Source organism: Vidua macroura, chromosome 2, assembly GCF_024509145.1.
Source record: "Vidua macroura isolate BioBank_ID:100142 chromosome 2, ASM2450914v1, whole genome shotgun sequence".
NCBI lineage: Eukaryota > Metazoa > Chordata > Aves > Passeriformes > Viduidae > Vidua > Vidua macroura.
In genome coordinates, this window is record NC_071572.1 from 25,568,299 (window position 1) to 25,703,122 (window position 134,824).

At 39.5% G+C, this 134,824-nt stretch overlaps 1 protein-coding gene and 2 long non-coding RNA genes across 3 annotated transcripts; 1 reads left to right on the forward strand and 2 right to left on the reverse strand.

Annotated features, from left to right (window-relative positions):
* Nucleotides 1-27,003: 27,003 nt before the first annotated feature.
* Nucleotides 27,004-28,475, reverse strand: LOC128820851 (uncharacterized). The gene is made up of 4 exons (XR_008440986.1): nt 28,391-28,475; nt 27,839-28,002; nt 27,505-27,624; nt 27,004-27,082 (listed from the first exon to the last, which is right to left on the reverse strand). It is a non-coding gene; the product is annotated as an uncharacterized LOC128820851 (long non-coding RNA).
* Nucleotides 28,476-34,559: 6,084 nt separating this feature from the next.
* On the forward strand, nt 34,560-35,482 carry LOC128804212 (uncharacterized). Its single transcript, XR_008435973.1, has 3 exons — nt 34,560-34,769; nt 34,878-35,222; nt 35,400-35,482. It is a non-coding gene; the product is annotated as an uncharacterized LOC128804212 (long non-coding RNA).
* A 26,824-nt stretch (nt 35,483-62,306) lies between these two features.
* TUBGCP3 (tubulin gamma complex associated protein 3) lies at nt 62,307-108,534 on the reverse strand. The gene is made up of 22 exons (XM_053971270.1): nt 108,278-108,534; nt 99,769-99,876; nt 97,960-98,027; nt 95,380-95,457; nt 94,584-94,801; nt 90,907-91,079; nt 88,058-88,176; nt 85,110-85,235; nt 81,560-81,628; nt 77,815-77,947; nt 76,365-76,531; nt 74,957-75,067; nt 74,454-74,562; nt 70,487-70,676; nt 69,098-69,233; nt 68,238-68,306; nt 67,353-67,488; nt 66,349-66,437; nt 66,082-66,213; nt 65,554-65,694; nt 64,867-64,983; nt 62,307-63,396 (listed from the first exon to the last, which is right to left on the reverse strand). Exons 1-22 carry the CDS (start codon nt 108,351-108,353, stop codon nt 63,238-63,240), a joined length of 2,724 nt encoding a protein of 907 aa, XP_053827245.1. The 5' UTR covers nt 108,354-108,534; the 3' UTR covers nt 62,307-63,237.
* Between the last annotated feature and the right edge of the window lie 26,290 nt (nt 108,535-134,824).

Below are 134,824 nucleotides of genomic sequence, written 5' to 3' on the forward strand. Positions count from 1 at the left end.
CGAAGCTGTTTCACACTGTAATGCCTGAGTGGTGTCTCCAAATTGAACACAATGACTCTTTAGGGAATAGTAGAATTTTCCAGGCAATTTGTTTTATTAGGAACTCTCCTAAATTTTACAGACCTTTGTAGAAAATTACGTTTTGAGAATAGACCTTGTTTTCCACCTCCCATTTTTATGTTCCTCTCATGACCAACCATTTTTTCAACTTGCAAATATGTTTTCCTCTCATTCAAGGTAAGAGAATTTCTTAAAGCTAATTCAAGTTGAATTTTTAATGCATTTTAAGTCAATCCTATTCAGCTTGCCTGTGTGCTTTCCTCTTCAGAATTAAAGTTGCCCCGATTTAAAAAATTTAAAACCATCACAGCAGGAAATAAATGGAACCAAAAATGAAAACCTTTTCAATTTTGAATGAGTGTGTACACATCAGTTTTTAATATGATTTAACTAATCCCCTTAAATTTCATACCTCTATTAATTGCCATATCTTCCGAGTGACCACAACAAGATTATTCCAAGATTGTTAGAAAATTATCAACTGTTAGTATCAGTTCAGAGTTAAAAAGACAGTTCAGTAGCCTTAAGACAAGGTGAGAAGCTTCAATTTCTCTTACAGCTCCAGAAACAGCCCATTTGGTGTTTCCATACAGCACACGCCTCCATGCCTCTGATTAGAAGCCAAAAGTCTTTCAATATTTGAATTGTTGCAACCACAGGAGGCAAAGGAGCCAGCAATGAAAACCACCAAGTCTGCCTGACTTGGTGGAGGATCTGGCTTCCAGCATCCCCTTTAGCTCAGCTCCTCACTCTAGTTTTCTTGTCTTCATGGACAAAACCAAGGATCACAGACTGGAAAGAGCTGGGCCATATCTCAGTATAATCCAGCCAATTGGGGTGCCAGAGAAGAGGATATACTGCAGAACTGTTGAGGCAAAGTCACAGGCACCACCACAAGTAGGCTGAAGAAGGATTTCTCTAAATCTTATTGACGCCCAGTTCAGGCTTCATAGAAGACCAAGGCCCCAGGCATGAGAGCAGGTTTATAAAAACCCTTTGCAGGAGGTGGATGAAGACAGCCATTCTTTCCATAATGATATGGTTTGCAGAGATGAGAAATATGCAGGGATGAAAAAGAGATTTTGCTAAAACCAGCCAGGCCAATAGAAAGGTTACACACCATGACCCCACAGGAACCAAAATATTGATATCCCTCAGCTGATCAGATGATGAGAGAAAGATTGCTGTGGCACTGCTAACTAAGCCTGAGGTAGAGAGTTTTTGATCTCAGAGTTTGGAAGAATTTGACATAGCTCAGAAACATAGATGAGAGTGAACATGAACTCTTTTTTCATGTGCCACACTCCAAAGTATAAACTGACCTTGCCTCTAAGACAAAGGTTTACACAGAATTGCAGATATATGTCAGGCAATAGCTCTGATGTGGCTTTGGAGGCCTAGGACCATCCCAGAGGCCATGGAATGGCTTGCAGGAAGGTTTGTTTTTCTATTGAACTGATGTATCTTGAGAACAAAAACCTCATATTGATATAGACATGTTTGCCTAATAGGGCAAGACTTCACAGGTGGGGTGTACACTCATAAGATGACTGTTGACATCACAGCCTTCCCCTCCAAGTACCCTATGTGAGAACATAGTCAGGGAACAATTATTTGGCCACTTTGAAAGCATATTCTCTACACCAGCATGGAAAATGCACCATCTGAGCATCCTAGACAACTGAGAGCTGGGAAGGCTCAGACTTGACTTCAAGTCGCTGGCTTAAGTTTGGTGTGAGACCTTCAGATGTGCCACTGCACTGCCCTGCTCCACAGTGTAGCCCTGGCTCAGCACAAAATAATTTGTTCAGTTTTCAGAGTTACACTGCCCTTTTCCATTGGTTAAATGAAATATTGAAACTAGGCAGGAAATCCCCCAAAGTTTAACACCCAGGGTAAAAACTGTATTCCAGGTATTTCAAAGCACTTACATTAGCCTGTAGGCAAGTGGACTCAAAGTTAGCATGAGTGACAGATACGGAACCCAAGATAGGTTCAAAGTTATCCACAAATAAACACATCTACATTGGCAAGTTCAGCCAAGAAGGCTATAAAAGGCTGCAAACTATAAAACTATTTGGTGGAAGGTTGTATACTCCTAGAGTACCACTGACATCTAAATATTGTCCTTCAGTTTAGCATACTGGAAGCCTGCAAGGCCAGATGTTACAAGTCTAGAAGATGGACCTTAAAGAATTTCAGCCTTCCCCACAAAATTATTTTTCTCTCAGGTTTTGACAGGTTTAGAAAGCTAGAGAAAGGGATCAAAACTTGGGGCAAACAAAGTTCTGAATAAAAAGAAGACAGTCTGAAACTTCTGGGGAGTTACTGGAAGAGAAATTACAGCTTGCTAACATCTTCCCATCAAATTTCAAAAATGCTGGATAAAATGTCATGCAGTCACCAGCCGTGGGATACAATCTCTTTGAAATCTGTGGGCAATATTGCAAATATTAAATTGGGTATGCTTAGCATCTACCATTGCACAAAAGTTTTGTGAGCAAACACAAACATGGAAGTTCACACAATAATTAAATAAACAGAAAGCAGAGTAGCTGGGAAGATTCCAAACACCACGTCTTATTTACTTAATCACCCTGAAAACACATTTCAGATTATTTTGTTTTTATTAGTTTCATGTTAAAATGCAAATCACATACTGTAGTTTTAATGACACAATAAAATAGAAAATAATTTTTGGCATAAAGATTGACTGAATAGATTTCTACACCCCCCCCCCCCCCCCCCAAAACTGGCTTGTCTGATACATCCTCTGCTCAATTTTAGTTCCTTCTCTACATAGCAGCTCTTTTGGTAGGATGCCAAAGACTGTCAATTAACAGTAAGCCTATCCCTTATGAACAGAAGCAGGGACTGTGATCATGTTCAACTAAGATCAAGGATTAGTAAATCAGCATGGCACCAGATTGCAGGCACTATTTAAACCCCACAAGCCTACAAGCCACAGCAGCAATATTATATTCCATCTGGATGTGGAGAACAAAATCTCATAGTTACAGAGGAACTCACTTTTTACCTTTCCTGTGCAGGCAATTACAAGTCAACTTAAAATGAGCCCTGATTTAATCATGTTGGCTCTCTCTCTGTTGGCCAGTTAGGAAATAACCCCATGCTGCCACTGCTGGTATCTTATCAAGGACTTTCCATCAAATTACACATATTTCATTACACCTATTATAAATTATAGAAGACTGTACTTTTTACAAGCAAACCAAATATTGCACCAAAGCTGGCACAAAGGTTTCTTTTTAGAGCTTGAAGAAGTGTAATGCTATCTCACCCCTTGCCTGGCACATGGGGTTGTTTCTGCTGCTTGCTGCAGATTCAGGCACACTGCACTTGCTGAAACGTTCTGTTTACTTGATAAACAGAGTTTGAGTTCAGGGCTTTGCCAGAAAATGGCCACCCACTACAGTGTACATCCCATGTTTCCTATAATCATTCTTTCCCTCAGGGATTTAAATTTTTTTTTTCCCTCCTTAAGAAAGGCATAGGTTTCTTTTATCCCAGATCAAGTGACAAGAGAAAGAACTGAGATGTTTGCTGCCAGGTAAAATACAAAGTCATGGAGGTCCAGGGGGATCTCATTCCACAAACCTACTGCCAAGCTGAAAACAAATGATATTATCAGAAAACGACCACAGAAAGCAAGCCTTGCTCAAAGAAAAACAGTCTTTATTAACCTTTCTCTGAAATTACCTGAAAGCAAAGTTGAAGAACAAAGAGGGAGGGTGACCTGCCTCACTACTGCTGCTCCCACCAACCATCCTCAGCTGGAGCAATGCCTTGTGCTGTGCCAGACTGCTGGTGTCAAAACAGTGATAGCTCTGCAGCCAGAGAAGACACTTAGGCCTTTAGGCAGAGGTTTTACTTTGACACTGCCTCCCTTGCTGAGCAATAATTTCCTATATCTGAAAATTAAACCAGAAGAAAGCTGATGCTATTATTTTCAGCCTTGGTGCCTTTGACTTCTTTTTTCTATTACAAGCATCACGTAAGGAGGGAGTGAAGTCAACAGCTGAGAGGTCCTAATCTAGTGCCCAAGGGGTGTCTTGTGAATTGAACTGCATCTGTTTTAGAGCAGACACATGGGCTATTTCTACACACTGGGACCCCAGAATATGTCAGTTCTTGATCTTGGTGGCTTCTGCAGCCACTTTGCTGTACCATATTGGGATGAATGCTTGGCAGCGGCCAGCCTCTCTCCTCCTTCCCTCGTGTCCAGCTTCCTGGTGAAAGGCAGAAATGCACCCAGGAGTGCCCCATGGCACTGCCCAGACAGATGTTGTTTGGCATCAGCAGAGTACCACAACATAAGGGATGTGTGTCCAGGCACACCATGTATATTTGCACTTTTGTTTGGGATTCATCTGTCCTAACCTAGTAGATTTGATAGTTAAATGTCTATCCCTAAGCTAGCCACAACTGGTTGCTTGTGTAATCAGAAAAGAGAAAGAAGCATTTTGAAGGTGTGATTCATGCCTTCTTAAAGCAGATGCCAAAAATATGGTCAAATTCTCTTCCAAATAATATAAAGGCAGTCAGGGAGACGAATGCCCACAGACATTTATTCTGTGGATATCTAAAGACAGCAGATACAAGTTTTAGTCTTGGCGACTCTGCAGCATGGCCCCCTTTGCTGAACACCTGGAGTTTACTGGGATGAAAGTGATTTAAAGTCATTGTCCTGTTAAGGACGACAGTTAATCTGAGACTCCAAATAATATAAACTTAATGTCAATTATTTACTTCCACATTGCACACAGATCCTGAAACAAAGGATAGAGCCTGCAGATTTCTGTAATTCACTGCAGGACATATTAACCAGACCCAGTGGGTTTTGACCTCTTTAACGAGTATCCCACCAAAACCAATTAGCAAATCAGGTTTCCTCCCCCCCTCAGAGTGCTCAATTCAGAAATCCCTCTTGCTCAGGACTTCCCTGTGGGCAACATGGCTCTCAGCATGGATATTAAGCATCAATCATATTTTTGCACATCTGCTGTGCTGTGTAAAGGAATTTCTTTTCTTTAAATGCTTAGGAGAGAGAAGGGTTGTAAATCTCTCAATCTCTTTATTAAAAGCATTTTAAATTATGTTGCCAGTCATCCTTCATGGAAGAGCCATTGAAATCCCTATGCATAGCAGTGTTTCTTCTAGAGACAAGTCTAAAAAGAGACTTTCTTCTATTTCCAATTTTGCAGGCACTTTCTTCTATTTCCAATTTTGCAGGCACAATTTTTTTTATTTATAAATATAACTTTCAGTGTAAATTTAAGTCCAAGTAGCCTAGAAAAAGCTAGCATATTCTTGAGTACTTTGCTGAAAATGTCACATAAGTCATGGTGCAAGTACTGAGTTTTGTTTAAGAGAATTGTATTCCATGTCTGTCATAACAGAGGGACTACTTTAGGAGAAGAGCTTTCTAAAAGTCAGGACTTTTAATTTAATCAATACCTGAAGTTCACTAAAGAGAAAAAAATTGCTATGCAAATGAATTATTTCTAGAGATACTGTCAGGTTTGTCCCCTTAAACTGTACTTGCAAGAAAAAAATAGTTTGTCTCACTTTATGTTTAAACCACATAATTGCTCAGATGGACATTTATTGGCTTGCCTGGTGTCTGATGGTCTCTGAACAGCTAAGTAAGAGAAAGGAAATGAACAGGCTGCAGAAGTTCTGATTGTGAAATAATTGCTCTGTGGAAGTGTTACCATGCCAAGTGAAAATACAAGAACTGAATGTAATTTGGCATTGCTAGAACTTGTTACTGCTTTTTCTTCTCTTAGCAGTATCCTCATGTGACAGGATTTGGTTATGAGGAAACTCCTAGAGCAATGCTCTATCAGGTCCACAAGGACTTTCAAAGCCTGTCTAAAAAGAGGGAGGAGAGATGGCAAAGGGAATGGAGATCTATGGGAAAAATACAGCAAAGCCTGGTGTAGCTTTCCCAGTTCCCTTTAAAGCCAAGATGTAAATGCCAAAAGCTCCTCTGTGTCTTCGAATTCTCAAACTATGAAGTAAATATACACAACCCTTTTTTCTACCCCAACTGTGCAGATAAACCTCTCTATTGCTGAAATATATTAACGTGTCTCAGTAGAAGACATAAAACAAGTTTAAAAAGGTATCCATTGCCAAGTACAATGGCATTTTCAGCAAAAATTTATCATTATATTTGTTAACTAGAGGCTGAAATAATAAATGATCACTAATGCTATCAGCTGATGGGTAGCATTTTTTCAAACAGCAAAAGCTACTAACAAGCAGTACTACAGTTTCATAACAGGGGCTTTTATTCAAACAAAAAATCCCCACAGGTTTTAGGATATTTTTTCCTGCTGATCTTCTGCTGCGCTTATCAAGCTGAGCAGTCATGGAATCAATCTCACTGAGGAGCCTCAATTTCTCCCCAATTCATGAAGCTTAAAATCACGGCTTTGGCAGCAGCCCTCCCACCCACCCACAGCTTTCATGGATCCAGATATAATGTAATTTTATTTTTATCCTGTATGATTTTACATGGAAACTCAAATACATCTGCACCATCACATAGTGTCTATGAAAGCAGCCCGAAAGCAAATTCTGCATTTGCAAGTTTGGAGAGCTCTTTCAAATTCTCCAGTCACCCGTGCATTTTGGGGGGCAGGAAGAAGAAAGAAAGCAGCTTTTTCTCTGCAGGTAGATGACAAAATGATTGGATCTACCGTCTACTTTGGTGTTGATTCCGTTATCTTGATGGACTATTTATACAGCTGTAAAACCACAGGACTGCTGAAATCCTGGTTATACCCCTGTCCTCTATGCCCAAAGAAGCTCAAACATTCCGATTCCTTTTTAACAGATGTCAGTCTAACATGTTTTTAATATCTCCAGTAATAATGAAGTCTCCCAGTGTTATTCCAATATTTCTGTTTCCAGAGCTGGCAGGTTTTTTCTATGTCTGACCTGAATTTGTGTTTGATGCAGTGCAAGTCTGTGGTTTCTCTCCCATTCAGCTTAGACAAGAACAGTTTAGTCCATCCCTGTTGCAGCCTTTCATGTACTTAAAAACTCACCGTGTCACACCTCAGTATTCACTCAATTAGTGCAAGCAGGCTTGAGATGCTGTTTCTGGAGCTCTGATCATTTTCACTGTTCTCCCTCCAATTACTCTTCCTAAAATATCCAAACTGGACACAGCATTTCATTCAAGGCCTTGCTAATGCAGAGCAGAAGAGAAGAACTGGACACAACGAGTGCTGTATTGCTATTTATATTCCCAGTCTGTTCAGTTTGTCTCCTATTTGCCAGGAACATTTGAATTTGGACCAGCATGCCGGCACCCCTTCTCAAGTTTTTTGCTTATTTGCAAATGTATTGAATGCAGTTGCTATGCTATCATTTAGGCTGTTAATGAAAACTGACCCAGATCACTGACACTCAACTGCTCTTTTTCAGTGTAGTGATGCCATTTCACAGTGGGAAAATACAGAAAATATTATTTTCTTTTTTAATCTCTGAGTATGCATGTTTTGGTACTGTTGTTTGTAATGGGACAACCTACAGAAATCCTGCATTTTTTATATTTCAAGAACTTTATCAAATTTCAGTGCATATACACTTGAAACCTGGCTTTTGTTTTATAGAGTGGTTTGGGAGTTTTTTCCACTCTTCGTCTCACTTTGCTTTTTCTCAGCACAGAATGAATATGATCAAAGGAAATAGTCACCAAGGTGAAAGAATGACTTGTTGCAAGTCATTTCTCGTTAAAACTAATGTTTTCTTGGTAAATATGTTCAAGGCTAGGAATAAGCAGCCTATTCTACAAGGATACTATGTGCAATAGCTGGGCAGGAGAGCAAATACTATAAAAAACAAAAAATACCCCAACATTATTCTTCTGCAAACTATGAGAGAAGATAAATTCTCTAATATTTCAAATAGCTGCTTGGGAAGAAACCTGCCATAACAAAATTATTTTTAGGGCAAATAAATGTTTGAATAAATTTGGGTTAGGTTTAAATGCAGGGTTGGGCTTTAAATGCAGTTGTGGCTTAAATGCAGACATTAACAAACATTTGCCTAAGAAATTTCATTGATCATCTCAATTCCTTATTCCATGGTTTTCTCTGACATAGTTAAATCAAACTCCCACCAAAAAAAAACAGTAAAGGAGGTTGTGATGAGTTCTTCTCTGAAATGGACTTTAAGCTGTTGAGACAGATACACAAAAATTAAGACAATTTTTTTTTACCGTGACCATGACACATGATTCCTCCTGCAGTCATTTCTTTAAAGTATGTATCTAAAAATGCTATGAACAGAATATCCTTCTCCTAACACACTGCACACCCATGCTGTCAATTGACCTCGCTCCCCAGACAAATCCTTGGTCCTGTGCTTGTGTTGCCATGCTCCTAAACTCTGGTTTTTGGCATGAAACAGCATCCAGGTACAGCATGAGGGGACAATTCCCTCTGGAGAGTGGTGACAGCAGACAGGCTGGGTGACACTGCTGCAACCTGCCTGGCTCCCAAATGCAGCCCCAGCCTCCTTCACTCACCCCTGCAAACCCTCACACCACAAACTGCCATGGGCTGGGGTTTGTGCTGTAAAACCACTGCTCTAGAGGACTGTGGCACAGCCCTCTCATCACTTCTGAAGTCTGGAACTGAAAGAACATATGAAAAATAGTAATTAGGTCTAAAGGGGCACCACATGGAACCCTGTGGCCTGCCACACGTGGATGTGGCTTGACTGTTTTAGGGAGGAGGAGGCCTGAGCTGTGGATAAAGACTTTTCCAAGTGATAGACAGACAGGGGAAGTCTCTCAGTCTACATGTAGAAACCTTGTCCTAGGCTTCAGTTTTCTCTGGAGATTGAATTTTAGAAATTTAGGGCATTATTTAAAGAATACTGCCTTTGCCAGCAAAAATTTAGGTTCAGAGTGGGTGAGTAGGTTAGGTGGACTGGTGAAGACTTGCCTAGAGGAGTGTCAGGTTCTGTGTCCTTGGCTACAGGCAAAAGTGAGCTATTTGCACATTGCCCTGAAGCAGGGGTATTTGAGGTCTAAAACACACTTCCTAATGAAGTTGGATTTATCCTAGAGAAGGTACAGCAACAGTTTTCAAATATGTAGAGGACTATTGTAAGTACTCATTTTTTATTGATACATCTTGTCCACACTTATTTCTTGATATATGTCCTGTGAGGGCTGGAAACCACAGATTAAAGGCAGAAGGAAAACTTCAGGTTAGGAATGACAAGAGAAATGGAGAATCATTTGGACAGAAGGTCAGAGGGGAAAATGGGACCTCTAACTTCAGGTTGTTTGTTTAAGAACAAGTTGGGTGAGACTCCTAAGCAATTGGAGTGTGTAGATGATTCTGCCTTGGGAAGAACTAGTTCAGCCCCTGAGGTTGCATCCATGGCTCTACTGAGGTTTTATGAGTGTTGTTGTGGGTGCATCATAAGTAGGATAGAGAAATTAGTATTACTGATTAAATTGAGAGGCTGCTCAGAAGCACAGCATTGCATAAAGCAAGGATAGCTCTGTAAAAGCAGGCAAAAGTTCCTTGGGGAGCTCTAATCTGTGAGTAGCTACCATGTCTGGCAAAGATTCAGATGCTTTACACAGCCAGCATGTGAAAAAAGCAAGACAAGTTAAAGGTAAACTTCACATTCAGGTGCTGGAGCATGTTCATAGAAGAATGGGGAAGATGAAGAGATGGGGAAGGTTCTAGAGAACAAGTCTTATGAGGAGTGGCTGAGGGAACTGGGGTTCTTTGCAGCAACTTCTTTCAAGAAGGAAGAATACAAATAAAAAAAATTGTAAGAGTGCCTACGCTTATTATTACAAGAACCGTCTTCTTTTCTCTAGCACTATTTCTGTTACTGTAACAAAGCAAATCAAAATTAACTAGGGACCCAAAGATTCCTCACATTCCAGTTAAATCCTGCAATTTTTCTGTCCAAAAACCCTCACTAGATTTTCTTAGCAAAACTGTTAAAACCTACATAACAGTGAAGCTTCCATCTCCAGTTTCCCCAGGAACAGGGGCTTCCTGGGGTGAATTCACAAAACCAGCAACAAAACTCATACTAATCCACGTGGGCTCCCACCCTCACTGTCCTTAATTATGTGATCATAAAGCCACACACTGCCCTCAATCATATTAATTTTGTCTACAAAGTTGGGCACATGGGTGTTTTACAATATTCTTTTAGTCCAACCCAACTACTTTAATTGATGTGTCAGAACCTTGATTGCTGTAATTGCTCCTCTCTCCAAAGTTGACATTAACAAATTGTTCAGCCTTGGTTTGCTGTGTACTTACTAAAAGAAAAACCTTGCTTTCTTCTGGAGATGGTACTTCAGAAACGTAAGCACGTAGAAATGTCTTTTGATGAGTGTCTTGTTTGTGACTGTATCTCCTGCATAAAGCTGTACCTGCTTTGTGTTTTTCCTGTGACCAGTCCTCAGGTTCTTTTAAGATTTGCATTCACTGATCAGTGTGTTAGATCTCTTCTCCTTCTCCATTTCCTTTTCTTCCCCTCACCTCTCCTCTCCTTCCTTCTTTCCCTTTTTCCTTTCCCATTTTCCATATTGATAAGAATCTGCCCTTGTTCTTTGGTGATCTGTAAATCAACAGCCCCTCAAAGAAATTGAGGTCTGGAGCGTGTCCAGAGAAGGGCAATGGAGATGGTAGAGGGTCTGGAGCACGAATGCTTTGAGGAGTGCCTGAGGGAGCTGGGCTTGTTTAGCCTGGAGAAAAGGAGGTTTGGGGTCCCTCTCTACAAGTTCCTGAAAGGAAGCAGTAATGAGCTGGGTGTTGCTCTCTTCTCCCAAGAAACAAGCATCAGGACAAGAGGAAAGGGCCCCAAGTTGTTCCAGGGTCCAGGCTGGATATTAGGAAAATATCTTCATGGAAAGGGTTGTCAATCACTGGAACAGGCTGCTCAGGGAAGTGGTGGAGTCCCCATCACTGGAGGTGTTGAAAGGATGTGTAAATGTGGCACCTGGGGACACAGTTTAATCGTGGACTTGGCAGCTCTGGGTTAACGGTTGGACTTGATGATCTTGAACATCTCTTCCAAAATAAATGATTCTGTCATTCAGTAAGTCAGTAAGAATAATTCAAAAAAACAATTCCCAGAAAAATACTTGAGATATATCTATGCATTCAAATGTTATCTTTTCACATTTTAATTAGAACAAGCACAGAAATAATATTTGTAGCAGATATTCATCCTGCAATGAGCTCCATAGCTCTCTCTTTCAACACACATTCCATAAACTGTCTTCTAGCTTAATCAGTATTTAATATTTTCTCATTGTAAGCACAAGGGAGTGAACCCTTTGCACAGGCTAGTGCCAAGGTAGAGCAGCATCCAGCTTCCTTAAAAGAAATAAGGGAATTCAGCTTGCCTTCCTCTTCCTATGCTAGAGACCCAGTGGTGTTTAGCATAAACAAAGAACTAGCATAAGCACCATTATTAAAAAAAAAAAAAAAAAAAAAAGAAAACGGAACTACCTTTTCTAGTGCACCCTGGTTTTATTCTTCAGGGTACAAGCACATTGCATGTGTGTGTGCACCTGCCTGCACATGCCACATAACTGGGGAGGGGGGAAGATAGCATGCAGAATAATGTAATTACTCATTCTTGAATAGAAGGATAATTACTGTCACAGAAACCCACATAACTTGCAGATCTTTTTGTTCTTTTTAAGATGATAAATACAGTATTTTCCATTTTCTAACAGGATGCAGCCTTTCCTTCTGATTTCCCATCCCCCCACTTAAGCTGAATTACATACATTTCAAATTAATAACCAGGGTTATCTGTTCCCATATAGGGAAAGAAAAGTTTACCTGGATTTTTTAAAAAATAAAAACAATTCCATGTCTCTGGAGTCACAGTGGTTAGACTGATTGGGCTGTCACCTGCAACAAACTTCCTTTAAGAATGACTTTCAACAGCATACCCAGAAGAGGATGGAGAAAAAGAGGTAGGAGCAGAAAAAGACACAGTGCCTGACTACAGGCTGACTTTTAAAATTCAACGTGTAAATCTCACGTTTAAAAGCAATGATAGCCTATGTGTGCCTTGCTGTCAGTCACTCACAGAGCATAATCTGGGGGCAGGTGGGAGACAAAGCAGTGCAAAAAGACACACAAGCAGCCAGGAGCTCACAGCTTCTGACAGCTGGCCAGGTGCCTTCTTTCCCTCTTCCTTCCATCCAGAGAGGCCTTTGGAAATGGAGAGAATTGCCACTGCGTGAATAACCATCTGTTTGAATATATTCTCCTAAATAGCTTTATTTAAAGATATCTTTTTAAGTCTTTTAAGAGTACTTTTTTAGGTATAAATCTAAATGTACTGCCTGACTTAGGATATTAGGGCAACAGAAGTAGAACCGATACTAGGAACTGCTTTAATGGAACTTTTTAACAGCTGCTTACAGAACAAGCCTGCTCTTCTTTAGTGAAAGTGATGTTGAGGGAAACATTTCAAAGCTTCCATGGGAGCCTGGAGCGCACAGACATCTTTATGCCTCTGTGAACAACAGTGGTTTAGGCAACATCTGTTCTTACATCTTCTGGAAAAAAGGATTGATATTATTCCTGCACAGCAAATCCCCACAAAGGTTAGGCTTATATCGCAGTTAGCTTAAAACTGACTGGGTTTTGATGGCTGTATAACTATGACATCGTACCACTTAATGTAACTGATTTCAGTGTGTTTATTGGGATTTTTCTCCCACCTGTTACCTCAGAATCATAGAATTGTTTATGTTAGGAAAGACATCTAAGGTCAAGTCCAAATGTTAACCAAGAACTGCCAAGTCCACGATTAAACCGTGTCCCCAGGTGTCACATTTATACGTCTTCTCAACACCTCCAGTGATGGTAACTCCACCATTTCCCCACTGCTGTGGTTTGATACTGGCCCAATGTCTCGCACCCATGAGAGTTGCTCACTCACCCTGCCCTGCTACAGCTGTAAAGGAGAGAAAAAAAAGTAACAAAGGGTTCATAAGCTGAGATAAGGACTGGCAGAAAACACTCCAAGGGCAAAACAGACTCAAAGTTGCACAGTGAATTTATTACTAACAGAATCAGAGGAGGATAATGAGAAGCAAAATAAGCCCTTTAAATCCTTTTTCCTCCCAGCCCCTCCCTCCTTCCCACCAGCAGCGCAGGGAGACAGGTGTCCTGGGGTGATCACCTGCTGCAGCGTGAACTCCCCCCACAGGCATACAGTCCCCCCAAAACTGCTGCAGTGTGGGTCTCTCTTTCCACAGGGTGCAGTCCTTCAAGGACAGGCTGTTCCAGCCTGGAAGCAAAGGTCCCTTATCTCCACTAGGTCTCCCAGTGGATCACAGCTTCCTCCAGGCATCCACCTGCACCTACGTGGGCACCTCCCCCACGGGCTGCGGGTGCATCTCTGCACCCCCCATGGATCCCCATGGGCTGCAGGGGCACAGCTGCTTCACCGTGGTCTCACCACGGCCTGCAGAGGAACCTCAGCTCCAGCGCCTGGAGCACCTCCTCCCCTCCTTCTACACTGACCTTGGTGCCACCATGTTGTTTTCCCTCACATGTCCTCACTTCCTCTTCTTCTCTGACTAGAAGAAAAACTCTGTATCCTTTGTTTTTATTTTCTTCTTAAACATGTTATCACAGAAGCGTTACCAACCTCTCTCATTGGCCCAGTTTTGGCCAGCAGCATGTCCATCTTCAAAGCCATCTGAGACTGGCTCTGGTGGACATGGTGGAAGCTTCCAGCATCTTCTCATAGAAGCCACCTCTGTGAAACCCCCTTACCAAAAACCAGGCCATGCAAAACCAGTACACCTGGGCAGCCTGTTTCAATGCTTGATCAACCTTTCAGTGAAGATGATTTTCCTAATATCCAGACTATACCTCCACTGGAACAACTTGATGCCATTTCCTCTTGTCCTATTGCTTGTTTCCTGGGAGAAGAGAGCAACACCCAGCTCACTACTGTTTCCTTCCAGGTAGTTGTAAAGAGCAATAAGGCCTTCCCCGAGCCTCATTTTCTCCAGCCTAAGCAACCTAAACTCCCTCAGCTGCTCCTCACAGAATTTATTCTCCAGACCCTCCACCATCTCCATTGCCCTTCTCTGGACACCTCAATTCCAGCACCTCAATGTCTTTCTTACAGTGGGGGGCCCAAAACTGATCAGAGAATTTGAGGTGTGGCCTCAGCAGTGCCAGGTACAGGGGGATAATTGCTGCCTTTATCCTGCTGGCCACACTGTTGCTGAGCTTCTCCAGTTTGTTGCTGCGCTGCCCCAGTTTCACTATCAGTAATAATCTGCTATGTCTGAATATGCCTTCTGTGCACTAAACCTAAAAAATCTTGAGCCTGGGAAAGGCTCTCTGCTTTTATTTTTAGATAAATCTGGTAAATAAATCAACTTCACTGGTGCTATCCCAACTACCCTCACCTGAAATGGAAGACACTTAATCCAAAACAGATTACTTTGCCAGTTCCAGGAACTCATACCTTGCTATGAAAGTAATAATAAATAAATAAGCCTACTCCACACTCCACCAGAAACAGCATGCTAGCTGCCTGCTCTAGGCTCCAATTGAAATTCTGTCTGTTTGCAATAGCATCCTTAGCAACCAAAAAATCACACAAGAAAATTCCTGTAGGTGAGGTGTATCCAAGCAGCCAACATTTCAAATGCAAGCTTTTCTTGTGGACCTGAAAAGCTAATTTTTCTACAAAAATCCTGAATTTATTTAAAAGTCATATCCATGATATCTTTCTCACTCACAGATTTAGCATATCAATGTTCCTAGGAAGTCATAATCATTGCTTTCATTCTATAGATTTCCTTGCCCTCTAACAACTCAGATTGTGTGTTGTCTCAACCATTTCCTTCAAGTCAGCTCTGACAGCTGAGTCAGACCAGAAGAATGGTTGAATTAAAAAGCCTGACAATCCTCTATCCCTTATTCAGCCAATAGCCTCATTTGTTCATTGATTGAAAATTAAAGATGATAGAAGTGCTTTTATTATTTTTGTTGGTGATGATCTACAGCTCTACTATTTTGTGCAAACCTCTCTATTACTCACTTAGGGCCAAATTACTGTGAAGACAGAACAGGAAAGCCCATAATAAAATACAGTAAAAATGTATTGGGTGTACGTTTTTACTGTATTTTATTATGGAGGAGGATATGGAGAGAGGAATCAGATTCAGCCAGGCAGGCGTATCCTACTGGTGTTCACGGCCCAGCTGAAGGTTCAAGCCTTGAGGTCCCAGTGCTGACTGTTCCTTTTGCAGCAACATGCAGTAGGATGTTTGCAGGATATCATTTCTCCAGCAGTGGGAATATAGCAGCCTCTTCCCTGGCCACAGAGAAGGACTGTACTGCCTGGGGTGAAAAAGGATATGTCAGTTCCCCACTCTGCTAAAACTGGAGCCAAGGCTTGTGTTAGCTTCATTGTGTGTTCTGCTGATAGCTGAAATGTTCTCTGTGGTTCAAAATTCATATTTTTGCTCTCCTAATTATCCCTTAGCTTAGCTTCTGATATTGGAAAATTATCCTCTAATTCTCTTTCTTTAATCAGATGGTTTATATTTTTAAAAATTCTTGATTATACTCATTTTCATATCCCCACTTAAACATAGTTAGCATTTGCTGACCTCTATCCCATGTTAAAAGAACGATGAATTGACTGCAGTCACTCCAGCTGTTCACTAAATATTTTCCACATTTCTAGAGTGGATTATTCATTCAATATGGGACTTAAACTACAGTATCTGAAAGATTCCTTTTTTAAAATGTTCTTCACACTTATCCATCCAGGCTTTTGACATCTAAAATGATGTAATTGCAAGATCTGAGGTGCTTCTAAATAAATTTCACAAACACTTATTTTCTGAAGGTGGGACACGGACCAGGCTTTGTTCATACACGCTGCTCTACAAATTTGAATGACTCCTGAATTATATCTCAGACTATCTCTCTTCACCTCATGTCTTTGCCCCTTGTGAAAGATGAGGAATCAAAATGCCTTGATCCAGCCTTCAGGGGAGTATATCTTTGAATATCTAAAAGGTTTTGTTTCCACTTGTTCTGAATGTTTACAGCAACATTCTGACCTTTGGTAATGCCCATTACCCCTGAACCATATCCACACTTTTGATGATTTTTTTTATCAGTCCTCTCTGAGAAGTGCTGTCCTTAACTTATGGGGTATATTAATTTCATGAAGGACTCAATTCAGGACTTTAAAACATCTGGAGAAATTATTGACAAGTTTGTTTAAAAAAGAGCTGAAGAGCAAAAAAATCTAGTATTACACATGGCTAATTATTTTTCCAAGCAAAAAGTTTTCTTCTAATTTTCCACAGAACTAATTTTTTACCTGATTTTTTTACCAGAATTATTTTTTTTTACAATCAATGTTAAAAACATGTATTTGAGGCTTCAAAACAAAAAATCTGTTTCAGTTATCTGGGTTCACATATCCTTTCTTTACATCCTTTTTTTGATAATAAAGCCATTAATAGAATATTGATATTTAAGGAAAAAATGTCAAGGACTAAGAAGAGGAAAAAAAAATCCTTGTGTTTATCACTAGCTCACTCTCAGACAGACAAATACTTTCCTTCCTTTGAGGAGGACAGCAGTATATGAAAAAAAACTGCCTAAACACTGAGGGCATTTCTTTGGAATGTCCAAATAAAAGTTAAGTGGCAAAATGAAAAGACAAATTGCCCACAGGCACCCCAAGTGTACTAATGGGCTGTCTGAGACCCCAGAGAAGCTCCTCAGACACTTTGTGCTTGCTGCTCTTTCCTGCGTGCAAGTATGGCAGAGGGGGAAAAAAGAATTTTTGACAAAATACCAGGTGCTCACAGGAACAAGCCCCAGTTGTAGGACAGTAACAAAAGAGCAGCCATAGGGAGGAGGCAAAACTGGCCAGAAAGTTGTGCTAGGAAATTAGTTATCAGTGGTCAACCATCAAATTAAAAAGATGTATTGAGAAAAATTTCCCAGGAGTCTGTCCTTGCTCTATTCAATATTTTCATTATTAACTTGGATGGTGGAATAGAGATTGTATATTTACATCTGACTCTAATCTGGTAGGAGATAGAAGTGATTTGGAGGACAGGAATCAGACTCTGAATAAACTTTGGGAAACTGGAATTGTCTGATAAAAAACAGATGAAAAGTTCCACATTCATTTCTGCATTTCAGCTGCTTAAATACAGAGTGGGAAATAACTGACTATTTAAGAACTTTGCAGGATCTGGTGTTGTCACAAGCTGAATGACAGTCAAAGATATCATGTGGCAGCAAAACAAAATCCCAACATACTGGAATGTGTAAACAGGGTCATCTGTAAGACATACAAAGCAATCTTTCTGTTTTACTTGAGGCTGAAAAAACTTCAGCTAAAGCCTTGAGTCGATAGAGGGACTGATTTGCACTCAAGGAAAGAGTTGATATGAAGCATGCACCCTAATCAGGACATACCAGAAGAGCAGTTGGAGGAAATGGAATGGCCAGAAAAGAAAGACTGGGGGAACTGATCAATAGTCTTCAAAAATGTAAAGGCCGGGGCAATAAAGAGGCAAACAGACAATTGCAACTCTCTCTTCAACATAAATGGTGTATACATCTTGAAGCAACTTTTATAGACCCCTTATCTGTCTTATAGTTACTATGTCTCACAAATAGCAAAAGGTTCTAAAAAGTCACTGATATATTACTTTTGTATAGAAAAATCTGTGCTCTCTATTTCAGGAAAAAATCTTGAGTAGTGTCTTAGGTTGAAAGATTTAGCTGGGGGTGTGTATTCTATTTGCCATCTGCTAGAGGTGGGGCAGTTCTCTTCTGTTAATTGGGCAGTTTTCTTTATCTCTACCACAAACCAATCCGCCCTCCAGAGAGATATCTTCTGTTAATGGGCCATTGAGCGTCACTGAATGACTGATAAAATTACATGAGCCCATTGTGAGATGCTCCACCCAGGGGGAGGAGCCAAACCTTCCTTCCTGAATACAATCTCTCATTTAGAACAGCACAGGCAGCCTTTTCCCATTGGATTCCCAGAGGGGCAGTTGTCTTCTCCACTGGATTCCCAGAGGAAGACCAGGCCCATCTACACCACCACTGGACATTCAGAGGAAAACTACAGCCTTCTACATGCTCACTGCTTCAACAGAACCACACCTGTCACTGCAGGAGGACTGCAGCCACCATTTAATGGGACTGCTACCAACACCCTGACCCACAGGGCATCAGGCCGTATTCTGACTCTGTCAGTGGTTTGTTTTCCCTTTTTTTGTACTATTGCATTTGTATTTTTAATTTTCCTAGTAAAGAACTGTTATTCCTATTCCCATATCTTTGCTTGAGAGCCCCTTAATTTAAAAATAATAATATTTTAGAGGGAGGGGGTTTACATTTTCCATTTCAAGGAAGGCTCCTGCCTTCCTTAGCAGACACCTGTCTTTTCAAACCAAGACAACTAGAAAAGTATACATCGTTTGTAGGACATTTATAACTTCATCTTCTAGTTACTTCATTTTAGACTTGCTTCCTTTATTCTTTCTCACTGACATCTACCACATTAACCTTTTTCATCACATTACTTTTATCCTTGCATGCCACACACTATCCTTCCTCCTCCAATCCCTGAAAGGCCTGTTAATAGATGAACAAATTTCTGTTGGTTTTCTATTGCTGGTGACCCAGGCATTATTCTCAAATGACTTGACTTCAGCGGCTGGTATTCTCATGAACCATGAAATATCATTTAGTTCAACATAAGCAATGAGAAAGAAGTCATCTCCCTTTTCTCTAACCCAATTTAATCAACTGGACTCACCACAACATGGTCTTCTCCTGAACACCTCACTACATCGCTGTGTTTGAATGCTTTTATATTCCTTTGGCATGATGAGTGACAGCATTTTTTCCTTCAGCACACTTGCAGGACCCAGAGGACATGAATCATTCACAGAAGTACAGTCCTGCCATCCTACTGAGTAATTCCTTAAGGTCAGGAATTGCAGTTCAATCCCCTGTACAAGCACCTAAGTTTCTGGTACATGGTCTTTTTCCCAACTTTATTTCATGATCACTGCAGTGAATAATTCACATATGGGGGGGATATAAAGTAGCAGAAATAAGTAGCATTTGTGTTCCACTGGAACTACCTTTATGTTTGAGATAGTGTGAGAGACACATAGAGCAACGAAAAATAAAATGCCTCCCATATCCTGCCATAGGTTATCATTTTCCCAGTTCTCATGACACAGCAGAGGTGGACCCTCTTCCTTAAGCCTCTCACAGAAAACCTGTCCTTGCCAGTAGGCTGCCAGCATTCACACTGAAGGATGTGGAAGAAAGCTCATGATTCAGCCTCCTCCCTCTGCCCTGCAAGCATCAGTACACAGCAGCCACGAGGAAGTGAAAAGCTTGAGGACCATAAGTGAACTTCATCAGAAATTTACTGAGACAAAGTATGTCCCAGCACTCCATCTCCTCTAGTTTCCTAAGCATGCCTTTGGCTTCTTTCTGTCTCTGAAGAGGTCTTCACAGGATCTGAACATAATTTTTATGACGTATTCAAAGACTGCTACTGATTCATTGCCTTGTTATAAATGTCTTTATTGGACTATTGCTCTTGGTCTGCCCACTCAAGTGTTCTACAGGAACACCAATGCTTGAATCAAGGCAATTTACATAACACCAGTTCTCAAAAAAGTCAGTAAGATACTGCAAGAATATCCACTGAAATATGTCCTTAATTAGTTTTCCCTAGAGACTGGGTGCAGTACCAGTGAAAGTTTAACAACTGAGCCAGCCTGTGCACAGGTGTTTCTTAAGGCTCCAATGACTCAGTGATGACCCATGAGGTGGCAGAGGTAAAAATCAAATGCTAGTCCAGCTTGCTTTTGCTTGACCTTTGGACCCAGCATCTGGCAACCCCAGGCAGAAATCTGAGTACAAGTGCCTTTTTATGCACAGTAGTGGGGATAGCCAGATATGCTGTGGAGCCTCCACCTGTGCTGCTGTGTAGCCTCCAACCACCAAGCACACCTGTTGTAAGAAGTCTGGGTAGAAGACTGGGTAGAAAACACCACCTTTTGTGGGTCCACAGGTCTTTTCTTAAAGTCCTCCAATATTTCTTGTCAGATAACACTGGTCCAGGCTGAATTCAGCCTTCTAACAATACATCTCTTGTGCTCTGGATACAGGGCTATTTTCAAATCAGCATTGCCAAGGGCATGCTATTGGGTATATCTCCATCAGGATTGCAACACATGTACTGTGAAGGTACAGAAATAAAATTTTAAAATTAAGCCAGTGTAAAATGAGACTGAAATATTTTATAAGAAAGCTACTTTTTTTTTTTAACTTTAATTTGTATGGAAGACACTAAATTTATGAATATTATGTTCTATGAATACAATTCTGTCTTCAAAACTTGTACATTATATTAGTTTAGTAATAAATACAAAAACCTCATAAAATGTGAAGCATTGTTGTTCATTAAGACACCATCCATTTTGAGAAAGTTCAAAATTCAGCTTCATTTTACATTTCTGTACCTTCATATTTATACTTCAAACAGTGTTATAACAGTATAAAACATAGTTTTATGCTAAACAGATACTTTTTCACTTTATACTTTTAAAAATGATTGTTCACTATACATTTTAACATGGCTGTATAATAAACATTTCTTGTAGGAAGTTCATCTCAGTGGTTCAAATGGAGTCGCATTGTCTGCAAGGTCTCATTTCAAAATTATTGCGCTTTTATCCTTTTTATCATGCCGCAAGTTCTGAAGTCCAAAATATTTACCATTCTGATTGTCAGTCTTTCCTTCATAGAGATGTCTGAGTGAAGACAAAATAGACAACTTGTTTTGTTGAATCAATAGAGGCATATTATCACAGCAAGATTATAATTCAGGTGTACAATACCTGCATTTTACAGCACACAAAACTGGAACTGCCATGTGCTGTGTGTCACAGTAGGTAACTAATATCAACAAAGTACCACCAGTCTATGTTCAAATACTGTTGTATGGGTCTAACTTCAATCCACAAAAGCAAGGCAATTCAAAGTTAAGGGTAAACTCTATCCATAATCCACTCTTCAGGAATTGCATTGTGAATGCAGCTGAATTCTCATCTCAGGCCTTTGCAGCTCCATGTTGCCACACAAACAGTGAGAGAAAGCAAACCTACTGTTACACTTACATGCAGATTCCTATCAATTGCTTTATAACTGGTAAGGATACCATCTACTGGCATTTGTATTTACTTGAGGCCAAAACCTGAGGCTTTGGAGACAGGTTGTGATCATCTCATAGTTTGGGATGAATGAGTTTAGATAACTAAGTATTTCTCTTTGCTTGCTGGGGCATACTGGAGTTTTGGGTTTGCATGGCCAGGTTTTTGTAACAAGGGGGCTATAAAGGTGGCTGCTGTGAGAAGCTGTCAGAAGCCTCCTTCATGTCCAGCAGAGCCAAAGCCAGCCAGCTCTATGAAGAATGTGCTGCTGGTCAAGGCTGAGCACATCAGAGATGGTGGTAACACCTCTGTGATACCATATTTGAGAAGAAGAAAAAAAAGTTACTGGGCAGTTGTAATTGTGCTCAGAGAAGAGCAGAGTGAGAATACGTGAGAAGAACATCCCTGCAGATACCAAGGTTGGTGCAAAAGGAGGAAGAGGAGGTGCTCCAGGAACTGGAGTTGAGATACCCCTGCAGCCTGTGGTGCATCCCACAGTGAGACAGCTCTGCCCCTGCAGCCTGTGGAACCCCACAGAGATCCACCTGCAGCCCATGGAGAAGCCCCGTGCCAGAGTTGGATGCCTGAGAGGAGGCTGTGAGCCCATGGGACACCCAAGCTGAAGCAGGCTCCTGGCAGGGACCTGCAGACCCATAGAGAGAAGCCCATGCTGGAGCAGGTTTCCTTGTAGGACTGATGATGCTGTGGGGGACACATGCTGGAGCAGGCCATGCCTGAAGGACTGCACCCTGTGGAAGGGTGAACTACATTGCATCAGTTTGTGAAGAGCCATTGCCTGTGGGATGGATTCACGCTGGAGGAGTTCATGGAGCACTGTCTCCCATGGGAGGGACTCCATGCTGGAGCAGTGGAAGGACTCCTCTCCCTGAGCAACATCAGGAACAATTTGTGATGAACTGACAGTAACCTTCTCTTCCCTGTTTCCCTGTGCTGCTGGGGGGGGTGGGGGGGGGGGGTGGGGAGGAGCTAGAGCTGAAGGGAGGGAAGGGTGGAGAAAGATGTTTTTGAGATTTATGTTACTTCTCTTTATCCTGCTCTGATTTTGTTAGTAGTAAATTCAGTACCTATCCCCAGTCTGAGTCTGTTTTGCCTTTGTCAGCATTTGGTAAGTGATCTCTCCTGGCCCTTTTCCTTCATTGTATTTTCTGTCCCCCATCCAGTTGTAGAGGGAAGGGATAGAGAAGCTTTAGTGGGTGCCTGGCATTCAGCCAGAGTCAACTCAATGCATAGAGGTTGGAAAACACCTGTTTTGCGAACTTCTTGTGGCAACAGGAGCAGACAGTCTTGTCTTGATTTCTGCATCTTTTTGAACTGCCATTATCAGGAGACAGGAAAAAGAGAGAATATAAGTCTGTGTTGAAACCAAAATAAACTGGCGTCAGTGGTTTTCAGTATCAAGAGCCTTTCCCTTCAGCTTGTGATTTTAAGCAAACAAGAATACAATGTAGGAAGAAAAATGACTATGACTATGTGTTACTCCTATGACCAACATTTTTTGCACCTGATGGAAGCATCTGCTACCAGATGGATGCATCTGCTACCTGTCCCACTGCTCAAAGTCTGATTTCAGGAAATCAAATTCTGCTCCAGGCTGCCCTACTTCTCAGGAATCTTAATTGTTTGCAGCTTTCTTTGTAGTACTGTCAGGACTAGGGTTTTGCAGCTTGTCCACAGATTTTGGAGTTAGCAGAAAGGAGAAAGCTCTGTGTTTTTCATGGGGTGTAGCTGTGCCATGGAAACATGGGATGAGAGCACCTTGGGAACGGCATCCTCCTCCTCAGGGGCATCTTTCCCCAGAAGCATCTCTCTACATGCACTATTTAACTACTTTTTAAATTTTTTTTTCTTTTTTTTTTTTTAGTGCAGGTTTCAATTATATCAAAGCTCTGATTAACTAGTGGCAGAATGTGAACCAGTATGGATAATCTGTAGCTACACAGCTGTATGCCATATTGAAGAAATTTGTAAGCACCAATATTGCAATCTCAAGCACTAAGATACCTTCAATTTTTGGCGCAAAAGAGACCTGGCACTACAGTTTCACACCTTCTTGTAAGCTTCTCCTCCTCCTTCAAGCAGCCTAGCTATTGCTGGAAAAAACAAAGCCATGATGGGAGCTGGGAGATGACAAGATATTACTGCAGAATAAATTAAAACAGAGTTAGAACTCTCTACTGCAGAGGTATTCATCCTTTTTTATTGACTCGAAGAACAAGCCTATTCTAACAGATTAGTAAACAGTACATTCAGCTTTCAGAGACCTTCAGTATGTCTACAAGGCTGTGATGTAGAATAATGTAGGTAAAATGGAAATTTTAGTAAAAACAGATACTGAAGTATTGTAGTTGCTTACTTTCTCTCTGCTGTGAGGAAGATCAGAGAAGAGTGTTTTGTGTCACTTCTATTTTGAACCTATTTTGTTGCTGAATATGGGAAAAGATTAGTTTGCTGCTCATTGTGCCATTGGTTTTGTGATTCTATGAAAACCCCCTAAAAGTCTGCATGCAAAACCAATGAGGTAGAACATGTTTGACAAGCTTAGTTCCAACTTGACCAATGTAGCAGGAAAAGACTTTAAAATCATTGCCTCTCTTCAATAACAATAGTACATACAAGTGTTTACAAGAGGATTAAAGGCTGCTTTAGCAATTTGTATTAAAGATTCCTGTATCAGACAAGTTATATCACAAAACCTGTTGGAGCACTATACAGCTGATCAGATGCAAACAGAAGCAAGTTATGCTACTGACTTTATTTTACCTGCTTTAGAAGGATGCTTGATGTATCTGCAAATACACACCATGTGTACAATAAGCCATACCTATTGACAGCCTGCCCAATTACAACAACAGCAAAAAAAGCTCCACAAGAAACGACCCCGAGCACCTGGTAATTAAAATTGCTAATCACCAGCAATTATCTGGCACAGCTTTATAGCCAGGCAAAACAGTCTGACCCTTTGCCCATGGAAAGAAGAATGTTTGCTGTCTATTGATAAGTGCTTAGGCAAAGCTGTGTTCGGCTCACATCCATTAAGTGGAGCCTAATAGGAAGTCAACAAAAGAGCTCTGACATCTGTAGTGGGCACTTCTAGCAGGCCAGGTTTGGGAGCACAGGTGTCCAATGGGCTCCTGCCAAGGACCAGCGTACAGGACATGGGGACTTTTTCTTGAAAAGAAAACTTGAGCTGCCAATGTTTCCCAATTGGCTCCTCCACAACCAAAGAGTAAATGCAGCATGTTTCCAGGACAAAGATTAAAATAATTACTCTTGTCGGGAGTGGTGGCTTGTTTTCAAACTGTCTGCATGCATTCAAACACAAAGAGGTAAGAAGTCCAGGAGGCTCAGTAATTTACGTAAAGATTGTTCTTCAGTCTATTTCTGTTCTTATTAAGTATTGAGTTAAATATATATAAAAATGTCTCTCTAGTGTGCTCTTTAAGTCTGATAAGGAGTTTGAGATAATAAGATTTTCTTTTTTTCCATATGACACTATTATGCCCAAAGCTATAAAATACCCTTCCATTGTTATAGCTCCAGGAAGATGCTGCTAGAGATTATTTGAACTACAATAAATAGCGCCATTAAAGCTTCTGATCTCACCAATGACTCTTCTAAGGTACTAGATAAAAAGATCAGGTTTGGTTTTAGTTGGGTTCTTTGTTTTTGAGAAAGAGAGAAAGACAGAGAGAGTGAGAGAGAAACCCTGGCAAAAATACTACAAGCTTCTAATAATGAAACGACCTAAAAAACCTGAAGGACAAAGTATCCCTTAATCACTTAGGAATGCAAATTGTGCAAGAACAGGCATCAGTAGAGATTACAGAGCCAGGAGCTGCTGAAATCCAGAATCAAACCTCTGTAGCATCATTCCTTCATGAGGCTTTGGGGGAATCTTGGCAAGTTGGAGTTTCATTGCAAAAAGAAATTTACAGGCACAAGCAATTTAGGGGTATTCTGACTTGTACATATCATGCCTTTTTCCTGCATAAGATGTTAGAGGCCCTCCCTATACATCTTTGTATTGTGACATGTAAAATCTGAATTATTTTATAAATGCGAAGCAACATTCCTGGCATGATACTTGGCAATATTTCCTAATCCAAAATAATTAATGAAATAGTTCAAAGTGTTCAATCCCTTCCTCTAGTGCACCTCTCAAGCTGCTTCAAGTCACTGGGTTTGAAAATAAATTAATTTTCTCATGACCATGACATGAATAATGCAGCTACAACTTGCATCTCTGCACTTGTTTGCTTTGGCAAAGTCTGCCTGGTATCCTGGCTGGATACCTCTTGTCTGCAGAGGGCATCTCACAGAATGTGGTGTAGCTCCTCTTTAGCCCATACACAAGAGTCGCTTTGCTAGAGAAGAAGCAATGTTACAGTGGCCTCATACATCACAATCCAACACAGACTTAAAAGGCAGGTAGAGTTTGCATCCCAGCCTAGGAGGCTGGAAACACTTTTTAGCTCTCCAATTCCACTGTAGCCCTGGAGTTCTCAAAGAGACTGTACTCTTTACCAAAGCCAGTTGAAATAATATAAATAAATTTTCAGATAAAATAAAAAATAAATCTACTTCTACTTCTACATCTACTTCTACTTCTACTTCTGTATTCCACATAGATTTCTGCCTTTGTAGAAAATAAAATTTTCTACTTTAATTTTAGCACATGCATGGATTATTTTCCATTAGATTCCAATTCTTGATCATTGGTATTGCCATGAGATTGTTCTCTTCTGCAGTTTGTAAGCTCCCACCAGTGTGAAAGAGAAGGATTTCTCTTTGACAAATCTTTTGTGAAGTCAGAAATGAATGAAGTCACTGGAGATCCACCTACTTACAAGCTTGAGTTGTAAAGTGCAAAGCAAGCTGAAATGATAGATCATAAATTTTGGCATTGCTTACATTCAGACTCTTCTGCCTGCAAGTCTAATTCAGTAATGATCCACAGCAGAAGAGCATGCTACCAGATTTGTGCAGTCTATCCATCACAGAATAAATTACACTGAATGACTCTTCTATGGGTAAGCTGAGATAATGAAAAATATGAGGGAGAAGAGAAGGAGTGGATTTTCTGACACTCTTTGGCGTTTGGAGTCCATGAAATACTATTGGATTTCAGAATGTCCTATTCAAATTGGGACATCATGGTCACCCAGGCTATGAAAACATATTTGTCTGCCAACATTTATGCTGTAGAGTGATTTTTAATACCATTGTCCAAAACACAATCTAATGGAATGGCCAGTGGGGATAAGACATTCAGTTGCTTTTTGTTCCATTTTTGAGAGGCTGATTCTTTAGGGGTGGTAGTAGCATAAGCAAAGGAATACAGGGAACAGCATATTAATACCATCTTTAAAACTGTGGGCTCAAAACAAACTAGACGATGGAGGTGAGGAGCTAATATGCAACTTGTGTTACCAGTCATTCAATTTCCATTTCATGTGTAATGTGCTTAGCACAGAATTCCATGCACAAAGTTCACCAAATCACCGCTTCTCAATGGTTTTCTCTTTTCACTGTGTGTAATTCCAAAACAAAACCAACTTGTCCATTTTTGCTTCAGGTGAAAGCCTGTCTGGACCCCACAGGTCAATTAACCCATTCTGAAAGTGTCTTGCTAGAAACTGCTGAACAATTAAACCTGGGGAATCCCTCTTCAAGTGCCTGTTGACCTCTTCTGTCCTGGGGAGGAAGAAGAAATTAAGGAGGTAGATTTCAAACCATTTAACTGCTGCACTCTACACAATAGTACTGTTGAGCTGTGCTAGTGTAGACACAGCCCTGGGAAGTGCCTTGTCCCAGGATGGCATATCTCAGCTGGCATACCTTCTAGTGGTTTCCCTGTCAGCCCCAAGGATACACCCAGCAAGAGGAAATACTCCACTCCAGAAATCAGTAAGGCAATGCCTATTGCACCACACCTCACTCACATTGCACATAGGGTAATAAACACCTCTGTACTGCCAGTGCTTCGTGGAAAAACAGGGAAATGCTCACCAAGAAATCAAATCTCTCTTCTCCCAGGATATACATATTCCTGCAGATTTCTTCTTCAGCACCAGCTCTGTCTTGCTCAGATTAAAACTTAGTGAGTTTGTTCATACCTTCATCTTAAGCTTGGTCAGGCTTTTGATGGGCAACAATGATGTTCCTCCTGGACTGGACAAACAACTGCTAAGCAGGACCATGTTGCCATGGTGGCCCAAAGTGTTTCAACATCTCCCCTACCAGAAGCAGGACACATGAAATAATAAAATAAAGAGGAGGGTGAAAAAACATCTTATACCTGGGATGATGATTTGCCCTGCTACATCCTGATTTCCTCATTGACTGTCAGATCTCTGGCATACTGTGCATTTTTCTCAGCCCCTGCCCTGGCAATACCCTACAATTATCACAGCACAGTTACAGAATTTTCTTAAAAACACGTGTCTTTACCTTTCTCACATACATTTTAGTGACTGGAAACCGTGGGTTTGTTGCCAGCTCAGTTATCTCCTGCTTTAGTTGCTTGTGGTTACTGAATGCATGTTGTGCAACTCTTTCTACTTGGTGTGCTCCAGAACCTTCCCTTGACTTGTTCTCTTGTCCTCTTGCTTTACCTTTGTTATTTGAAGAGACAGAGAGAGAGTGAATGAAGAGCCCCCTTGTTAGCTAGTGCTCCCTAGTGCACAGAGTGGCTCCCACCAGACTGAAGCAGATATGGTTGATCCATTCATGCGGTAGGAGACGGACACAAAGATGATTTGGGGGCCGTAATTAAACAGGCAAAGTGTTTAAACAGTAAATTTTAAATTTTAATTTAAATCAAACAGTAAGAGTTAATTAAACAGTAAGAGTGAATCAACATCAAAAGCTTCAGTAACGCTGGAATTACGTGGACCTGGGTTTGGCAGGAATCTGACACAGCTTCTTCAAGTCAGAATCCCATGCCAACCAAAGCAGGGATTTGGGACAGGAGGGGAACCTGAGCTGCAATAGTATCTGTACCTTCCCATCCATGGAAATGTCTCCAGAGCATACAAAGGTAGCTGAGCCACTCAGGTCACAAGGACAATGCTTCTGTGGAGGACAGCAACCTCCATGGTTGCTATGTTGAAAGAAGACCATCTCTTTGAAGAAGGGTTTCTTAGACAGATGCCAGGCTGAGACAGTCCCCAGTACACAGGGACCTCATATCTTTCTCTGCCTGTTTGACAAAATCTTCTAGTTCACAGGGTTTCAAATCTCTATGGCTTCTTACTAGTCCATGAGGAAATGGAATGAGAGCCTAATAGAAGATAGAGGTTAACTAGAGATGGTTAAAAATGTAGATGTTGGACTGGTCTGTCTGTCCAGCTTTCTAAATCTGAAGGGAAACCAAACTAGACTTTTCAGATCAGTAGTACAAATACAAAAATCTATCACCAGTGTCCCAGGCTCAGCTGCAACATTTTCCCAGTACTCTGCCAGGAGGTGGAAAAGGACTCCACTGAAGAAGCTTAGCACCTTATTTCTGTTCAATGCAAACTAAATACCTGGCCAAGAAAATGGCTTTTAAGCTGAATACATTCCATTTCAAAGTTTTAGGACAGGGAGATCCTACATCAGTGAATTATGATGCAAAAAATTTCTTTAGAGAGCTTAAATGGAGCATTGTTATCGAGACTTGGAGACTTTGCTGAGGAACGTTGTGAAGGAAACAGCTCCAGTAAACTATGAAAAAGACTGCAGGATGTGCTAAAAAAATACAAGTGTTGAAATAAGTTAAAAATAAAAATAAATTAAAAATAGGATGTGGAATGGGAAAGACAGCCAAGAAAAAATGTTAATAAAAAGTATTGGATGAAAGCCCAGAATAGAAGTACAACAAATACAAACAACAAGCAAATGTACACATAACAGGGTGAAAATTAGTCTGTCTTCCCCTTGCATGCAGAACTGAGCAAACAGAGCTACAGGCAATTTTGAAGAATGGCAGTTCTGAAGCATCCAAAGTATAAACACTTCTGTCAGGTCAGCAGCCAGAGAGAGAGAGAGTCTGAAGTGAACCTGTGAAGTACCCGGAAAGGAGGTGATGTACAAAATGGTGCCATTCAAGTACTCCATGTGCATCTTTTGAGGATGGTGTTTCTTTTACACAGTGGTGTAATGAAAGTCTCAGAACTAGTTGTCTATTTTACTTGTTACGAAAATGCCCCCTCCCTAAAAAGTTTTGTAAAGCATAAAAGGGCCTTTATCCAAGATCAGTAAGAGTATGAAAACAATTTTCAGATGTTCTTTTTATTTCATGGAGACAAATAATTAACAGTTACTAGTTATACAATGAAATCTCTTCTCTTCTGTCCACTGAATATTTGTACTACTTCAGATTCACTTGAAAATTTCAAACAATAAACATTGGATATTATTGTTTATGTTTACTCTAAATAATTTTTGACATTTTTAATAAATTCCTATCCAATAGTCAGAGTTTGAATTGTGAGCTTTAGTTTGAGCTTGGTCATAATGTTATATTTCCAGGAAACATATATAATATTTCCTGGCTTGATGAGCACCACTTCTGCAACTGAGAGAGATTTAACAAGCTTCTGTAGATAGGCTGTATTTATATAGGATTGAAAGATTGACATAATTGCAATCCTTCTTTTCCCAGCCTCTGCACGGATTTTGCTAGTCAAGAGATGTGTTTAAGAATAAGATGATATAGTCAAAGGCAAAATGCTAGTTTTAAAATCAGTTTTTCTTATGCAGAAATAAATATATATATGCTGGTTCAGACCAACTTGTAGAGAATATTTTATGTTTTTATTTCTTCCTGTCATAGTTCAGGCTGGGATTTGGAAAGCTGATTCCCTAGCAGGGTCAACAACATTCCTCTCACTTTATAGGTTCTACTTTCAGGGCAAATACATGAACAAAAAGAATTAGGGTTTCTTATCCTCAAGTATTAAGATAGGCATGCTTAGGATTCTTCAAAAAGCAATCTCATTAAGGACATGAAGACACTTAATTTTAAGTAAACACACACATACAGAGATAAATGGTCATATGTAATTGGAGATGGAATAACTTCAAGTGAAGACAGGTTCTTTTTTCACAGTATAAAATACATGCAATACAAAAATAAAATAAAAATGGCTAAAGGAAAAAGCTAAATAGGTAGGTCAGTTCCTACATCAAAAATGGAATTTATATATTGTAGCAAAGAAGGATGCAGAAATATTTTAGAAGAGTTCACTTTTACCTCAAATAAATATTTTTATATTTAAATAATAAATTTAAATATGTTTTTACATTTAAATAAAGATTTAAAAAATGGTAAGTGACACTGTTAAAAAATTTTCTGGTTCCCAACTTCCTTCACATATCTCAAATCAGAGAAGCAAAAACTGAGATACCTAAGATAAATCACCACTTTTGATAGACCAGGCCCATGACAGAAAAAAGTGGTGAAGTTCTTCCTGTCTTGTTCTGATCCACACACAGTCTCATGGGGCAAAAAGAACCCCTCCTTATTCCTAGATCATGTCTCATGACAAATTGAATACCTGCTCAAAACCATAAAAATGGTGAGATTTCTATTAAAAAGGGATCATGAAAACCTTTTCTAAATCATTCTCAGGGAAGTCTTGCCTCTCTTTACAAGTATTTAGGCAGAGTGCAAGCAAAAAAAAAATTAATCCCAAGTCACAGAAACTTGGCAGAATTGTGGACAGAATAAAACAATAGCATATAATGGAAAGAATTAGGCAATCATAAGAGGTAATGCTGGCATCTCAACATCATCAAGTAAAATCTGCTCCAGAAGTTGAGCCAGTCCCTTTTCCTAACCACCACTTTCCTTTTGTGTGAAGTTTTTGTGAAAAGTAAAGGTTTTGGACACATTTTTAGTCCAACCAAATCCTAAATTCCCTTTCTCTCCATTCAAGACAAACAACAGCCCCAAAATCCTCCTGACTCAGCATTAAACCACTGACCAGCTGGTCCTTCCTTTCACAATCAAAGCAAACAAAGGCCCAAATGTCCTTTCTGTTCCTCAAGCTGCACAGAGAACCTCCTGCTCCCCTTTCTTCTGGCTGCAAGAACAGAAGCTCCAAGCATCTTTGCCAAGGGTTTGTTGAAAGAGGTCTCAGGAAAGTTCTCAGCAGATCTTTCATCCACCTTCAAGAAGCCAAATAAACTCTGGTGTTGGCTACAGGAATGTTCCCATTAAAGAAATTTTTATACTGACCTGATAACAATTTTGGGAGGAGTGAACTCTGTGTTTTGAAAAGCCAAATTAATGTAGTGAGGCTTTGACCATCCAACAAGCAGACTGCTGGCCTCCACTTTACACAAGGCAGCAGAAGGACATTTTAAAGCAGGCAGAAGTATTTATTGGGGCTGCACAACAGGAAGCCCAGTTTGGGTATGCAGCGATTCTCCAAGCACAGCTATAAGTTTCAAGTATGTTGTAACAATGATATATGTGAGATATAGATATAGATATAGATATAGATATAGATATAGATATAGATAGATATAGATAATGTTCCTGGGGTTTGGGATCAGCAGATAAGATGGACAATGAAGGATTAGAGGCCTTTCAAATAATTTTTTGCTGAAAGAAGTGAAGTTCAGGCATTACATACTAAGAGGGTTAAAGAATTTTCCTAACAGGTCTTCCAGCAGTTTGTTGAGGTAACATAATGTTTGTAATTTTGTTACTGATAGTGAAGTCAAAACTGCAGTAACAGTGTTTTAGGAGAATTTTAAGATCCAAGATGAGGAGGTATTTTAGAACTCACAGTACCTTTACCACTTTGTTAGCCATGTTTATGAATTGCTCTAATGGCAGCTTCCAGAGGATCATGTGTATCCATCCTGCTGGTGTAAACCCTTCAGCTCACTGAGGATTTAGCAAAGAGTGTATGGGGGCTTAAAGAAAAAACACCTCTTTTTACAAAAAGAGGCCGTGTGTGGGTGTCTAAAACCAAAAGGACTCTTGAGAACCACTGGGAACAGACATTAACTGCTTAAATTTTCATACTACTTCAAGTTATTAGCCAGGTACAAAGGACGGTGTTCAGAAGAACAGATGGTAGGATAAAAGGGTTGTTGACCTTTTTACCCAAAGAATTACAGAAAATTAATACCAAACATGGCATATTTCTCATGACTGGAAAAAAATATAGGTGTGGAAGGAAAAGATTGTTGGTAAAATGGTTGGCATGGCCTACTCAAGCCAAAAGCTTTTGAAAGTGGTTTAAATCTATATCATTTAGATATTAGGCACTGCTGGAAGAAACTAAAAACAAGCAAAGTCTTAACATGCTCCTCTCCAGAAACATCATGGTTTGATTTTTCCTATAAACATTAGTTTAGGTTTTACAAAGTAGGTAATTAAATGTTTACAGATACACTGCCCTTATATCTCAAGTAGCAGCAACAGTGAGGTTCCCTTTCAAACTGTACTTATGAGTAAGAACAAAATGTATTTGGTTTGACGTTTCAGAGTGAAATGAAAAAAGTTGTGCTGATTCAGTCTGAACATCCAAGGCTCCACAATCAGACAAATCACAGAAAAAAATATCCTGATATGGCTAACATATTTTATACCAGTTTGAACAAGCCAGTATCTTAAATTGCTCCCAGCTTAAAATATTTAGAAACTACTCTTTACTACAGTCATCTCCAGAGGGTTAAACTTCTTGTATGATTGCATGGATGTGTCAGGACACAAGTCTGTGGAGACCTTCTCTGTAACCCTGCAACCCCCACCTCAAAAGGACAGCCTGTTTGCACCAAGTGCGTGTGAAAGTACTTAGGCCACAGTGAGTAAAAATAGAAATTTGAAATTAAATCAGACCAAATAAGATGTATCTCATTTTGTTTCATAAAAAATTGAGAACCCATCACTCTTCTCCTTTTTGAAAAGGTGAGAGATAGTTGTTCCATCCTTTCACTCACCCAGGACATGAATGAAGTGCTTGAATTTCCTTCTTGGCAGTGAGAAAGCAAATCTATGTGTGACAGAAGAGCTGCAAATGAGTGTCTCTCTGTTTCTAATCAAGGTCACTAGCCTGTCCTATATTTTGATGGCTAGAACGGTATTTTGACCCATGTTCCAAGTACTGTAACAGGATATTAAACAGCTAAAGAGCAAAATATAACACCAGATTCATCTGCTAAATTAACTGAATGATGAAGTACAGGAGACAGACAGCAAAAATCTTCTCTTTGCCTGATTTTCATGGAGTCAGAAGTCTGATGCCTACTGACACTTCATTCTGGCAGAGCGTAATTTTTTGGGTTGGGTGTTTTAGGGAGTTTTTTGTTGTTGTTGTTGTTCTGAGCTTTTCCTCTTTTCATTCTGACAATTTGTGTCCAAGAAACAAGACCAGAAATGGCATAGGAAGGAATAGAAACCAAGTATATAGAAGTGATTTGTAATGATGCAATTTCCCATATGAACTGTAAAAGGCTGTGAAAAGGCCTGGTCATTCTTTGCATCTTGTCTAGTTCTGCATTAGATCCTTCTAAGGACAACAGAAATGACTGTTGCTGGTTGTGGCTACTGCAGATGTGGTCCACCATGACCAGCACCAGCTTCAATGGTGTTAATCAGATTATAAGGCAGGGATAACCATCCTGTAGCTTCTCCAGGCAGCTCATACTTCAAAGAAGCAAAAGCTTCTGGCCAGATAACTATAGGAAGATAAAGCAAAACCCTACAGGGATACAACACTACAGCAGGCTCTTCTCTGTGGTACCAGGTAGTAGGAGAAGAGGCAACAGGAAGAAACTGATGCACAGGAAGCTTCACCTGCATTTGAGGAAGAACTTTACTGTGCAGGTGACTGAACACTGGAGATATTCAAGAACCATCTAGGGACTTTGTTTAAGCAAAGAGGTTGGACCAGATGACCCACTGTCCTTCCTACCTAGCATACCCTGTGATTTTGTGACTCTGATTCTGTGAAGTGTAGGTTGGCATTTCCCAGATAAGACTGTTCAGACTGCTCCCCACACCATCACTCAAGATTGGATTGCATATTCCTCACCTTTCTGAAGATCATCTTGAAATCATTCCAGTTCAAGTCTGTAGCATTGTGAGGGTCAAACCACACCAGGTAACCTCCAGGTGGGACTTTGAGACACATTGCCACATCCATGTAGTCATGGACAAACATGTTCCATTATGGATCACCTCTTATGCAGGATCAGTAACCTGCAGTGACCCCCACTCCCCGTCTCAGACACAGGAGCTGCAGCCCATCCCATGTCTGAGGAAAGGATGCCCTGCTGATGCTCAGGATACGCCGTGCAGCAGCGGTGCTTCCGTGAGCTGCTCTTGGCAGAAGAGAAGGGAGCAATGCACAGCTGCTGAGGGGTCACTCAGAGGAAGGTACAAGCTGGGTGTTGTGGGGCTGATGAGCTGTTGCCAAAGCTCCCCTGGGAAGTGCTGCACCTGTCATTCAAACAGGGACAATGTCACACACACCTGTGTTCACAGGCAGGGCTGGAGCAGCAGTGAGGACACCAGGCCTGCCAAGAACAGCTTGAGGAGAACTCTGACCTGAAATCTTGGTGCAAAGAACAGAAGTGCTCTCACTAGTTTTAAGAGAGCCCTTAGCTACTTAAATGAGGGTGACAACACCTTGCAAGATGGCTCTGTGCAGAGCCAGCATTAAGGAGACCTATTCTGCATTCACGTCAATTTCAGGGACACTGGTTTATTTTAGCCTGGTGCATAATCCTGAGGTGCAGTCCCTTATCTTACTCACCAATTGTTCACTGCCAGGCGATCCATGGTAATTTGTACAAAGAGTGGCAATCTCCCGAAGATCTTTTGTCACAGGTAAGTCAGGTTATTGCTGTGACACGTTAACGTAACAGCTTATAAATTCCGGTTGTTTATATTTGCTACATCAAATTATTGTGCAATAATATAGAAAAGAAATAGTTTTAAGATTAAACATGTAAAAATATTGTATTGCTTATTATTTCAGGGTTTTTTTGTTTCCCATATTTGCAGGTTTATACAATGGTCCAGGTAAATGCTGCTCCACATTTTTTTTCTTAATCAATGTCATATTATCAGGGCATGCAATATAATAAACAGATCTCTTAAAGCACCAGTGATGTCTCTATTGGCAGGCTTATAAAAGAGCTCGGTGACCTTGGTTAATTAGCCATGTAATAAACCAGAACTGAAAGAGCCTATTCCCACAAACCACAGCACAGCACCCCTCCACCCCCCGCCTGCCGGAGGGGCTCTGAATGGGAAGTCAGCAGACGCTATGCAAAGTGCAGCCACTTAGCCTTAGAGCCCTTTGGAATGTGTGCAAAGATTCACAAAGACATTTCCTTCCAGCCACTGATTTAAGAAATAATATTTAAAACAAAAAGATAAGTTTTCTGAATACTTACTTTATTGGCTAGTGCTGCTTAAATGTGTGAATGTGTATCTTCTTGAATCCTCACAACACTTGTGTTGAAAAACAACTTTAAAACTCTTCCATTTCAGATGTGTTTTCTATGAGTTCTATGATCTGTTTTGATGTTTACTTCAGATATTCCTAATAGAAAAAAAATCCAACCCCTCTAGTAATTAATAGCTATAGAATATATTGAATTCTTTGAATGAAATTTATTTTGTATCCATACAATGCCATCCTCTTAAATTGTAAAGCATATTAATAAATTATATGGAAAACAGTGTTACATGTATTTCTGCTACTCACCTGATTTCACTAAAAAGCACACCTAAAAATTTAGACCTGTACTATAAAAATAAAATTGTTGACCTTTTATCTGAGGCCAGGCAGTAAAATGGATACAAATTTTTAGCAGATTCTTTGCCTTTATTCTATCAGACTCTTAAGAAATAAAATCTTTTGTAAGTACCAGCAAAAACCACAGTTTTAAATTTCACCCAAATGTTAGTTCATAGCAAGCATAACCACAATCAACCACACAGCCACAGAGTTAGGCTTTTCTTCTGCAAGTGCAAGTGCAACAGTTTTTCTGATTGCTACAGGAGTTAGCTCTTTTTGAAGTAAACATACGTGAAGTCCATGACTGCTATCCTTTCATGGCATGCCCCTGAGTTCTGGCACAGCACAGAAACAAAGAAAAAACCCATATCTCTAACAGAAGCTAACACTGTTTTTCAGCTGTCACTTCCATACAGGACAATGATTTTTAATTCTTAAAAGCCCCCCACCAAACCAAAAACAAAACAAACAAAATCAGCATCGGCTATTTCTAAAAATAAACTTTTTTTTTTTTTTTTCCTCCAGAATGCTTTTTATTTTCCTAGTGGACTTGAAATTTATGGTGCTCCTATGCAGTGAAACTAATGAATATCACTCTGGTTTTAAATCCTATACAGCTGTTCATCCATTCAGGACTGTTTTAGCTGCAGTCATTTCTTTCAGTACTGCAGATCACAGTCAATTAACATGAACAGAGAGTTTCACTGGGTGTGCCAAACAGTCTCCATTATTCTGGGGAAGTTTCAGAATATCAAGCACAACAACATCTTCAACAAATCTAAGATTACAGCTGGTTGATATCAGAGTATCCAAGAGGAAACTTTTTTCCTTGATATTCTTTTTTGTTGGATCCCAGACTGAAGTGGGAGAATTATTTTAGGCAAAACATATTTGCTAACTCATTCTCTGTGTTTTCTAATGTGATCTAAGAGCTATCTGGAATATATCAGAAGGCTCAGGAACCTACATATCTGCATGGCTCAGCAGCTTATTCGAGAGACAATGTGTGTGTGTGTGTTTGCATTCATAAAATTGAAATTTTTATCCACGTGCTATAAATACAAATGTTAGTACTCATATGAGACTGTGAGCAATGTCCACGACTTCCAATAAGATTATGCATAGACAGCTCAGGATCAGATACTGCAGCTGCATTTTCCAGTCAGTGTCCACCTTCAAGTGTGACCACAGGCATACCAAAAAAGCTTAACTGAATAGGGAGAGGGGTAAGTACATGCAGATAAAAGGGGCCATTATAATTTAATGTGAGGTTGCAGAAAATAACAGCAAGCAGACAAATAGGAAGAGAACAGGGAACTGTTAGCCACTCTCAGATCTGGATATCATACACACTTCTGCAAGACAAACCAATGGGACCCTTCCTAGAAACAAAGCTGGGCACAGGTTTATGAGGTGGTAGAACTGGGACTCTCACAATTTAAAACTGTTATGCTACATAAGGTACAGTTGATTGTTGGTCTGGCAATCCCACTGAGAAGACTCAGTGGGAAATACAGATGTGTACTGTAATCTCCTCTGGCAGCCTGTGGTCTTAACACATCTCACATGCCAGTGCAACCAGACTAAGGGCTGAGGACCGGAGTGGTACATGCCAAACTGTGATCTGGGGCATAGGGACCTGGGCTAGAGGTGGCCCAGATCAGTCCAGTTGCATGAGCGGGGAAATCCCAAGGGCAGCACTCCAGAAGCCGACTCACTTCCCATAGACAATTGCCACTGCTGCACAATCACATACCCAGGAATGCACTTTCCTGACTGCCAAAAGCATTTGCTCCAGAAGAGAAAAGTTTGGAAATACCAGCTGCTGCTGCTCTCTGATTTCCAGCTGCTTGAGGCCTGCAGTTGCTAAGGCTGGAGGAGGATGCCCTCCTCTGGCTACGCGCGCTCCCTTTTCATCAAGCCTCGGAGGCTGAAGAGAAATCACTTTGAACACTGAGGCGGGGAGCTGGAGGCAATTACTTGTGATTGATAGCACTAAATATGAAACCGCATGTACCTCATCCATGAAGCATGGAATCAGCAGCATATTGTTAGTGGGGGAGATGAATGGGGCTTGAGATAACCTTGGCAAATTAGGCATATGTTAGCATTAAGCTTTGTCAGTAAGCAGGCTATAAATTACAGACATATTGTAACTCCATAAACTCATCTAATGAATTGAATGACAGTGGTAATTTAAGGCAGAATGGAACTGTTTAACCCTTTTAAGAATTTTGCTTTATTTCTATATTTCACAACCATCCAAATTGTATTAAAAGGTTGGTATTTCATATATACTGCAAGGTACCCTAACTGTAACAGGGAAACAATTCTTCCACGTTTCATGTACATTTTAACACACAGTTGGCAACCTGCAAATTATTTCACCTGTAAGTTGGTTTAAAAAGAATGGAAAAAGAATGGAATAGTTGGGGTGGGTTTCTTGCACATTCCCTTACTTTGTCATTATTTTTCCATATGATCAAGCTAAATATATTGAAGCTATAGGACACAGCATGCTGTCATTTCTGGGCTACTACTGAACTCCTCAGGAGGTGTTATAAGACACAAGGCTAAAGGGCAGGTGACTTTAGTCGTAAGAGAAGTGCAATAATCCCTTCAAAATGCATGGCCTGCAGTGTCTTATTGCTATTCTGAAATGGCAGTTATAAATAAATATAAGAGGAGAAAGTCAGTCTCCTGCATTTACTAGCTGCTATTGACAGACTTATGCCATCAGTGACAGCTAATCCAGGATTCTGAAGCCATTTTCCATGTTACTGTGTATTTCAGACAAAGTAACGCTTGAAAATCACTGGCACTCCAATGGCACAAAAGGGCTTAAAATCTAAACCGGAAAATTTAATACCATATATTATTAATTAAAATGTGTTGATATAATAAAAATGTTTTTATTTTTATTCAGTAGAGCAACTGAAGAAATGAGCATATAAATTGTGCCATAGGTTTGGTCCACTTCTGAGGAAATTTTAGGAAAGCATGTTTCTTCACACACTTTAGGCAATTGATCTTGGCACTCATATAAATCATGGGAAAATTGCTTATCAGACCTTTGTTTATTTTTATGCCCATTTTTCCCTTTAGGAAAGATACAGTATATGAATCAAACAGGGACAGTCCTCTGGGATGTAAGGGTGGAAGGGACCCTTGGTGGATGGGATGATAAGCAGAAAGTGAAATCCTCAACATATGTAATTTTACATTATGTAAAATGCTGATGCTCACCCATGACAATAAAGCCACATAAGAATTAAAATTATAGACATAGTGATAACTCACTGTGTGAAAAGGAGGAAGAAGTATAGTTACAGAGATTTATTTTGTGTTTGCAGCTCACACATATTTCTATTTAGAAAAGGATTATATTTACCTCATCCTCAGGAACCATAGGTGCTTTGGTAGCCCTGTTTTGGCTAATGAAGGAAAAGCTCCATAGGACTTACCTGGAGTTATGCAAGGAGTCTGCAGTAAAGTCAGGAGGAGACCCAGTCCTCATCAGTCCCTTCTTTTGACACACTGATGCCTAGAAGTGTGTCTGAGATCAAAGAGAAGCTTGCTGTTGTCAAGAGCCACAACCGAGTAAATTCAGGAGTGCAAGCAAGATAACATAGGAAATTGCTTGCATAGCATGGAAAATTCACAGCCCATGTGTGGAAGGAAAGAAGCTCTTTCACACTTTTTCATTTTCTGTTGAGCAATGTTATGTTTCACAATTGTTATATATCAATGAAACTGTGTAAATGTTTAAATAATGACATAGTGAGAGTGCTGTAGAGTTTTTGGTACAAATCTGACCTCTGAATAAAATTGGTTCTTCATTCCAGAAAAGATTACTGTGACCTTTACTACTCCATTTTCCTAATGGTTTCTTCACTACAATAACAAAATTGAATGACTATCTCAGCCATCTCTAATATTTGGAATTAAATTTACCTAGTGCAAATCAATAAAGTGGAAATCAAAACTAAAAGCCTGGGGTTATTTTAGCAATACTCTGTGTGTAATACAACTTTGCATTTAACCTCTGGACTAAATGGTGGCTCCATAACTAAGTCAGTCACTGAGCACATGCTTTACATACTTAAGTGGAATCAAACTGTTCAGATCAGCAATGATTAATGAAAAAATCTGCCAAAAGTGATTTAGAGAAAAGATGCCTACTCAGTCCTGTGAGTTTGTTAGGCCATCAAGACAGAAGACGTACTTGAGTTACATATAAAATTATCTTTTGCATGGGAAATGGGGTGATTTTTTTTTATCCTGGCTGCATGATGATTACATGGCCTGGTTCTAGTGGGGCACATGCATGGGGGAAGGAATCTCCATCCCAGCACTGCCAACAGAATGTAGGTTAGGAGTGCAGCCATTTCCTCCTGTTCTGGCTGTGGGAATCTCATAGCTGTGGACTGAGGTCTTCTCCTAATGCCAGACAGCTTCTCAGCAGCACTCACAAGTCCATCTGCACAAGGAACACCCTGTTCCCAGGACTACCATTGGAGCTGTTTATCCACAGACCTTGGTAAGACCAGCGAGCATCTGACCTGGCAAGGTTTGTTGGTGTAGGAGAAATTGAAATAGTTTGCCCAAAATTAAGTCAGCAGGAAAGAAATTTCACTGAGGATTAAGCCCCACCTTCCCAAGCTCAGGTTCCTGTCTCTGCTGGACCACAGGGCTGCTGTGCTGTGATGCTGGAGGATCACAGCAGACAAACAAGCAGAGCTGTCATACAGCCTGTGGCACCAGCACTTCCTGTGTCACCACTCCTTCCAATGATAAGAGAACCCCATTTACCTTAAGGTGATTGGGGTCAGGCCCCACTGAGGGACTCCAGGACATGCTGGCAGGTGCCATTTATGTTTCCTCAGTAACCTGTGGAAGGAGCCAGTCTGACACAACCATCCGCAGCCTAAGAGGAAACGTGGATTGGCATCCAGGGCACACAGTCCCTCCAAGAGGAGTGATGCTGTGGATCTCCAGAGCTGAGATGCCACATGCACCTCCCCAGCACCAGTGCACACTGCAGCCCAGACAGAGGGACAGGCAGGAGCAGAAAGGTGCTCACCCTTCCATGGTGCTGCAGGGCACCACACAAATTCTGCCCGTGCACCAGCCTGGTCTGTTTGTCTCTAGCTGCTGGTGCCAGCTATGCTCTGGTTCCTCAGCAGCACAGTACAGAGGGAAAAAGCATCTGTGCTTTCCCTGCAGCTGAGAGCCTCTCAAGGACTCTCATCAACTCACAGGGGCTGGGATTGCTCCTTAGGCTGGGCAGATAATGGGTAACCAGCTTCATACAGGTCTCTCCCCACTACAGCACCAGTGTAATTAGTCAGTGTTCTGCTGGAGGTAAATATTAATTAACTGAGATGAACCTTCTTTTTACCTTAAGATTTCAATTTAATTTTTATTCCTGAATCTGGGATACATGTCATACAAGAATAACACATTAATGCATTAAAATTGAAAATTAGTGGAGACGATGAAAGGATGAGAGGTATAATTAACTTTCAAATAACATACAAGTGCAAGTAGGCAGTATGATAATATGCATAACAAATAATAATAATAATATCACTGCTTAAGGTAAAACCACCTATTTTAACAATGGACACAATTAAGATGATTTCTCAACATGTTTTTGGGAAGTGTCTGTTCATTGCAGCCTTGCCTGAGCCAGCAGTGAATGCTCACATGATCTTAAGTGCCAGCATAACCATGTCCTGTTTTATGTCAGGGGTAAGACCTAAGCACAGTGTCCTCCTTCATCCCACCACCTTCATTTTGATATCCCCTGAGACCACAGCTCAGGAAACCAGTTTGAAAGGAAGCCACAGCTTTTGGATGAAAGTTAATCTGGTTTTAGGTTCCTGTCCTACTTTAATCAAAAGCTCAGCTTTACTCCTGCGAAATAATTTCTTGCAGATATGGTGATCTGTGGCACCTCCTTAAGCCCTCAGTAGAAACACCGTTTGCCCAAGCCACATTGTGGTGTTACTTCCTAAGCAGAGTTAGAGCAGGTGTAAATCCCAGCACACACCTCTGGCTCGGCTGCCTTCGTGCAGCCTGAGGGGCTGAGCTGGGCTCTGGCAATGCTGCACTACGAGCAGATGCAGGAAGCCAGAGCAGATCCCATCAGTGAGAAGTTAAGCCTGAGTCCTTCATACAACTTCCTAAAATCTTTCTTGCACCCACTTTAGGAGTCCAGTCGTGGCTGGGATGACATTTTCTGTATGGACTCTTGGTCCCTGCTGACTTTGGTGAGCTCACATTTTCATGGTGTTTCATTCAGTGAATAGCAGAGTTAAGCCAAAACTGAGAAGGCATGTTCTAAAAAGTGGAAACAACCTGTCAATCTTCGATAAGATGGATTTTAGACAACAAAGAGAGAAACCCTCTAATTCAAAGTTCATGTGAGTTAAGATTAGTAAACCATTAAAATGAACAATATTAAGTGTCTTTATAATTTCAAAGTGCTTCACAGGCATGAATTAATTAGCTGTAATATGAGATAAAATACTGGATATCAAAACGTTCCCGTATTTCACTGGGGCACAGATGCCACTGGAAGACAGGCCACAGATAAAATAGCTTGCAACTGACCCCATAGAAGCTTCCAGGGCATTAAAGGGTCACAGTCATCCCCATGAAGGGAAAGGAAGGGAAGGGAAGGGAAGGGAAGGGAAGGGAAGGGAAGGGAAGGGAAGGGAAGGGAAGGGAAGGGAAGGGAAGGGAAGGGAAGGGAAGGGAAGGGAAGGGAAGGGAAGGGAAGGGAAGGGAAGGGAAGGGAAGGGAAGGGAAGGGAAGGGAAGGGAAGGGAAGGGAAGGGAAGGGAAGGGAAGGGAAGGGAAGGGAAGGGAAGGGAAGGGAAGGGAAGGGAAGGGAAGGGAAGGGAAGGGAAGGGAAGGGAAGGGAAGGGAAGGGAAGGGAAGGGAAGGGAAGGGAAGGGAGAATGGCTTGAAAGCAACAGCTCTTCTGAACATCTTAACCAATTTTCAGCATTTATTTTCAAGGAGACAAGTGAAAAAATATTGCAATTGTTTTAAAAAGTGAAGAGGAGCAGATGCAGCTAATAACTCAGGAAACAATGATTCATTAATTAAATTAGGGATCAGAGTTCTTGAAACAGCATGTGAAGAATGAAAAATTCGTCTGATGGATGACATTAAACATCAGATAATTAGGATCACTTTTGACAGAACAGAGGTTTAGCAAAGAAACCTAAAGTTTAAAAAGAATATTGAAGTAGTTCCTGGAAATATCTGCATTTCAGTAGATTTTCTTAGTAAAGCAGATGAGGACAGAGATCTGTCAGCACAGGCAATTTTGAAATTCATACAAATTAATTTTTCAGATTGTTTTAATCTCACTCCATTAAAACACTTTCCATAACAACATACTGTACTTTACCACACTTCCTGTTTTGTCTCAAAATATTGCCCTTTCAGACATAAATTGCTAGCAAAAACTCATAGTATTGAAGGTTTCTTTCCACTGTGGTCAGAACATGACTGTATTTGGCCCAAGGCTCTGTACTGGGGCATCCTGACTTCACCTACTGAGCCATATCCCCAGGCTTCATGTGATCCAGCCAATTCAACTAGTTTTATTTATTCTGGCCAGAATCCAGACCCAGAATCTGATCTGAAATCACTGTGGTAGGGGAAATATCAAGATCCTGTTCTCCACTGCGAAATTTTAATTTAACAAAGATTTTAGGTCAACCTTGAAGAAGTGTTCTACACCAAGTCTTGAGCTGTAAACACTGGGATCTGTCCAGCAATGCTCTCAGTGCACTTACACAAGATTTCCTTGGGTTCAGCACTCACTTCAGATTAGTGTCCCCTTCAAAAGCATACAGTCCCTTTGGCTGAATTCCTCACTTCACCAAAAGTAACAAGAGTCTTTCCACCTCCTTCAGTGAATTCCCCTTTTCAAGTGAAAAATAATTGTAGTGTATATGACTCAATGTCCCTATACTGAATTTATCAAGATCTCCCTGAATTTTCCATCAGACTTTTAAACTATCTTACCAAACAATTGTAGATGGAAGTTCCTTTTAGTCTTCAGTGCTGTGTATTAAACAAGTGTTCTTTTAAATGGTGAAAAAAGTAAGTTAAATGACGGGTAATCATTAAATACTCTAACGACATGTTGTCATGTTAACCATAGGATGTAACACCACTTCTCTTTTCTTTGTCATACAGTGGGACTGTCCCATATTTATATGTTGTGTAAGCAAGTTGTACACTCTTGTGTCCACAGACTGCTTCTTCTGTCACCCATGTTGTGTGGATTTTTACCTCCAGCAGCACTACAGCTCACTCCAAGGTGGTGTTGCTGTTTACAAGTAAAAATGGGTAATACAAGAAGGGAAATGAATTTTCTGGCCTCAGAGTAGTTGGTGGCAGCACCTAATAATTAAATACTGGAGACTTTGCTTAATTGCATCCTTCCTTGTGCAAGGCAAGATCTGAAATAAGGGCAGAGGAGATGAGCTCTATCCGTGTTGCCTTTGTGGACGCTGCTAAGCTTTCATGGGTACTGCAGCCCTATCTCCCAGTACTCCCTCAGAAAGGTTATGGGCTCCTGGATCTGTTTCTATACAGGTTCACTGATCCTTCCCTTCCAGCACTCCTGGAAGTGGCCTGTCCAAAACTGTCTCCACACAACCCCAGCTAAGGTAGGTTAGCTCCACAGGCAGATTGCTCTGCTAGCATTTCCACCCATGCAGGATTAGTCCACCACCAGTCTTCTATGTTTCACTCTTTGCTAGAAGGATGGAGAGGACCATGTGTTTTCATTTCTATATTATGTGTTCCCACATATTTTTAAAAACTTTATGGAAAGCATCATCTTGTAGCTTGATGCCTTCCAAAAAACAAGATGGGATATAAAATTAGTTCATATAACTTATTGAGAGCAAAACCCAAAAACCATGATTATTACCTGTCTAATTTGCCCTAGTGACACTTTACAAGCCATCGTACAAGACAAAAGTAGAAGGGACAATAGCATAAACTGCACAAAGACAAGAAATAGAAAGTAAAAAAGCCAACAACAATATATCACAAACAGCTCAGTAAATAATAGTGCAATTTTCCTAGCTAATAGAATGGTTTAACACCTGAATACACTCACACGCCTGATTAAACACTAACAACGTAAACCCATGAAAGAAGATTATAAGTTGTAATATCTCTTTGCAAATAATAGCATATTAGCCACTGTTGCATACTTCTCCAATTACATCCCTTTCATTCTTTTCATCTGGAAAACAGTTCACATTATAATAGTCAGCATCATTTGTGTTTTAAAACAAGCTATTACATTGTATGTGGTGTACATTGCCAAATTGCAGGTCTCTTTCTCCATATATCTAAGGATACTCTCAAAGTTAATAAAATCAGTAATTGGCAAAGCAAGTTATCTTTAACTTGGCTTTCTATGAAAAAAAATGTTTAAACTTCAACAAATACTTACTTCTTGTCATACTGGACACTTTTCCCCAGCCTTCTTCCCTTTTCTTATCAGAGGTTGCCAGGAGCATGAATTGTACCTAACAGCAGCATGCCCACATTTACCAAAATTCATGAGCCTGCCCACATCCACATCCATACAGCTGTGTTTGGCTTCTACTCAGTTGGCTTGAAATAAGTGTGGGTGTCTTGAAAAGAAATGTGGAAGGTGAAAACCTCTGGTTTCAGTCACAACAATCTCAGTTCACCACCTTCTCTAATCAGTCACTTTCATCCCTTTCTATTTTCCATGCACTTCCAGCTATGCAATTCACTGTCTCTTCTTGCTTGGATATTCAAACCACTGTAATTTACTGACCTTCAGGCTTCCCTCCTGCTGGAACTACTTGGAAATCCCTGGTTGGTTTGAAAATCCTCCAAGTCAGGCAAGAGAACAGAGCCACTAGAGATTTAAATGAGTAAAAAACTTTCCAACCCAGTGGCAGAACACTGGAAAAGTCCAACACAGTGCACTGTAGCATTTTTACTGCTGAAGCTCTTAAAGGACAGGATAAACAAAAATTTCTCAGAAACAATTTGGGTATGCTCCATTCTGATTTAATGCACCAAGTGAGACTCCATCACCTGCTGCATTTGCATGATTCCTTTAGAGCATAAACCTCTGTGGTAAATAAAGCCTGGGGCTGGTAATTTCTGTGCTTCAGAGGGTGTTCAAAACAAGGAGAAAAATCAGCCCAGTCTTTTTAAAGCATGAGGTTTGAACAGAGGTGATTCTCATTCAGAAAAGTTAGCCTAGATGGATGTATCTGTTAAGAAAGACCCAGCACAGTAGTCTTCTTTTCAGATAATTACTTTCTCTTTTCTTCCTAATTTTTTACTCCAGCTGTTGAGGCATATAAAATGGTGGTGATGATTTATCCACCATCATAAAGACAAGACTATATTTTAAGATTTTTCCATGATTTTCTAACCCAACAGGTACTGGCTATTTAGTAAGACAGACCAAGGAAACTTTGGACCAGTCTTCATAACTGATGCAGCTAATTCTACATTTCCTACCAAGAAAGTTCAAATTGGTTAAAATTTTTCCTTTTGCTTTTTTGACTCCTAGAAGGTTACAATTTGCATGGTCTTTATAGTTAATCTACCCACTATTATGCCCATGGGTTTCACAATAAGGTATTTTTAACTGCTCCTATGACTGAGATATAATTAGAAATTATATGACCACTGTTTCTAGCGATCATCTTTCCTAGACATTCTCTTGGAGGGGATTATCCAAAGTTATTCTGATAGCACCCTACACTTCTCTTACCAAAGAGCTCTTAGTGTGCTAAAAAGCTTTATAGGAGTAAGGTCCATTGGAGATAAAGCCAGGGGGAAAAAAAAAGAAAATAAAAAAAAGAAAAGAGTAAGGGTAAATGTTGGCACATACACAAGTGAATTTAGCACTTTTTGGTGGTATGCAAAAAGGAATTGAACCTGGCTCTAGTCCACTTCTACCACCACAACAGGAATGAGGACAACTGCTAAAGGAGACAGATTAGCTAGTTTTCCCCCACTCTTATTTTGCTTTCCTTTTTTCTTGTGCAGAACTGTGGGTCTGTCTGTACATATACAGTGTTAGAATTGAAAAGCAGGTAAAACAAATTGAAGACAAAAAACCCCAACTGAAAAAGTAGGAGGATCTGCTTAACCTCACACCCAGCACATATCTCAAGAGTAATAACAATAGGTAACTGAGACCTGACACTGCCAGAAAGCTCATCTGCCAAAAACTTGTAGATGCTCTAGATTAGTAGATTGGGAGGGTCTCATTCCTGTTACTACTGAGGTGGACAGAAAGATGAGACATTTATATCTACAGGATGCAATGAAAATAAAAAACTTTGCTCCCTGATCAGCTAAGAACTGTTTTTAAGTTTCACATTTCTCTGAAAGGTTCTGGATGAATTTATGTTGACTGCGACCACTTTGGCATTTCTCAGGATAAGCACAAGACCATATGCCAACGAACAGAAATCTGACTTAATGCAGTAACTGAGGGCTGCAAAAAGGATGTTTCTGAAATATCAGTTGGGCTGGAAGGTTCCTCAAAAAGTCAATTAGTCCATTTCCCATGAACTGCTGTGAGAGCAAGATTGGACTTCCAGGTGGAAATTGCTCAGGCATATCCATAGCATATACAAATGAAGTGACAGCAGCAGGAGTTTGAGACCAAGTGACCTACACCACTCTAGAGCTCAACTCATCTGTCCTCACCATCAGACCGCGTTTTGCCAGACCGGTCTTAGAAAATCAACTTGGCTAAATTATTTTAAGAATCTTGGCTTTGCAATTAGGCTAAAATTTTTTTTATGGCAAATTAAGCTTCCTGACAATTTCCACAGGCCAGGCCAGGATAATCATCTGTCCTCTTAGGTACTGCAAGACCAATGTCATGGCAGTCTTCCTTCTTTACCTCTTTCTTGAAGTCCAGTGTGCAAAGCCAATCATTGGATTCCACTGTAAGCTTTACCAGAGTCTTCCTATGTCTTATATTTGATGTTTCTTCTAAGATACTTCTGAAAGAGGATTGTGTCACTGGTTCAGATTAGGTTATTAATCCTGGGAACCCATGGCGCTGACACTTGGAAAGAAAATTTCTCCACATTTGTGGCACCACTTTCTTCTTCTTTCATGCAGTGATATGTACCGTGCATTCAAATTTTTTTCCCTTTTTTTAATATCAGGTCTTCTCTTCAGTGTACCAAAATCATTCTGAGTTGCAAACCTGTCCTCCAAAGTGCTTGACAGACTGCCCCAAATTTCATCTCATGAAAATTTTATACTTATATGCTGTCTTTCAGTATCAAGGCAGTTGATGTAAAGGAAGCTGAGGGGAGACCTCATCACAGTCTACGGCTTCCTCACAAGGGGAAGCAGAGGGGCATGAACTGATCTCTTCACTCTGGCGACCAGTGAGAGGACCCAAGTGAATGGCCTGAATTTGAGTCAGGGGAGCTTTAGGTTGGATGTCAGGAAAAGATTCTTCACCAGAGGGTGGTTGTGCACGGGAATGGGCTCCTCAGGGAAGTGGTCACAGCACCAAGCCTGAGAGAGTTCAAGAAGTGTTTGGACAACGCTCTCAGGTGCATGGTGTGACTCTTGGGGTGTCCTGAGCTGGCCTTCAACACTCCTTGTGGGTGTCTTACAAGTCAGGATATTTTATGATACTATTATTCTACAATTGCATCAATATTGGCTGTGAATATAATAGTTAAAAAAAAAAAAAAACACTTCAAAAACCATGTTAACAACTTGAGCACAGGAAAGGCTGCAATGTGTATCTGTCTGTATGAAGCACTTCATTGTCTTGACCATTATCAGCAAATTCTAGTGTTTTTTATTTGGACTAATTAGTAGTCAATGACATAGATAAGATGTGTGTTAACAACTTCCACAGGAAAAAAATCACCAGGAGGTTGTTAAATAATAGCAGTGGAAAGGTTAAATTGCTCACTCAGGGCAAGTCTGTACCCTACAGGAAATAATTTCCTACACAGGTCTAGTAAAACACTGCTGTCTCAAGCACTGGTATTTAAGATCTGTTCAAAGCATATTGTTGTGGTTGTGGCTTCAATGACTCCTGATGTTGCTACTAGTTTTCTTCTACCTAAAAATTAACTTTAAGAAATACACCTTTAAGAAGTACACCTTTTTGTTCTTGCACTTGTGCCAGAATTGCTGGCAGCCTGGATAAGCTCCAAGGCAGATGACTGAAATGATCTGCATTGAAAATAAAAAATAAATGTAAACATACCATCCCTGTGACCTTTGTCAGTACTCTGTGGAGGGAACGGCAAGAACACTTGTTCCACCACAAATGTAGAAGAAACACAAAGCTACCAAAGTTTGCACTTGAAGCTGGAGCAAGTACTATCCACACCTGGTATTGAGGGAATAGAAATGCCAATGAGAATAATGCTCCCAGCTGGACCCCTAATCATCTTTGAAAAACAATGATATCGAGGCACGGGATCAGAAGGACCAAATACTAACCAAATTGAAAAGTAGCAGTAATCATTCATCTGGAAGGCATATTCTAGAGGCATACTTGGGACCCAACCAGAGCATAAGCATCTGCAGAAGAAAAGGAAAAAAAAAAAAGGAAAAAATAAAATGAAAAGGAGAAGAAAGAGAAAGAGAAAGAGAAAGAGAAAGAGAAAGAGAAAGAGAAAGAGAAAGAGAAAGAGAAAGAGAAAGAGAAAGAGAAAGAGAAAGAGAAAGAGAAAGAGAAAGAGAAAGAGAAAGAGAAAGAGAAAGAGCAACCTTATGTCTGGAAAAGTTGCTCCATGGGAGTTACCCTGGGTATGTGTCACAGGAAGCAGATCCAGGTTGTGTCTGAACTGAACCACACAAAGTCAGTTCATTAAAACAGGAAGTCTCCTGGCATGCTGGCAACTTCAGTTTTATTCAACTGAATAAATTATTATTCACATTGTTTGGTGTTATGACCTAAAAAAGGAAATATACCTATATATATACTTTATGTTCCATAAATACATGGTATGCCTCCCTGCTCTGGAGGCAGATAACCAGGGAAGACAGCAGGGTAAGAGCAAAACCCGTAAGTAGTCACTGAGGATTTGAGCACAACTTCAAGCAGATCAAATCTCTTGAAATGAATGGGGGCGGCTGCACACATGAAGATTGTCTTGCACAGAGGAACGCTGTGGTCCAGCCTACAAACTCTTCCACCAGCCCCGCTCTCTGCAGCTGTTACACGCAGTGTCAGATCCCCGGTGACAAGGAAGTTGCACAAGTTTCCTACGTCCTTTCTGGTTCAGTTTTTAATAATGTTTTTCTCTAGGCTTCGCATTCTTGCCTCCTGTTTAGCCTCCCGCAGTGCGGTGGCGCGGCTGCAGGGGTGCCTTTCAGGTCCCTTCTGCGGCGGCCCTTGCCGCCCCCGCTGCGCGGCGGTCCCGGCCCGGGATGCCCTGGGAGCGCCGCCGGGAGCTGGCGGTGGCGGTGGCGCAGCCGGTGTGGGGACAGGGGGGTCAGGCCACGCCACCCTGGGTGCTGTAAAACACGGGTGTGTTACAGCATGTACTCGCTGCCTGCCTCACACAGCGTTTCTGCTGCAATTACGGAGAAGGCGTGGAGTGAAAACAGTGCTCGTGTGATGCAGCTGTATCCGCTCTTAATCCTTCATTAATGCCTCATCAAAAGAGTACTGTACTTTTCATTTGTTTCGTTTGCCGAAGGTCAGCATACTTGGAAGCTATTGTCATACAGCATTGCAGACTTTTTACATATTTCTCTGGTATTGTTCCAAGCCATTGTATACGCAAATGAGTCAATTGGTATGCAGATTGTCTATCATTAAAACCGTTTCAAAATCAGCTTTGTTGTGGGTTTAGCGAGGAGCCTGCATACCCTTCCTGAATGCAATGTGTGGTTCTGCAGTGGGGCGGTGAGGTGGTTGTGGAACCTCACATGGGACCAGTCCTCGTTTTCGTATTGGCAGAACTTGCAGGGAAATCGTGGGAAATTTTCCCTGGGAGAAAGTTTGTGAACAAGTCCTCTGCTTGCCTCACCCTCACTTTGCAAACCGCACAAGCTGTGCTTTTCCCTCACCTCCTTCTTTTATTGGGTTCCATTTTGCTTCAGTGTGCGGTCCTAAAGTCTGCAAAACTTTTCCCTAGTCTGCTTGGGAGATGTGTCAGCCCCAGAGCTGGTCCTGCCTTTCCGGCAGGCAGCACATCTCTGCAACTACCAGCACTGCCTGCACCAGCAGCTGCCTTGCTGCCCATGGCACTGAACCCTCCTCATCAGCCCAACACATCCAAACTTCACACACAGGGCAGAGGCTTCTGCTTTGTTCTTACTATTGAATTTCAGTCTTGAGTGAGAAAGCCTTGGTGCTTCAGAAAATAAAGGCCACTTGCCTTTTCTATCACCTTGGCACAGTTATTTAACGTTTTTCCTCTGTGGTTTTTTAGTAGTTCTTACCCAGGTATCACAAGCTCTTGGTGCAGAACCTGGATTCACTTGTCCACAAAAATTATATGAATGACTTCTATGTGGAAAAAAAGGAAGTATTTTTATTTGCAGCTGCATTGTGTCAAGAGGCATAGAAGTCTTCTGTCTTTAACAAGGAAACTATAATAATAATAATAAAAAAAAGAAGGTTAAAATTAAAAGCTACATTTTTGTAAAATAATTCAATGACAAGGAATGTTCATTTTAACAACTAGCAATATATCAGGAAGTTTAGAAGAATAGAAAATGTAGATATGCAATTCTCACCAGAAGTTGAGGAGAGCTGAGTTAGAGACCATCTATACAAATCCAGTATACACAAGGCTATGGGACCTCATAAGTTGCAGCTGAAGGAGCTGAAAAAGTTGGTTAACCTCAATGCAAAACTGTTTTCTATCATCTTTGAAAAATCATGCAGGTCACAGTGCCAGACAAGTAAGAAAAGTCTAATTTATGATCATCTACTGAAGATCTGGGAAACTACACACCAGTCAAGCTCACACTTTTCCCGAGAAAAGCTGTGTGTTGAGCTGTCATGGAAGGTATGTCCAAGCAAATTAAGGTCAAGAAGGTGACTAAGACAAACCATATTGGATGGCCTTCTAAGATGAAACAACTTGCTTGATAGATGAGGGGAGAGCTGTGGAGAAAACACTACCTTGATTTTAGCAAGGCATTTGACAGCACCTCCTAAAAAATTCTTGTTGACAAGCTGACAAGTTTTAGTGAGCTTGGAATTACAGCAATTCTTGACTACTGAAACCTGTTGTCAACAAGACATATTTTTCAGTCTTGGTTACCAAAGACCAAAGTTAAAATAATAAGCATGAAGAAATTTTCCATTACTTTCAACTATTTCTTTATTTCAAGATGTACAGATGCAAGTCAGACACTCATATCAAGATTTGTCAATGGTCTTTTTTCTATCACATCTGAAAAAAATCTGTTAAAATCAATTCCCAGTCCAGACCTATTAAAACATTGGCTCCTGGGTGCAGAGAGACCACCTCCCTCACTTGTCAGCATCTGGGGGAGAGATGCTAATCTTTGACATCACTGTTTGTGGCACAGGTGATTGCTAGAGGGTGCTTGGGGATATTTTTTAATGTCCATTTGAAGGCAAGATTTAGTTCAGTCTTAAAACATGATTTGTGATCTATTGCAACTGTATGGACTTGTGTTAGTTATTCCAATCTGCTCTGGTTTTCAAACCACTTTGTGTTTTCTGAGCAGACTGAATACTACACAGTTGTTTAAAAGGGTACTAGCAGAAACAATATCTTTTGCACAAGTGATTTTTGGTCTTTTGTTTTGTGTTTTAAAGCATCATTGCATAAAGGAAAATTATAATTTACTTTCTGAAAGCACTCCCACCCTCGTGTCAGGTAAATTTGTGCAGATAAAATATTTCCAAACTAATCTTCTCAGCCAAGAAAATGGCGGTAAGATGTACATGGGCATGTGATGCCTGACAGTGGCAGGTGTAAAAAGGAGAAGAAAAAACAAGAGCAATTTTTGCTTTCTGTTTCATCCCCCCCTCACAGGCCTGAGATGAGAGATCTACCCACTGGTTCTCCAGGCATTTTGAACAGGGGGTATTCCTTTCTGTTGCCCATTAGCAGTGTCTATCTTCCTATGGCTCAGGGGTAAGAATTGGGCTGCCAGGAGCTTCCACTAGCTCTGCCTAGTCCTAAATAAAGGCAATCACTTAGATCATTTAAGCAGCAGTAGCACCCAAACACATAGAGAAGATGGTCAATTTATGATTGTCAGTTCCAGTACAGCAACCTAGCAACTCTGGAGCCTTGGCATAATGACAGGAACTACCTTCCCATCATCACCTCTTGCCCACTGTGATATCACAAGTCATTTTAGGTTTTCAGCTGTATTATCTGAGATGAGTGGTCACCAGAGACACCATTCAAGTAAATGTGGAATATAGTCACCTCCAAGTCCAATTCACCCCAACCGAAACACTAAAGGTACTAATCTTATTTCTGTTTTCAAATTCTTTCTGCTTGAAATATTCCTTGCATTTCACTGGGCAGAGTAAGTATTTCACAAGGTAAACCCAGTTAAGTCTACATGCCTGCTAGCAAGGGGGACAATTTGGTGATACCTTTTTTGCTACTGAAATCAAGAAAATGTTGCTGTTACAGGATTTCCACTCATTCAGAGAAACTAACAAAGTGAAAAAGAAAACTTCCTGTCAGTGTCAAAACAGATTACCCAAGATTACATAACAATGTCAAACACTCCATGGATTATCAGCAATGCGGGGTCTCCCCCTCTAACATACAGATTGCATGATTCCCTCCAGGCAGGAGGAACACAAACACTGCAGATATATATGAAATCATCATATTACAGTCTCTGTGGCAGTCTCTGATTTCATACTGGTTGGGGCATTGTTGGCTTCAATAGTTACTTCAGTGATGGACAAAACAGCTGCTGCCCTCCCCACCCCACATAATTATTTATTAGGTGGTTGATATTAGCAATTAAGTGCTTGCAGTCACAAGATTCACCACTGAACTGTGGAGTATGGCATTAGCTGGTAACAACACTGAGATCTTCGATGTAATTTTATTTTAATTGGCCTCAACTCATATCAGTGAGTATCATAGAATTGAAAAGGATGGAAAAGACCTCTCAGGCTATTAGGTCCAACTGTTGTCCTTTTCTGAAACATTTTTTCTCTTATAGAGGAAGAATATTAACTAATACTGATACTGCCTAAAAAAGAAAAGAATCAAAATCAGAAGAACACAGACAAAACTCAGAAATATAAACAAAAAGAGAATGTGATTACCATACAAAATACAAATCTCAACAATAGCTGCAGTCTACTATTCATGACTTCTAGGAGAGAAGTCCTAGGGCAATGGTATGGATTCAGTGATTTCAGAAGAGCAGTCTGATCATGAGACACCCTACACTAACTCAGCACCAAGAGCAAATTATAAAAATACTGGAATTTCTGTAATTCTACTGTACACCAAAATCATAAGCAGCTATCACAAATACCTGTAATCCACAGCTGCTGTTCAGAAATGAAAACTGAAAAGAACCACAGTGCCTGCCCCACAACAGTGGAGTTGGTAATTTACTGGTCATGACACTAATTTAGTACAGCCAAACATGCACTACAGTCAAACAAACTGCATAGTACAGTCAAGCAGACCAGCAGTGTAAGTTACAGGTTCTATAATCCAGACTATTCCGGGGAAAAATTCTGGACATGTTATGTTGGGAGGAGGAGAAAGAAGGTCTTTTCCTCAACTACAGAATTTGTGATGTCTTGTCAGCAGATTTTTTTCAAGGGATTGGCAGCCTGCTAAGAAGTTAATCTACCTCTTTTGATTTTGATTTAAAAGGCTTTGTCTTGAGAGTGATATGTCTAATTGCCCAGAAAGAAAATGACATCATGGCTGAATCCCCACCTTTCTTGCCCTGTGTCCAACCCCCTCCTGGGACTGTCCTCTTCTCCACAGTTCATTCCTCTTACACCAGCAAATGCAATTGAAAGGTCTGTGTCCATCCCAGCTGGGAAAGGCAGGTTACCCTGCAGGACAACCCACTGGGAAGCTCTGCTTACACTGTCAGCAGTGTCTGCATGGCCAGAGGAAAACCTCTCAGTCTGGACCTGCAGGTTTGAAGCATCGTTCTCATGAGTCAGAGCAGCTTTGCCTGCATGGCCTGGGAGGTGCCTCTACATCCCAGGGGTTCAAACAAAGTAAGGGGAAAGTGTGAAAAAAGTCACAGATGTGGCTCATTTGAGAGCAAATTTAATTAATGAATTCCACACAACTGTAACTACAGTTAATATTAGTACCAAAGCCTTGTAATGGGTTTGCTTGCTAGAGAGATCTGTAAATCACCTGCACTCTGACCTGGAGCCTTCTCCTTGCTTACCCTGCTCAAAAATTAATGTCTTTCTATTCCAAAAGGCAAAACAATTGTTTGAAAGATAACTGCTTTTTACTAAATTTGGATGCGTGAAACATAATATATGGTTATTTCAATTATCTGACATAATGGCTTTTTTGCAAACAAATCCAGAAACATTCCCTCCTCCAATATCTGGATAGAAATATAGAAATATATAGCAGGAAAATAAATAAAGAAAGAAAAATAAAGTAGATCTTGATTACTCGAGATATTTTCTAACATCAGTTTTTGAAAAGAAACTATACTTTCCTTTGACACCATTGGGGTTTTAATTTTAGTTCCTAGAATATTTCATAAGCAGTAAGGTCACTCCTGATCTGCTCCTACAGTTCACTCCTGTAAAGCAACCAGACCTACTAAATGACTACTATTTGTAACACCAACCTTGAAAATGAACACAGAAAAAAATCGAAGTACCTAAGGCTATTATAAATATAGCACAGTATTGAAAATTATCATAACTAAACATTTTATATAACTTCTTGACAAGAACATTTGGTCTGAATCCAAAACTCAAAGTGATTTTAAATAGAACAAGTATGTTTTAAAAATTATTTATATTTTCTTCTTAAGAAAGGAAATGGTGCTTTCTATAAACAAAAGAACATGTGATTTGTTTGACACAGACACAAGTTACAGTGGAAAAAGCTCAGAAAGCTTCAAATGAAATTGGCGTTTATTTAAAAGGATGGTTTAACAAGTCGATTGGATGAGGTTCAATCAGCCCACACAGTCTGGTAATTCTAGAAACATCAGTGTAAAAAGTCCTGCTTTTTTTGCTTTCTGCTATCCAGTGTCACACAAGCACTGGCTGAGAACACGTTGCCTGCAGCAATGGAGAGCTCACCTTGAGTCCGTGTTGCAGGCACAATGCTGTCACACCCAGCTCAAACACACCCCCCCGCCCCTTTGGTGTGGGTCATGCAGCAGCACGGGGCACCCCACAACAGCAGAGACTCTGCCCAAGTGCCCCAGCCAGCTTCTAGCCATTTCAAGCAAAACCTAATTACAGCCTAATTATTGCTAGAAGCTGTCCTAAAATGTGACCTAAGATTTCCCAGAGAGGGAGATGTGCAACATTTTGACCCAGCCAGCAAATTTCTTACAGATTTGAAGCCCCAGTGCCAAAGGCTGGGATAACCACAGCCTCCAGAAAAGGTCACCAGTATTTTTTATTGGGGGACACTGTTACCTTTTCCATTGGACCTCAACATGAAGAAGTGAGTTCCTTTTGACAATGCAGCTGTTCATTTAGTGAGGCCACAGCTTAGCCAGATGGAAAGTGGAATTCCTATTGATAGAAAGGCTACAATATAAATAAAAGTACACTTCTGTTACAAGTCACAACTTTGTCTTGAAAAAATATAGCACACATTATTACTTTGTCTGCATTTTGAAACAGAATTCATAATTCATATAAAAACCAAAGTACCCCGGATTATGAGGCCACAGCTGAAAATGCACCATTTGCAATTCTCCGCTGTCCTCTACAGGCTGCTTCAGGAACTTCAGTCTCTGAGTTTGAAGAGCAAACGCTGTATCCACGTAGTAGAGCACAAGTCAGCAGCTCCAAGAAATGTGGGAGGTTTATGAAGAGCTTCAGCTGGAACTCTGCAAGCCACTGCAAAAGATTGGTCTGGCAAGGGACACGGAGTCACCACGCCTGTGACATGTGTGACACTGCACTGGCAGCATCACTGGCTCTGGCAAGGTATGGGATCAGCAGGATTCCTGTTCTTCTGCATCCTGACACAGTTCATTTTGCTGGTGAGGTTTGGAAGTCCCTCAGCATGGCCAGGTGCCTGCTACAAGTAGTAATGTCCATCCAAATCAGCTTGCCAAAACGGAACCAAAAAATTTGGTCTTATTTGGTGCCTGCCTATTCCTTTAAAAGTGTTTTTGAGGAGTTCTTTGTTTATAAAGGAGAAAGCCTGCAATTATACAATTGTCCAGTAAGAAACCTTCTAGTTCCATCCACAAACAGTTGTAAACTTCTTCTACACAGATATTTCTTGAGTCACTTACAGTATTGCCTTTTTACAGTCTTAATCAAGGAAGTGGTAACATTTATTATTTTATTTTACTTCCTGGCTACTATCCAATTACTCTTTTTTTTTGTAATTATTTCCTGGTCTGTTTTGATGTCTGTTTTGATCTTTTCATTTGAGGAGCTTTCTTTAGATTTCCTGAACATTTTGCCTGTGAAGTACCGGAACCTGTGCACGTGTTCTAGCTCTGGGATAAGTCTGGATCTGATTCCGGTTTTGTCTTAAGCTTTAGTTGTTTTAATAAAGTGGCAATGAGTGGAAATTATAATTTTCTCATTTATCAAGTACCATTTCCACGCCACATTTTATGTTCTCTTTATGCTTCCTGTTCACCACTAAATGGCGCAATTTCACTTCACTCCATCTGATGGTTCAGTTGCTTATTTTCTAAAGAATTTAATTTCTTCCTTTTCTACCCATCATAAAATATCTTATATCTGTATATATAAAATATCTATATATCTTATTTTTACACATCAGGTTGTTAAAGGAAAGATCTCAGTTGCCTTTTTAGTTACTGTTGCGCGCCTGTATGTAATTTTCCTCTGTTTCTTTATGCTCTCCAGCAGGTTCAACAAAAGCAAGAGGTAAAACTCAGTACAAACACCCTCTTTTAAGGACTGAATGCAGTGCCTTCTTAGAAAGCAAGGCAGAAGACTGTTCTTTACCTCCCTCTTGGTAATTTTTGAAAAAAACTTTAACGGGTGATGAAGTGGCCTTGAGCAGCTTTGGGAATGTTCCCATTGTAGAAATGAGAGGCATCCTAGATGCCTGACTACCTTGTTCCTGTGGCAGGCAACTCAAATGCAAATAATTCGTTTTCATTTTCTGTGGCACTGAAAGAATTCATACACAGGGTAATCGCCTTGTGACAGCTTTTTCCTATCACATGTTTTAATATTCAGAGTGATGGTAATAATCACTCCAATTGCATTTTCTATACCCAAATGTTTAGCTAACTTAATTGCTGTTCTGATAACTTCTGAAGGAAAACATTTAACATAATTTGCTCCACAAAGAGCTAAAGTGAATTAACTGTACAGTGATAGAAATTTCACCTCCTACACTCCTCAGATTTTTCTTGATATGTTTTTCTTTCTCTACTATTTCCTGCGCATCTCTTTGGCCACCATTTGATGCGTTTCAGGACTCCTGCTCTCTTGTCTGCCCTTCTCTCCTTTTGTGGATGAATATCCACCAGTTTGGTTTCTTTAACTCTCCTGACCTCTGTGTTCTCTCTGACCCCTCTGGTCAGCTTTGGCTTTTCACTTGCACTTGAGTCTCTATTTTCACTCACACGACTCAGGTTTTAGTCCAATGAAGTTATGAAAGAATGTACAGTACTGGGTTGTCAGAGTGTATTAGCAAAAAGATTAATTTGGAATAAAAATAAAGAAAACAAATACTGACTGAGGTACTTTTGCTGCTCTTCTGTGAAAGAGAGTAAGCACCAAGTTAATCCTTATGAGTGATTTTCACACCTTAAGGATTGCATTGCAATGAAATGCACCAAGCTAACAAAATAGTTAAAATACTACATCAGAGAGCCTTTTACTTTAGGGAGTCTGATTGGTTCATATCTTAAAGTCATAGTATTCCTTTTCAACATAAAATGTTTTCATTATATTTTAAAATTGTGGTTCAGCAAGACCTCAGAATGATTTTCACTCAGAAACTTTTCACTCTGAACAACTACAGATTAAGAAAGAGTATTTTACTTGTAATTGGTTTTTATTATCATCCTTGGTATTGTAAGTAATTTTGTTTTGTTAAATAGGGTAGAGGAGGCAATGGTTACAATGCCCTTGTAGAAACCAGAGAGAACTATTTCCTCTGACATCTGAAACAGCAGGTTCTTGTATCTGTCCCTGCTCTACTTGCCAATATTTGCATATCTCATGCAGCTCTCCCAACTTTTTCCTCTCTTCAGTTAGCAGAATCCTATTAGAGGCTAAAGTGGAATTTTAGATTTCAAGTAATCAACAGATGATTTTCAAAATTAATGAGGCACTTTGGAGAACTCCCTGAGCACCCTTATGTGAGTGTGAAATACATTCTGTTATCTCTGAGGCTGCTCATTCAGGTGAAAATTGAAATGAATACAAATGTGCACAGCCACGGCTTGTTTCTAAGGTCAGCATTAGGAAACGTTCATGCAAGATCACAGACAACTCCAATCTTTAAGTCTAGAAGTTTAAATTAAAGCTTCAATTTTCTGTCCAAATACCTCCCTTTTCCCCAACCATTTATTACCTTGCAACTCTTAATCTATTTAAAAAGTTACATATGTACTTAAAGTGTCCTCAATACTGAAAGTCATTGTTGGATGTAGCATACTGGGAAGTATAGCTTCACACTGACCAAAGATAATTGGCCGTTCTTAATAAGAATACTATTTTTAAAGGTTGAAAAAGTTCTTGTGCAAAACATGAACACCTTACATATGTGACAGGAGGAAGATAAAATCCTACCACAACTAATTTTAACAAAACAAATAATGTAGATTTAGGCTTTTTAAATAAATAGTTTACTCCTTGCAAGGCTGAGAGACCTTGGCATTTATTCACTGCCTCTGGTACAAGAGGAGAAAATACACAAGGCCTTGACTGAATAGAATCACTTAAATAAAACTGGATTATGATTATATTCTGTCCTTGATCTCCTACCCTAAGCTTATAACTAATTCACTGGAAAAGACATTATATCATGAGCTTCTCCATGTCCTAGTCTATGCGTCTAAAATACTAAACTGCATCATACTGTACCCTGGTGCAGCCAAGCTGTTAGAATTTACAGAGGGAGATGAAACTTTCAGGGGTTGTTTTTTAACTTTTTCTTCTTCAGAGGTCTTATTGGTTAAGATATTATTTCCCTTCAGTTACGAGAACAATATCCCTTGTAGTTTAAAAGAAAAAAGTATTTTCCAGTTCTTTTCCCTTTAAAGCATTTATGATATTGGTAGCACCACATGGAAAACCCTTCACCCAGAAGAGTGTTGCATATTGTATGACACCCTAAGTTGGGTGATAGTTTTGTTCTTGGTTTCTGCATTTCTACTTTTACTGCAGTTTCTCCAAAATTTCTTAGGCCTTGGCAAACCTGAAAAGGAAGGGGCCGAGCGAGCAGGTTCAGTTAGCAATGGCCCTGGGACAGGATACAGTGAGCAGGAGCTAGGCTTGTTCCAGCCTGGAAACATGACTGGAGACACAGACACAGAGCTGTATTTGTATTTTCAGACACTGTAACTCTAAGGAAAAAACCACTGAAATTACCAGTCAGAAGTGTGCATTAAAAAATAAAGAGCATCCCTGTATAGTAAATGTGTTACTAAGAATTATTCATTAACATTGACTGCAGTATATAACTTCAGTGTTGAAAAATAAAGAGGTGAAAATCTCTTGTGCTTCTCCTCAGAAATGTACCTTAATGGTGCTGCTGCCACCCACTACAAGGAAAGCCACTTGTGCACTCACAGCAGCAGGAGCCTGTCACTATGTGCATTGATGTAGAATTCAATATTGGTCTTTGGGCACAAATGAAATACAAGATCATTTCTCTCCCACTTGTTAGGAATTGTTGACAGAAGTGAGGTGGTCACAAGAAAAAACGTGTAAATTGAAATAAACATATCAGCTGCCAGGTTAGAGGATAAGAAACTGGTGACCACCCACAAAGAAGCATGGGGACAATGGCAGGTCCCCACTGGTCCCCTCAGGCAGGCAGTCAGAGCAACTCCTGCAGCAGTGAAGACTTTTCCCAGATCAACAGGTTGCTGTAGAACCACATCAAAATAATAATTCCCAGCATGGCCAGTACTGTGAGTTTCCTGGGTACTGCTGGATTCATTTTAGGAGCAAAGAGAGTTTAACCTTCCTCTGGAACTTGTCCTCTAGTTCCAACATTGGTGCTGCCTCTCTGGCCTCTGGCTTGTCTAGTGATGTGATCATGCAACATCTCTCAACCCAATGGCCAAGAGAGTGCTCGTGCAGCTAATTTTTTTTCTGTTTTGGTCAAAACACAATCAAAATCTTTGCTGTTCTTCCAGACTTTTATATATGCTCCCACCACACTGGCAAAAACTGAGTTACTCCTGTCTATCGGTGAAGCATGACCTTATGATGCCAAGCTCATCGTCTATCAGGTTTCCCTTGGCTCACAGAGTCCATCCTTGCTCACAGCTGAAATGCTGCCTGCACACTACGCCCAGTGACAGCACCTGCACCAGCAGGGCACAGGGTGAGAAGCCTTCCATGTTTTAACAAAAGCAAGGATTCTGAGACCTGCACAACAGGAATCCTGGTGTCCAGAGAGCAAACCAGCTAGTCCAGGCCTGCAAGTCAGCACATGGTCCCCATCAGAGCTCACTGCCATGATGAGTCACAGCAGCCTTACCTGCATGGCCTGGCAGGTGCCTCTGACTCCCAAGGGTTCCAGCAGAGTAAGGGCAAAAGGCAAAAAAGGCCACAGAGCTGGTGGATCTGAGGGTAATTGTTAATTAATGACCTGCACACAACTCTCAGTGCAGATAATACTAGTACCAAAATCCTGCAGTGGGAAGGGTTCTATAAATCAGTATGCTTCTAACTGGAAGCTTCTCCTTTTTTAACCTGTGTAAAACTTTCAATTACAAAAAGCAACACACTTGTGTGAAAGATAATTGTATTTTTATTTTTCTAAGCTCGCACTTGTGGAACATAATAAATGACCTGATATAATGACAACTTTGCAAAAGAAGAATCCCCCTCTCCCGAACATCTGGACAGCAATATATAAATATTTACAATGAAAAAAAATAGGAAAGTGAACAGAATGAAGTCAACATTAGCCAAGTCAGTTTGTTTCTACATTTCTGATTTTCAATATTAAGTATTCAAGCTTAACCAACACCCTCCTTCAGTACTGAAGCTTTAACCTAATTTTTAGATCTTTTGTGCAACAGATACACTCCTGACTCTGCTTTTATAGTTTGCTCCTGTACAGTAACCATAGAATTTCCCCACTAAATTTTTATTCCAGGTTTTTAACTTTGAAAACAACAAAAAAATTAAATATAACTTTATGTCTCCTGATACAAAGTTTCTCACACAATCAAACACATCACAACACTGAAAATCAGCATAATGAAATGCTGTATAGCTTCTTAACAAGGACAAGAGGTCTGGGTCCTGACCTGTTGGCTTTAACAAAAGCTCTCTTCAAATAGAACAAGTACATATAGAAAAAATAACCTTCTTATTTTCTTATTAAAAAAGGAAATGATGCTTTCTATAAACAAAAGAACATGTGATTTCTTTGACACAGATATAAGTTACAGTGGAAAAAGCTCAGAAAGCTTCAAATGAAATTGGCGTTTATTTAAAAGGATGGTTTAACAAGTTGATTGGATGAGGTTCAATCAGCCCACACAGTCTGGTAATTCTAGAAACATCAGTGTAAAAAACCCTGCTCTTTTTGCTTTCTGCTATTCAGTGACACACAACCACTGGCTGAGAACACGTTGCCTGCAGCAATGGAGACACCGATCCCACAGTCTGGCTGCACTATGTCACCACTGGTGGCCGTGCCCCTCGGCAGCTGTGTCACATGTGAGAGCTCCGTCTGCCCCGCGTGCCCAGCGACACTCGCAGCCGCGGCTCTCTGGCCTTGTAGTGCTCGTTGAAGTCCAGCCTGAAGCTCAGGAACCGAAGGCTCTCGTCAGAACTGGTTGTCAACAGGACCAAGAACTGCTGGACGATTCCCTGAAGAGGAAAGAAAAACCCAAGAGACAGTTAAAAAAGCATCCCTGGTGTGTTTTGAACAGGAATATCAGGTGGTGCACAGATCTGGTAAACAGGCGACAGATCTGGGAAAAGGCGAGCACAAGGGTTCATATCCAACAGTTACGGTGGATTAATTCTTTCTGCAAAAACCCAGAGCTTCATTTTTGTTTTTCAAGTATCTGCTATGCATGCCAGAGTCTCCAGTGCAAACAGCTTGGTCTTTTAAAGAGTGTTCCCCACTCCCTGTGCCCCGCTGGCACACTCCATCTGTCTGAAGGCTCCCAGGCTGCAGAGCAGCTGCCTTTGTGTGCCACTGCCTCAGGACAGCATTCAATATCCAACTTGTGCCAACAGGAGACCTCACCTTCAGTCCGTGTTGCAGGCACAATGCCATTCAGGCCAGCATTAGGTCACTGCTGGCTTCAAACATACCCATTTGATGTGGGTTGTACAGCAGCACAGGGCACCCCAGAACAGCAAAGCTTGTGCTCAGGAGGGCAGTCAGTGCTGCAGACCCAACTGGACTGAGCATTTGGAGCTATTTGAAGGGAGATTTGCACTTGGCAGGTGGGAGGTACACTTCTACATCCCATCTTCCCATTTGGCTCTAGCCACGCCACTGCAGGAGCCCCGCAGGACACAGAAAAGGAGAGGACTTCGGGAGGATGGTAAGACTCATATGAAGAGCTCATTCCTAATCTCCAGAAAATAGGAACATGACCATGCCCATAACTAGAGCACTCTATTTCTTCCAAAGGTGACCAAAGCTGGCCAGGGAAATCCTGTTTGGAAATCCGTAATAGGGCTCAGAATGAATACAGTCCAAGCAGGCAACACCTACATTGCCAACTTGCAGCAATCTTGCAGAGCACATAAACCACAATTTATTTACAACCTACGCTTAAAGACCTAGGCTCATTTTTCTGGGGAATGGTAGCTTTAGCATCAGATATAACAAATAAAGACAAAGCCAGAATAAATTACTTACAGAAGACAGCCTGAACATGCTCCCCCAAACATCTTATCCACTGCCCGTCCCCCCGCAGTGAGCTTAAAATTAAGTGTCAGGCCCTTAATTAGAAACATTCTGCAGTCTTTAATAGCAATGACTTGCAAAGACTGTGAGGAAAAAAATGGAATGCAGAAGGAATTCTTTCTTCTTCCCCCTCAGACTACAGCAAAAGATAGCTATTACTTTCACTACTGGAGCAAGAAGACAACTTACATGAAAAGACTCTTCTCCTTTGTCTGGGGAATATAAATTATCACAAAACATTTGACTACTAAACAACAGTGAACACAGGCTTATAAGTAGAGAAGGAAAAAAAACAAAGACCTAGCTCCACAAACTGCACACACATGAATACAGAAGTTACATCTACTCAATATTTGAAATTCATGTCTACACAAAGCTCAGCATATTTTAGAAAAATATAATTTAAGAGGCACCTGGTAAAAGTGAGTGAGTATTCGCAGCTGTGAGCACATTTTAGGTATTGAGTCTTGAAATTCTTTCATCCTCTTGTTCTCTTCTTCCTCTTCTGATGCAGTTACACCCCACTTGCCCTACACAGAAACCAAACAAGTTAAGAGGTGAAGCATCACATGATTCAAGTTGCTAACTGGACCACCTTCTGCCCAGCTACATCAGATTTATAAAAAACAATCATTGCCATAGAAAGACAAACACAGAGCCTCCAATATGGAAACTGTCAGCCCCTCTTTGTGGTTGTACAGCGCATAAAAGAAGTAATAAATATTAGCAAGGCAAGTCTCACACCAACAGTGCATGTCAGTCTTGCAACAAGGAGGCAGACATGGAGCTACGGCATTTTTTGCAAAAGGGTTCCATTTACTTCATCTAAAAAAGCCCTAAATTTCTCATCCTCCAAAGTCCACTAGATAAACCAACTTAGATTTTGGGGAAGACAGAAATCAAAAACATCACTCAGCCATTTTGCTTGAACTCACCAGCAACTTCTGATGACTTTTACATCTGTCCCAACTACATTTTTCATTTTTACTGTGGTGTGGATAACTGTGTAACATTTTAGATACCTCTACATGGTATCTAAAATCCTTCATATATCAAAAGCCTCAATTTGTTTTCACATTCTAGAAACATCCTTATTGTACCTCAAGCTCACGCTGTTTTTTCCTCTCTTCAAATTGCAACCTCAGCTGCAGCTCCTCCAGAGCAGCTCTGTACATTGCGTCTTGGGCATTCTGGAGCTCAATGATCTGGTCAAAAACTGCTCGAAGCTGGTTGAGAAGTACCTGTGAGACAGGTAACAAAATAATTAAACATATGTACAGCACAAGAGTTTCAACTTACTACCCTTCTCCAGAAAAGGAGCAAAGAAAAAAGTAAAAGGAAAAATAAGTAAAAGAAAAAATTCTTTTTTACACAGCTGGAGAGACTGTTCTGCAAAGCCCTAAGTCAGTTGTTCCATGATCACACAGCTTCTCAGGATGAAAAAGAACTGGCCCACACTATAGCAAGTTTTATTATCAACATGTGTCACTTGTTGATAATGGGCAGTAGGTACTGAACCAACCATTATAAAATCTTTTATCAGAGGAATAAAACTTACTTTTCCCTTTGCTCCTACAATGTTAAAGAAGGTCATAAAGTTACAATTACATGCAAAGGAGATGACTTACCCTGGAATCACTATCCAGCAGGCACCGAGCTATGATTGTGTCCAAAAAAACTTCATGAGCTGCAATGATGTGATCCAAGTCCTGTGCTTGTTGGACCTTGTTCCAGAGTTCATCCCATGAACATTCAAGCACCTGCACCAATGATACAGGATTGGGCTGTTTCAATTTGCTAGATGACAAGCTCTTTGAAATGTAAGACATGCAACACATACAGAATATTGCAAGTGCTTCATTTTCTAAGTAACTAATTGGGTGGGTAAAGTTTACCTCAAATGTAATGTAATACTGCATTTGATGAATGAAATGGACCATTTCTGATGCCAAAATGTGACACTGATGCAGCACGCCAGAAAGCTCTGCAAAAAATCCAAAGAGATGGCATGTTAAAGACTGCAAGGACAAGCACAGCCAACAAATCAGCTTGGTAAACTCTTTTCACCATATTGAATACTTCATAACACAGACACTAATCTTAGACGGCAGCAGCAGTGACCTTCTGAGGCCAGGTGTCCTCTCCCACCCCACAAAAGTTCTTAATTATAAACCAATAAATTTGTAAGTATTACTATGCCATAAAGAAGTGTAACTCTTAATAGTTATTTTTTACTGAAAGACATGTAGATAGATTAAAAAAAAATTAAAGAGTGAGCCAGTACAGATGCTCACAAATATGCCTATATTCTTTAGCTGAGAAATAGGATTAAAAAGTCCTGGTCCATAAAATGTACACCACAGCCACTACATTTCACTATTCACTACATTTCCTATTTCTTCTCAAACATAATTCTCTTCTTAGCCTCTTCAGTTCTTTGCTAAACAAAAGCAGAGGGAATAAGTGAAGGTAGAACTAGTAAATTCAGAACTGTGCATGCATGAGACTTAATAGTTAACAGACAGTGTAAGAAAGAGAGAGACATGGGGTACAAATAAGAAGGCATCAAGGAAGATGAATACAAAGGGATGGAAGAGTTACAGTCTCACAACCAGGCCAGCATAAAGATACCTAAATTAGTGCAACTTTTCAAGACAGGGATCAAGGATTAAGTAAAACAACAGATAGGTAACTTCTATTTACAATTGTATTATTTTACCTTCATCATCCCCACCATCATCTACCATTAAACAGCCAGTCAAGAGGAGCACCAAAGTGCAAAATTAATCTCAACATCATTCATCAGACACGTTTTTCCCCTCTTAACACACAGTTTAAACTAAGATGCAGTCATCTGTATCCATTTTATAAGCATGTCATCCATCTGGACACCTCTCACCTGGCATACTTTTCAAAAGCTTTGCATTGCACATGTGCCCTTTCCATATATCAGTAAGAATATACTCCATCCTCTTTGCTCTCCAAAGGAAATTAAATACTCTTAGATAGTGGCTCATGCACTCACGTGTAAATACCTACAAAACAAAGAAAATATCAGTACAAATTAAAAGACATACCATATGTCCTGAAGCACCAAGAACCTCCTCACAGTTCATCTTATCTGATCCATGCAGTTTATTGATAAATACTGTAAAAAAAAAAAAAGTTTCTGGGAAATCCTAGAGCTTTTAGAAAGATCCTCCCTTGAGGACTGAACAGGGCACAGCTGGAAGTGTAAGAAGGGGTGAACAAAACAAAGCCTAAGCCTATTTTGAAACTGCATAAGAAAATTCCTTCTGCTGGTCAGACTCACTGTTTGTCCTGCTTAAAAAAAAAAAAGTTCTTTACAAGTTCTTTATAGAGGCTAAATAAATTCGGATAAATAATGCAACTACCTATCAAATGCCATTTAGCATAAATAAGTTCTCCAAAAATACATTCTTCAGTTTCTTTCAAATTTTCCCAAATTAGTATCTACAGACTAGTAATTATCAAAGAATAGGAGCACTCAATTTATTAAGTACTTGCTAAAAACTGTGCTGGAACAAATGCATTGCTGATTTTCAGTAATGATCATTTTAAATGTAGCTTTTCAGCACTCACACTAACTGGTAAGAATTGAGATTTTTGCTTAACTGTTGATACAGTGGGTACATCCTAGATTAAAAAAAAAAAATCTCTGATTTCACATTCCAGAACAAAAAAAGGCTACTTCAATAAAAAAACTTTAGCAATTTAATTCAGCACCCAAAACATATTCAGAAACAGCAGAGTATGACATTACCGTTGCTATTGGCCCATCAACATGATAGTCCAAGCTGAAGACATCCCATCCAGTGTCCCCAGGAGATACCTGTATTAAAAAGACATGGTACTGTCAGTGTATAATCAGAGCACACTAAAGCTGAGGACGAGCATTACTTGCTTTCTCTTTCATTCTGAAATGAAACAAGCAAACAAGCATCCACATCAACAAAAGATACAGGAGTTTCATGTTGAAAGTAGCAGATTGGGCAAAAATTTATCAAACCGTTTGATACAAGGGTGAGACTGATCTCACACAAATACTGATGTTTGGAACGTCAGTGTTTCTCCACTGAACCTAGTAAAGGAAAATAACAGTACGGACAAATTTCTTTGGCATCTGAAATAGATTTATTTCAGACGCTACAGTTCATCACTGAAGTCTCACCTCAGGGACTGCAGCTTTCAAATTAACTCAAGTTTCTTACCACAGGCCTCTTCCATGAAATGTGCTTTCATTGCTTCTCATTTTTTAACTAGAGGTAAGAATGAGGCACACACCCCAATCTCCCCCTTCCTGCCCCAATTCTTGTAAGAGCAACCACATGAAGAGCTGTTTGGAGAACCTCAAACCAGCATCAATTTCTGTTAGGCCCTAAATATTCGGCCTCGTATTGTCAATGGCTGTAAACCCACATCTTGAAAAACAAATAGGCAATAGGCAGGGAAGGCAAAAAGAAGATGACTTATTAAATGACCTTTATATTACTCAAAGTAAACTTCAGTGTAAAGGAAGGGGGAAATGTATTCACGTATGAAGATTTTGTTTCATACAGATGTCTGCATATATGCACACAAACAAAGGCATCTTTCAGATCAGAGTCACCATGATGCACAGACCTCCAGAAGTCGAACATCCAGTCGCTTGAGAATCTCAGGATTATCAAACTGGGCATTTGTGGCCCTCACCGCCGTTTCCAGGATTCCAGTTAGATTATGCTGATATAAGGTTGTAGCTGGTCGTGCAAGCTCTGGCCTGGTGGTTATGAAACAGTCATAGCACATCACTGAAATACTCTGCAGCAGCAATTCAGTAGTAACTGCAGCACAGCAAAACCCTTTTCTAACCGACATTCAAAACGATTACTCTTTCAGACTTAATCATGAAGAAAATCAGTGAGCAAAATATTTGCACAGAGTATGAGCAGAATATGTCTACTCATATGCAACTACACTCCTGAATATTAGCATAGGGAGCAACTTAATCCTTATTTAATGCCAGTAATTTGAAGTTACCAGGATTCCTAGTTTAGCTAGTCTGTAATTTTGAGTTGCATTCAGATCTTAAATGAGGCAGATTACACCATTAGTACACCAAACCAGTAATTTCACTTCAGATTTGAGAAACTTACTGATAGCCATTTCATGGGCTCAGAAGTGCTGGCAGGAAGACAGAAACCCACCCCCTCTACGTAACTTCAACTTTTGGAAGAGTTGCAACATGCAACTCTTGTAGTACCTCTCTGTCCCTCAGGATCAGTACTGGAAAGCTTCTCACTCCTGCCTCAAATATAATACTAACTCCACAAATCAACCTCACTCAGCTTCACATTAAAAAGTGCGGTCATATACTGTTGATTTTTATTTACAAACAAGTTAATGAAAGCTTTATTACAAAGTCTGCCTTCTAGATCAAAGAAAAGCCCTGCAAGCCAATGCTTCTGATTGAAGAAGTTTCATCAGTAGCACCAGCATGAAAAAGTGAACCTGCAAATACTCTTTAAGAACTGGATTCAGTAGTTGTGGGTGCATCCGAGTGCTTGAAACAGAAGCTGGTAAGGAACCAAATAGATTGTTAAAATTGCATTGAAGGATTTTGACAACGTTTTAGACCAAACACCTCCAAAATATAGAGGCCTAATCATTCCTGCCAAGCTAATCAGTAGCATCAAGAGCAGAATGTTTCTGCTTAAACTTGCTGACAGGACCAAGAGAAGTGCCAACATCCTCAAGGCTGTCACAGGGCCAAAATAAAGATATCTGTATTAGTACAACTTTTCAAGACTTTGTCAAATATCACTGTATGTACTGCTTATCAAAAAGGAAGAACAAGTTTTAATTCTCAAGGTCAAAGAAATTAAAACCAAAATAGAATTTAAAAGTTATTACTCAAAGATTTAATTGAACAAGGTACTTAGAGGGTCCTCTTCAAAAAGCAAAACCGTTTCTGGGCTGATCATGTACAGAATCATCAGAAATTCAACATAGTTACCATTCCTATTGCCTTACTTTAGCAAGTCCATTAAATGCCTGATGAAGTCTCCTTGACCAAGTAACAAGTAGCGCCTCATGGCCTGCATGTGTTCCAGCAAATTGTACTTCTTATTGAGAACATCCAGCAGGTATTTGCTGGTTTCAAAATAAGCTGCATCAATTTTCTCTTGAAATGCGTTTTCCAGATCTGTGAACAAATCAGCAGCTAAAAGAAAATAAAAATTAAAATTAAATTAGTAGTTTTCAAAAACTGAAGCAAACAAGCTTTGGAGTTGAAACACACAAACAGAAAAGCTGCCATTTCTTCTGATCCACTGTGTTATACATTTGCCATAGCCAAAGTGAAAGCAAGTCTAAAGCAGCCTACACTTCAACAGTATTACCTTTAATCTGTGCCCAGATTGTACTTGCCAGTAGAAGCTCATGTTATGTATATAAAAAGTTGGGGATTTTCAAGCTTGCTGAAATACCACAGTTTACAAATCAAATAATTTATTGAGTTCTAAAAGCCCAGAATTAGGAAAAACCTTTGATGGGCAGAATCTCTATCAGAAGGCACTTCTAAGGGTGCAGGGAAAAAATAGATCAAAGAATCAGACAGTTAAAACACTCAACAGAAGAGAGTTTCCATAGATAAGAGAATGAGAGAAAAGGGAATATGCTGGAGTTACCTGGGTGACAGCCAGCAACCTGACATTTTCTCTCCATCTTTCATGCATGGTAGTTTGGGGACAGAAAGCAGGAAGCAGTAGAAAGTAGTAGGAAGCTTATTTCACTGTTTTCTACATCTACAAGCTCATCAAGAAAGGGACTCCAGTGAAACTGTCATGAGATACCAAGAACTGTGGGCTCTTCAGGCAACATGGAGCAATACTCCAAATACTGGATTGCCAACTACCATAAGATTCATACCTTCTTCAGCATTAAAGGATATGCTCCCACTTTAACTACTCGGTTAATAAAACGCTTATGAATAGAAGAAATAAGCAGTGGCTCTAATAAAGAAGTCACTCTTTAAGAAGGGAAGCCTGAATGTCTGGTTCACTGACATTCCTGGAAGTTTCCAAACTATCATTCAGTAACTAGTAAAACCCTGTATAAGACACAAAATTGCAAGAGATGTCAAAGAGATGACACTTTTATAATACATTGCTGTGTTTAAAATCCCTGGACTAGAGAAATACTACTTAGTCAAGTAACACACATCAACCTTAGGGATGTGAGAATTAATACAGCCTGCAGTAAGTGCAAGTGTCTTTCCTCAAGATGCTGCGAGCCTTACAGGCAAAACAAGAGAGGGAACAAGCCAAGCCAGAAAGAGTTAGTAGCTGATCTCTTCAGCCCCTAGACACAGAGGCTGGGCCTAGCACTGGATCAAGGCACAAGCAAAGCCAGCAGGCAACTCCCCAGTTTGTCTATGGCCAGCCCACCGTGTCAGGCATGTTGGTCCATCTCCACTTAGGCAAGGGTGTGTGTGTCTAAGCAGTAGCTCTGAGATACACAGACCAGGCTCCATTTCCTACTGTCTCAAGCACAAAAAGCAGCCTTTCCCCTCTCCTTAGTACTGATCCTCTTGCCCTGAAGGAAATGACCTGGCCACAGCCCTTCACCTCAGACTGGAAGTGAAGTTTACATCTGTAGCTGTAATGCACCACCTCTGCATACACACACAGCCCCCAGCACAGGCAAAACACAGCACTCCTGTCTGACATGCAAAACTGCTAAAAAGGTTGTTTACATCAACAAACTCAAGGCCTAGGCACAAGTTTTGAAAACTGTGCAAAATGATCTCAGAACACTGAAAAGCCAGAAGTGGATAAAGAAAGATTAAAAGCAGACTAAAAGCACTGACAGGCAGGTCCATGAGCTGCTACTGAATATAGTGTCACTCCTGATCCAGAAGTCCCCAAACTACAGACAGCTACATGTCAGAGCTGAGGCCACTTTACTGGCCTTTTTTACTGTTCCTCTCTCCCAAATGCTACAATTCCCTGCCAGGCAAGATGACCAACTTCTACACAGTTATGTCAGATTTCTTCTTGTCATGTTCAGACAGTTTTCCACACCATGATTATTTCAGCATCAAAAGGAAACTGGAAAAAGATGATAGTTAAGGTTCCAAAGCAAATTAAAGAAATAAATAATACAGCCAAACCCATGAAATGTTCAGATTTAAAATGAGAAAAAGCATCCAGAACTCAGTCTGGCATCCTAGACTTCCATGATCTTAATAATAAGTAATTATCTAAAGGGACTTTCAGGATACTGTTAGATGGCACAAACAAGCACAAAAGGAAGCATTAAATGGGTAAAATGTCTTAAACACAAATGCAGCTTCATGCAGAATTAAAGCAATGCAATACCATGAGGTATTTAGGCATGCCTTCAGCACACTGCAGATAGAGTAACATATTTCTAAAACTACACTTCTGTCTCCAACAGTTATTCTCAGCACTTAAGATAATGTAGGTGTGCTTTGAAGCTCTCATCCCCCACATAATAGGAAACATGTATTTGTGCTGATCTTCCATTCAATCAAGGAGATAGAGAAACAAGTGCAAATTTAAAGAAATATAGGAAAAATATGGCCATAAATGCTGTATAAAGTGGTGAAGGTAGTGCAGCCAAAGAATGTTTTTTTTCCTTTTTTCCAGGAGTAGCTGGTAGGATGATTGTTCAAATGCATTTACAGCCTTTATTCACTTAACCCTGACCCCTTTCTGCACTTTAGGCTTATCTTTGACTAAGCAAGCACTGAACATGGTACAAAAATCACATTATTAGAAGACATATTCTTCCAGATATGAATGGGATTTTATCACTAGAACATTTTTCATGGAGGTACTCATGCCAGAAGTCCACACCATGAAGAGTTAATATTAAAACTAATCCAAGGTTATTTGGAGGTGAAAAAAACTGCAGCAAATCTAAACCAAACAACCCCACATACACAAGCTTTACAGTTATATGTAAGTAATATTATGTTATAAAATGTTAAGAAGTATGCTCCTTGAAAACAAGAATTTGACAGAAGAATATTTAGATTAGCGTCAGAAAATTTATCCCAGTGAGCTATATCTCAACAGTTAGACTTTATATCTTTGGTATATTAAACAAGTTATCAAAAGAAGTTACAGTAGCAAAATACTACTTCCACCAGAAGGCAGCAATCTGCTCTTTCTCTGAGATGTGGCAGCATCCTACATATTCTTTGCTTAGTATTTTGACAAAGTCTCCTTGGTTTAGATGTTTACTATTTGCTACCTTTCATCATAACAATATTGAATTCATTGCAACAAATATGCCACCAAAAATAACCACAAATGGTATAGAAATTCTCATTAATTAAAACTGAGATCTATTCTAAATAAAACAAAATAATCTGAAGGAATTTAGCAGTTAAGTTTCGGTTCCATGTTCATCAACTGGCAATCCCATTTTTAAGTAATCTTCAAAAAGAATTTTACTAATCTTCCACATACTTATTTTTGACATATTGATATAGCATATTTACAGAAAGGCTAGAAAGGCTTCTGTTCTGTTTTTACTGTTTATTCTATTATTTGCAACCAACTAAGTATTTTTATTTTTCAACCACAAAATTAACTCAGTATTATGGAATTGTATGATGGAGCATATTTGATGAGAAGTCAATCATACTAAATTCTTATTGCAGCACTCAAGAATATCCCTGCTCCCACCCCAGCCAAGGCAGTTAAAGGCAAACTGTTTTTTGAATGGTTTCATTCACAAATTCAGTACATTAACAATCATCCAGCAAACCTATCAAATTAAGAAAATTATACACATGCATCAACATACATCTTTTGTAAAAAACAAGTATCCATTAAATTACCTATACTTCAGGGCAGATGGGATTTTTGTACTCCTTTCCATCATACCATCCAGCTTACAGTGTAAACCACATATAGTAGGGGAGGTAACTTCAAAGGGGAGATACTGAACAATATTGATACTGTACCATCTTTTGAAGACTCTGTAGATTTTGCAACAGCAATCATCTTTGTGGATGGAGTTTGATCATGACAAACTTGATGCAAGAAGTTTATGGATTTTCCTATTAAAAGAACCTGAACAAAACAGGATTTTTAAAAAAGTTATTTGCTTGTAAGAAAAAAAAAAAAACCAAACAAGCAAAGAAGCCATCCACAACCACCAGGACAACATGGCATCTTGTCATCTTTCTGTGCTCTTAGTTTCACAATCCCTACCACAGCAACCCAGAATAGCCATGCTAATATGAAAAGGTTTTAAACACAAACTTCTTTTCCCCCTACTTGAGATCTCCTCAAATTTAACAGTTAGAGAATAGAAAGGAAAAACAGTCCTATAGCCTTCCTCAGCAAACAATTCTAAAATTCCTGAGATTATTTTTTGTTAAATTTTGCCTCTATTTTCTCAATAGAAATGTAAGTAGCAGCACAGGGCAAAAAATCATCAGAAGATGAACTTTTAGATTCATACCTTTTTTGATTGCTCCATTGTAATAAAAGATGGGATCATTGATTTCCTCAAAGTGTATTTGTCATGCCACAACCGATCAGTTTTAACTGTAGGATCTGAAGCTACAAAAAACTGAAGATTGAAATAAATATTTAAAGCAAAATATTAATGTAAGATTCACCTATTATTCCTCCTATTTTAACAGATTCAGAGGAAAAAAAAACAATACAAGAAAAGCAAAAACCCCAAAAAATTTTGCAATTGATACGGTGATCAAAAGTTACAGTCTATCAACTCCACACAAGAGAATCCCCTCATCTGTAAAAAACTAAAACTACTTTATTAGTTTTGTTGAAGTGAAGTTTAGATGGATTATGTCCTCATCTTGTCAAACAATATACCCATTTTCTGGACACAAACTTTTTTCCCTGCCTCCAAATACCATTTTCCCCAAGACTGGCCAATTGTCTTTATTCAAAACTGTTTATCATATGAAAATTATAGTTTTTGGTACAACACATCCAACAATAATTTTCAATATTAAGAACGCTCTTCCAGGGCACATGCAGAGGTTAGAGCTAACAAACGACATAAAATCCACAAAAGACAAAACCTCATATCTGGGGAGCAGCTGGGGAAAAAAAAAAGAGTATTTTACACTCCTAAAAAAAAAATTCATATACATTTTACACAATTCTGACCTTAAAGATCAGCTGTCACCGTCACTCACTTAAATTTTGACCAAAATAAGGACATTCCAAGAAAACGGACAGCATATTTGACTCTCGAGTAAAATCACTCAGATTTGTCTCAGAAGCACTCAACTAAGATTGTACTGATAGGAGATAGGAAAGCGTTGAGAGAATTTAGAAAAGCATACAAAATATTTCCAAGAAGAAAGAGGACAATTACTGGAACTTGATGTTACAGAAGTCACAACAAATAACTTTGCAGAGTTTCTATTCTGGAACTATAAACCTCTTCTACCCAGTTTGACAGACTGAACTTATTTATTGAGGATAACAGTATGCAGACAGAAAAATATTCTGAGCTTCATTCCAAATACAAGGCTTGCATTCTGAACAGTTACAAAGAACTCTGCACATATTTCTGTTGTTACAGTAAGCAAGAAAAGATATAGAGGAATTGTCTTCAGAAACAAGGACCTACTGTCAGTACACCATTCTGTATACTCTACAGACCAGACCCAGCATATGATTAGTTGAAGACAATACACTGCAACGTGCAGATACCAAATTAATGAAGAATTCATGAAGAGAGTGGTATTTCAGGTTATCATTGTATGTATTGCTTACTCATGTTACACATTTTCATCACACTCTACTTTTCAAATTCTCTTCTAAGCTTTCCACAGACTATCACACCACAATGCAAAAAGATGAAGTATATACTGTAGCATATACATTACCTCATGGTATGTATCCTCCAGCTCTCCATCATAAATCCAGCGATAAAGGAAGTTCAGTACAGGATGGGATACTAGGCCAAGAATGTGCTGAACCAGAGATCTCATGTAGGGATCTCCTGTTTTAGTATAGGCATGAACTGCTGAGGCTAGTTCACCACCTTTTCTCCCTGTAAGAAGAAAGGGAGAGGAACAGAAACATTTGAAGGAAAACTGTATGCACCCCATTTAAATTTAGCAGCCATTGATTTTAGCTACCCATGTGTCACATTCAGCTTGCTAAACAGCAATTCTAAAATGTAGTAAAAACGCATTTTTTATTGCTAACAGGGAATTCCTAGGTTTTATGAATTATTAATCTCACTAAAGCATTAAGCAGAGCTCTCTGTCTACTTTATGGCAGCTTAGAGGATTGCAAAATTCAAGGCATCAGATCACACACAGAAGTTGATGTTACACTTCCAGAGAAGCATTAAAGGAGCCTTAGAATGTTTTCCTTCTCTCCTGTACTTGACACTCTCAGATATTCTGTGTGCATACATGAACAAAAACACAGTTTTCATGTTTCTTAGTTATAGTTGCCCTCATAGCCCCATTAGGGAATATCTCCTATCTTCTTGCAATTGAAAAGTAAGAGGCTGTAAAAAAAAAAAGTTACAAAAATAGACTGAATATTTGATTTTGCTGCTATGCACCACAGCTTACCGCTTCCTTGCAGCAGAGGCCATGGAACTCAAAATTTTCATGAATGTCTTAAAAATAAAGCCCATTAAAAAAAATTGCTACCAATTCCAATAATTAAGATAAAGCAAGTAATTTGGGCTTTTGGCTATAGATGCTTTTTCTGAAGAGAAAACCTAAAGGGCTACAATCTCATAAATCTGAAGTACCATCAGGGAGAAGCATCAGTTGCTGGTCAGCTTAGTCAGCTACTGGCCAAAGTTCTGGTAAATTCCAACATGACATTCCCCAGCATCTTCTTGTGGATTGCCACCAAAATCACAATATTTGCAGATTTGCAAAGTTTTGTTGTTTCACATGAGTCTGAAGACAAGTTACTAATGACTCCTCTATGCCATCATATATAGAGAAATTGCATAATACTCATACATAGTGAAGGAACTAAGTCAACCATTTCAAAACCTATTAGTAGGGCTTTTTCTCTGAAAAATTGAGTAACTGAAAATAGCATTAAAAGTGCGTGCTTAAAATTGAATTTTTGAGCACATTCTAGTTTTAAAAAGTAAGAAGTCTGAATGTATCAAGACAGCACTATAATTTGTCATGATTTTTTAAACTTTAAGAGGGAGAATCTGAACTACCTACTTGAAATTTTCTAAAAAAAAAAAAAAGTCCAAACAAGCACTAATATTATTGATACCCATCTCTAGCATGCACAACAACTCAAAGTTATATCACATCCCCAGAAATATTAAATTAATGTTCAACAGACCTTGACAGTGATCAACAAGTGCTGCGAGGGTCTTCAACCTTATTTTGGGGTCGTACGTCCAGACTAGAAGACGACGAAGTGTTAAACTGCTCTCAAGTCCCAAATTGACACCCTGATCATCTTCCAGTTGTAACTGATTAAGTTAGAAACAGAAAGACATGTCAAAGAACTGAGGCAGAACTCAGGCTTCATAATTTGTTCTGAAGTCAGATTTTTACTAATACACTTGAAATACCCAGTGTTGTGTATTCTCTCACCAAATCACTGGGCCAAAACCTGAGAGTCAATTTTTAGTGGAAACAGACTTGAGCATGGTGAAAGAGCTGAGACAAGCATAAGCACAATGAGGTAGACAAAGCACAAAGACCAAGAAAGTTAAAGACAGCAAGGTAATAGTCCTGACAAGAGAGAAGAGCAAAGGAAGAGAGAAGAGATCCTGAAAGACAGCCTCAAGAAAGAGTAAAGAAAAACATCTAAAGGACAGGCAGACTGTGGGAGGTGAACATTTTATTACTGCATATGCAGCTTATTTTAGTTCAATATGTGACAAATTCTGTTCAATGCCTTCCTCCAGAAGCCACAGAACTTAAGTTAGCCTTACAGTGAGACTAAGGAATTGCTACATTGAAAGAAAAACACCAAACTTTAAAAGCTGCAATAAGAAAACTCTATAATAACGTGGCTACCATGAATCTTCCAACACCATGGAAAATAAAAGCTAAGTATTTGCATCCAAGGTGCAAATGCAAATCTCATACAAGTACAGATGGAATAAGCAGGACAAGAATACAACTTAAGAATACAGAAGCAAGTTCCTGGAGCAGCACAAGTAGGCAGTCTCAAAGAAAAGGTTCTGTTTCTGGTATATGACAACCAACCCACTCTGTGCTTTCCCATCTAGCACCTTTTTTTAGCCACATGCAACATACTAGTTAAATTTAAGACTAGTGTCATCCGCAATAAGTTCAGCCTTAGAGCCAGTTAAATTCATTTGCTTCCGAATGCTCCTGGGTCCATGTCTGGGATTTTTCTTTGGTGTTTTTGGAAATCAGCAATGATAAGAGAGATACATGAGCCACCCTTTGACTTTAGGGAAGACATGGTACATCTTCATCATGGAACTGCATTTTTAAATGGGCTGACAATGTGAAAGCAACCTGCAAGAAAAAGACCAGAGACGCTTATAGAATAGTAGACAGTATGCTCAGGATTACTCATTCTAGGGCAGAAATATGCTCAGGAGAAGCTCTGAACACATAATAAAACGTTATAAAGAGAGTACAGAACCCTCTGACAAGATTCTTGTTCTATGCCCCTACTGCTCTCTAGAACTGCAGTTAACAACTCCTAAGCTGGCAGCCTGTACAATCTCCTGAACCAAAGAATGTCACATACACTCAATTTCAAGTAAATTTTCTACGTGTTTTCAAGAAGCTAAAAGGTACAGGTTTTTTGTCCATTCTGCAGTGTGACCTTCAAGCCCTTTCACCTTTCAAGCCACAAAAGTATCTCTCCTCCACTGCTGGATCTCCTTCCATTTTTTCATGTCTTTGGGAAAGAAAGGTGCCAGGAGCTTCTGAAAATACAAACATAACATAACTCTGGGAACCCTTTCAGTTAGGTGCTGAGGGACCTAGACTCCCCAGAAACTTCAGTCTGCTGCTGCAGCAAATCATTGCCAAGACTGCACTGACTATTCCCTATGAAAATGCATTTAATTAACCTGCTCAATGCACTCATGAACTGTAACACTGAAGATGAATCTGGCAAGGAGCATGAAGAGCAACAATAAGAACAGCAATAAAAGTAAAACTGGCAAAAATGTGTGCCCAGCTACTGAATGATGCTACATGAGGGGTGACACAAAAAATGGAAAATGCTGAGGTACTTAATGCCTTTTTTGCCTTGGTATTTCAGCAAGATTTGCTGCTGGGGATAGCAAACAGCAAGATAAGAAGAGAAGTCTGGAACAAGGAAGACTGAGTTCAGAAGGATCAGGCTAGCGCACACCAAACAAATGGGATATGCTTAAGTCTTTGGGACCTGATGGATGCACTAACAAGTGTTGAGGGGAGTCGGCCATTGTCACTGCAAGGCTACTCTCCATTATTTCTGCAACACAGCAATTAGAGGTGGTTTCTGACAAACCTGAGAAAGCAAATGTCAGGCCTCTCTTCAGGAGAAGCCATAGAACTACATACCAGTGAGATTCACTTCATTCCTTGGGATAGCAACTAACACTTTAGTTAGTGTTAAAACCATTTCCAAGCTTATGGAGGACAAAAAGCTTTCTCAGGAAAAAAAGACCAGGGGAAGGAGAAGGAAATAGGAACACTTGTGGTGATGGAGTCTGTCTTCCCAAGCAAGTGTTAAGCGTCCTGAGGCCCTGTTTGCTAGGAGCAGCTGGACATCTGCCTGCTGAAGGAAAGAAGTGAATGAATTCCCCCATTTGCTTTGCTTGCACGCACAGCTTTTGCTTCCCCTTCTAAACTCACTAACTTGATTGACTTGTCTTTTTGTCTTCCTTCTATTTTCTCCCCATTCCTCAAGAGACAGAGGGGAGCAAGAGGCTGGGTGGGTGCCTGGCTGCTGCCCAGGGTCAACCCACCACAAATGCAAATGCAGTTTGAAAATAAATAACCCCAGAACTTTTGCTTTCTCCATACAGGCTTTCACTCCCATCCTACACATCTCTTCTTTTGCAAGGTTTGGTGGGGTAGGAAAGGTAGACAAAACTGCATCTCAAAGCAGTCAAATATTTTCATGATCAACAAGTTTTAGAAGTTAGGGGGGAAAAAAAAAAAAAATCAAAGCATCAGCAAACCAAGGGAGAAAACAGACTTTGGACAGAGCAAGAAGTAATTACAAAAGGAATAACTGGACAATAGCCAGGAAAAACAAGCAAAAGGTATCTATAACAAGCATTCCAAAAGTCAAGAACATTCAAGAACTGCGAGTTAAAGGAACAGATGCTTTGAAAACATTAACAAAAGCCTATGACAAACTATAGAGATTTTACTGAATTTAGAATTTTAGAAGGCAGTATAATTTAGCTTTAGGCCAGTTCTCAGAATAAATTTTTCACCATTACAAGTAATGAACCCCTTGAAAACCCCTTTTAAAAAAAGGCAAGTAGAAGAATGTTTATTTTATTTCAGAGACAGCATCTAGATGTACAGATCTACAAACATTTGTGGAAAAACAGCAAGATTATCAGCACTGACTTGGTCTATATGTTACAGGAAAATAGTAAAACATTGAAACATCTGCAGAACGGATGTCTTTACTCTCAGAAAACAAAGGGACAATAAAAATGTACAAACTGCCCCACATGGAAAGAAGTTGGAACTGTTATTAATAGCTGCTAAATCATGCACTGCTGGAAATATAGACTGGTTTTTTCTCCACTCAAGGATGTGTGACATTGTTTGGGATTTAAATGATAAAGATATTATACAAGGTGAAACTGACAAAAAGGATGCAAAATAGGGACAGAGACTTAGAAATACACACTGTATTCTTTGCTTATGTAACACATCAAATACCAGTGAATTCTTAAGAGAAAAATATTCAAGGGCACATACATTTAAAGAGCAAGCAATGTACAGAGAATTGTGTTCACTGTCAACAGAAACTGCTGTACATCCTTTACATTCTACCAGAATAGGTAGGTATTATCTTTTTAGGAGATATTTAGATAACATAGAACAAAACAGTGATGTTGAATACATACCACTTAACTTACCTGAGAATGTAAAACAGACAGAAGTCGGTAGTATTCTTTAAGTTCCTGATGTAAGGCTGCACAAAAACTCTGTAAGAGAAAGAGAAGGAAAAAAAAAGAAGAAAAAAAAAAAAGGAAAAGTAATCAGGAGAAATCTTTCTGATTTAATTCTATCACCACACTTCCAACCTAGTCAGAAGTTTCCTGAAGGGGATCTTTCTATAAGTTTCAGCATAAAAGCCAATTCTTAGAGAAATGGTCAAAGTGTAAGTGCTTCCCTAGGAGCTGCATATACCTTTTCCAGGAATTTATACACATTATTAAGCGACCTTGTTTCTTGCTACCTTAACTCTATCAACATATTAAACTATGACAAGTGTAACTCCTCAAGTAGATATATCATCTCAGTAATGGCAACAATTATTAGCACAGGGATGTACAAATTATAACATGACCCATTTGAAGATTTTTTTTTAATAATCATGTAAGATGCTGTATGCAGTGAAGTAACAGTTTAAATTTCAGGAAGGCCTCTAACAACAGAACACAAAAGTTAGGCAACTCTCATTATATTTACAGTACAGACTGCATGACATGAACAGGGAAACACAATGCTCAAAAAATTCTCCCAGTAAGTGCTGCCAGATCATGTGCTCTAAAATTTTGACCTTTTATCAATTCACAGTTATATATGATTCTTCACTTGACATGGAAGAAATGAACAACACAAAGTATACCTTCAGAAATCTGTAAAATGTGCAGAAGTTAATTCAGGCTGGAACTAAAGCAAAAACTCTTCTTTGCAAATCAATTCTAAGCACAGCTACTTTAGGTTGTTTAAAAACCAAGATAAATTTTAAAAATAATTCCTGAAATAATACTTGTTTAGTGGTAAATATCTTCCACAGTTTAGGGTTTGGGGGAGGTCTTGCTTTACTTTTGTAATGGTCTTAACCTAACATACACGCTAAAAAAATGCCCGCAACACATTTTTCAAAACAGAACTAAAAATATGGCTCATTAATTTGGGAATGAGTGAAAAAAACTTTAAAACCCTCAAAAAGTGCCTGAAGTTTTTTATTTGTTTGGTTTCTGGGAAGAGTACTCTCAGGCACACACACTAATTCTTCAGAACTTTCTAACCAATTCTCAGCTAATGAATTTGATATCTATTTTGATGGATTTTTTTAATGGGAAATCTCCCAGGATTTTCCCTTCAAGACCTTTTAAAATTACAGTCAAAAGAATTTGGGAAAAGGAAAACTTGATAGAAAAAACTCAAGAACTTAAAATATTTATTCACTAGAATATGTAAAAGGCAGAAATAATTTCTAGAAGTACAAAGGGAAAATAAATCTTCTTTCCTGCTACACAGCTAAGAAGCCTAGAAAAAAAGAGTCATTAATCTTGCCATTGTATCTTTTTTAAGGAAAGGAGGTTCCTTTCAACTCAACATTGTAAATTGCAAAGAAATTTGACATTCATTTTATTCCAGAGGATACTGAAGGGCAAAAAGAAATCCCTTTATGTGTAACTCCACTTTTCATTTCTTCTCACTTGCTTCTCCAGGAAATTTTTGAACCTATTAAAGTGACACTTGCCAAGATAGAAGGCAGAACAGAGCCTCTAAGAAAACAAAGGCACTGCTCTGCTCAAAAAGAAGAACAGTAATCACTGACTTTAATGATTTAGTAGCCAAAAGGATTTAGACTCCAACTGGTCACAAATTTTTCAGAGAAGCTTTACAAATTAAAATTTACATCCAGTACCAATTCCTGTATCACAAACCACAGACATTTGCTTCCCAAAGTGTTACAGAAAAACTGGACATTACCCTAGAATTCTGATTTGGTCTGCTGCAAAAGAGAATTGAGGAAGGAAACAGAATGCTTGTTCAAGAGAAAAAAAATTTAAATGCTCATTAACTCAACTGGATCTAAATGGATAAAATGCCAAAGTACAAGCTAAAATATAGTTAGCTGCCAATTATTCTTTTTATTTTCTGAGGACAAAGTAAAACTTAAATATTAATCAGCAAAGGGAAAAAATATAAAGTGTAATATATTGTTATATCTCTACTTCTAATGTCAATACCTGACGTTTTGTGTCGTAAAACCAGTCACCAGAGTCATAATAAGAGGTGACAGACACCTTATTCTACACCTGGTTTAAACAGGGGTTTACACAGTCATCCTTTCAGAACATTAAGTGAAAGATGTTTTATATGAATATACACTGTTGTGCTAAATTCCTTAATGCAGTGTGCAGCACCTGAAATCCTCAGCTATAAAAGCTATGACGAACATGAAGACATACTCTTTGTGCCCAGATACTGACAGCAAGAGCAAAATATAATTTTTTATTTGTACACTTTTGCCTTAGAAATATACACAAGTGCTTGCCTCAAGCAAAATTAGCAGCATTAGAGCTATGCAGATTCAGGTAACTTAACTGCACAGCCTTCTGCACAGGATCTGAAACCTGCATAGAGAAGCCAAGATACTGCATATTTAAATTCACTGAAGAATTAAAGTTCTCCCCTTTCTCTCCCTTTAAGCTTGAAGATTAAAGCCAGAGACAGTAAAAATAATCACAAGCAAAAAGCTGCTAAAGAATAAAACTTCACCTAGATATAAGGGGGAGAGTCCAAAGAAAATGCATACACAGTAGCACTGCCATATAAAACATGGAAATCACCATTGGATCAGTAGAAAAATAATTATTTATCTGTAACTAGAAGGGTTACTTAGAATAATAGACAGAATGGAACAGAATAAAACATTAGAAAAGTAGGAAGCACTACAGTGTCTCTACTGACCTCTTAAGAAAAATTAGATTGAAGGGAGAAGCACTTCAATTTCTTGGCAGATTAGGAAGGATGTTATGGCTAGAGGCAAGGATAACATTTCTGTCGACTCAGAAGGGATAATATCCAGTTTTACAGAGGGAGCAAGTGAGAGGAAACGGTAATGTCTTAGCAGTAAATGTGGTTTTGGGTATTACAGCAGCAGTGAAGTTACTGTAGACTATAAATCATGATGATGAAACCTATGAAAACAAAAATTAATATTCTTTTGATGCTGTATTCAAAAGAAAGGGCAGAAGATAACGGACTACTTGCATTTTATGTAAGCTAGTGCAGTACTAACAGATGAACATCAACAATAGCTAACAAAAATGTCTCCTACACAGGTCACTAACAACTAAATTTGTGATTAATTACCTCAGGGATGACATCATCCCATTTAAGAAATGTTTTTGTTTATGAACATCCATGAATAATTTTAAAATATTGGATTTTTTTTTTTAATGGAGATTAAGAAAATGAATTTATGAGCATTTCCAGCTACAAATTACAGGGGCAAATCTCTAAGACCAGAAAGGGCAAACGCCTTTTCCTTGCCTTCTGACTATGACCCATATCAAATGCAGCATCCACAAAAGGAGTAAATCAAATGATGAATGATTTAAGCTCCAAAGTTTATGCATCATTCTAGCACTGCATTTTCTCAGTAGTTTCTTAGCCAAACAACAAATATTGTAGTTAGACTGTTTTATCTAGCTGACTCACCTGTCCCACCAGTCCAAAGGCACGATCCAAACTCCTCTGGTCTGTGTACTTTCTTATTTTGTTATGTAGCCACCCCAACTCTGCAAGTCTACTTGTAGTATCTCGGAGAGATTTGGACAAGCTCACCTATAAAGTTAACAGAAACAAGTCTGCAATTAAGTCAAATCTGCCACACCAATACTGGTTTCATCACAAAGGTCCCTCTTTCTCATAAAAAAGCCAGTTTCAGAAACAATTCATTTAAATTCTACAGTACAGATACTGCAAAAGAGCAGGTAACCATGTAATTAGCATTATATTTATACACACGTGCCTTGAAAAGGCAGCAGCAACAAACTACTGGCAACTTTGAGACCTTCTCTTTTGGGAATCTTAATGTAACAATATTCATACACTCTTTTTACATACTAATCTAGTCTGATCCTGGTTTTCTTCTAGTATCTCACTCACCTTGCAAGCCTGCCTTAGTCCCAACACCCTATTTAGCTACCACTACTATTTTCATCTGAATCAGCACATTTGTCCCTCTAAATTACCAACAGATAAGACACTTCCTACTTGAGATTTTCTTCTTCCACATTTCACCATATTACTCAAGAACACTATCATCAAGAATTCAAAATTCCATTGAGTAAAAAACCCCAAACAATCTGATAACACAGACCTCAAGACAGAGAGGTCTGACTTCTTCCCACAGAACTGGGCCTATCCGACCTCTACAGACAATTTTAACTTTGACAGCCAGCTGGAACAGTTGAAACCAAAGCAAGGAATTGTTCCAAGAAGTTAAGCTGCCAAAGAACTAGAAATCAGTTCTCTTCATTAAACCTTTTAGCTAACAGTACAGGCATTCTCCAAGATAACAATTAGTGTCAGAGTGTGTTATCCACACCAGTGTGGGCTTGAAACAGGCTGCAGCATTTGGTTGTAAGACCACAGTTCAGTCCCTAGCCTTCTTGTTTACCCAAAAAGGTACAGCTTTAACTTCTTTAACAACTTCTGTAGGGTAAATTCCAGCCCAAACAAGCATAATTGGACACAGAAACCTTGCCCACAGCTAAAACCAAAGAGATGACATTAGAACTATTTAAAATTCTGCAAGTAGAGAGTACTTGGCAAACAATGAGCACAACACACATCCGCTGGAATTAAATGAGGAACAAGCAAAATTGGCTCGGTGTTATTACATTTGTATGTCTTAGATCAAGTCAGAAGCTGCTATCTTATACAGTGCTGAATGTCACAACCAGACCTAATATTAACACTAAGATTAGGAAACATTTCAGCAAGAATAGCACCTTAGGAAGTGTGTTTCTTTCTGGCAAAAAAACCCCAACAACCCAGACTGTGTACTGGGTTGATGAGACTGCCATCTGAGGGAGAACTACATGCTTTGACTACTATTTTGCCTAATGTGCAGTCAATACAGATAGAGGAGGTATCATCTTGGTCCTCCTTTCTTGTCAGAAGTTCCAGCTGTAGCTCTGGTGGGTCAGATAATCTCAGCTTCACCAGGTCCGGTAGCTCAGACCAAGTACAAGTAAGGAAGAATGGAAGATGACTGACTTCACAAAAATAACTGAAGACAGTTCTCGGGCAAAGATTATTCAGCTGGCCTGTGGTCAGTAATTAAATTCCCTGAATTACAAGTTCCAAGTAAAACAGCTTCTGACCTCAAACCAGCCTATTGGATATGAAAGCTACACAGAAAACAAATGAAACCCATTGCCAATTTTGTAATCACTGACTAAGTTTTCTTCACATTCCTCTCAAAATTATATTATGCTACCCTTCTTTTTCCATATATAAACTTATATATTAATATAATTTACTCAGTGAAGGTGCTGAGGAATTACAATCTTTGCATCATCTACAGGTGGATATTTATTAAGAATATGTTAATTAATAAGATTTAACAGGATTTAAGTTTTTCCATTTATCCCTCCATTAAGCAGCTGTAAATGTCATTATAAAGTAATGGTGAACAACTACAACGTTTCACTTTTTGCTACTATCAGGAAGGAAAAAAGGAAATTAGCTCAGGTATCAACATTAAGACCTGTCTACCATGCCCTTGGCACATGACATGGCCCAAAAGTAATTTCCCCACCATTTAAAGACTATGTAATATTGTCATAGTAGAAAGTTCTTAATGTAAGTAAAAATTGCAAGTGTTGTCTTTCCATCTGAACAAGAATATGAAAACCAATTAGCAGAAACTGAACTCTGAAGCTGTACTGTCTAAACACTGAATCTGAAGATGCTAAAGCAGCTAGCACCATTTTTTGTTCTTTGGTCAGCTGACCCAATCAAACTCTTGGGGTTTTTCTGAATTGCAGATAGTCATAACATCTCACCACCTAAAAGCAAAGTCTCTCAGGCATTTCTTCTATTCTTTTGTCCCCCATTCGATGTCTTCATTCCAATTCACATCTAACCTTTCTTCAGTTCTACTACCAGTCCTTTCTTTTCTAGGTCATCTGCATCTGATCACTTATAACTGTAATCAGGCCCATAACATCAAATGGCTAGCATCCATTCCATATCTCAAGCTGTTAAATTTAATTTAATAATAATGCAATAAAATGCCTGCATCTGCTTTATGTTAATTCTTATACACTGGAGAGGAGAAATGTTGACAGAAGTCCTTAAAGTCACAGCTTACGAGTCCTTCTACTTGATTAAGGGTTGGGAGGCTATTCACATCTTGTGAAACGCTACATTTTCTGTCTGGCATCTAATCTACCTAATTGATTTTCAACTACTACTGTTGAAAGTACTCTGTTGTATTAAAAAGAACTCCCAAAAAAACCAGCACAAAACAAAACAGTTGGTAGAGGGAATATAGACATGTAATAATATTTTAACATTTTTACATGTTTCTTACAGCTATTTTTCTTCTATATACTTCTCTGCTCACATAAGAAATACAAGTCACCATACAGTACCTTTCCCTCCACTTTATAGCAATTTTCAGAATTGCACATTTTGATGTTTTTGCCATCAATTCCCTGGAAGACATATAAAACATCTCTTACAAGATTTGCTTCCGTTATTTCAACAGAACCTAGAAAGAAAAAAACCAAAAACAAAACAAGTATTTAGATTTGTTGAGACAATAAGTTTTGATTACAACTGTGAAGAGCTATTTAGATGCATAGCCTAAAAAACCCAAAACTATAAAAACTATGCTGTGATTGTAACTGGTAAAGAAATATTTTAGGTCCTCTTAGTCTGACAGGAAAGTCCAAGATTGCCTTTAATTCCAAGATTGCTACCTGTGGTTCTGTCACAGCAGTCAGCTTGTATGGCACAGGGCATGTCCTATTTTAACTGACACATTGGCCAGTTCTTAAACTTGTTATCTCTTCTGATACACCAGTGCAAGTTCTGAGGCAAGCACCACAGTAACTTTATCTTTCTTTAAACAAACAGTTGAAGTTGTTAAATAGACTTACAGAATAACCTCTTCTACCTTCACCTAGAAAAAGAACAGTTAATCCAGAAGGAAGAACTGCTTGTTTCATAATGGCTTTCAATTACATATGCCACTGCTCAGTGAGAAAACTGATCAAATCAGACTGCATAACAGCAATGGAGCTAGAAAATATTTAAGTGTAAAGTTTGCTTCTGGTTCTTATATCTAGTCAGAGGTTAAATTGTGTTAGAGAGGTAAGGTATTTATAAATTTAAAGGAAACATAAGATTAAAAAAGGCATTGTGTAGGCCATTGAAACTATCCCCACCTTTTCTGGGCAAACTGTCACCACTTGCTTTTGTAAATTCATTTAGGATTTCATGAATTAAACAATTTTAACAACAACTAACCAGAAATTGAGATGCTACAACATACTTCTCCCAATTTAGACAGTACTCTTACTCTTGTGAGTTTGCCTCCCCAACAATCCACTTTCCCAGAAAAAAACCAAGAAAAATTAAATTCTACTCTTATTTCAGTATAAGTAGTCTTCACTTAAGATAACATTTAAAATTTAGTCTCCCCCCATAACAATAAGATGTGCATGACTGTAGGTTGTCCTTCTTAGGAACTTGTAGTGAAATGGTGAAAGATTCAAGTGCACATTTCTTTAAGTGATAAATAATACGACAAGTATTAACATCAGCCACACAATGTGCCTTTTGATACTTGTGTGGATGTAACAGTAAGAAAACTTCAAAATAAAAGCAAGCAACTTTAGGAGAAAAAAATCAATTACAGGAATTTAATATTCATAGAAATGTATCATCTTGACAATAGACTACTATATTCTGAATGCAGTCCTACTTCTATTTCTACACCAGCAAGTGACTACATTTAAGACAACTGTCAGTCCTTATACCCATCCCACACAGGAACCAAAGTCACAGCTGCTGGCTGACTCAACAGAAGAAGTATTGCTTTCTATAGCAATCAGTATAATAAATTAAGAGGCAGTCCTAGATTTTATGTTTTTCTATTTCTTTTTCCTATGCTTTTCCCCACTCCTTTTTCTACTTTATCTTTTTTCTATTTTTGTATATATTAAATCTACCACATATATAAAACATATATTTGCATTATACATACACACACACACACATCTTGCATATAACAATCTTGTTAACTAGGTTCTAAATGCCAAATACTGCCCTCAGATACACCAGAACAACTCTGATCTACATGCCACAGCTTTGTACACTGCTACTCAAAGATGCAGAGGCTGGGAAACAGGCTATATTTTAGTTCCTTAATATCCACACTTACTTGTATGGAAGTTAAAAATAAACAAAAACAAAACACCACAAACAAAAGTCTGCATCTCTTATCCTCCTTTGTCAGAGAATAACAGTGCTATGGGATGACAATATCTGCCATGAGCTCACTTATTCAGAACTTACTTCCTTTTACACAGTAAGAGTTGCCACAGAGATCACCTGTTAAAGAATTACTCCTTAGTTGCACTTGTATAAATTCAGAATAGATCTAGACATCTGATTCAAGTTTACAGGCACTTAATCATGGACATAAATCAGCAATATTAGGAATTTAAGAAAAAATTCTTTATTGTGAGGGCTGATGAGGCACCGGAACATGTTGCCCAGAGAAGCTGTAGTATTTGTATTTGTAAATACACATCCCTGGAAATGTTCAAGGATAGGCTGCATGGCTCTCTGAGCAACCTGGTCTAGTGGAAGGTGTTCCAGCCCATAGCAGGAGAGTTGGAACAAGATGATCTTTAAGGTACCTTCCAACTCAAATAATTCTGTGATTTCATGAGTCTATATTTATATTTTTTTATTTTATTGACAATATTTTATGTCACTTGTTCTAAATACAACCACTGTAAACAGTATGCTAATCTAAAAAATAAACAGGTTTAAGAGCTCTATATTCCAGTTCACATTTCCAAGTTCTGAAAGACACAGAACCACAAACAGATGAGTATTTCAACAAGTTATGTTTACTGAGCTCTCTTGCTGACTCTAAAAACAGTAGCATCTTCTGATCATCAACAGAATGATCATTGCTCACATGTCACAATCACTTAGCTATGACAAACACTGGAATGAACTCAGTCTTTTAAGGGGACCAGATCACAATTCAACTAACCAGTGCAAAAAAAATTTAACAGCCAGCCAAAGAGACTGTGGCCAAATACACTAGTCTTGCATATTTGCTTCTATCCTTCTATTAAGCACATTCTAGAAAAAGACTCTTCAAAAAATCAACATGCTATGATTCCAAAATAATTTAAAAGAAAATGGAGGATATAACAACCATAAAAACATTATCGTCAACAAATACATCTTTGCTCACCACTTGTATCCCCTTCTCGCCTAGACCTTGGCACACCACGAGAGACAGCATTTGAAAAGCCTTTTGAGGTAGTGCTTTGTAAGGAAGGCTGGCTTGCAGTTAAAGTCCATGCAAGACGTGAACCTAGCTGCTGACGGAGGCAATCTCCAACACCTGGAGCTTGATAGGATTGTCTAAAAGGATAAAAGGAAGAAACACCTTTAAAAACTTTCATTCTATACCCATTACATGGTGTGGAGTGATGCAAATTTTGAAAGATGCCCCAAGTTTTTTGTAGATGTTTTGTAGGAGGGAGGGGGGTAGTGGTGGTTTAATAGAGGAACCTTAAAAAAGGGTAGAGAACACAAAAGCAATTTATTTTTTTTCTGCAAGCCTACACTTGCAAAAAAGCCCCCAACCTGTAGAAAAGGGAAGTGTAAGTTTGACATACATGATTTCATAGCAAAGATTAACTTTGATGAAACGTGCAACTATACTGAAATAGGTTAAAAGTGAAGGTACTATAAAAATTAGAAACATAATCATAATATAAAAACCTAAACATTTAGGTTTTGTTATTAGCTGAAGTGTAACGACACACAAAGAACTACAGGAAAATAGAGAAAGAGAAGAAAGTTCACTTTCCAGCTACTCTACTCTTTCAGATAGTTTGTATCAAGTGCCTGAAGATGAAACCAAGGAGGGACTATCCAGGCAAGTTCCAATTTCACTTCCTTTCAAGCTTGTCAATTCTTTTCACGAAGAAAGTCTTAGCCATGAGAAAAATGTCACATTGGCCAAGCTCCAGTTATCCGGGACCTCCCTCGTTAACCAGGAGTGATTAAACAATGGACAGCATCTTGGAGAGCTCTTCCACCAGCTCCCTCATCACCCTAGGACAGATCCCATCCAGTCCCACACACTTGTGAGCATCTAAGTGGGTCAGCAGGTCAGTAACTTCTTCCTCCTAGATTACAGTGGGTCCATTTTGCTCCCTGTCCACATCTACCAGCTCAGGAGGCCACCTATCCTGAGAACAACCGGTCTCAGTGCTGAAGACTGAGCTCTGCTGTGTTTAGCATTGGTAAGGCCTGAGAACACAACGCTGAATTTTGGCTGTTGAGAAGAATGTAAGTCTAGAAAAAAGAAAAACAGGTACAAAGAGAAGTTCAGGAGGAATGAAGCTCACAAAAAGCTTTAATTTGAGTAGTTCAGCTCACAGACTACAGGACTAAAGAGCACAGTGAAATTGCAATAAATGGAACAGTACGAGCAGGTCAGCACAAAGAATGTGCCAGAAAGAGGGTAGGTTCTGCTGATATTTTTAACCAAGAAGATAGAAGAAATTACCTCACTGACATACCTTTCTATATTGTATCAGGATTATACAATGATTGAGGCTAGAAGCAACCTCTGGAGACCACCTCCTACAAGCCTTCTGATCAAAGCAGATCAGCTAGAGAAGGTTAGCTGGTACATTGCTCAAGTCATATTTTTAATATTTTCAAGCATGGAGACTACACAACCTCTCTGGGCAACCCATTTCAGTGTTTCACAATAACCCCCCACTCAAACACACATCTCCATCTTAATACTAAAAGGGTTTTTTTTTCCCCCTTTTGATTAACTGTGATTCACAACTCACATATTTTGCCAGTTACCACTAGTTCTTTCCCTGACCCAAAACAATCTAGCTCAGTCTTCTTATGCCCCTTGTCATACCATTACATAGGCAAGATCCCAAGACTTTTCTTCTCCAGGCCTCACTCAGCTTCCCCTCATGTGTCAGATGCTTCAACCCCTTAATGGTTTTGGGCTTCCTTCTCCAGACTCCTCCTTCCAGCCTGCCTAGATCTTTTCTTTGTACTATAACTGCTTCAGATGTGTCCTCATCAGTACTGAGTAGTGAGGAAGCTTTATTTGCCTCACCCTCCTGGTAATGTCCTTCATAACACAACCCAGGAGGCTCTTAGCCTTCTTCACCAGACATTCCACACTCATGTTCAGCTTGGTGTCTACCGGGAATCCCAGGACATTTTCTGCAAAGCTGCCTTGCAATCAGTCAGCCTGTAAATCCATACACCAGTATGTACTGGTGCATGGATTTATTCCTTCCCAGGTACAGGACTTTGAACTTCAGCAGGCTCCTGTAAGCCTGCTTCTGGAGCCCACTGAGCCCCCTCTGAGTAGCAGGTTAATGACCTCCTTTAACAACCACTCCTCCCAGCTTTGTATCATCTGCAAAGTTGCCAAAGATTCACTCTGCCATCAGGTGGGATGAAGGATGCAGCTTCTGGTAAAACCATTAGGAACTGGGTTCCAACTGGACTTTGTGCAACTCATTATAATCCTTTTGAGTCTAGCACGTTCAGTTTACCTCACCTAGTCCATATTTTATTAAGTCTGTTAATAAGGCTGTCACAGGTAGATTTAAAAGTCTTAGTAAGGTTGAAATAAGCAACAATTACTGCTTTTCCCTTGTTCATCAAGTCAGTCATCTCATCATAGAAGGCTGTCAAAGATTGGTCAAATATGCCTTTCTGAACTCTGTTCTGACTATCCTAGTCCCCCCCTTCTTGTCCATCACATGTCTGGGCATGCTTTCCAGAGCAACAAAGACTTTCCCAAGGGTCTCAGTGTCCTGAGCTGATTTTACCAGCACAAAGGCAAAGCAAGCACCAAGTACCTCAACCTTTTCTGTATCTGTCACCTAAGTCCATGCCCCTTGAACAAGGGCCCATGTTTTCTCTAACCTTCCTTTACTGCTTATGTAGTTGCAGAAATATCTGCTGTTTCCCTTCATGGACCTTGACAGATGAAGCTCTAGGTCAGTTTAGGATTTCACTGCAGTCATTCTGCCCCTGGATGCTCCTTTGCACCTGGCCCTGCTTTCATATTTTGAAAACTTTTTTATATCTGAGTTTTGTCACAAACAACTTGTTTCTCTATGCAGGCCTCCTGCCACTTTTAATTCTTCCTTGCCCATTTCTTTCTTAAGCTTGCAGGAGGTGATCCTTGAATATCAACCAGCATTCTAGTCCAGCATTGAACCAGATGATCATTGTAGCTCTCTTCAAACAGAATTATCCTATTCTGTTCTTTGCTTAATCCCTCTTTCCTCCAGGGCAGCCTTTCAAGAGATCTTTCCAAGAAGATCATAGAAGAGCCCCAAGTCTCCTACCCTGAAGTCCAGGGATGAAATACTGATTTTTACCATGCTTCCACTTCCAGAATCCTGAACTACAACATCTTATCACTACTGCAGTACTTGTATTTGTAAAGCCTATTAATAACAATAAAATCCAGTTCTGTCAGCACTAATTCCGTAATACGAATATAATAACTCATGTCAAATAAACTCTACTAAAAAAGATATGTCTTCAACTCAAAAAAAAAAAAAAAAAAAAAGCTTTGGTCCTTTCTGAAAATGCATCTTGTGATTTCGTGTTTGTTTCACAACTCTTGGGGGTGGGAAGGAAAATCAGGAGACAAGAAAATAGTGATTAAAAATGGACACATTTAGACAGCCATTTATGGCTTCATATGGTCATATGCCAGCACCTGATATTCTGAACTGTCCAGCTCAGGAACTCTGTTTCTCTGCACCTAAAGTGGAATTCCCAATGGCATACAAAAGCAGAAGGTGGAGGAAAGAAAAGGCAAGTCTTCTCCAAACCCATCTGTAAGGTGAAATTTACCCTGGAATGAGTGACTGTGGAGTTGGAGTTGGCCCATTTAGGGCATACAGGCTGATGCTGCTGATCCCACTGCTCCCCATGCTGCAGGAACTCTGGGCAGACTGAGCACTGCGGTCTTGGTAATTCAATGGAAGGGTCTGAGGCCTGGCATAGTAATAAGGGGTTGAGTGAGCATCCCGTGGCAATGCTTGAGCAAAAAGCGTGGCATAACTTGACACCTGAAAAGAAAAGCATTTGAAAAGGGAGAAATAATCAAAAAAAGTGGAAATTGCTTTAAGCCACATCTTCAGTTAATAGGAGTGTAATATCAACACAAGAAATATCTGAAGACCATGTTTATGCAAAGAAAAATTTGCTGATGCAATTATCATGACAAAAAAGTGCCTTACAGTGAGCAGCAGTATTTTAGCAATACAATTTCTTTTTGCCTGCAAATCATCATTAGCAATAGCTGCAAAAAGCACTTCGGTGTCAGCAGTGCTGCAACTGCATTTTGCTTTCCCTACTCCATTTAAAATTCACTATCACATGAGCAGACATCACACCACCAAGCAGACTCACCACTTCAGTTGTATGTGTTGGACAACTCATATTTTTACATTTATGTAGTATAAGAAAACTACACCAAATATTACAGATACTTCACAAGTGTTTTCTTCCTTTCAGCCTCACACACAGATATCATGAAAATAACCTTAAGGTATTGGTTAAGTCTGGATAAGGATTCTTGAAGACATTTAAAATAAGCAACACATATTTACTATTTCTCAAAAGCAACAAAAACCTCCTCACCTACCTTGTTAGACTGTTTACGTGGATCTTCACTAAGGCTAAGCAGGAGGTAGAGTATTGACCATTTGTTTTTCAAAATGCCCTTCAAAGAAAGATGAAGACAAACAAGTTCAACTCTTGATAAGAACAAAATTCTTCTTAATTATCCAACTTCCTAATACATATGCATATAAATAAACTTTCCAGGTAAATAAGACTAACTCAGAACCACATTCTTGAATAAACTGGGAATGTGCCGTGCAGCCTCTGTATTGCTGATTTTATGATTTTTTTCCATTGTGTTCAAATCATGAATTCTCACCTGCTCTGAGATCAGCAAGCAGGCTCAGTTTAAAATTCATAGCTACTAAGAATGAGGTTTATACAGAGTTGAACTGTTACAAGCATTCCCACACACTCTCACCACTTAAAACATCTCAGATGCAGCCATTAATTTAACCTAAATGAGAAAAAGGAAAACTCTTTGTGAAGTTTTAAGCAAGGAACTGTCTTTTCTCCTTTTTCCCCTCCACTCTCCTTTACAGGGAGGCCTCAAAAGTGAGGGTTTTGATTTCTGTTACTTTAAATGCCATTTAACAGAGCTACCAAAATTTGAATAACTTAAAATAGAGACACTGTTAATATGAAACTTGAGGAATATACAATATAGTCTTTAGCAAACAGACACACACAGACTTTTAGAATAAGATGTCTGCAGTTTTAGATCTCAGCAGAAAGCTGTCCAACATCAGCTAAAGCCCAAGCTACAGAGTACTTTAAAATGAAAGCAAGTACTAAAATGATTTATTTTAAATATGCATGTTCCTAGATATGCTACTCCATAGTTTTGTGACACTAACACTTGCACCTGAATTTACCAGGGGCATAGAACCTTACGATGGACATTAAGCTGAGTCAAAGAAACTTATACAAATTCCCTGACAATACTGATCAGCCTATGATCTGCAATACTGAGCAATGTTGAATATAAAGCAAACTTGAGTCCTATCAAGATTCAACACAGACTCCATCCCTGATGAAGCCACATGATTTACCAAAGCTCTACATTTTTATATAGAAGGAGACATTCTATATTATGTAGAGCACAATTGTATTAGCTTCTGCTTTGATCTCAAGAACAAGCAAAAAGAGGTACTGCATCTGCTGCAAGTAACTAAGACAGCAACTGATAAACAAATGGTGAAGAAGGAGCAGCAACTGCTTCTTCTACTGGCCAGGAGAGAATAAATTCAAGTGCTCCAAGAAGCGTGGTTTGCTCAACTGGCAGGCTGCCATAAAAATAAGTAATGACCCCCTTTCCTGTTTGGAGTAATAGATGAAACAAAGTTAAAACAGATTCACACAGCTTTTTTTTCCCCTCCCAACCACTTTCAAGAGAAACCTTGGAAGAGCCTCATTGATTCAGAAAACATATATGCTTTTAAGCCCTTCCCTATGCTCATAGGAAAAATAAATGATTGTACACCATTAGTAATATACCTAACAGCAGACTGAATAATAATTGGCTGTGTGAATTTTAAAGAAGTCATTATACTATTTCACATACACAAGATGCTAGCAGAGGAATAAAAAAGGTTAGAAGAACCTTAAACGTTTGAGGAGGCAGTAAAATACCAGGAAATAGCTTGCATTACATTCAGAAAAATAAGCAAACATAATACAGGCAAGGCATTTTGTTCCAAAGATTAGTCATCATTCTCTGCCTCACTTTGCTTGCCAAATGGCAATGCAGTACATAAGCTACAGACAAGTTACACAAAGTCTGTATTAAAAGCTGTCTGCAAATCAGTGCTCTGCTGTACAAACCAGTGCAATTAATACACAAACCCATAGGATACCAAGGACAACTTACTCAGTAACGAGCACCAAACACTAACAAAGTAAAGGGTAATTCAAGTATGGAAGAGGGGAGGAGGAAAACCAAGTTCTAACTAGTCATACTCCCCACAGAATACCTTTTTTGTACTTTTAATGTTAGCATTATAATGTTAAACTCAGGTTTTCCATACACTAACACCTTTTGTCAGAATATTTGCATGCAGTGTTCTTTGATTAACACTGGTGTTAGAGCCATCCAAATCAGCAAACCCTTAACCTTCAACATTAAAAGACCTGGAGCACTTAAAAATTCAGATGTATGAGAATATTAGATTAGTAAAATCAATACACTGCAAGGCATTCCTGTAAAATAAATGAGAAAATTCATCAGTTTTATATATAAAGTGATCCCTTTATTTTTACAGAGTTCCTTTCTTCATATGAAGTATCTCTTCACAGAACTTGAATTAAATACTAAAAATATAGGTAGGGTTGAGAGGCATCTCTAGAAGTTGTCTGGTCCAATCCCCCTGTTTAAGGCCAGGTCATCTACAGCAAGTTGCCCATGACTGCGTCCAATCAGGTTTTGACTTGTCTCTAAGGGTAAAGACTCTACAACTTTCCTAGGCAAGCTGTTCAAAAATTGAACCATCCTCCCAGAAAAAATATTGTTCATGACCTGAGCACTCTCCAAACAACTCTAACATCAGAAGGATGCTTATGAGTGCTTTCAGTTTCTTTACTCTTTACACATTTATTAAACTACCTGTGAACCGAGTTTTCTGTAGAGTTCTGAAAACAAAGCAGCATCTGCTTCCCTTCTTTGTCGCACAACTATTGAAAAAAAAAAAAAGTAGATTAAAAATTTGAAAGAAGTGTAACATTCATGTCTTAACATATACTTGTGGTAAATTATAAAATGCAACCAAGAAAGCTTCATGATGCGGGACTGTTTCATTGTATTTACTTAAACACTGTTTTCATCTTATCTGCATTCCAGCCCTGAGAATTCTTGCAATGCAAGTGATTCAATGTAAGTACCTGCTTTTCTTAACTCAATCAAAATATACATTTTTTTGTCCTGGTAAAGTCTAGTCTTGCCATTCAGTAGATTTAGGAACCTAAGGGACTGAAGACACAACTGAAAGCAGATAATCATTAAAGAATGTTATAAAAACTACATGTAATTGCTCAAAGACTAGAGTGTAATTATTTCTATTTTAGGCAATAAAATAAAGGAAAAAAGTAGTAATGCCATTTGCTGCAAGTCAGGCAGAATTCCAGGGTCACGCAACTTTCATGTATTACAAAAACAATAGTCTCAAATCAATGCCAGTTACAGAAGTACCTTCTCAGAAGAGACACTGCTTCCAACTAAGATTTCTTAAAAAGCTATGTTGCATCAGAAAGAGCCATGTTAAAAGAAAACCAAGGCAATAAAGATATCTGAAGAAACTTCAATGTTAAGAAAAATAGCTATTAAGTATTAGAAATGTTAATTAGCATCAAGGGTCACTGGGAAGTACACTTTGCCAAGTAAGTCATTACTTGTGTAGTATCTCCAAAATAAATGTAGAGTTGGAAGGACATATATCCAGCTGAAGTTGGGGAGGAAGATGAGGGAGACAGTGCTGTGCTGTCTACAAAGTAGCCAAAGCATGGCAGAAAGTATATATTGTAGAGTTCAGTGTTTTGGAGTTGTAGCTGGAGGAATTCTAATGGGCTTATTTGTCTATCAGCAAGTCACGGAAGCTCTGCATTAGCAAAAAATACACATGGACCTTAAACCAGTTATAACCACTGACGTCAGTTATCCTAATTCAATCTCTGAATATTCAAAGCTCAAATATGAAGCTTTAATATCATTAGCACAATTCAAATAATTGTTTCTGGACATGCTACTGTATAGCAGAATTTGCTGAAAGCAATATTTGGCTTTTCAAGAAGAATTCATCACATCCCCTTTGGATACATATAGTGCAACACTTGACTCAGAGCAGCAGAGAGCACAATGGAATGGAAATGCAACATCCCTTACAAAGTCATGGTCTGTGATTTTGTTTTTAAGAAGGTGGTTGCAGAAAACTTGTAGAGAAACTGAAGGCAAGTCAGGTAAGTCACAAACCATTCCATCAATTCCCAGGATACTCATTCAGCAAGCTTCACACAGGTGCTCATGAAGTTAATTGTGGCTATGTGCAATATTCCTGAAGTGCAGATCTCAAAAATATCAGTCTTTTCTAAGAAGAACTATGAATTAATAATTTCCAAGTACTATTAAGGTGAATGGAGTACAGTATTAATTGCTCTTTGCCTTCATAGTGGCTAGATACAAAGTAGCAAAGAAAGTTTAAGCTGAATATTCAGAAAAATATGAGCTGTGAATACAAATAGTCACTCAGGAATATTTACTAGGAAATTAATGGCATTTACATCGTGAGATTTTCAGGAATAAAGCAATAATAATAGATTAGAAAACTATCTGTGGGGCAGAGTTTTCCCCTTTTCAGAGAAATAACCTGATTAATTTCAAAAAGAATTTTGTATTTCTAAGAAAGGAACAAGATGCACTTACGTTCTTTCTTGATTTTCTCCGCTACAAGAAATTCATCACGCTCAACTGTGGGAGCAAAATTGCTTCCAATAACTCTCACTGCATACTGAAACTGTTGGGCTGCATCAGCTGAAAGTAAAAGAAAACTCTGTCAGTTAAGTAGAATGTTACAGTTCTATAAAAACTAATAAAAAAAAAGGCATGAGATTACATTGCTATGTCTGAAAGTAGTAAAAATGTACCTGACTTAGATCTGATAATGTGCTGCAATTCTTAAGCACACTTCTAACCAGAGGGCAGTAAAGTCCAGTTTATCCAATTTGGCATAGTATTAATGTGATATTACAAACACACTCACCTGTACACACTCCACAAATAACTGCATCAACATTTGTGAATAAGCCCTTCCTATTCTGAGCTGAAAGAGACACTTTGGTCTACCCAGTTACTAGAGAGCATTTGCACACTTAACTGCCTCTGCCCCTCCCCTCTGCATGGCCAGAAATGCTGTGGGACTTGCCACACAGTCACACAGTTCAGCTCACACACCACAGCAATACACTCATGTTCACTACCTACTCATGGATCTTCACTCAGAAACCCACAACAGTGGTTTTACCAGTTTGCATCTTGGTTTTAGATTTGGTTTTGTTGAAAACAGTTTGAATGGTTTCACCCTTTGGTTCAAAGCCAGCTCAGAGATATCAGCATCACATGAATAATGTGTACACTAACACAGAGGTCACAAATCAGTGACCTCCTTCCACTGCTTCTTCCAAATGCAGTAATTCTGTTTTTAATCTTGTTCTTGAACAGCACTGTTTTAGTGCAAGTATCTTGCTTTCCAGGAAAACTAACAGTCTGGTAACACTATGATAGGGCCAGGTTAGTATTAATGCTTCTACAGCACAGTCATATTCCCATTTATTGATGTGAAAATCAAACAATAAACCTACAGACATGTCAAGTGCCCTTATAAAAGGTCAGACACATTTTTATTCCTTATTTAGAAACAACTGTTATAACACAAGTAAAAAGGTACATAAGAAAATATCCAAATGTGCTTGCCACATATTTGAATCTTTTTACTTTGGGAAAGAAACCCATCTAAGTAATTCTGCATGTTGTCTGTATATAACAATTATGTGTGCAAATGCATCACATCCTTGTGTGTTTTATTTAGCCAGTTGAGCAGTCAGCTCTCAGGGAAAACTGCCGAGTAATGCAGCAAAGGATGCTGGTCAGGACAAATATGTACAAACGGAACAGAAAAATGAAATAAGGTAAAGGACCACTAGAGGAAGACACATTCTAAGTGTTTATCGTATCTTAAATTAACTAATATTTGCAATTGGAAAAAAATCGCCTTGGAGATACTAGGAGTCAAATATTGATTAAATGCATTAAAATCCTCAAAAATGTATGGAAAGAAGTTTGAAATTTGAAAATCACAACGTGCTAGATTGTGTTTGAATGCTCTACATTCTTCTTGAATGTTCATTTTATACTGTCTTGTACTATAAATGTCATCCACTGGTCCAACTCCACCAGAATACAACTGTAAAACAGCAAGCATTAACCAATTCACACAAAGAAATACCTCACACAATCAGGAAAACAAATATTGCTCAGAAAAAATCATTAACATTGAACAGTATTTGACGATACTGGCCTACAGAAGGGGCAAAAGTATTGTTCTATTGTCAGAGAAGAAAATGCCACTATTACTATAAGGTAATAAATCTCTATGACAAATGCCTCCTCTACTGTTAGACTAAGCAACCTTTCAATTGCAATAAGGTTTTAAAATACAAATATAAACATTTAATAGTCCAGCTACCTATGAACTAGGGGTGAAGAGCTCAGTATGAGGAAGCATTTCTGTGTAATTCTTCAGTTTAATGCATGTCATAACAGAACTCAAGATTTCAAAAAGTATTTTGCATGGTCAATTAAATTAAAGTCAAATACTGGCACGAAGCTATCCCAAACAGCACGTGTTCCATTAATTCCTCAACTATGTACTTGGCAGAAGATAGGGCAAACTTTTCCTGTAATGGGGAAGTTTTTTAAGGAAGATCTATTCCCTCCTGTAACAACCTTCTATTTCAACACCAACCACAGTAAAACTAAATCACTGTTAAAGCACTGAAACTTAGTATAGCCTTTGCCATACTGCCCTAACAAGGCATCTGAGAAAGATCTCTAGTTGAAAGACTACAATTCCATCCAACAAATCCTGCTTTTTAAACCTAGTGAAAACATGGAAAAAGTTATCTGCTCTTTATACATAGCTTATTTGCACCAGCAATTCAACAGCTCTGTAGCAAGACTGGTTTTCTATTTTATTTAATTCAGATTTTCATTATTTACTCATATTAAGTCCAGCTTCTCTTTTACAAAAAAAAATCCCTGCTGTGGCTGTTTCTTCAGCAGATTATTTCTCATGAATTCATGAAATAACTTCAGTACCTAAAGTGATTAAACATAACTAAATACAGATATGTGTCAGTACAATAAAATTTCACACAGCTTTTAACTACCATCTAATTGCTTCCCTCCTCAAAGAATCATCATTATGACAGCAGACATACTTAAAATATATAGCCATCTATCTATTTGAACATCCTTCATCAGAAAATGATTCCAGCATGACTCTGTTACATAACAGCAAGCTCAATATATCTGATGCAGCTGTCTGAAGCCAAAGGGGGAAAACAACAGTGATCATGGCTTGATTTCCAGAGGTCTGATCAGAGCAGAGAATGCAGACAGAGACAGCCACTTCTCCTCAGACTGTAACCCTTAAGTTATACACACACAGTTAATGACCCTGATAAGCAGCCACACAGATGAACAGAGAACTGGCACTTGTGGATCACAAGAAAAAAAAATGAAAATTTAAAAACTGTCTCCTTTGAACAAAGCAACCCATCAATCCTTCAAACATCTATACTCCACACAGCCATTCAAACTTTCCTACACACAATACAGTATTAGAATTTAACTACTTCAAAAGCCAGATAACAGCACTTTAAAGCTGAAGAAAATACAAGCACATGAAAAAAATACACAGAAGCAATGCATAGAAAGACTCTGGTTGTAAAGAAAGCAAGGAAAAATAGGACTAAAGATAAAATTTAAAGGAAAAGTTAATGAGACAAAGATAATTAGCCAATTATTACTTGCAAGAAGGCAGTATTTCAGAGGATGTGCTGAAATTCAGCAAGACTTTTGCTATAAAGAAGCTTCTGTCATTACCTATAATTTTAGGGAAGTGAACTGAAATTCACTTTATACTCTTACATATTTCTTTAAATAAGATTGGTTATTGGTCAATTAGGTTTCCAAAAGTGGGCAGCAGGAAGTCCTGAAAAACCTAAGTAGTAATTGAAACTGTTTTTCCAAATAATTTTGGAAAATTGTTTCCTGAAAATAAGACATTTAGTTATTTAAATGTGTCTATAAACAATTTCTAAACTATAGGACCATGCTAAAGAAAGTTTAGATAAACCAGTTTCTTTCTTTCTTGAAAGACTTCAAAACCAGGAGGTTTGTGAAAGACAGCTAAGAACAAGAAGTTCTTTGTCAGGACAACTAAAATCACTGTCTGAAGGGAGGCATGCAACCCTGTATAACTGCTGGAGCATACAACCACAGGGGAGGAAAAGAAATTTATAGAAGTTACTGCACAGGCAAGCAAGCTCCCTGCAAGGTCAGGTGTAAGTATAAAAGTGAGTGGATAGCCTGGAAAAACACAGAAGATAATATAAAACCAGTGCAGTAATTCTTAGACACTATGAGAAATGTGGAAGAGAGAGGTCAGCAGCAGGGCAGAGACCCCAAACTAATCACAGTGGCTGACTGCAGACACACAGCACCACACCAAGCTTTACACCCCTCTGTGAGGATGGGCTAGAGCACAGCAACAGAAAGCTTTCAAACACTAGTTTTAGTGAAAGAAAAGTTTAGGTAGATAATTAAAAAAACCCCAAACAATCAACTAAACAGTTCTTCCACATAACTCAGTAGACCTTGTAATGAACTTCTTAGAGGCAGAGCTGTTTGCAAAAAAGCAAATCCCAGTAACTAGGCCTATGCAGCTGACTGGTTCTGGAAACAAAGCAAGCCCTCTAATTAGGGGATGATCCTAAAAGGGGAAAGAAAGAGAAGATGGCTCCACCACTGAGAGCCTGAAGTTACAGTCCATCAAACCACAAATTCACTTCAACATAAATCTTTAACTAGCAGAGAAGGTGGAAGCCTTCTAAGGCCATCACAGGCAAAAGCAAAAAATTCCTTGATGAGGGTTTATGGAAGACCTCAGGCCGGGGATTGCACAATGTAGACTTAGAAGGAGAGTAATCCCACCTTAGCCTTAAGTGAACAATTATCACACAGACATCATATAAACAGAACCCTTCATCTCATCCCCCAGCTGTAGCTTCCTCGTAAACATATCAACACACTAGTGCTGAAAAGGAATAAAGGGAGAATAAAAATTCTCAAGTAGAAACTCAGGGAATGCACGTGCAGGAGCAATCATTAAATCATCGAACATCAATTCCTTTATTATTTACCAATTAAATGTCACTCAATTTCATCAGTACCTTGTAATTCACAGTCACAGCAGGTTAACTACACAAATGGTTTAAGATGGATGTTTTCAGCTTCTTGTTTTGAATTGTTAATAGAGATTTCTCTACTAAATTTAAAGATCTCTTAAGTGTCTAAGGTTTTTGCCCCTGAACTCTGTAGGAGTACCTGAACATCATAAATTACTTTCCAAAGACTATACTGATAACACTTGTAAAGTTTGCTTCAAAAAAGAGGATGTGTATATACAAAGCAGCCTGACTTGACCATACACAAGGAGCAAAGAAGCTGCACACAGACCACTAACCACACACTAATACCTTACTTCAAACTCATCCTGTGCTGAAAGGAACAAGAATAACAAGCCTGAAAAACAGCGAGATGCTAAACAGCTTGTCCAGTGGGTTCCTTACCGCCTTCAGATACACGCATCTTCCTCAACACAGAGGATGCTAGTGCTAATAAAATTACTTCATTGTCTTTTATGTATTCCTTGGACATAGATATCAGGGGGTGGGGGAAAAAACACCACACACACCTTTCATGACTGAGACTTTCACAGAATTTTTGATTTATCAGTATGCATTTGAAGTCCATAGCTGAGCTAACATAAGCACTACAGTTGACTGCTTCAAGGGAAATCCTTTCTCAGAAGGGTGAGGTTTTAGTGCTAGCATCCCTCCTAACATAGGAATAAAGAGCAGGGTAAGAACAGGCTTCCCATCTGTCACATGCATTAAAACATGGGTGATAAATGTGGCAGACAACCTACTTTTTTTTCAGCTGTCACTTCAAAGAAGTCCTCAGATAATCCTGAAGTACACAGACAAGCAGGCTACAGGTTGCACACATAAACTTACTGTGATTTTGGCCAAAATTTCCACTTTCATTAGTCAAACATAGAAAGGATTATAGTTACATTATCAGAATCCCAACACACATAAACAAGTTCAACATTAAAAAAAATAAAAATACCCGGTTCTCTTGCATGTTTTTGTACATAATGCATGTAAATAAAATTATTATTCCAGTCAGGAGATACGGAGAGGTATCAACACTATAATTTCAAAAAAAGCTAAATCCTAAGTTGCTAGAAGTGAGCCATCTCACCTCAATACTCATACTTCAGTTGATACTCAGAGGTTTCCATTTCTGTTCTCATGCTCTAACTTTTTAAAGTATCACAGACCTAGATAACACTAAGAAACAAGCTTAGATTGAGTTTAGATTATACTCCAAAACTAAGAAAAAAGAGTAATGAAGAAAACAGGACTAGACATTATAGAAATAATGGCCTTGAAAAGACATCCACTAAAGCAATATAATCTATTTTCCAATTTTTTTTAATTTGTTTTTGGAAATAGAACTAGTAACTAGCACAATAATTTGAGATTTTTGGTAGCAAATGTTTGAAATACTCTTAAACAAAAACATATATGAATTGTATCAGAAAAAAGTTTCCAAAGAATGTTAAAGGCAAGAAAGAGCTTTTAAAAAAGAGCTAGAAGAGCACGTTAGAATTGTAGTCTGATGTGAAGTATCCTTTAAAATACAGTTAAAACACTTGCTAAAAGAAACTTGTAGTTACGGAAGAACACAAGAGGCATTAAACCGTTAAGAAACTACTGCTGATTTGGTGGAGATAGGAGAAGAACAGAAACTTGCCACATGCTGATAAAATCTTACAACAGGAATTCCTGATACAGAAATATTATAGATTCTGGGAAAAAAAAAATGCTGTCATGCAGAAGACTTAAAAATGCAATGGAGAAGGAAAAGATTTTGAAAAACAAAACACAGCAATCAACAGCTGTTGATCATAGAATTAATCAGGTTAAAAAAAGACCCTAAATATCTTAGAGTTACACGGAGTGTTTTCTGTGAAGGAGTCCCTACTCAACAGTTCAGTGAAGACAAAGTTTCCAATTTCCTACCAACTTTACCAAGGTGTTCAGATGAATCACAGAATCACAAGATGGTTTGGGCTGGATGGGACCTTCAAAGACCATCTAGTCCACTTCCCCTGACGTGGGCAGGGACATCTTTCATTTGATCAGGTTGCTCAAAGCCCCATTCAATCTGGCCTTGAACATTTCCAGGGATGGGATTCACAACTCTGGGCAACCTGTTTCAGTGCCTCACAACCCTGACTGTAAAAACTTTCTTCTCTGTGTCCAATCTAAACACACCTTATAAATGTTTAAAGCCATTACCCCTTGTTCTATCACTTTAGGCCTTGGTAAAACATGTCTCTCTTATAAGCCCTCTCTAAGCACCGTAAGGCCACAATGAGATCTCTGAGCAAAGCCTTCTCCAGGCTCAACAACCCCAACTCTCTCAGATCTGCTTTGTAGAAGAGGTGCTCCATTCCTCTCACCATTTCCACAGCCCTCCTCTAATACATTGACATCCTTTCAGAACTGGGGGCCCCAGAGCTGAATACAGTACTGTAGATGGGGTCTCACAAAAGCAGAGCAGTGAGGGGAGAATCACTGTTCTCTACCTGCTGTCCATGCTTCTTTTTAAGGAGCTCAGAGTATGCTGACCTTCCAGGATGCACATTACTGCCTCATGTCCAATTTTTCATCCACTCCCCACATCCTTCCCTGCAGGACTGCCCTCAATCCACTCATTCCCCATTCTCAACAGATATTGGGGATTGCCTCAACCCAGGGGCAGAACCTTGAGGTTCACACAGGTGTGTTCCTCAAGCCTGTCAAGGTCTCTCTGCATGGCACTCCCTTCCCTCAGCACATCACCTGCACTGCTCAGCTTGGTGTCATGTGCAAACCTTCCAAAGGCACTCGCAAGCCCACTGTCTATGTTATTAATGAAGATACTGATCATCATCAATCCCAATACAGACCTCTGAGGGACACCACTTACTACTGATCTTCATTCTGACATTGACACAGTGACTACAACTCTTTGGATGTGGCCATGCTACCAGTTTCATTTCCTCATTCACCAAACAGTTCATCCATTAAACCCACAGCTCTCCAACTGAGAGACAAAGATGGGGTGTGAGACCATGACATGCTGTCTGCAACAGATGGGAACAAAGTCTGAGAAACAGACAACATATATATCTGCCCCTTGTTACACACTTTCTAGATTCCTAAAATAGCAATAATTCACATGTAGGCCGTGTTCAAGTAATGTTTTACAACAGGTAATACTCAAAAGTCTTAGTTACTGTCCTGGAAATATCTAAAGGGACTTGTCAGAAGAAAGGGGCATAGAAAGAGAAAAGAATAAGGGACTTGACAGACACTACTAATAAGGGAGAAAGTCATCTCTCATACGAGAAAAAAGATACAATAAAAGCTTCTGCATGAGTTTCTCTAGTGTGCCATGCTGACAAACAGAGCAACTTAAAAAGGAGACTCAGCAGATGCACGCCTTCCTTTCCACCCCTCCGACTGCTTACTAAAAACAGTCTTCGCCTTGACTGCAAGGGAGAAACTTATGCAAACAGACAAGAGATTTATTCCCCTGCTGGAGACTCACAGCAGCATCAAGACACCGAGGACCTGTAGCGGACCTGGCGCACGTCAATGGCTCCACTCGAGCAGGCACCGGCGGGAGGCGGAGGTTCCTCAACCCGTACACGGAGCCCCCTTTCGCCCAAACACCCCGGCACCGGTGCCCCGCTCCCCGAGGAGGAGAGCGCCTTCACGAGCCGGCCAAACGCTCCGGAGGAGCCGGAGGAGGAGGGCACGGAGCCGTCTCCAGCCGCCTCCCGCTGCAGGTCTCCGGCTCGCAGGGCCGCTGCCGTGCCCGGCCCCTCAGCATTGCCCGGGGCTGTCACCCCCGGGCCGGGAGGCCGCCGACGCTCCCTGCCGAGGGGCCAGGCACCTCTCCAGCCCTGCCGGGGCAGCCCCCGCGGGCTCCGAGCGCTGCCGCCGGAGGAATGGCGGGGGGACGCCGTTACCTTCGCTCTTGCCCAGGATGCGGCAGCAGAGGCTCTGCAGCAGAACGTTGGGGGATTTTTGGTCCGGAGTCGCCATCGCCGCGCGGGAGGCAGGAGCAGGCGCGGGGGCCGGGAGCGGGCGGCAGAGCCGGAGCACGGCGGGGCGGCGGAGGGAAGGAGGGGGCCAGGACGCGCCGCCCGGTCGGCAGCGCAGGGACCCGGCGGCACCTCCCGCTCCCGCCTAGGGCGCCATTTTCACGGGACCCGCCGAAAGCCGCAGCCGCGGCCGCACACCCACAATGCCCCGCGCGGCGGTTCCGGGGCAGGCGCCGCCCCGCGAGCCCCGGGCTGCGGCGGGAGCTGCCCCGGGCTCTGCCCCGGCCGCGCCCCGAAACGCCTCACAGCCAGCCCCGCGTCCCTGCAGCCGCGTTCCACCGCAGCGCGCGTTCACTGCAACACACGTCTTCTAACGAGTGCAGGGCCGGAGGCCTTCTCCGGCCATCGCGGGCAGGAGCAAAAAATTCCTTGATGGTGGGCTAACAGAGGGCTTCAGACGTGGGGTTGCAGAATGCAGGCACGGATGCAGAGTAGCCTCTTGCCAAAAGAGGTTTTTTAACCCGCAGGCCAATACACACAGAGTCGAGGTATTTGATTTATTTACAGTTCTGCACTGAAAGGGGTGCTGGGTGGCAGATTCACAAAGCCCAACTATCAAAACCTTTTTTACTATCATCCCAACTATCAAAACTTTTTACTATTTATACATTTTAGTAAACAAAGGAATTAGTGTTTATTTGCCACAAGATACGTAGTTCTCTTCTTAATTAGTATTCTATCTTCTATTAATGGTTCCATTGCTTCTCATCCTTATTAGTCCTCATTTTCAGTGTTTTGAGAATCGGTGGTTGTGAGTCAGGGGTCACAACCTCATCCTGCCAGAATTACCTTTTACCCAGTCGGAGCTGATTTCAGCCCAGTTGCTGAGTTGGCTTTATTATTTACTTCTTGGTCTTGGAAGTTCTGCTAGATGTCCTTGTGACATCTAAATTCTGCATTCTTTGTGTCCACCATCAGTGGTATATCCTTCTTCCCAAGTTTTGTTAACCTCCCCCAGGTCTGAGGTCATTGAAACATATCGAGCCCTAAACCTTAACAAGCAATTCTTCTAATTTGTCTTTCTAACACCTGGACATCACTTACAGCTTCTTAGTTGGTCTCTGTTTCACAGATTAAATATCCTTTTCTTGTTGTTGTTTAGGCTTGAAAGTATATAAAAATCAAACATCAGAGAACACACTTTCTTCAGAAATATTTACATATTCCACATTTTGTAACATTCCCACAATAGCTGTAAGTTCTATGTACAGACATCCTCACAAACATAACATACAAGTGCTGAAAAGGAACACAGCTAGGGAGAAGAAAAATTTTGAAGTACAAACTGAGGAAATGTACAGGCAGGAACAACCATTAGATTGTTGAAACTCAATTCTTTTTTGTTATTTACCCATTAAATTTTGCCCAATTACATCACTACCTTATATTTTACATTCAAAGCCGGCTAACTACACAAATGGATTAAGATGAAATGTTCACCTTGTTAGGAATTTTTACTAGAGATTTCCCGACTAGTTATTACCCTTGTGCTGCTGGAGTCCTGTGTAACTTGTGATTGGAAATGCTGCAGCAGCAGAGCCGGGTGGGCTTGGTGCACTGCTGGCTGTGAACAAATCATTTCTGCTGTGCAACACGTGGCTTTCTGACAGCCCCTGTTGGCTTCATTGTCTCCACAGTCACTATTTTGTGTGTATGCTTTCTACAGGCATGTAAACAGGGCCTTTCATTATGTGAACATTACAAATGTAAACATCAGCTCATTGCTAGCATTACTGCTTGAAGCAAATCACAGTGGCAAGCCAAGAACTGAAACACATTGAGGATGTATGGCAATTCGTTGCTTGGAATATTCTAGTAGAAACCTTCATAGTCTAATCACTCACACTATTACTCTTCAGCTCTTAGTGATACATTCTTTAGATTTTTTTGAGAAGTAAAATAAGGACCCAAAATGAATAAAGTTACCAGAACTTTACCCCATGTAAATATGGATTGTAAGCTTAATTTTCAATAATTCTGAAGTAAAGACTTCAAAGATGATGTGAGCTTTTTTTTTTTTTTTTTTGGTACTGAACAGCAGAAGAATCTCTGTTCTATTTTTCTGCCCAAAACACACGCAGTTGTGCTACAAAGTGCTGGTGACTCACCACTGCTGCTAGTCACTTCAGATTTAGATTCCACCGTGCAAGGTGTTAATCTAGCAAGCAGCAAATATGGTTCTCACATGAGGCAAAAAATAACTTCAGCAATTATATCTGGAAGTGGTATTCCTTTATAAAACCTTAACATTCCAAGGGAATCCAGTCACTCACAAATATCCTGTTACTGCTTTTAAGTGGATATTACTTTCTGGTCACACTAGTTCATTTTAACTAAGGCAATTGTGTCACTGGTCTGAAATCAGAACACATTGCAGAGCAGCACGATGAGAACATGCCATTGAAATGGGTGTGCTCATTGCCTCCTGCAAGCAGCAGTACAAACACAAACCCAGGCTTTTCAACTTCAGCACAACCACATGCTATGTTATGTCACACTATGAAGTAGTGTGATAGCTAACCATTCTGTAACATTACTGAGAATATATTCTCTCATTTCTACTGTCTTTTTCCTAAGGCAATGAGGCTTAATGCAGTTATTCTGGATGTCAGTGCCTCCTCATAACTGCTGGATCTCATCACCAATTTTAAACAAATTCAGCAGAGGGATAGAGTTCTTAAGGATATTAGTAAAATTTAATGGAATTCAGCAGCTGAGAGTACTAAGGCCTAAGTCAGTCCCCCTTTGAAAAGAAGGGTAAGGGGAACTTACTTCTCCCTGCTGTGTTTGTCCTTAGCAAAGCAGCTGATTGGTGTGTACACACCCTGGACTCTTAGACATACATCCTAACTCCGAGCCACCTACAGTACCAGCTCTGCTTGCCCAGCCTGATGGATGGATGATTTAAGAACTGAAGTGGAAGGGACAGGGGACTCTGGATATAATGTGGAAAATGGTCAGAAAGAGACAAGAGGGATAGAAAATAGAGGGAAACTAAGCTTCATTAGTGTCACTCCTCACAGACCTCCTTGCTTTTTTTGTAATAGAAAGAATGAATCCTAAAATCCTGTTTAGAAATGCTAATTCTGATAAAGCAGGTTGCTAGCACATGCAATTCATTGTGGTTTTACCAACTCTGGTACAGCTATGATTGCTTAAATCAGCTTAAAAAATCTCATTATCGATGAGAAAGAAGAAATATAAACTGTTTTCTTACTGTATAGCTATAAACTTAGTTCACCTTGCTGCTTGGTCTCTCAGCATCGGACAATAAAAAAGTTACTGCTGCTCATATTTTTCACAGTATAGAGCGTTCATCAGTTAGCAGAGTTAAATGTGTGTTTTAAAAATTATCACAGTATCTTACAAGAAAATCAGCTCATCATTAGAAGGTTAAAGGGACTTGTGTTTCAGATCTGCTTCTGAAAGATCATATTTCTGATAGCAAATAGCTTTATAAGGAAAGAACATGCCATGAGATCCAGCAGGAGGTGGAAGCTGAAGTTTGCCAAAGTAACGCTAGAAACAAATGACAGTTTTAATTTAATAAGGATATTCACTCACTAGAGATAGATGTTTAAAAGCATGGCTTTATTAATATCTGAAACATTTTAAATCACCCTTCTGCTGCAGGCCTAGTCAGATATGAACTGACATGGGAGTTACTGAGTTACATTTTCATTCTGCACAAGATCATTCGGCAGGGTATCATTGTCCATTTCAATCTTAAATCGTCTAAATCGAATCAGTAATACTAAGCAAAGAAAAAATCTTATCCTTAAAAAAAAAAACTAAGGGTTAGTTGTGCTGGTTTTGTGAACTTTTCTTTGGTTATACCTACAGGGCACAATACTTTAGACAGCTCTCGCTGTTCATGGGGCACACCAAAAGCAGTAGGGAATCATGCTTAACACCTCCAGCATTTCACTGTGCTGGACAGATTTTTTTATGTGTCATGTAGCCAATGTTAAGAATTACAATGGCTGGAAATAGGGATGGATACTGCCTGTGCCTTAGTTAGCATATGGCAGCCCTGGAAATACAGCAGCTGGGCCTCTTCTGGCTCCAGCACCATGTGGTTTCTGCCCCTAAGCATGTATTTTCCACATAGGTAATCTCATAAGGGCCTAGAGCCCTGCTATGCTGAGTCTGCAGCATTGAAAGGGTATTAAACTGATCTAATTTTTGAAAGGCCATATGTTTTAGGATGATGTTCTGTGACTCAGTTTCAGATAGATGTCCTTGTGCACAAGTGGGGCTCAGATGAATAGAGTGTTTAATCCAGTTTAACCCTCCTGCTCATGTTAGTTCTGCGTTGCAGCCTATTTGTTGTGACTTTCATTATATTACTACCACTTCTCCATTTTCAAACCCTTGACTTCAGCTGTTCCCCTGTTGACTAAGGAGCCTGAAGTACAATGCCATATACTTACAGAAAGTCTACTGAATTGGTGTTAGTCTATCAAAAAAGAAACTTTTGTTTCCCTATACTTAAAGAGAGGCCAGAAACTATGATTTAAGCCATGTAAGAGCAAAACAAAGGACTTTTTTTTTAAAGTTTGGAATTTTTAATACTTACAATAAAATAGCAGTTTTAGATCACAGAATCATAGAATGGGTCAGGGTGGAAGTGACCACAGCAGGTCATCTGGTCCAATCTCCCTGCTCACGCAGGATCATCCGAGAGCACTTGGCACAGGACTGTATGCAGATAGTTCTTCAATATCTCCAGTGAGGGAGACTTCACACCCTCTCTAAGCCACCTGTTCCGGAGCATGGTCACGCACACAGTAAGGAAGCTCTTCTTCATGTTCAGCTGGAGTTTCCTGTGCCTCAGCTTTTGCCCATCGCCTCTTGTCCCACTGCTCGGCACCCCCGAGCAGAGCCTGGCTCCATCCTCTGACACCCTCCTTCAGATACTGACAGACAGGCATTGACACAGTCCCCTCTCAGTTGTCTCTTCTCAAGGCTGAACAGCCCCAACTCCCCCAGCCTTTCCTCATAAGAGAGATACACTCCAGTCTCTCACCATCTCTGTAGCCCTCTGCTGGACCTGCTCCAGGAGCTCCGTGTCTCTCTAGTTCTGAGGAGCCCAGAACTGGACACAGCACTCCAGATGTGCCTCACTAGGGCTGAGTAGAGGGGCAGGATCTAGATAAATAACATTAACTATCTAGATTAATAATACTAGCTATCCTATAAACTGGAAGTAATACTGATGTTTTGCATCTCGGGACAGTTGTCTTTCTTCTGTTGGTGCCTTGGCTATCTGAGAAGTTTCATTTTTTTTCCAGTACTCTTTAGTCATAAACAGAATTCCTTTCCAGCAGGAAGATACACAGACAGATGCACACTGAAGCCCACTCCATATTAAATGCTATTGATCCCATAGGGTTGGACACCATTGTACATCTTTCTAAAGAACAGTGTAGCTGCAGACAGCAAACAGATTCCAGCAAGCTCAGTAAAACTACCTGACATTTTCTTAGTCCTGTGCTGTCATATCACAGTCATGTTACATATATGGAGTTTCAGTAAAAAAATCACATCAAATCATCTTCTGCCAGCAAGTGACTCCATAAAAATATTTTGCAAGAACACCTCTATTTTGTCAAAACTCCCTAAAATACTGTCAAAATAGTTTTGAAAGTTAAAGCAACTTTATGACAATTATTTAATTTTAAAAATTGGAGCAATAATTTTGGAAGGGAGCCTGGAATGAAGCCCTGTAATAAAACTGAGTTAATATTTCTAGCTATCTGTGTTTCATTTTGAACAGATCATCAGCTTTTCAAGAGGAGTTTTGACCATATCTGGCTTCAGTATTTTACAGCAAAGATTTTTGATTTTTATCAGCCCTAGAAAAAGGTGTGTGTGGGGAAACTATCAAAATAAGGCATGGAATAAAAAATGGCGTGTAGCAAACCAGTAAAAAAAGATGTGCTAATGTATTTCTAAGGAAATTATTTCTATAAATGTGATAATATTACTAGGCAAACACACCTCATTAAATATAGCATAAGTCAATAATAAAACTCTACAAAGCATTGTGATACTATTCAAGCAGGAATGAGAAAATAATTGGCATTCTCTGATTTTTTTTTTTTTTTTTTGGTGGCTATTTTATCTTATTTCACTTTAAAGCAATGAAGTCAGCTTTGGGGGTTTTACGGTAATATTTTATTTTAAGAACCTTACTTTATTTACTCATTTTCCCCAAGCACATATTTCTCATTCCAGTAGCAACTCTTCATGTCACTGTGAGCTGAAAGCCTCAAGGTCAAGGTTTGGGTTTTTCCTTACATCACAAGGAAGAAGAGAACGTAACCAGTTGGCAAAGGAGGAACCAACTGGGGGAACCAACCACATGCTTTTGTTTTAAATGTCAAAAATATTAATTAACTGATAAGCAGATGTCATCTTGTGATTGTACATGAGCTAGCTGTATTTAGGCAGTTTTCTGACAGTGTACTCTTTAAGGGGTCAGTCTGAAGTTTTCACTCTATAATGCTTTTTAGAGTGTTTATTGATTTTTCTGCTGTCCTCTCAGTGTTTGGAGAGTTTATCCTGATGCTCATTTTTTCCTTTCCAATGAGCTAGTCAAGAAAATGATGTAGTAGCTGTATCCCTAGCTGTATTAAATATATAGGGTAAACAGTTTTAAAAATAGAAGGAAACATTTTAATTTTCTTTCCTGCAGTACAGCAATTAGTCACTTCATAACAATGTGTACCATACTTCCAGACAGAAATGACTGTCAAGGTAACAATATCCCCTGCAGAATACATCTTGAACTTCATCTTCCTACAAATATTGGAAGAAAAATTGCTACTCACTTTAGAGAACTCTTTGTATTTATGAAGCTGATTATCCATCTCCTAAAGTCCACTTCATACCAGCCTAAGCTTTTTCCATTACAGTTCTTGAAGATTACTGACTTCATTCACACTGTTGGGAGGAGTCTGTATATGACTATATATCTTTTTAAGGAAAAACAAACAAACTTCAATCCATGGAAAGAATAGCCTTCTTAAGAAAATAAGAACAATTCCTAGTGTTCCTGCCTGCCACATTCTAGCCTGATGGTTATCATCCCATGTGTCTATATTAGCGGATATGGCCTTTTTCTCTGTTTCCCGCATTAAACAATTGAATCATTTTTCTATTCCTGGTTAAAAAACTACCGTATTTAATTAGGTTAAGAGGTGCCATAAATAGGCCTAACCAAGTGACTTTTAAGGCTTGAATTGATAAAGGCATGTAGGAATACATGCCCCTATTGCTGTTAGAGCATTGGTGGGTTTTAGGCTTGTAAATGTCTGTGAACCCAAGCCTACATTACATGCTCCCAGATGCTTGGATTAGAGGAAGCTGTAGCATTTCCAAGTGCAGTTTATTACTACCAGTGTTTAACTGCTAGCAGCTGAGGGACAAAAGGAGCAGCACTGGAGCTGCAAAGATTTGCAAGTTCTTAGGTGTGTGCTTTAGCAGGGGAGCCACATTTGGTTCCTACGTGCAGGAGCATTTCATTGTCCTGAGGTAGGGTAATTTTTCTGTAGGTAACTTCTTATGTGTTATACTGTTCAAAGATTTTTTAGATATAAAATCTAGTGGGTTAGGAACTAATCTCAACGATTCCTCCCCACTGAAAATCTGTAGCAGTTAAAAGCATATTCTAGGAGAATCAGGCTCCCAGAGACAGAAATAAATACACACAAGCGATACAATCAGGTAGTAACTGGAGCCTTTGAGAATGAGGTTTGTTGACTCTATTTCTTGGGTTTCCTCTGTGTGATTAGATCAGCTCTAAACTGAGAGCCTGTGTAGCCAGATCCTGTGTTTCCATTTATAATGTCAGATAACACCTTCCATCTCAGGATGTCTCTCCCTGAACATATATTTTTAGTATTATCTGAGGCAGAAAAGGGTTGTAATCCCCATATTATACATAATTAAATATGGAAATGTAGACAGGCAGAGGTGAAGCATTTTGCCCAAGGTTATAAGGAAAAAATCTGCCCAGTTCAGGAATATAATGCAGATATTCTCTTTTTCTTATACTTTAACTATGGAACTATTGGTCCTTCCTACTTAGAATGCTCTCAGTGTTTTTAAATGCTGCAATTATCCTTTGACTGCTTTCTATTTAAAGACAGGGATATACACTCAGCACTTCTCTCAAAGGCACAACAGCAGCATATATTTGTTAACAGATTGTTCAGTTTTCTCCAGCCTCCTGAAGAAAGAAGTCATTATTATCTTTGTAGGGCCAATATGGAGTTAAAAGTCAGAAAACCCTCTTATCCTCAATATAAGAAAAAACAGTGAACACTATATTCCAGATAATTCAGAAAGAATACTTTTTCTCATGAAAATTGGAATTCACTGGATTATGATTACAGTTATCACTATTGCTTTATGAGGGAGAGAGTATAATAACAGTGGCATAATCTTTGTGTAAAATTCTTCTAATAACCTTGTTTAGTAATATCTTTTTTCCAAAATGAGCTGCTGGCAATCTGAAGAAATGAAATTTTCCTTCCGTTGTTTCTGATTTCTTAGAGAACTGCATGGTGAGCATTATTGTCCTGCTTTATGGGGACACTATGAGACAACTAAATATGTGATCAAATAAGCAAACAAAGCAGAGTCCAGTCCAGGAAACTGTGCAGGTTCATTTCATTTCCCAGTCACTTCCTCTGCTGGATAGAAACACAACATAAACCAGACAGAGCTGTTTATCAAACCATTAAGATGGAAAACATCACACTGAGTCATTCTAACACAGTCTGCTTCACTGAATAGAGAAAGAATTTCAGCAACAAACCTTATACAAGCTAATACTTGAAAATCACTGTGTTAGATGGAAATCATAGGTTTTCCTTAATTTTCTAATATAATGTGAGGCTTCTAAATTCAGTTATGGGTGCCTTAGTATTATTGCCTAGTTACATTTGCCTAATTATATTTGCTTAAGGGAAAAGTAGTCATGTTTATTGTAAGAGGGTGTTACAATTTTTACTGTTTTCTTTGGGGGTGCAGCACTGCTCACAGGTGGGCCCCACATGTTGCCTACTTCTACATGGAAAGAGGGGCATAAGGAGGAGGCTAGTGGATGCCCAAGGCTTGTTAAAGTATAAGGCTGGGAAACTTGGAGGCTTATGCTTGTCAGAAGTGACTCTGGGTGTTGTATGTCAATGTAGTTCTAATTCCAGATGACAGACTCCACATATCTTTAGGTAAAATTAATGTAATAAGGGAACTATATATGTTAATAAGTACCGGCTCAGCTAATACATTGTGTGCGTCTGGTAATCATAAATTTTCTGTCATTTTTAGCCCCTATTCCATTTTAAGGATAAATTACTTATTGTTTGGAAATGGGCAAATTTGTCTAGAGAAAGTTAACATGTTTAAAACTACAAACTCTCAGCTGAAAACGATGGAAAGAACAAATAATCAGCAAACTCTGGATTTCTGATAAAACCAAGCTGGTCTTCTACAATGTAATTTAATTTTAAAAATGAGGTCATTTGGCTGCATGATAAGAACAAGTTATAGACTGTTGGGAGAGATCTCCCCCGGTGAGTTCTCCAGGTTATATTTCTATCTGTGTTAGCTTCAGAAGACGCTGCTGAACAACTGCAACCTGAGAACACAAGAGTACCACAGCAGAAATGGGACAAGTAAAACACAAATGCTGAGACATGACATTTAGTAAAACAAGCACCAGAGTCTGAATCTAATATTCTGCTACTATGAAGAGCAGAACAACACTAAAACAAGTCAGAGCTCAAGTTTGATCTCACAGAATCCTTTTCTCTGCTTGACATGGCATCTTATCAGTAATCTGTGCTATAAAATCTGCTTCTGCTGCTAGTCAGCACGGAACAGTAAAGTTGGTAGTGTTGCTATTAGTTTTGTAATAAGGAGAATGGTATACGAGCATGAAAGTAGTTTTATTTGGAATATCCAGCTGAAGTTATGAGTCCGGAGGCCGTTCTTTTGGGTCTTCAGAAGACTTACACGCAAAAGATGAGAGTGCTTTGTGAAAAAGAGGGTTTGCAATCCATCGCCATGCCCGGAGCCGGCGGCAGGTGTCACTGCAGAAGGCACAGAAAACGCAGTCGCTGTTCCGAAGCCGCGCTCGCTCGGCGCCCTGTGAGTGCCCTGCCGGGCTCCGCTGCGCAGCCTGGCCACGGGCTCGGTGCCTCTGCCCTGCGGCCGCTGTCATCAGCTGCCTTATCAGCTGATAACTGCACATCGGCAGAAACGAAGAGAAGAGCACGTACCCCCTCGTTAATAAAGGGCCCGTATGGTGTCCTTGTTTGAATGTAGACTGCAGCTCTCGCTTGGGAGAAGAGGGCTGTTCAGTTCTGCCTTGCTGTCCCAGGAGGTATTAATTGTTCAACACATATTCCTGCTTTCTGCCTGCTGTCTGAGACTGATGGTGTTTGTGCACACTCTAGAGACAATCCAGACTTGCCCAGAAACCAAACTAACTTCCCTATACACACCCCAGGGCATGGGCTCTTCCCAAAGCTTTTCCATTTCTGCTCGGGCAAAAGCCACAGCAGCAGTTCAGTTCTGCAGGTTCACACTTAATCATTTCAGCTGTTAAAAACAAACAAACAAACAAACAAACAAACAAACGTGTGGTGCAGCAGACAGATGCCTTTCTTTCCTTTCTACAATTCTTCATCTAAGGGAGGAATACATGTCATCTCCTCATGGCTGAGTCCCATTCTTTTCTCACAGTCAGCGAAGCTAGCCAGACAGAGCAGACTGAGGTCCAGGGAAAGTTCAGTGAAACTGTTCTGAAGGTTGGAAAGGAGTGAATTGGAAGAGGGAAAGATCTTCCACCTGTACAGTTTTCTCAGGGTTCTGCATTACCCAGACCCACCAGCCAAATCACTGCTTTTAAGGCAAAAGACAGATTTTGTGGTGATCACTAAGCAGTACAACACCACCTGGGGATAAGGGATATATGAACATAATAAAGCAGGTCATTATACAAAGTGTGCTACTCTCAGTGTCTCTGTAAATGAACACAGAGATCACATGAGGTACAGTCTCTAAGATTCAAACCAGCTAGGATCTAGTTTTTGTACTGTTAGTGCCCTCCACACTATCATTTCCCAGAGAAACAAGAGGTGATGGTACCCCTCTTCACATTTTCTCATCCAAAACTTCCCCAGTCTTCTGAGCAAAATCTCTGACTTACAAAATATCAGACTGAATGCTTCATAAATTCCTATGAGAATAGTAAGCTTTCTTGCACCAGAGGAGCGGGGTTTGAGCTGTTCTGTGTCTGTGACTCTCACTCTTGGGGCACTAGCTTCTCACATTTCTGAGGGTTTGCCTTGACAGACTGCTGTTGGACCACACATGTGCTCTGCATGCCCTTGTGTTCTTCTCCCTGAAGGCATTAAATATGGAGCAGCCCCATCTGCCGTTCCATTCTTTTGCCATGCATACTCCAGAATAACAGGACTCTGTAGCAGTGGGGGAGGAGAACAGGCTGTGAAAAGAGAACAACACAAAAATAAATTTTGTAGAATTGAAATTTGTTCATAATCCAACTAAATATCAGGGGTGTTTCAGCAGGTATATGAGATTTTAGATAGGGATATCAATGCTGGTCAGGAGAGACAATAACAATCAGAATTTAAGTAGCAAGAGAATGTTCAGCTTCAGACAGTGAAAACAGGATTGCAGAAGTCTGACCTAACTATAGAAAACACAGAACTTTAAACCTGCATCTCTTTTCTTAGATTCTTGATAAAATGACTTGCTGCTTAGACTGGGTTGATCCCTTGAGTCCATCAGCATATCATGTCCTAGACCTTCGGGAAGCCGCAGAGGAGCTACAGATAATCGATTTTAGGCTTTTTCTCCTAGATGAACAAATTCCACAAGTGCATGAGAACATATGATACTGTCAAGCATGCCAGAGGAACTAAGTCAAATCAAAAAGGCACAATGTCACCCTTGGGAGAACAAGAGGAGGTGTGTAGGACACCTGCTTTCACTGCTGTGGTGCACGAGAGCCTGAGGTTGAGGCGATGACCTTAGGGACACCCTGCAAGATTCAACTGCTTACCCAGCTCTTCCCTGCAGGTGTGAGGAAGGGTCGTATGAGTTATTGCACCTGTTTTATTGAAGTTGGTGATTTTTTGGTGTGTGTAGTTCACTCTTTGCTTTCAGATTACAAATTTCATCTTGTCATTTATAGCGATTTTTTCCCCTAAGGATAAGAACCAGATGTATGTTTTATAACTTTTGGACTATTATTCAAAATTTTCTTTCTGTCTCATGTCTTTTTGTACATACTTCTTAGAAACATTAATAAACTTTTAGAAAAATCATGATAATGTATTGGCATGTAATTTGTAAAATCATAATTAAATTAATATATTTATATTTTTACTAATAATAGAAGTGATTTTAAATAAAAAATAGATAATTCCGTTGTCTGCTATGACTTACATTAATCCATAAGTATTCAAAAATGGGCATAAATTGCAGAAAAATCACAAAGCTTAAAAAAAATAAAGACACTAATACAAGTAGTCTAACATAAAAATGCATTATTTGCTATACACTATATTTTTCCTGTTTTTAAAACATATAATGCAGTCAAGAAGTAAAGTGCATAGTTTAGATGATTAGTTACATACACCAGAGAATGAATATCAAGACAGAGAGTAAAAGAATATTCGTATACTGAATGCTGTTTGGTAGAGAAAACAAAACACAAATACTAAACGATGTCTTTGATATTACAGCAAGCTGGTCAGGAGTTTCCAGAGCTCATTACAAGAATGCACTAAACAACAGTTAGCTTCATTTACTCAAGAAAACAGAAAACTGACATTAATTTTGGATAGATATTTTTCACTTATCCACTCAGCCAGATCATGCATTTTTGAAGGCACAAGCAGATTCAACTTGAACATTTCAAACAGAATTAAATGTAGGTGTCACTTAAAGAGTCCTTAAAACATCTTATGTCAGTGTAACTGAGATCAATTTTAGGTAGAGCTGTCAGCTAAATAAAGGAAACAAAATTATTGACAGAGTTTACTTTGTAGTTCAAGTTCATTTTCTGTTTTGTTGTCATCTGTGCATGATTGCTGCTTCTCTTTTCCAGAATAGTACTGTTCTGTTCCAACATCTTTTGTGCTCTAAGATGCCAGCATAGAGCTTCAGTATTTGTTCCAGTAAACAGATTCCTCCAGCTCAATAACACTTCTCTTGGTTTGTTTGATGAGGCTGAGGTCAGGAAACAAAAGGATTTTGTTCTCCGGATACTGGATATTGCATTGCTAGAGTTGCTTTCAGCAGTCTATCGTGTTCTCCTATTTCAAACTTAGATGAAATAAAAACACTCCCACTGTTGTTCACAGTCATGTTCTCCTCACTTGTATTCTACAGCACTATTCCACAAAAATATGTTCTTCCTTAATATCACTTTCCAGAAGTTCAGTTTGAGTTTAATAATATTTGAAATAGGATCTATCTGGCCTGTACCAGAGGGGGGAACAAAGGTTGTGCACAACTCCAGACCTCGTTTGGTTTTCCGTCGCTTCCTCCCTTTTGTCTAGTGACACACATTTCACAAAGGAATTCAGACACCTCAGACACCTTCTCTACCTGCAGCCCATGAAATTTTAAAGGCACTTTTAGGCTCTTTACTACCCTTATCATAGAAATACAAGCCCTCAGGAAAAAAAAGAGGAACAGACATACAGGGGGAGAAACTATTTAGCTATCTTACTATAATCTGCCCACATCCATTGGTATCTGAACTCAAGAGCTCCACAGTATGGGCACATGCTTCTGATACAGCCCAGACCACACCATGGAGAGGCCCCAGTATGTACTTGTTATCTAACTCTTTGTGATGCCTGGTTTGCCAAGCTCTTTTTTAAAAAGTATATATCCAGAAGCAATTCTTTTAATACCCTGTATCTTTACCAAAAGACTGCCTGTTGGTATAGATAGAACCACACTCTCATCACAGTGATGCACAAAACTAACCTATAATAATTTTAAACAATATTTTAATGATATTTTCTATACTTAAAAAACATAGCTTAACGATAACTGAAAAAACCACAGTGTTTTACAGTCAAGGGCAACAGAACCAATCAAAGCATTTGTACTTTAATTTTTTAAACATTTGACAATAAAGAACCATCACAATTCAATATGTAGTTTCTCTTCACAAGTACCATCTTCTTTTCCCATCACAGTTCCACAATGGATTACCTGCCTGCTGCAAGTAATCATTTATTATATTCTTATATCAGCTGATTGCAAGCAAACCTTTCCTTAAAATTCTTGACAGGAATTCTGTCCAAAGAAGCCTCTGCAGCAATGATGTCAGGTGTAGCTCTGTGCTGAGACAACTGTGCAGAGAGTGCATTGCATGCACTGAGAGACAGCTGCGTGCACACCAGTGGAGTTCTCACAGAGGTGTGGCTGCTCCATCTCTGGACAGGACAGGAGTTATCCCAAGGAGCTTCAGCAGCAGCACTCTCCCTTTCCACAGGCTGAGCATTGCTCACATCCCAAACTGTTGACAGAGCTGAGGACTATGGACAGCAAACTTCCTTTATATTCAACAAGCCTGCTATATATTTGGACAATCTGCTGTGTGTATGTTTCTGCTGCAATGTTCTGTTCATGATGTGATCGTGACAAAACAAATTTAAACGGATAGTTACAATAATCCATTACCATTTATTTTCAGAAATTTTAGCAAATGCATGTTTTTTTGCATGGGCTGTTCACAACAAAACAGATTCATAATCTTCTATTCCCCTGCAGGCAAAGACTTCCTGACTGAAAAACATCTCTGGCTTCCAATTGGAGAAGCAGGCAGAAAAGAGAGGAACATTTTAATTCCCTTTTGTAAAATACTGTGTCCTTGTCTTAGTCTTGAGATCTGCAAGGTGCTTAGGGAATATGTCCTCTTAGACATTCATCAGCTTCTTTCCCAGACCTTTCTTTGGACATGCATACTAACTCATAGCATAAATGTGTCAGCATTCCACATCAGTAGAAATGTACTTCTTTTCATGTGAATTTTCAGACTGTTGTGCTGAGTAACATAGGTGAAATGTTATTTTAAGGTCTGAAATTTTCTTGTCCTGAACAGCCATTGGGTGCATGCAGGAGAAAAAGCAAAAAAAATTACCAGTAAAAATACATCTCAGGTAAAAATTCAGGAAGGAATTATTTCTTCAGATTCTCCCTGTAAAAATAGGAATACATTTTTCTGGATATGTATTACTCTATTATTTTAACTATTTCTATATACTTCCTGTGTTTCACTAATAGGAAAAGTAGGCAAGAGTATGGACAAAGAATTAAAAGACCTTTAATTAGAGGTCATGGACAGACCAGTTTTGATGACTCAAACACAAGATGAGCAAGTTTATTTATTGCTTGGAAGAGCTTCTCATCTAATTCACATAGGCAAGAGCCATCTTTATATAAAGTCCTTGGCCATTTTCCTGGGAATGTACAACTGCTGCCACAAAGACTCTAGCTACATACCACAGAAGTTGATTTTAATGTTTTATGTCACTGGGACTCTACCTCATGTTGTTTCACAGTCTACATTTAATCCCGAATCAACTTCATGTGCTTCAGCATAGTTTTTATCCCTTATGCAACGGATGGATATGGGACATTTTGTTTGATTAAAATTCTGTTGTGATCTAGTCCTCCTGAAAGGAATACCTCTTAAGATAGACAAGTGTCCTGGAGTCTCCCCTTGCATTCCTGTCCTTACAGATGTTTGTCTTCTGCAGCTTGGCCCTTGCTGCTCACTGACAGTCCTGATTAGGGGCTGATAGAACAATACCAGACTTGCTCCAAGGACAGCAAAAATGCTTGCAAAACTGATTGTTAATTATATGCTTGCATTTGCTGGGAATTCTTTAGAAAATAACCTTGGAGCAAGACATCCAGCATAGTGAAAACAACAACACACAATGTCAAGCACATATAAATGTATTTCTGGGATTCCTACAAACTGCTTAGCTGATAAACTACAGTCATGCTTTTGTCTTTTCAGAGCTAAGACAAGATTGGGTGAAGTACCATTGGGTTTTAACTGAAAATTAAAAATATTTGAGTAAATCAAGGCACTGCTATGGATAGACTTTAACTGTCATGAAATGTTGTACAGGTTTTTTTTTCCACCATCATGATGAAGGCTGATGGTACTAATGGGGTAGGCTATGAGAAGAAAAGATTTAAAAGTCTTGTAGCCCATCCCAATAAATCTACCTCTGACAGATATGAACAGACAATCTCTAACTTAAAGAATTAGTAAAGCATGCTGTAAAAATGCATGTGTATTTACAACATGCCTGTTTGCATCTGCAAACTGACTAAAGTCAAATAATTATTCAAATTGCCAGCAGAAGAACCTTTGCTTAAGTCTCATTTTGAAATACATCTGAAAACAGTCAGTACCAGTTAGGATTTCTTAACTGCCAGGGGTGACAGGTATCTATTATTGATGGAAAAGATGAGCTGTGGCAGAACAATCTCTTAATATGGAAACATTGATCCCCATTCCATTAATTTAGAATGAGAATTGCTCATACAAAATGAAAATATCCTGCTCCAGCTTCTACAGGTCTGAAGCCAATAGAAAGATATTGCATTAAATTAATTTTGAACACCTTCTCATGACTATTATGATAGGATTTTGAAAGAACATATATCTGTCCTATGTATTTTGGAAGACAACATATTAAATCCTCTTCTGAACTATGGATTCCTTCCTGTCTTGGCCACATGAACACACACACCCACACTCTAGGGCAGTTGCATTACTCAGAAATACTTACCTCAGTCTAAAAATACAACAAGCCTATCAGTGAGAATAACTGTATTTTATTACTAGAACCTAGAGGAAAATATAATGCATCTTACACAGTTCTTCTAATCTACCAGTGATTTTAGTTTTCTGTCTTAAAACGTAAGCTAACAATAATTGTTAAATTTGCAATATTTTAGTATTGTACTTCATCAGGGTTAACTCAGCTTAACATCAGTGCAATTCCACTTTCTGAATGACCTTATTTAACATCACTGTAAATGTGGTGACAAAAGTTGTCAACTCAGCACAGATTACTTGTAAGACAAGGTGGAAATTCCTCAAAGGACCAGTTTGTTCTTTTCCACTAAAGGAAAAATTCTGTCATGGGAGTCAATACCTGCAGAAGTTTCCCCAGGTTAAATACTTTATACCTTTTTCTGAAGGAATAGCAGAACTGCAGATTCTAGCTCTCAGCTTCCACAGGAACCCCAGCAAGATTTTATAAGAGCTGGATGTCTTCTTGTTGCTCATCTACTCCTACCTAGAAACATAGTTAAGAGTACCAGCTGTCCACTGTAGATATCTACATAACTGCATGCCTTTAAAAACTTCTCAATGTGGAAAATATTTCAAAGGAAAAAAAAATACATCATGTGGCCATTTTACAGACCACTGGCCACTCTGTATCAGGAACAAGGTAAAAACACACTCTATTTTTCCTTTAAAACCATATTCTAATGATAAAAGTTTAGCCAAATACTGATTAATTCAAGGAGATAATTTGGACTTTGAAAAACTACATTTAATCACTTGTGCAAATCTTGTCCAGTTGGCCCATCATAGTGTCTTGAGGTTCAGTTCTTTATCTAGGATCTAACTGTCAATATATGAGTAGCAAAGCATCCATGCTTCAAAAAAGAAAATCCACATATTCATTTTATATGATTGTTTGATAATCTTACAATTCTATATCAGCAAACTGAATGCACATCACTTAATTTATTGAACTGAAATAAAGGTGACCATAAGTGTTATTATGGTAACTCTTGCACTTAGAAGTTCTAACAAAGAGGAGAGAATCCCTTCTGGCCCCGTTGCCATAGAAAGTCAACATTTCTTGCACAGGGCTTCTGATCCTGAAAAGTGCTATTTGAGTGCTCAAATAATGTTAATCAGATTTATTCATGTACTAAACAGAGAAAATGTGTAAGAGGGGAAAAGAGAACCATATCATGTGAATATAAAATAATTAACAAGATTAGTGGTGGTTGTCATTAGTAGCAGGTGTTAAATGGTTTGAAGCAGAGCTGTCTTGAACATTTAATTTAATTCCTCCTCTACATTATATCTTTGATTCCCTATTCACCTTCACTCAAAGGCATTGCAAAAGTCAGTACAGATGCTTCTGTGACATGAGGTGTATAGAACAGGTATGCTATTATAACTCTAGCATGATCTGTGTTCAACTTTAAATCAAGCTTGCAATCACTTGTACTCAAAGGACATGTAGATATGGTGCTTAGGTACATGGTTTAGTCATGAAGTCGGCAGTGCTGAGTTAATGGTTGAAATCAATGAACTTTTTAAAGTGTCTTTTCCAGCCTAAAAGATTCTATGATTCTGTGGCTTGATTACAGCTAGCAGCATTCTGGAGTAGAACAGTCTTACCTCTAACAGGTGCAAGGATTTACAGAAGTTTTCTTGGATTGTGTTACTGTTTAAGATGAGAGAGATTGGAGGAGTTTCTCAGTGCAAGGAAATAAAAGTTGCCCTGGGATGTCATGAAGGTGCACTGACTCGCAGCATATGTAGAATGCCTTAAATCAGGGAGTAACTTGAAGGGGTGTAAACCAACTTTATGTATGTGACATACAAATATCTAGATCATAAACCTGTATGATTGTATGCAGCTCGACACACAACATATCAGGTAAACAAAATTTATATTAGGAAAAAAGCTAAAGTGGTAAATGCCAGCTAAAACAATGGGTGATAAACTGACATTTAGCATAATTTAAAATGCAAGATGAAAAAATCTCCTGAAAAGGCAGTTAAAGCAGAGCAAATATTTGAAATTCTGCTCTATACAGTAGTCTCCTTTAAAGACTTAAATGGATATTCATATGAATTAGTTGTAAAAATGAGTACTTTGTTAAAATGCACAGTCAAATTGTCCATTGTCATTGCATCATTATATAAAATGAATTAGCAGGCTCCAAAAGTTTCACCATTTTGGCATAGCTTTCATAATTCCCAGATATTTTTAACTGACACAGATGTCTATGAAATATTATTTATGCTAGGCAGCGGTTTATGAGCTGTAGTGGACAGAATAAAAAACTTGAATAATTTTACTAAAGTAAATTTTTATATTAAAGTATTATTTTTTGTATTAAAGTATTCTTTTTGTTGCCTTTGCCATTGTGTTGTCTTTTCAATGAGTATGACAAGTTCTAAAAAATATATCCTAAAAAAGAAAAATTTTCTTGTGGATGAGGAATTCAATCTTTTTATCTTACTAAAAACAATATTCCAAATAACCATATTTATTTGTCCTTAAAACCCCCACCATTCTCTCAAATGTCAGCGTATATTTGATAGTACAGGACTGATCTGACTTTATTGAATAATTGTATTTGATATTAGATATAAAACTACTTGACATTATATAACAACAGATGTGATTATTTCTACTCTATTACATATAACATTATATATTTTCAAATATTAGGAAAATAACCTTATCCATCTGAATCATGGTTGGTTTCAGCCTTTATAATGGCCCAGATTACACATTCCTATAGGAAGAATATAAATCTTCTCTATTTAAAAAATCACAGTTAATATAGAAGATAAAATCAAGATGCCTTAGTCTAAGACTCTTTGGCAATTCCCTGTTATGCATATTATAGAGCTTCTACCACAGGAAACTGATTTTAAATACAATCTTCAGTGATCTAAATATCTATTGACTTCTTAAGTAAGTAGAAAAATCAGTGCCAGCAGCACTGTTACTTTGAAAATGGCTTTAACCTGTACTTACCCTGGAGGTTTATACCCCTTTGGGATTCAGCTTCTTCTGAAGTAATGCCAGGAATGCAAATATCATAGACTTGGTCTTCTAATATCAGCCAGGCAAACAACCCGGGGAATAACAGATTTTACATATTCCAGAAATACATCTCTTCCATAACTGAAGACAGGGAACTCCATGTTCCTAGTGTTAAATGAAGACAATTTCTTCTCCTGTACCAAAATCTGTTAGACTTGATTGTGAGAGCTGGGATGCATCTATGTAAAGGTGCAGGAGGAAAAAAAAAAGAATATTATGAGGAGTTTAAAAGTAACATTTTTCGTTCTCAATAATTATGGCATCAATAACATTAATATCAACATCAATATCATTAAATGCACTGTGATCAAAGAATGTTGGCCTAAAAAGCTCTGACCAAGGTTACATTTGTTGCACAGAGGATGCTGAGACAGAGTCACCTGCACAAAGTGTTGTCAGGGGCAATTACTCACAGCCAGTGGCTTACAGTACTTCTCATATTGTGTCACTTTTTTGGGAAGAGGAGAGAGGAGGAAAAAGAGAAAAAAAAAAAAGCCAGCTGAGAAGCGGAGGGATGGCAGATGATCCGATGAGCACCGTCCCCGGGGCAGCGGCCCAGGCCGCCATCCCGCTTTCCCTGCGGGGACGCCCCGGGTGCCCTCGGGAGCTGCCCCAGGCCCCGTGACTTTCTATGGACAATGGCGGCGCTGCAGGGAGTGCTCTGCGCTGACTGCTCTGGGCACTCTCTCGTGGGTCCCCTCGGGTCAGCAGACACCACAGCTGAGGGGAGAGACAGGAGAGGGAAGGGTCAGTCTGGCCACTGCTGGTCACTCCTCAGGAGAACCACCACCACCACAGCCCTGTGCCTGCTGGGGTGAGGGGGTGAATAACAGCGTGGCAACAACCATGTGGGGCCAGCAGGGGAAAAGGACTGAGGCTGTGGGACAGCCTGGGACAGGAGCACCCAGCCAGCATCCAGAAGGGCCAACAGAAGACCCGTAGCAATAGAGAGGGGAAGGTACCCAAGGTGGTGTGCAACCCTGGGGAACACAGATTATGTAAAATAACAGTCTATCTACACATTGCTGCACATTCTAAAGCTTTTTTTGCATCCGCCTTACATGATATAACATATATAAACTAAACTTCATAAAACATCTGTGTCATCCTTGACTGCACTGAATGCACACGTTCCATCACAGTCATCTTTCCATACCCCTCCCAGCCTAAGTCAGAGGCCTACCCTCTTTCTGTCTACCTGTGCTAAAATCAGCATACAGTATGTTGCCTGTTTTTTCCTGGACTGAGCAAATTTAGCACCTTTCCTCAGAGCCACAAAGTACATGTAACGCCACTCTGTCTCTTCTTTTGTGACACATCAGTGTTCCTTAAAAAAATGGAAGAATTCAAAATGATTTCTGGTTCAATGAAAACAGATGTATAAAGTTAACAGCCAGTTCACATTTATTTCTATATCTCATAGAAGTGTTTTAAATTAATGTACTTAGAAAAATAAAAAAATAATCATGAGACATTTCAAGATGGATTATTTAAGTGTAAAACATTAGCCTAAGAATTGGCATGCCACAGTTTGTTTATATTCTGCCTCAAAGACTTCCTCTATAACCTGTAATAATTCATGTGGAGACAAAATCCCAAAGGAGCTCAGCACCTGACTCCCATGGGATCTGGTCTGAATCATACTGTTTATATCCGTATTATCCCATAGGATAGAGGGTGGGATAACAGCAAGAATATTTCCTGACAGACTTTTGTTCCCTATCTGCTTCACTCAGTAGCTGGTCCGTGACCACCTTGATCAAAGGACGAGGCTGCATGGGCTCCAGAGACCTACAGACCCCAGCTGTCCATGCCACATGGGGCATAGGGCCACTGCCACTTCCACACCAGTCTCATTCTCCTTGGCTGACGTGTCCATTCTCCATCAGCCACAGGGCACACCCTGTGAGAAGGGGTGTTGCTGAATATTGTCATGGACTCAGCCAGGATGCAGAGGTATCAGCATATCCAGCTGCACTTGGAGTTATGTAGCACTTGGGGTTCCCCCAGTAGGCGCCTACAGCAGAAACGTCTGCATATAGACATGTGTCTACAGGGAAACACATCTGGTCATCTGAAAGCTTCCCTGAACTCCCTGCCTGCAGTGCTTGGGTCTTAATTGGTTACAGCAGGGTTCACTTTGTTCAGGTGAAAATTCTTACAGTGCCGATACTGAAACGTAAGTCAAATCACACTCCTAGATTTCATGCCATGGTAGACACTTGCATTTGGAAAATCTGAACTAAAATCAAGACATAAAACAATACAGAAAATGCACCACAGATGTGTGTTCTCAGTTCCCTTTGGCAAGTGAGGAGAAAGTACCTTTTCTGCCTCACAGTGCTGTTTTATGACAAGAAAGACAAAATATATTACAGGCAATAGTACCAAAAAAAAGTGAACTATTAAACTTCCTGTTTATAGATAGAAGGGACAAATATTTTAGGAAGGCATAGAAATTTCTAGCATATTTTCTTAGTCCTTGCACATTATGTAAAAATTTATATAATCCAGATTTGGATGAAAACTATTGGTTACCATTTATTGATTTTTCCAGTAAAAGCCTATTCTTAGGCAGCTACAGTTAGAGCCTGATATTACAGAATCACAGAGTCACAGAATGGGTTTGGTTACAAGGGATCACAGTGGTCATCTGGTCCAAGCTCCCTTCTCCAGAAGGATCATCCCAGAGCACATTTTACAGGATTGTGTCCAGGCAGTTCTTGAATATTTCCAGTGAGGGAGACTCCACAGCTTCTCTGGGCAATCTGTTCCAGTGCTTGGTCACCAGCACAGTAAGGAAGTCCTTCCTTATGATCAGGTGGAACTTCCTGTGCCTCAGTTTCTGCCCATTGCTTCTTGTCCCATTGCTTGATAGAAGAGAAGAGCCTGGTCCATCCTCTTGGCACCCTCCCTTCAAATACTGATAGACATTGACAATGTCCCCTCTCAGTCACCTCAAGGCTGAATAGTTCCGATGCTCTTGTTGACACTGCTAAGAGAGAAAAAGCTAAGCAGGCTAGCCAATTTCAATGCATTGTTGATGGCATTTTTAGTATGAGATCATGTGTTAATGCTGGTTAAACCTTTAATTACATCCTTTGGCCCATGTGCTTGTAACAAGATATTGAAGAGAAAGCACTTTTTGTCTGTTGCTTTCTTGCTTAACACCCGCTGGAAGACACTGAGGTTTAGCATCTAAGGTTTTAGGATTTAATGTTTTAAGGTCTTACTTACCCTGTTAGAAATTCAGTGCTGTTTCACTCTTGAAACTGTTCTACTTGTAAATCCAAGAGTATGATACAAGTTTTTTTCTCAAGACAATGTTTATTAAAAGACTGAAAATCTTGTTAGTTTAGAGGAAACAGTAAGCAAAATACACATATTCTGAGCTCCGTATCACTTGAGGAGGTGGCTAAAACATTGGATATTCTATTACACAGAAATATTTATCTTACTTCCCTGGCTCTTTCTCTTGATGGGCTATCAATTTTAGAAAACAGCCTTTAAGGGAACTTTCAGACTTAGTATTCAGATTCCCTAGGACTTCTAGTCTCAACCAAAGGAAAAAGCCCATGGCCTTTAGTATTCAAAGGCCCTTTTATCCTAGTCCTTTATACTCTGAATAATTTTGAAGGTGAATTGTAAGAGACCTCATCACCATATCAAAGATGTCAATCAGAGATTCTTCAGAATTTCACTAATGCAATGTTGACCAAGAGATATCATTTGGGTGAGGAAAAAGTTGTCTGTATTTTTTTAATCACTGTCTTTTGCAGTTTTGCCCATGTCTCCACTTAGGGTCCTCTTGGCCTTTCTGTAAGCTCCAGACAAATTTCCCAATTTCCCTTCAATAAATTCAAAGGTTTTAGGGGTCCCTTTGATCTTGCCAGCACCTGGCTGAGCATAAAAGAGTGAATGCTTTGGATCCTAATTTGCATGTCAGCTATTCTGGCTTGACATACCAGGTAGTATCAAGCTCACTCTGCCTTTGAAGCAGCAGTGTTTGATTTTCTTTCATAGTTTAACTAGATGTGAACTGACAGATTAAACTTAGCCACAGAAGGGCAATGGCTAGGATATAAATCATTTAGACCTCCTCTGCTTGGTGGAGTGTCTGGTTGATTTGCTTTAAAAATGTCTTCAAGTGGGACTTGAATTAGTGTGCAGAGGTGTGTCTGTTTTCTTTCTGTGTTATGTTGGAACTTTGCAGGAAATAGCAGATCCTGGTCCTGCTTGTTCAGGCAATCATTTACAGAATTACTCCTTCTGAATTGTCTGTAAGGGAACAGATAAAGTAAAGGAGAGATTCTGGCTCTCACGAGTACTAGGTTAAATACAACTCAAGACCTCTCCTGAGTACCTGTAGCCTTCACTGGCTACAGTCCATGATTCTCCCTCTCTCTGTAGGCTTCAGGCTGCTGTTTCCATGCTCAGTTTCAGTGGCTTCAGCCTCTCTATACATATCTCATTCCTCCAGTTCCCTTTTCTTTGCATGATAACACAGCAGTGCACACCACCTTCAGCATTTATAAGTAATAGAGCATGGTGGGCAAGGAAGTATGTAAGAGAGACAGAATTTAAACTGATGAAGATTTTGCACAGGTCACTGGTATTTTCCCTCAGATGTTCCTCATCAGGCTTGTGCTCCAGACCCTTCTCCAGCTCTGTTGCTCTTCTCTGGACAGGCTCCAGCCCCTCAGTGTCTTTCTTGCAGTGAGAGCCCAGAACTGAGCACAGGATTTGAGGTGTGGCCTCACTGGTGCTGAGTACAGGGGGACAATCACTGCCCTGCTCCTGCTGGCCACACTATTGCTGATACAGGCCAGGATGCCATTGGCTTTCTTGGCCACCTGGGCACTGCTGGCTCATGTTCAGCTGCTGTCACCAGCACCCCCAGGTCCTTTTCCACTGGGCAGCTTCCCAGCCGTGATCTTTCTGCATGATTAATCCTGCATTAATGCAGGATTAATAAAATTCCATCAGTACTCGTAGAATATTTTCATAGAGCTGACTCTTTCTTTTTTTACTGTCCCCAATATATAGATTCATTTTGGCCTCTTCCTTTCACATGAGAATCTTCATAACTTTAGTATCAGATTTTCCAGCAGAATCAATCAGGACAGCATCCTATAAATCATATTAACACAATGAATGATTTTTCCAGGGACTGAAGTGCCTACTAGATGCCAGAAAACTGTTCTTCCCTTCTTATTGTTTCCTTTCATCAGAGATTTACATTTGGTAAGCGATTCTGTAAATCTGGCCAAAAGTTCATTGAGCTTGCATTCCTGGCTCTGTAATGCTCTGTGAAGACAGATTTTTGTTTATAGTCCTTTTCCACAAATAGGACCAAAACGGTGTTTTGAGGCATTTCTGGGGTCTCCTTTCTTGTTACTTAATGTTCCAGATTATTTTGCTGTTACAAAAGATTACTTTTACTGGACAGATTTAGAGAAAACAAGCCGTTTTGACATATCTGATTGCCCCTAACTTCCTCTCCTCCTCCCATTTCAGTTTACCATTGTAGTTTAGGACAGTCTAAAAATTTCTTCACCTGTTGAACAGAAGCTAAAGAATAATTAGCATGGTGTTTGGTATATTCTGCAGCTGCTACAACTGGAGTCCCCTACCTCACCCTTGTCAGGTTAGTGCTGAATCCTGCCCTGGAGCAGATCACAACAAAAGTAATCTGAATGTGACAGACATCAAATTATGATATTGTTGATACCTACCTATCACAAAGAACACATGTTCAGGGTTCTAAATATGACATATAAGTGAAAAGTGAAAATAAAAAGGGAAAAATTATCCTGCTTTACAGCTACTTGCCCCTTACCACTAAACCAATGCTAAGTAGCTGAAGTCTGCAGGGATGCATCTCCTGTTTGCAATGTGCTGTGCAGTTCCAGGCTGGTTTGATTTTTAAGATATAAATGTCAAGGGCACAAAAAACTCAAGCATGATAAATCGATTGCCTCATATGTACCTGCATCAGATGTATGAACAATCCACTCAGGTCTGAGGGGAAAACATGCCAAATTTTCCAGCTTTTAATAAAAGCCATGGCAGCCTATCAGCATAGGAAGAGTAACATTTAAGCTTATTGAAAAAGGAAAGGATATTTCATCAGAAAGCACTTTTTTAACCTTAGTCACGACTGAAAGTTCATTGTCTTCTCCTTTTCCTGACCAACATAACAGGCTATATAAAAAACAGACACGTTAGGTTTTGTCAGCAGTGACTGAAAGACCTGGGAACCCTGTACAGTGCAAGACATATCATTATATCACAAAAGGAAAATTGCTGGGCAGAAAGGAAGCACAATTATGTTCTTCTCAGCAAAAATAATACTTGAGTAAAAGCTGCAATAAGTAGTATCTATTTCAAGTAATGTCTGTGTATTGGAATAAGAGCATCTTTGAATGTGTAATGGAAGTAGGGGGGGTCTTAC

Bases quoted from the DNA above. Each gene is read 5' to 3' on its own strand.
- TUBGCP3 (XM_053971270.1), bottom strand. From the start codon at position 108,353: ATGGCGACTCCGGACCAAAAATCCCCCAACGTTCTGCTGCAGAGCCTC. The intron at 91,080-94,583 runs GTAAATTTCACC...TTATCCTTTTAG, and splicing joins CCACAGTCACTCATTCCAGG to ACAATCCTATCAAGCTCCAG. The intron at 64,984-65,553 runs GTACAATAAGGA...GTTTCTGTGTAG, and splicing joins AAAAACAGCGTGAGCTTGAG to GGCAAGTGGGGTGTAACTGC.